The sequence below is a fragment of the Dermacentor andersoni genome, chromosome 6 (genome assembly GCF_023375885.2).
Source record: "Dermacentor andersoni chromosome 6, qqDerAnde1_hic_scaffold, whole genome shotgun sequence".
Lineage (NCBI taxonomy): Eukaryota > Metazoa > Arthropoda > Arachnida > Ixodida > Ixodidae > Dermacentor > Dermacentor andersoni.
This window is the reverse complement of record NC_092819.1, coordinates 111,951,023-112,095,201: the sequence shown is the minus strand read 5'-3', so window position 1 is coordinate 112,095,201 and position 144,179 is coordinate 111,951,023. Positions and strand designations below refer to the sequence as shown.

The window sequence follows — 144,179 nt, the reverse complement described above, 5'->3', positions numbered from 1 at the left end:
ACCTTCGGGCTACATGCGTCACGAGAGCCCCGCCCTGCACTCTTCGACTTGAGCATATATATCTCCTGGACTACAGTCACTAGAGTGACCACCTGGATGCTAAGGTGTGCCGGTAGTTCCAGACGACTAACAGGTCTAAAGAAAAATGCACTACAGACCAAAGAAATCGCCCACGCGGAAGTTTACTGGCTCTTGTACAACCAAACTAAAGTTTTCTTAACGGAATAGCAACACTGAAAGCTGAGCGCACCATCATAGCATCATCACGGATAAATGATCTGCACCCAATTGTTGGGGAGGACGACGGACTTCTACGCATAACACGACTACAGGACGCAGTAACTCAGCCTAGGGTCAACAACCTCTACTGCTTACTGGTGGTCATCGAGTGACGCAGCTGATCACCCACAGTGCCCACAAGCGCCTCTTCGATGCTGGAATTGCAGTTACAGTGGCAGAGCTATGGGACAGATTCTGGATTGTGGCTGCCAGACTGCCCAGGTAGCACACAAAGTCTTGAAAACGTCGTATTAAGGGATTCAACGTCTGAAACGGATTTTTGACCAAAATCGACGCATCAAAGACGTTAAAAACAAGATAGCTTAAAAACGAGGGGTGAATACGTTTTGATAACGCTGGAAGCCAGGCAGCTTAAAAACGAGGGGTGAATACGTTTTGAAAACGACTCAAGGCGCCACCGCCACGCCACGGCGCGTCAGCCTCTTTAGCGGCTTCTACAATATTCAACAACCCATCAACGCGATCCAACCTTGCGCAAGGTGGCGATACCGTCGTCAAATCATTTGACCAAGGTGGCCACGTGATTCGTGATGCCGGTTGAGCCGGGCATAGTCGCGTCGTCATGGCGTCGTCGCGTCACCGCACTCGCATTGCGCTGTGGTGTGTTTGCGGCTGTTCTGAATGTGCTGCCGCTGTCCTTTGCTATGTAAGTGTTGCAGTGTTTTGCTGTCAAGAAAACGATATTCTGTGATCAGTTTGGGTTGTGCGATACGGTTGTGTGGTTTTAATTTGGAAATCAGTAGTGTTTTCAATTGTTATGTGACCAAGGCGGCCATGTTATTCGTGAAGCCGGGCATAGTTGCGTTATCGCACTCGCATGGCACTATGGTCTGTTTGCGACTGTTCTGAATGTGCTGCCGCTGCCCTTTGTCATGTAAGTGTTGCAGTGCTTTGCTGTCAAGAAAACGACATTCTGTGATTAGTTTGGGTTGTGCGATCTATTTGAGCCGGGCATAATAGCGTCATCGCACTTGCATTGCGCTGTGGTATGATAGCGGCTGTTCTGAATGTGCTGCCGCTGCCCTTTGCCATGTAAGTGTTGCAGGGTTTTGCCGTCAAGAAAACGACGTTCTGTGATTAGTTTGGGTTGTGCGATCTGTTTGTGTAGTTTAATTTGGAAATCAGTAGTGTTTTCAATTGGAGGGCGCGGAGTGGAGGGCACTAATCAGCTCTTCAAGTTCATTGTCATGTTATGTGAGGCGCCTTTTCACTGACGCTATAATTAAGGCGTTAAGGGCATTATAAGGACGAAAGTTAGAGGGACGAAATCGTGCCTGTGTGTCCCTAGCGTCGGGATCGGCCGCTATGCGTGATCCTAACAAGAAAGCATTTTGCAGAATGCGAAGAAAGGCGGCAAAATTTCTGTCTGCAGTGTGCGCACCTTGCCGATCTCCGCAATAGAGCCGTCATCGGGGTATTTTAGTCTCCCGTTTAGCAAGAGTGTTGCAGACAAGGGAACTGGTTCAAACAGGCTTTTTTTTTTAATGATTCAGTACTAGTGCAGTATCCCAAAAGGTGAGGTCAAGTGCTCCCCCTATTTTCTTCCCTCGAGCTACAGCGCACTGACAGAATTTTGCGTGCACCATACCGTGCTTTTATCGTTTGCGCTTCAGGTTCTCGATTGTGTTTTCGCCCCCTTTACCCACGTGATGGGTATATCATGGTATTACCGGGTACCACATGTGTCCATATATTGTGTCCAATATATGAAACGGCTAAATTCAATTTTATTTGACGCCTCAAATGGTAGTAATGTATTGAGTCCTTTGTAGCTTTGTGCTTGTTATCAATTTTACTATTTGGCATATGGATACAGCATGTACGCTGCATAACTCGCTTGTGGATACTGCATACGTGAGTCGAGTATGCCCTTGGTATAACATAACTTGTATGCTTTAGGTAGTACGATTGTTTGCAGTTTGGGACATGTGTCGGAATGTACGCTGTGCGCCCTTCGCGCTTTACGGCGGCCTGCCGAGTTCGTGCGGGTGCCATGTGTGCGCATGGAGTTCGCGAAGCGCTCTCGCAGTTTTTTGTTTATAGATATATATACATGTGTTCTGTTCGCGCGCTTCGCACAACAGGGCATGTCGCAGTTCTTTGTCCTTGTGCAACACATTTTCCTAGCGTACGTCTGTGCATTATTTGATACCGGTTTCACACGGGGCTCTTTTAGCCGCTATCCAGTCCGTTACAAATCGAATTTCTCGGTCGTGATTGGCTCCTCTGCGCAAGCTACGAGAGTGAGCCAGTCGCATCGATAATTTCGATCCGGATCGGGCGTGATCGCGATCGAGAGTGGTCGTGTGACACCGGTTTTACACATGGCTCCCACATAGGGAACACTTTAAGTTCAATGCTACTCAGTGAAGAGCAAGTGCATATATATGCCAGTGGTGGTATGTGGGCAAGTCTCTCTGGTGAAGCCAATACTTGTGCATTCAATACATTTCAATTACCAGCGTAGTGCATCAATGTGTCTATTTCGACAAAATGGAGCACCAGTGCAGATATCTGAGCATACCTGTCCAGGGCAGCAAGTGTGTCTACATTGAAACCACTACCAGCATGTGCGGCAGTTCTATTTCCAGCAGCGGGACTGCACAATAATCAGTAGGGTGCTCTCAAGCTGTTTATCTATCAAGCTCTGCCTGGACTGTGTACCAAATATTTTTGGACGTGAAAGTGGGGGTGAATTGGTAAACATCAGTGGAACTGTACCTGGACTTTGTGGCAAATGTTTTTGGATGTGAAAGTGTGAGAGAACTGGCAAAGAATTTTCTCTGGGCTACATGTGTTAAAAGTTTTTCTCATTCAGAGTGCTTTTTTTTACTTTAGGAGACTGCAGATGTGCGCAAAGTGTGACATGTCAGTGTGCTAATTAATGTATTTGCTGGTTTGCAAATTATTCGTTGCAACTTTGTTTTTGCCAGAGAGGTACAACTTCGCCTCTTGTAAAGGGCTTTTTAGATAAAACACATACTATTTATTATTACCATTGCTTCCTTTGTTACACAAATGCAGCTTCCAGTGCATTCCAATTTATTTCCATGTTTATGTAAGTTTCTAATATGAGGCTTGCATATTCATTTCTCACGTTCTGGAGTGGCAAGATGCAGCATTACTGTCTCATCGTTCGCTGTACTACAGTAGTGTTCACTTGTTACACTGAATCCCCCGTTTAAGTATTCTGTACTAATTTCACTTTTTGCTTTTTTGTTGTATGGTTATTTTTTCTCGCCATTACCTTCTTTCATATATCCTAAAGGCAATATTTCCAATTTTGCATTGTTCCCATTTTTTTTTATTTCTGTCACAGGAATGATATGCGGTGGTATTTCTTTTTGTGCTCTTTTCAAGCTTCTAGCTGATAGGAAACATTACTTGGAGGCAGTTACCATCCGATTCATACTCTTGCATTTTTCAGTCTACTTCTTCCATTCGCTCCGATGTCACTTCTGCATAATTCTAGTCCATCTAATAGCACGTGCACTTTACTATGATAAATTAGACACTTTAGTACACTCCAGGTTTTTCTGTTCATTTTTGTATGTGTACTTGGAATTTTGTTTATGTGCTAGTGAATGTTCACTTTCGAGTTCATTACGAATCCTTTCTGCGACTTTTGTCATTGTTGATGTGCCTTTACTTCTATTTGCATTTCTCACACAGTTTGTTCGAACCTTGCATAAGCATTAAATTTTAATAAAGTGTTTTTGCTTTGTCACAATGTTCTCATTTCATGCACTCTTGGCATGAAGGGCTTGGTCTGGCCACCTGCCAAGACGTGGCCATTTGTTCTTTGCAGGATGTCATTCCCATTGTGGTTGTAAGCATCGTAGCTTACTAAAGGCGGTATTAAGGATTTATTATTCCTAACAGGCTCATTTTCGTGCGACTTGGTAGAGGATGCGCCGGCCATGCGGGGAACAGTGCTTGGCACTGCGCCGTGGCTCTTACAGTCAACACCGACGCTTCTACTCATCTGGGGCGCGATTGGAGATCGTTGTTCGAAACGCCCGATCAGTTTCACCTCACACGATTGGCCTATGCCGTGCCAATGGGTGCGGCTGACGACGTCTGCGCGGCATAGGCCAGTCGCGTGAGGCGAAACTAAACGCGTGTTTTGAACAACGATGTCTGATCGCGCCCGTCACCCGCGAAAATTAGCTTCAGATGATCGTAAACCTTTCAAGACCGCTTCTAGACCAGCTTTTTGATAACGTCCTAAAAACGTTTAGAAATTGGTTACGAATAGTTTTGCCAAAGGGATTACTTGTGTCTTTCCCAATCCTATTTCTAGACCAGCTTTTCGAATACGTCTTGCAGACCTGTTCTAGATCGTCTCAAGAAAGTAATTAAGCCGGACATTAGCAGAGATATACGACGTTTTCCCGCCGAAGTTCTCTCATTCGTGTCTTCTTTAACCCGTTTTTATCGTCTTGGATAAACGCTACGAAAACGTTACGAATCTCTTTTGTGCTACCTGGGTGTGCGTGAAGAAAGTGATCGCGAAATGCTCGTAGTGTGCTCGTTTCCGCGTGACACCCGCCTGTGTCGCAGTGCCAGCACTGTTTGCAAAGCTCAGCCTTTTGACACAGTAGAATTTGATTTTGCAGGGTTCATATGCAAGAAAGGTGTATCTGTTGTCAAAGCGCATGTTGTCATGTTTAAGTGTGTCGTAATACGAGCCATTCATTTGGAGCTTGTTAGACGTGCTAACACTGAATGCGTACTGGAAGCTTTTCGTCCATTCACTTCTCACTGCGGCTACCCTGGTGCTATATACTTGACAATGCTTTATGTTTAAAGCAAGATTCGTGAGAGCCTCGTGCCTTATATGAACTATTACGAGGCAGTGCATTTCGAGACTATCTTTTGCGTGCGTGGCATTTTGTATAAACGTTTTGGCAGAACGCGCTTCTTGGTGGGGTGGGTTCTGGGATCTGTCAAGGACAGTTTCACAAATACTTTTTGCAGCTTCATCAATTACGAGCAAGTAGCCACCATTCTAACCAAATTCGATGCCACCACAAACAGAAGCCGTTACCATAACTGTATGCTACATCAGATCAGCCAGAAGCGTGAACTCCCGCTCATTTCTTGCGCGGTCAGAGGTTCGCTGTCCTTGCCAATTTAAACACATTCGAGGTTCAACCCGCGACGCACACTGAGCTGCTTGACGCGTAGATTCAACGGCAACAAGTGCAAGAAAGCTACTAAAAGCGGTGGTATAAAGAGTATCTGGTTTTGCTCAGAAACGCGCTATCATAGACACGCTGCGGCTCTAACACAGATAAGGACAAATGACGTAATTAATATACAAGACGAAAATATGCCAAGGTATATCTGGAAGCTGTAAAATGTAATGGAGACATTTCCTGGTGCTGATGGGGTTGTGCGTGCCTGCCACTTGAGATTGTCGAACGGCCATACAGTCTCGCGACTAGTGCAGCGTTTGTAACCCTCCAGAAATGCGTCCCCAGCACATCTCGCACCGGGAGTGTGAGAACGCCTGTTTCGTGTATCGTGGTAGCGTCGTCCGTTACACTGCGTGGCATAGACACCAACGAAAAAGCGGTTCGGAGGAGCGCGCGTGCCACGCGCCTCCGTCTACTGGTTATCTACCCTACGCATTAGATGGCCAGCTCCATTTCTTTTTACAGCGCAGCTCTCTATGGCAGGATCCCGAAGTTTGTTGGTGGCCTTAGGTCACCAGTAAATAATGGGGCCCCGATCCCGGCGTCAGTGCAAGGCAGACCAATGGCTAGTACCCGCTTAAGTGGTCTGAGCTTTTGTTGCGACTATCTGCAAGCAAAAAGGTGCTTGTATCGCAGTTTCCGCGTAACAGAATTAAGTTTTCTTGTATATTCAAATTGCAATCCTACGCTATCATGTGTGTACGTTGTGCGGAAGCTGTACTTTATGAATTTTATGACGCATATTACTTCGAAAAATTCAGTTAGCTCACTAAACCCTGTGCGTCGCGCAGAGGGCGAGCGTTAGTGTGGTTCGGGATTATTTTTTCTGACGGAGAACGCAGCCGAAGCCGACACCGGATTTTCTATGGCACGGGGTCCTTAAATCTCTCGCATTAATAGAAGCGGGCCAATCGCAGGCCCTGGCACCAGCCTCATCAAGTTGCCTACTCTAACTGCGCCAGCCAGGCCCTATGGAGATCCGCTCCACATTTGCATGCTCCTCGCCTCTGGTCAGCCAAATATATAAAAAAAACATGTCAAGTAAGGCAACGCTATTTGTTTGGAAGCAAACAACCATAATTTCCTACAAGCGAGGACGGCGTTTCATTGGCCTGTTCAAACAATGCTGCGAGTCACCACCCGATGCTTCCGTAGGCGGTTACGTAACTTTGACGTTAGGAGATTGGAGTAAAAACAGACAAATAGCTTTTCGGTATGGGGCCTCTTGAGTTATGGTGCCAAAACCCTGTTCTGACTATGAGGCACGCTGCAGTGGGGGACTCTGGAATAATTTTGACCACCTGGGGTTTTTTAACGAGCACCCAATTCATTGTACGCATGCGTTTGTGCCTTTCTCCTCCATCAAAAGGCAGCCTCCATGGCCGGGATTCGATTCCGCGACCTCGTGCTTAGTAGCACAGCGCCAAAAACACCAAAGAACCATGGCGGCTTATGATAAGTTCATTGTTGGCAGCGCAGCAACACGAAACTAACACCTGTCCATGCTTCGCATTCCACCATGCGCAACATCTAGCATATGCGGGGCCTCATTAAATAGGTCTAACGAAAACAGCTGCGTTGTACCGGGCTTAGTGTGGTCAAATTAAGTACGCCAACTGCGTCATTTTATTTGGGACGACGATTTCACAAGCCGGTAATTGATTGTTACGTCAACATCACTGCAACTACAGTATCAATAATGTTTAAAACGCGTTGAAAAGACCGTCTCTAGGTTGGCGTACTGTGACAGCCAAACCAGTTAAACCAACAAGTATTACTGTACAAGAGCATTTCCGCTAACTGACATGTCAGGGCAAAAGTTCGCGAAAGGAAACCAGTTGATTCCCAATCAAGTTTATTCTATAGCACAGACAAACAAATATTGGTAAAGAGCTTCGTTGCACAGGGGCTCAAGAAATGTAAATTTTGAGGCAACTAGAAATGTGATATTTTTAGAACTTTTTACAGGAGTACTCGGTATGCAATTGCCCACACTCGCCCCAAACAGAGTGAGGCACGCCGGGCATTATAGCGTGCCAAGTAAGGCCCCAAATCTGCGCACTACACTTAGTGCTTCATCGCATGATGCGGCCCATTCGCGACTATGGTGCTGAAGACTTCGACACGCTAGACCATCTTCTATATGGCGCTTCAGAGAGGACCATTGCGCTAGGCTCTTACCATGGCGGCCACGTCGAAAGATGTCAGGTGGAGTGAGATCGGACTCAAGTTTCTGCTCGCCTTGAGCCTTTCCCGCAAGCTCATTGTCCTCTTAAAAGGAGGCACGGGAGGTGACGTGGCGGCTTGAGTGCCGCTGGCGAGCACGGTGTCCTGCGCAGGGGTCACTCCAGCGCCGAGAACGTCTTTCGCAGGCGGGGCAGAAAGCATCATCGCCTCTGCCCCGGCGGCCGACGAGACGTGGGCTGCAGCGGCGGAGGCCGGTCGCGCATCTTCTTTCGAGGCACAGCCACCCGCATCGGACGGAATCGGAGCAGCAAGCGTCGAGCCCGAGGCATCTGCTGCAACTCCTGACACCTCACTTTCGGCCTTGACGTCTTTGGGTGGCTTGGGTGGGGCTTGCTTGTCTGCGTGTCGCGAAAACGTTGCGCGCAATACTTGGGAGCTCGCTGTTGTTGGCTTGTCCGCGGTGGCCTGCTGCTTAGCCAGACCGGCAGCGGATGACTGCTCTTCTAGGGCTGGAACAAGCGGGACGTGGGATTCTGCCGGGAGGGCCGATTCCTCTGTGTCCCGAGCGGGCACGGTGGACCCCGAATCCTCGGTCTTGGCTATGGGCATCGAAAAAGAAGGTCGCGGGGGGACATCCGCGGACGGTGTGCGCGTTTTTTGTTTGATGGCAGAGCTCTGGAGTTTGCTTGCATCGATGGTGTCGGACGATTGTCTGCGACGGCTATCGGCGGGAGCTGCGGTTGACTTTCGTCGTTTCTTCTTTGAAATTTTTTTCGTGGTCATTTCGACGTTCGCTGCCGTTGCCTCTCTCGATTGTTCGTCTTGGGCTGCCTCGGAGTCACGCGCGCTGGCCACGGATTTGCTTCTCGATAGCTTTGATGGCTGCTTGCTGGCCGTGGAAGCACGGCGGACCTTATTGCGCGCACGTTTTTCACTGGTGGCGGTGTGATCCTGCTCAGACATGGTGGCTTAAGGACCGAGAATCTTTCACTGACACCTGCGAGCGAAATGGTAACAAATACTTGATTCTTTTGATGAGGCAACTAAGAGTGTCCAGATCGGCAACACGCTGACCCCAGTACTAAATTATATTACGGTTGTTTTAGTTTGGCTGCACTTTCAGCTGCAGAAGCCACTGGAGGCGAACAGACAAAATAGTGCCTTACACAGAACATTGCATTGCATGCCGCTTTCTCTATGCAGTATGTTGTATTCAGTTGAATTATGATGCCGTTTCAAAGTGCATCTTTATTGAGAGCAGTATAAAGGACGCGTTAGCGCTTGCGCAAGCTTGCAGACAGGATGTTTTCTGTACTTGTGCTAAAGCTACAATTTTAATCACCTGTGGTGCAGCTCAGAATAAAGGCTTTCTAGGCACACACTTGCGTCGCACTACCCCGAGAACTCGGAAGACGTAACGGAAAATAAGTAATGCTGTGAATGACATATGTAGATGGAGCACAACGCACAGATAGAGAACCACTTTAATGAAAACTCGAGAGGTCCGCTTTGTGGCCTACCCTGCGTGCTATTCCAGGTTAATACTATGAAAGCTGAAGTGATACATATAGGACATATGCCGGACCCATACCAGACAATACACACACCATGCAATATAAAATGTCTCACTGAGACTCACTATAAGTTAAAAGTGCATTCGTACCGGGTGACGCACAAGATGTACTACCCTCTTTTGTTAGTTTGTTTATTTAATATACTTCTGAAGCCTAAATGTGAGCCATTACGTGAGATGTGAGGATGATTATAGCAAACGTAGGTTACTTCAAAAAAACGTTCTTCGACGGTGGATTTGAATTGCACGTGATCCGTTATCAGACGATGCGGGCAGTAAGGCTGTTCCAGTCATGGGCAGTGCGCAAGAAATGTGATTTTTGATAGGTTGTTGTGATTACTCGTGGTGGATAAACGGCGTTTTGATGACTGCTGCGCAATGTGCGAAGTTCAGGACGAATGAACTATTTGTCTGGTGTTAAAGAATGAAAAGAACTTGCGAAAAAGGCAGCGGCATGCTGTACTATAAACTTTTAAAAATACGGACTACTAGTAAACTATCTATTACACCACACGAGTCAGAGAACTCACCGCTAATTTCCTTCTTTCGTTCCCTCCTGTCTCTTCCTGTCATTGTTTTCCCCATTCTCATTTCCCCGGTGTAAGGGAGGCAGAAGGTAAGGTAGCCAACCGGACGTTATTCTGGTTAAACTCCCTGCCTTCTGCTTTTCTCTTTCCTCCATTAAAAAATAAGGAGCGAGAAAGAGGAACTAGCCGTTTTCCTCCTTCAGGCCGGTGAGTTCCTCTTTCACACGCAATACGCATGTCGCTCCTTCTTGAGGCAATCAAAAGGGGAGGAAAGTTTCTCCTTTGCGTGCGTATCTCGCGTCGCCGCCACCCGTGACCCGATCATCGGCTACAATAACTTGTTTTTGACGGAAAGTAATGCTAAGAAGCATAACCTGAGGTCTAAACATCTCATGACGAGCGACCGCCAATGTCAAACCTCTAGCTCGAACAGGAGCTGCGATACGAGAATAGTTCAACTCAAAGCAGCGCCTGGTTGCTGACGCAAAGCGAGATAAGCCCGTACTCGGGCACCTCGGCCTAGACACCGCAGATATCAGACAGACTTTCTCGTTTTGATGGGTGAATTTAGGATGAGGAGAAGGTTAAGCTATCTCAAATGTATGCAATTGTGTCTGTTTTGAAGCGCCATCAGCGACGGCTTCGAAACGAAAGCAAAATACGTTTGCTTGCGCCGTCGGCAAGTAGCTGGGTGGTGTGAGCGCATCACTGCCGCAAGAGACGCAATCACATCTCCAGCTGAAACACAAACCCTGCCGCCAGAATAAAGCGGCGCTCGAGCGGACCATGCAACCAGATATACATCGTCACTTGCGTGCCGGTACGGCTGCGTCTGGGCCCGCCTGCGGCGGCTTCTCCGCGATGCATCGTGTACGCACGAATGTACAGAGACAGGAAGCACAGACCAACCATAGAAGAAGTATTTCCATAAAAGGCGGGGTACAAGCAAACGTACAAAAAAATGTATCCAGAAAATAAATTTCAAAAACGCTTTTACAAATTGCTGACTTCCGCGTTGCAGTTTTCCACATGCGGCTGTCGGTGCGTGTGAAGAAAAGGAGCCAGTGTCGAAGATAACATGCAGAGGGACAATTGAAACTACAAAGTACGAAAAGCGTAATGGAAGGCACAAGGGTACGGGGCAAACAAATATGCCCAAACCTGAACGGGAGACCAAGCTAATTGGGCACACATGGGTACGGCAGCGTTGTGCACTGTTTCGAGTGGTGGCATTCTGGAAAGCTGCAGGGCAATGCCGAACTGGAACGTCGGTACGAAGCGAAACCACCCTCTCACTAGCAGAAAGCACGGCTAGCACGCCGCAGACACACCTCTGCAGTAAAGGCGCTCGGAGGGAGACGGCATACTCCAAAGTCGGAGCTATCCTTCCCGGTCACTTGTCGCGACGGTTGCGCTCCATCCACTGCATTTACGCTATGGTGATAGTAGTTGTAGTCTAGTAGACTGTATCGCAAGACTATTCGTTACCACGACTTTCCTGGAGATGGATATACCTGACACCAGAAGTTAGCCTTCTGATGTCGTCAATGGTGAGCGGGGCCAGTCACGCCAACCGCGGTGAGTAATCCTTGGTTCTAGTGTATAATAGTATCCTGACATCACGGCGAGCAGCTTGTATCATAGTGTCCTTGGATGCTATGCTAGTATTTACGTCCGTTATCCTCCAATATCCTTACAAAATCAGGCAGCTGCTCAGCGTGTTGCAGCAAACGATGTGTTCGACGTAGCCGAATACCTTTAGTCGGCGGACAGGAAGGCAAAACATCATTTCGAAGGTTTGCTCGAAAGTGGCGGCTTCATCGTCCCGGTCAGATTCATCCCTAAACTATGCGCCCGGCCTCAATGTCGGCCGCCGGCTCGCACGTACCCGATTTGCAGCGGCGTAAGGACGACGCGGATAGCAGATTGTTCGCCATTTCTGTATGAAATTAGGCGAGAAAACGTTGGAGCGGTCTCAACAGAATGTATTTTGTAAACGTCAGCGGTTCTTGAAGTGGCATCCGCTACGGCTTCGTGAAAGGCTAGGATCGCCGTAACCACCGTGTTAATAATTGAAAATCGCTAGTGAAAAGCATTCATTATAGTGCTGTTTTGTATTAACAGATCTTTGTGGACTCGCCGTGCCTATCATTTGACTATACCCAAACAAGTATGCCATCGAAATTTATTGCTGAACTACGTATAACAGAGAGTCACTAACTGGTACACAATGCAGGGCGAAACATCATGGCTACACAAGAAATTCCAAGGCATATGCATGTGGGCAGCTCGAGCAATGTTCGTGTATGTGCCATGCGTTCTGTGTTGTGGTAGCTCTGTTCTGCGCAGTATGTGTGTAAGTGCTCCGTGTTGCTCTGTTGCGCGTAGTATGTGTGACAAACTGTTGTGTGTTGCCCTGTGGTGACACTGCTGAACGGAAATTGCAAAATTGAACGGTAGCTTTTAAAAAGGCCGATCTACTGGGCCGCGCAGTAACTATACGGTTTAGTAATTTGAAGCCTCTCCAGGTGGCGCTAAGGGCGTTTTTTACATAAGTGTGCCTGTGTGTGTGCAACGGATTGATGCCTGGAAATCCCTATGTTTACGTAAGTCCGACGCCGCGATGTTCTAGCGATGCCATTCATTTTAGCGCTTCGACAGTGGTTAAGGCGACGTTCCACCCGCGTTATTAATTTGATCAGCCGGCCGTCAACGGTGGGTGGGTGATAAGCGTGGCAGTCGAGCGGAATGCATCGCTACAAAATCGTGTCGTATACTTGCACCTGGTTACTTATATGCGTCAAAGAAGGCTTAGCGAAATTGTTTTCTTCTTTTTTCCAAATGTCAGTAACGTACATTATGCTTATGATTCGTACGTTGTTTTCCAGCTGCGAACTAGCACAGTTGGTAGGCCTAGTCACAACCATCTGGAGTCGGCCATATTGGTTTTGGAGAGGGAGAAACCGTTCCTCCGATGCATAAGGGAGGAAATTTGCTCAATTTAAAGACGAACATAGGGGACATCACCGTTCCTCCCTTTAATGGAGCAAGGGTCACTTTTTTTTTTTTAGAGTGTACGACAACAAGGCAGAACGGGAAGATGAAGCTGCGATCAGAGGGCGGTGTTCTTCATCGGCCGCTCAACCCCCCAAAGCTACCACTCACGGAGTCACTCACTCACGGAGGACTTGACAACGGTGACGGAGCTGATGACCTCGTTAGAGCCATCGCGAGGATTTATGGCACACAGTTAGGCTCTACCAGCAGGTGCTCTGTCAGGAAGGGCTCTGTCGCTTGGACTCTGCCCGGATAGGTGCAGAGGGACATTCCTTCACATCATCTGTCATCCGCCCAAACTGCGACGCCCGCGCCGAATTGGTGGGCGATGACGTCATCAATCTAGTGACACCGGATTGGGGAAGGTGGCGGGATCCAGACGGAGGGGTTAAGAGGAGACGTATACTTGTGGAAGAAATCGGTTTCTGCTACTTGAACGAGATCATCATATCCTCAGCATTCTTTCTCATTGCTTGTTCATCATGTAAATACAAGCATTTGTTTTAAATTTCCTGGAAGTCGGGCCGATCCCCACATTTCCTCATCCAACCCCGGTGAATGACCATACGAAATCTTCGGCCCCAGGTCGCAACTGCGGTGGCACGTACTGGTGTAGTAACAGCAGTTAGAAAGAGTTATCTTCGCGACATGGCTTGGGAATGAATCTAACAAGTTTATTCAGTTGCCTTGATGAGGAGCGAAAATGGAACTTGCTTGCTCAAGCTTTGCTCGAGTAAGAGTTATATATGTGAGTAGGCTTACAGAACGTGTAGCGAAGGCCAGATTCCGGTGCAATAGCCAAGGGCGTGATTTGAAGAAAAGTGATTTGGATAATATGCTTGAACCAAGTGAGATTGGAGGAAAGGTGAACGCCCAGGTATATAACCGTAGTTGTGAGAGATATGAGGCTACAGAGAATGTGATAAAGCGATGGTATATATTCTAAGTATAAGCTGTAGTGCACGATGCGGTCGCTCTGATAGAATTAGTACAAAGTTCAGGGTGCTCCTCTAGAGCGTGAATGGATCGCAATAGCAGATAACGTGTATTATGCCTTCAAAGATATTGCACGTAGGGCACAGTATAGAGATCTTCTTCACTTGGTTTATACCATAAAATGCAAATATATCTAAGGGAGATGAAATGAATGAAATGTAAGACGATCCGTTCACGTGCATTGTATGAAAGGAATGTGGCGGTTGCTTTACGCGCAGACAATGCCAGAGTCAAGGTGCACATGGTGAATAGAACATGCACTATAATGGTGTGACGGAAGACAAGGTGGAGAGAATAACGTACCTATCTTAAAGGTTACAGAAATACCAGTGTCCCAGTAACCCTCCCTTCCTCCCCCCCCCCCCCCCAACCTCGTCAGCCTTGTAACCTGGTTCATGAATTGAATTAGATTAAGGAACTCGCCGCGGTGGCTTGGACTCAATCGTTCGGCGGTGCTATGCTCGAGGGGATCGGGTCAATCTTCCCCCCATATACCGCTCTTTGACGGGGCGAAATTAAAAAAAAAATTTAACGGTCGTGTTCTTTGAATTAGGTGGGCGCTAAAGAACCCCAGGTGAAAAATTTAATCTGGAGTCCCCGCTACGGTGTGTCTCATGACTAGATTGTGGTTTTCGCTCGTAAAAACAAAGAATAGTATTAGAAAACAAGAGGAGAACTGCCATCCTCACCACCTGAACACAAGTACGCAAGCCATACAAAAGCGTCCGTGTGCCGCCTGCAAGGTTTTAGACTAAACAAATGGAGATGGGTTTACAGCGGATAATAAAAAAAGGGGTGAGAATGGTGACCGGAGTGTCCAGCTGCTACCCTACACTAGAGCATAGAAAATCTTGGATTAGAACGATGCAAAGGCGAGGGAATTGGGTTTAGGTTACAAAGCAGCGCCTGAATGAAAATTCCATGCAAATAAGAAACGGAGTATAATCCACGGGTTAGTTCCGTGCCCACCTTTATGTATTGAAAACACGCAACATTGCGATACGTTCTAAATGCGTAAGCATTTTTATGCTTACCCAACAAAAGAAACATCCGTGAATCTGTGCGTCCGTCCCGTAAGACGGTCACTTTCAAGGTAAGGGCCGCAGCAGCGAACGAGCGAAGCTTGGGGCTTCAGCGCGAATGAAGCTTGCAAGAACACAATGCTCACGAAGCTCTCAGAACACGCCGCACCCCCCTCTCCCCCTCCCTTTCGCAAATCGCTTTCAAGGTAAGGGTGCGGGCAACTCGAACCCGACGCGGCGATAGTACAGCGCGTGGGTTATCAGGAGTCGGCACTGTCTGTTCGCGTTGGAGATCGTTTTCAAGATACTGTCCGCGTGGCCATGCCATATACAGAGCCGCCGCCGGAAGGCGCTTGATCAGGGGTCATACTGATTCGACGCGGATGGATAAGGCGCTAAAGAGCGATAACAGCTTAAAATGATCGGAACGTCATCAGTGCACCCTTTCATTTACACATACTGTTGGTCCACATCAGGACCAAGACAGGAGTGGTAACAATATCTCAACATAGAGCAAGCAGTGAACAGAACAATAGAATACAGTGATACAGCAATATACGCCCTATTGTTGAAAATATTCGGACAAAAGTTCGGAAAACTGCTCACGGGTGCCTGCGTTTACAATGTTTGCAGAGACAATTCTAGTCACGTGCTGTGGAAAGGAAGAATGAGTATTTGTAGCAATGCTTGTGAAATCGATTTTCCTTAACGTGTCTGCTATGTTGATTTCGCACTATGCGGGTCTTAGATTCATTTATGTAGCGAGACTTATCAACAAGTAGCAGCTCATTAATGGTTAAATAGAAAAGGCAAAGTCGTTTTTCCTTCCTCCTGACGTTAAGTATGGGCGGGTTTGCCCTCGCGTAAAGTGGTGTTACGGCGTCTTGCCGGCGGTATCGGGAATAAATAAACCGCAATGCACGTCTTTGAACTTGCTCCAATTTCGACAGTGAATCTTTCAAATACGGATCCCACACTTCACGTGCATATTCTAATATTGGGCGCACGAGCACTTTATATAAGCAGTCAGTTTCGTGGCTGGAGGAGCGAACCTCGCGCCGCCACCTGCCGTACTTTGCTTGTGTTATCAATGCACCTGGCGCCGCCTTCGGCACAAGTTCGTGTCGGCGCAGCGCTGTCGTTTGTACTGGCCTGAAAAAGTTTCATGGCATTGACAATGACACCGGGCTGTGTGGAGACGAGCAAGTGGCACAGTGCTTACGCATACTTAGACAACTACCAGAGGACGTTGTGCGAGAGCTTTTTTTATATGAAAGATCCTCACGGAATATTTACTAGTGTGTTGGAATCACGACCTACTGGAACTCCAGACCTGCACAGATATCCGGTTTCTATGGGAGCCAGTTGCGCCCACTCTCGTTAAACCATTGGACGTTGGTGTCGCTTTTATAACCTGTTCGTCTGATACTCTACGGTTTACTGGTGCGGCGTTGTAATTAGTACGGCGGCTGTTGTGTTGTGACGAACTGTTTGTCTAGTTGACGATTTTTGCTAACACAGCGACAGTGATATTACAAGGCTTTGATCGGTCACTTGGGTCCAGAAGTTGACTGCCCGAACCTAAAAAATGTCGGTGTGTGTAGTCCGCTTCTCTCTAAAATAGCGTTAAATAGTCGCTCCTATTGCCCTTTTCAAGCAGATTATTATAAATCACATTGCTTATAGAGTTCGTAAAGTACACAACAGTTTCATTGTATACGTTGTAAAATTCGTATCTGCGCTCTTTAGAAACTTGAAGCCACCGTAATTCTCGACGACAGAACGATTACCACTCATTTTAACTCTTAAAAGTTGTCCGTCAATGCGTCGTGAGTTCAAAAAGTGAATTACGCACACACCTTCACTGCGTACGTATCTTATAAGCACCACCGTTATGCTGCCGCCGTGCCACGTAGAAAAGCTAGCTTTACAGTTTGAAAAGAGTTGCGGGACACAAATTTAAGGCCTGCAGATCAGCACGTATTAAAGCACTTGGGTCGTTTTTGCAAGCTTTTTACTGAGCTAGACATCCAACGACAATAAAAACAAGATATGCTCACCTTTCCCTGAAACAGAATCGATCAAAGTATTGCATATATGGGGCGGAGGACTTACTCGTGAATACCTTTACTATACTTTTACCAGATCATCTGCCTTTCACTACGGCACACAGCAGTAAATCCTAATGTCAAATACCACGTTAGGCTATCTGTAATCAACCAAAAAAGCTAGATTGTCTTATAAGTCTTTTAAAACAATTTTAACAAACAATTTTTAAAACAAACAATTTGAGGCTAGGAAAGGGAAATTTATGCCGTCGGTCTAGCATTGCAGTTGCCACCTACGCTCGTTTACATTTCTTACACCCCTCCTCCTCTTCTAGTTTCACTATTCAAACGCGAAGCATTCGCAAATACCTGTTTCCTTTTGTACATTTGTTAATTCATTCATTTACCGCCCATACAAGCGCTTTGTGCCTACCGGAATGGCAACACGAGCGCTGAACAGATCGTAGAAGCAGACAACAGCGAACAGGTTATAACTAGCGCCACTCTGCTCGTACGTTCTGTCCCTAGTGGCAAAATGGGCGAACTAGACTAGACGTGCTGGAGCAGGGAGAACTGTGCAGGTCTGGAGTTTAGTAGGTCGTGGTTGGAATGTAACGAAAAAAGAAAAAACTGGAATTGTAGTGAATGATGGCTGCACAACATTGAGCTATGGCTTTACACGTGTTACGGAAGTGCACGAGGTGAATATCGAGCTGAGCCAGAGGTTAAAGTAATTTAACTTTAATAAGAGGGTTTAAGCCCCTAATCTGCGCAGTAGACTATGAGGGGCAGCGTACGGTGTATTTCGGAACGCCTGGGGTTCTTTAAAGTGCAGCAAGGGCAGGGTACAGAAGCTTTTTTCATTCCACGTCCATTGGAATTATTGAAATATTGGAGCAGTTATGACTAGTATATCTTGTATGTGCGTATAGTACGCTTCTATAAGCGTGAAGAATGTAAGGAACCTAGCTGATCGAACATTGTTAGAACCGCATGAAGCCAACAAGCAATGAGATCAACAAAGCGCTGGTGAAACTAAGTGTTCTTTTAATTGACACAGAAGATAATTAGGAAAAAATTAAATTACATTGGACTATAAGACAATTTGTCGCTGGTGGACGCCAAAGCAAAATCCATGACTTGCTCATTACGCATTCAATTCTCTACTAATTGAGCTACAGTGACGGCTGTCTCCCCGTCCACGTGCTTGTGTAAAAGATGTAGCTCCGGGAGTGTTAACCAGCACAACTGGCTACCATGGCGGTGGACGCGGAACATCCTCTCAGACGTAGGTGTGGCGCTACTTACTTTGAAAAGGCAGCACGAAATCCAACACCAGAGCTGGACACGTTGTAGGATGGCGGCAGGGATGCGGCAACCAAACCGAGTAGCAACGAGCAGCTGGGTGGGACCAAAGTGCTTGTCGTCCTGTGTAGCACTGCGCGTTTACACGCAGAAACAAAAAAAAAGGCCGTGCAAATATATGTTCAGCAGAAACGTTCCATGCGCGGTAGCTTTCTGACACCGGTTAAGTTTTGCTGAGTCAAGGCATCGAGCTGGCCACCAATTAGGTTGTGCAACTGTGCTCAGGTTTATCCTAGGCTTCATGCTCCGGCCCGACCACCGAAGTGTCTTCGCCATCGTATTGTTCATAAGGGCCGTGTGCCATTCAATTGGTCCTGACCACCGCATCGTCGTGAGAAGCGCGTCCATTAAAAACGAGTGGAAACCTTTCCACCGCCCATGGCATTCTGATGCTATTACATAATTAGCAGCCTTATTGAGAACTTTCCTGTCTTTGTTCAGCGTGCATGAGTGATACATTGCCATGTTCGGGGCCAGCCACCTACAGTTGAAGCAGAAGATTGCGGACAGGCCGCCATTGGAATATGAACCTGGCAACGTTTAACGCTAGAACGTTATCTAGTGAGGCGAGTCTAGCAGTGCTATTGGAGGAATTAGAGGGCAGTCAGTGGGATATAATAGGGCTCAGTGAAGTTAGGAGGCCAAAAGAAGCATATACAGTGCTAAAAAACGGGCACGTCCTTTACTACCGGGGCTTAGCGGAGAGACGAGCACTAGGAGTCGGATTCCTGATTAGTAAGAACATAGCTGGTAACATACAGGAATTCTATAGCATTAACGAGAGAGTGGCAGGTCTTGTTGTTAAACTTAATAAGAGGTACAAAATGAAGGTTGTACAGGTCTACGCCCCTACATCCAGTCATGATGACCAGGAAGTCGAAAGCTTCTATGAAGACGTGGAATCGGCGTTGGGTAAAGTCAAAACAAAATACAGTATACTGATGGGAGACTTCAATGCCAAGGTAGGCAAGAAGCAGGCTGGAGACAAGGCAGTGGGGGAATATGGCATAGGCACTAGGAATAGCAGGGGAGAGTTATTAGTAGAGTTTGCGGAACAGAATAGTATGCGGATAACGAATACCTTCTTCCGCAAGTGAGATAGCCGAAAGTGGGCGTGTAGGAGCCCGAACGGCGACACTAGAAATGAAATAGACTTCACACTCTGCGCTAACCCTGACATCATACAAGATGTGGACGTACTCAGCAAGGTGCGCTGCAGTGACCATAGGATGGTAAGAACTTGAATTAGCCTAGACCTGAGGAGGGAATGGAAGCAACTGGTACATAAGAAGTCGATCAATGAGTTAGCGGTAAGAGGGAAAATAGAGGAATTCCAGATCAAGCTACAGAGGGTATTCGACTTTAACTCAGGAAGAGTACCTTAGTGTTGAAGCAATGAACGGCAATCTTGTGGGCATCATTAAGGAGTGTGCAATAGAAGTCGGTGGTAACTCCGTTAGACAGGATACCAGTAAGCTATCACAGGAGACGAAAGATCTGATCAAGAAACGCCAATGTATGAAAGCCTCTAACCCTACAGCTAGAATAGAACTGGCAGAACTTTCCAAGTTAATCAACAAGCGTAAGACAGCTGACATAAGGAAGTATAATATGGATAGAATTGAGCATGCTCTCAGGAACGGAGGAAGCCTAAAAGCAGTGAAGAAGAAACTAGGAGTTGCCAAGAATCAGATGTATGCGTTAAGCGACAAAGCTGGCAATATCATTACTAATATGGATGAGATAGTTGAAGTGGCTGAGGAGTTCTATAGAGATTTATACAGTACCAGTGGCACCCACGACGATAATGGAAGAGAGAATAGTCTAGAGGAATTCGAAATCCCACAGGTAACACCGGAAGAAGTAGGCAATGCCTTCGGAGCTATGCAAAGGGGGAAGGCAGCTGGTGAGGATCAGGTAACAGAAGATTTGTTGAAGGATGGTGGGCAGATTGTTCTAGAGAAACTGGCCACCCTGTATACGCAATGCCTCATGACTTCGAGCGTACCGGAATCTTGGAAAGACGCTAACATAATCCTAATCCATAAGAAAGGGGACGCCAAAGACTTGAAAATATATAGACCGATCAGTTTACTGTCCGTTGCCTACAAAGTATTTACTAAGGTAATTGCAAATAGAATCAGGAACACCTTAGACTTCCGTCAACCAAAGGACCAGGCAGGATTCCGTAAAGGCTACTAAACAATAGACCATATTCACACTATCAATCAGGTGATAGAAAAACATGCGGAATATAAACAACCTTTATATATAGCTTTCATTGATTACGAGTTCAGTCGAAACCTCAGCAGTCACGGAGGCATTGCGTAATCAGGGTGTAGACGAGCCGTATTTAAAAATACTGAAAGATATCTATAGCGGCTCCACAGCCACCGTAGTCGTCCATAAAGAAAGCAACAAAATCCCAATAAAGAAAGGCGTCAGGCAGGGAGATACGATCTCTCCGATGCTATTCACAGCGTGTTTACAGGAGGTATTCAGAGACCTGGATTGGGAAGAATTGGGGATAAGAGTTATTCGAGAATACCTTAGTGACTTGCGATTCGCTGATGATATTGCCTTGCTTAGCAACTCAGGGGACCAACTGCAATGCATGCTCACTGACCTGGAGAGGCAAAGCAGAAGATTGGGTCTATAATTAATCTGCAGGAAACTAAAGTAATGTTTAACAGTCTCGGAAGAGAACAGCAGTTTACGATAGGTAGCGAGGCACTGGAAGTGGTAAGGGAATAGATCTACTTAGGGCAGGTAGTTACCGCGGATCAGGATCATCAGAAGAATGAGAATGGGCTGGGGTGCGTTTGGCAGGCATTCTCAAAAAGGAGTACCTGAATATGTCGTTGTGAAGTCTGTATTCTGTTAAGTGCTTGGTATGTTTTGCTCGAGAACTACGTGTATCTGTCGATAGTAAGTAGTCATTCGCATTGATTTTCATACTGCCATTAAGAAGAAGGAAAAGGAACTTAAGAAAAAGTAGTCGAGCTCGATTTTGTAAAATGGGAAGTTCTTTTCTTAATAGTTCTGTGGGGGAGTCAAGACGGCGATACTTATTAAAAATAAATCTAATCGCTTTCCATTGTACGCTCTCCAATTTTGCTATCTACTGTTTACGGAAGGGAAACCAACATACTATTCCATAATTCAGTATAGAGCGAACTAGTGTCAGGTATGCTAAGCGTTTAGTATCTATTGATGCGGATCTAAGCGAGCGTTTTAACGAGTATAAAACTGCCAGTGATTAATTAACAATATATTTTACTTGATTGCCCCATTGAAGTTCTGATGAAACTTTGACGCCTAAATATTCATACTCTTCTATTTTCTTTAACATCTGTCCTTGTAAATAATATGGGTAGTTCAAGGGCGCTCTTTTATTCGTCACTGTCATACAAACTGTTTTTTCTGTGTTAATTACCATCTGCCACTTTTGGCACCATTGTGTTATATCTTCAAGTACACTGTTCAAGGTTATCTGGTCATCACAACAGGTTATTTCCTTGTGCATAACGCAGTCATCTGCAAGCATTCTTACAAAGAATGCTTGCGTCCCACAAGGAGCCGTTCTAGCTCCAGCCTATTTCTTCTTTTTATGAATGACTTACATATTAATACTAACGCCACTGTAGACAGCACATCGCCGCAATCCGAAGAGTAGTGTTTGAAACATACATATTGACGTCGACCAGCAATATAGCTTTTTATACACTTGGTGATGTTGTTATCACCGAGGTAGTGCATAAGTTTCTGAAGTAACTTTGGATGGGAAACTCGATCGAATGCTTTAGATAGACCTATAAATATCATATCGGTTTGACTGCGTTTGTCCATTGTAAGGCCGAGAACCTGATATCGCCCAGATTGCCGTTCATGCAGATAAAACGCATGCGAAAGGCTGTTGGCGACTTCAGCGTCGTGGGCCAAGTTGTCAACGTGCCGTTTAGCATTAACACAATCAAGTTGCTACCGAGACACTTGAACGATGACCACGCCATGAATGTGCACTCCAAACGGCACATGTTACGCGAGTCATCAGACTTGACCGGGATCGAGAAAAATAAAGATCCATTCTTCACCCACAATAAACATGCAACAGCTTCTGTTTACAAACGTTTCACATTCGTGTTCTACGATACCCATGAAAGAAGAATAAACCGTAATATTTTTATTTTACTTGCAGCTCCATTTTTGGGATTACTGCGGGGGGCCCAAGGCATTATAAAATGAGAATGTAGGAGCTAGAACATTTGTCGAATTTTGCATCATTCACGTTTTCATCAGCTCAGTAGTGAACAAAATAGAGGAAACTAAATCGCGGAGCACTGTGTGCTGCGATGCCTCGTGTGGTGGTGTAGCGGTCCCACGCGGTCAAATATAGCACGGCTAATGACGTGGCCTTTCATATACAAACATCATCTAAAAAATATAAATTCAGGGGTGTTACGTGACAAAACCAGTCTCTGATTGTGAAGCACGCCGTACTAGGGGACTCCGGAACACTTTTGCCCACTTTGAATTCTTTAGAGCACGCCCAACGGACGGTACAGGAGCGTTTTTCTATTCCGGCCTCATCGGAATACAGTTGCCGTGATTGTAGCCGCGAACTCAAGCTCCACAGCACAACGCCACAGCCACTGGCCCACCAAGACGGGGAAACGTTCGGAGTGTTCGGCCCGGCAATCGAGTCAGCTTGCCACAACCGCCATTGGCCGGCACCTAATTCAAGGCTCAAGCAACCCGCCGTGGTTGCTCAGTGGTTATGGTGTTGGGCTGCTGAGCACGACGTCGCGGGATCGAATCCCGGCGACGGCGGCCACATTTCGATGGGGGCGAAATGTGAAAACACCCGTGTGCTTAGATTTAGGGGCACGTTCAAGTACCCCAGGTGCTCGAAATTTCCGGACTCCTCCACAACGGCGTGCCTCATAATAAGAAAGTAGTTTTGGCTTGTAAAACAATTTTTTTAGGCTCAAGCAACGTGACTGCCATGCTTACGTGCACGGCTTCAGGCGGGTGACGCAGATCATTACCAGTGCCGTAGCTCACCGGTGTGAATCACCGATAATTAACCATGCGTATGCTGTACATGATTTCCAAAAACATATATAGTGATTAAGTGATTGGCGAATGAAAGCTGCTGCATTTAACTGTAACAATTAGTGCAAAATTTGGGCTAACCATTGGCACGGCGATGAGCTGCGGCCGAGTTCACAGAAATGTCAGTGATTTCAACGCCGTACCGAATTTTGCCCACTTGTGTTCAGTCGAGTGCAAAAGTCTAGAGACCATGGCATATGCCAAAATAAAAAGGAATTTCTTCTAGCACAACCGTGCAACGTGCAATTGTATAAAAGCGGCGCTGGTCAAGCAGGTGGAGGTGGCCGGTACATTAATTCCAGCCTTTATGCCTAGGCTGAGAAGAAAAAAGAAATTTAGCGGCAACTGTCGTTCTGAAATTTTTGCTCTCGACTGTACCTTACGGCTGGAACAACACACGTAGACACGCTGACTGCATGTAAATGCACTGTACTCTCAGTCAAGAAAATCCATACGTTGTACAGGACGTTATCAAATGAGCTGCTGTCTTAGAATATGGCACCGAAAGAAAGTTTATTACCCAATTTATCTACTTTATGAGCCCCATGCTTAGCAACTCATCTGGTAACCTCTGCCATCTAAGTACATGCGGTTTGTGCTAGAAATGCGTTTGCTTGCCATTAATGTGGGGCATATTTCTCGTCGATCGTAGTGTCAATACTTTGAGAGTTTTCATACGTTTGTTTTATGTTTAACTTTCGATTGTATACTTTACTTTTGAAAGGTGTAGCCAACTGAAAATAAAGGATATCTATACACTGCAGTACTGATGAAACTTTAGAGAACGTACTTATGTTTTATTACAAGATGTGTTGTAATGTTCATGGATATCATTGTAATCTTCTTTTATGTGTTTGTCAGTATTTTTCTCGAATTATTATTCAGTTTAGCTTGTGATTCATAAAGATTTTGACCTTTTAAAAGAAAAAAAAAACGGTTCATTTGAGTAACTCGGCGACTACAGATTACACCCAATTCACCAACCATAAGTGCTGGAGCTGCTTACGAAGGAATGAAATATTCCCCACATGTAAGTACTTCGAAACCCTCCTAACGTGACCATGGCTCTACGACGTGAGTGCTTCCACATTATTAGAAAGAGTACTAGCAGTGCGTTCTGAATGAGTACAAGCTCTCTGTTTGGAGGAGTACAAGCGCTCAGTTTAGGGGTGTATGAAGATCGGTTTGGAATAGAAGCACTCGGTCTGGGGGAGTACTATTGGCCTTGCGGGCAGCAATTAAACCGTGTAAGGGCGAGTTACTCTGCTCTCTCTGAAAGTAGGTCGATCTACTCTAGAAAAGGGGGTGAAATATGGGGCAAGCAGATACTCCATTAAAGAGCGTTCCCGGAACCCTGTTTTTAGAGTGTAGGTGTTGACAAGCTATACGCTCGCGTGGCTTAATGCGTGGCAATCCTTCCAAAATATAAACGCAAACACGTCTGCGGTATTGCCATCGAAATTGTAACAACCATTTTCCAATCAATGGCGCGAAGGAGCGTCTGATAGGCACTTAAAGGCAGTGTTACCAAATAAATCGGCAGATTTGACGCACTTTCGGCATAGTGTCGCTTAAGGTTGGCGCGCGTGCTTAATGATGCATATGCGACCGTGTTTCAATTTCAGTGGAGCTGTGTTCCGTATTGTTACGGTAGAAGAGCGATAGCTAAGGGCACTCATTTCCGTAGAGTGACAATAGAGCTTGCGTGGCGCGAATTGGACGCTCTGACGTCGGTCCACGCTAAACTCGCACTACGAATGACTTGGATCTATATTTTGCGTAGGAATTTTGGTATCGCACTCACCGGTGCGTCTTCTGGAAGCAGCCGGACCAGCTGACGTTTTCGACGGTCGAGAAACCCAGTCGCTTGAATTCAAAAGAACGTTTCTTCTTTTTTTTTGCACGTGCACGACAGCGCAGGAATGAGGATGGTGATGGCCTCATAGTATGGCTCATACCCACACTGGGGGATTGGCGAAGGAATTGTGCGCCGAAACATTTACTTATACTTTTGAAGTGTTACCTTGTCGATTAAAATAAAAAGAAACATAAAAAAGAAACAAATAACGAAAGTACATTGATTGACAAACTGATTCTTTTAGTTGATTGTATGCAACCGCAAACGGCATCAAACACATCCCTGTGGCTGAAACCGATACCTGACGTACCGAAAGACAGTATTATTTCTGATGATAAGATTAACTCTAATTTAGCAAGCGGAATTTATAGAAGGCTTTTTCTTAAAAATGTGTGTCGGCGACATTACAAAAACTAGTTATATAGTGTGGAAACAGAGGTGATAGCGTCAGACCAATCCTTTGTAAAGATTGGTTTAATGGAGGTACACGGCAGCGTAACCTGGTGATGACTGCTTCTCATTGCTTTGATGTAAACCACTGAATTTTCACGGAAATGTTAGAGGCTGAAATTGTGTCCGTGTTATTATTCAATAAATAAAATCTCAATGAAATGAATATTTTTGATATCTAATTGCTCCTATTTGCGCCACTGCTGGAAGAACCGACATTATAGGTCCACTCAGGTATGCTCGCGCTAGTGAGTCTGTCATTTAGTTTAAATGTAATCCACAGTGACCTGGTACCAATAATAGCTCAACTGTGGTCCACATTTCACATTCACCATTCAACACTCCACATTCAACTGTGGAGGAAGTAATGTTAGAAACGTTTTTAGAGTTGGCGAATTGCATGAAATTGTAAGGGAAGTACGGACAAAAAGGGAATCTCTTATAATAACCCCGCTTGTTGCTTTCGAAGGGAGTTTCCGAAGCGCTAAAATTATTGCTAAAAGCTAGGCTTCAAAAACGGGAGTGCAATTAGACAGACTCCTAGAGAATGACCAGCCAAGTGAAAACGAGAAATGCCTACGCCCGCCTTTTCGTTCTTCACTGAAGCGTCTGTAGCTATTATGTTATCTGTTTCTATGTGTGCAAGGTAATCTTTCAACAAGTTATTTAGGAACGTGACTAATTGAAACTTAGGGTATCGGGGGAAAATGTCATCAAATTAAATCTTAATATTGCTACGGGATAGTATTACGGGATAGTAGTGTTTGATTTGATTCAGCTGATGAAATTAGCTCTCGAATGATCAGATTTAGACTTTCTAATTATTTTTGTACATATACAATCTGTGCAGTATGAAAACCAGGTTAATGGGCAAGAAAGCAGGAATTTGAACCACTGCCTATTCAGATCGTCTAAGCGGCAAGCTGTAAAATTTCAGAAATGTTTGAATTGTTAAAATGCAATATCTGCAGGGAAATGTTGGTAGTCGCGCATCTTTATAGATAACATTAATAGTCACAAACCCGAGGAGTCTTAGACACAGGCGCACGGCTTCACGCTCCAAAAGAACCAGAGGCTTCGTTTTATAAGCAGGGCCACCTGATAACAACACACACTGAATTCCAATATTACGTGCATATACGTATTGTATATCATTAGCAGGGAATCACTACGCAGTCGTTATTGTCGTTTACTCATTCTGCACAGTGTACCTAAAGCACGTTGTGCCCTGTACGCTACACTTCCTATGTGCGGACTCCAATTGAGCTGTCTATCATAGATGATTCCCAAATATTTTAGTCCACCTGTTGAATGGGCTCTTGCTTATAAGATATAGAAATAAAATCGAATCCGTGAGTGGCAACGCTGAGATTGCGCCTTCACATCAGATTGACATGCACATTGTCTGAAGCCATACCTCAATCATACTGTGCTCAGTGGCTATGGTGTTAAGCTGCTGAGCACGAGGTCGCGCGATCGAATCCCGGCCACGGCGACCGCATTTCGATGGGGGCGAAATGCGAAAACACCCGTGTGCTTAGATTTAAGTGCACTTTAAAGAACCCCAGGTGGTCGAAATTTCCGGAGTCCTCCACTACGGCGTGCCTCATAATCAGAAAGTGCATTTGGCACGTAAAACCCCATAAGTTAAGTTAACCTCAATCATACTCATGTATTTTTGAAATTTTTGGTATAGATCGTAAATGTCACTGTCAGCCACGAAGAATGCAATGTCAACTGCATACACATAAACTTGCACGGCCTGGCAAGTGGGGATGGAACTCATTAAAATATTAAATAATATTGGAGACAGGACTGCTCCTTAGGGAAGACCGCGGGTCTGTTTGAATTTAGACGAGGAACAACTGTCCTTGAAGCAATAAAATTCTTTTGATCGCAAAAATTCTGCCACCTACACGATAATATATTTTGGGAAATTACGACTCTGCAGAATATCCAGCAAAGTTGAACGTTCAAAGCTGTCATATGGTTCAGCTATATCTAATGTCACTAAAGCAGAATATTGTCTCTTTTTCCGAGCATATCAGCTCTGTAAATCAGCATGGGCACACCATATTGACCAATCAGCATTGAAGCCCTTTTTTTTATTGAAGTGAATATTAGGAGAGGTTGGCGCCTTTATGGTGGCACCGGCCACTCCTTGTCACTTGGCAAACGAAACAAATTTGCGTAAAAAGGGAGAATAACGACTCGAAATATGGCACTCAGTAGAACACTGGATGAATAAAAAAATATACAGTCCAACAGTACATCAGTCGCAAAGTTCTGTGCATTAGTTCAGTCCACGTACGCATATATAAAGTCAGATATTTTGTACAGCCAAAACACTCAACACATGTAATGCACTGCAAGTACAGAACAGAATTATACATATCGCGCAAAAGTTGCGATCACCACATAAACCAGGTATGAACCACAGACAACGCTTGTGTTACTCATTTAGCGTATTCGGATCATTTGATACCTAATATTTTCCCAAAATGCTGGTGTCCTCTAAAAACGTTTTCAGAGCAAGAAGCGCTCTTTTTTGAAGGCCCGCAGTTGGTCATGGGCCAAGTATCTTTTTTAGAGTGAATGGTCTTCTGTCTAACATCAACAAATTTGCTTGCAGTACCCTTCTTTGTGGGTCGTATTTCGTGCACTCGAGAAGAAGATGATTCACATCTTCGTCTGGATGGCCACAAGAACACTGCGGACTAGAGACACGTTTTATCCTGTACAAGAAGTGCTTTGTAAATGCAGTACCAAGACGCAGGCGGTGTACCAATGTTTCAAATTTTCTGTTGTCCCTTAGATTTTCCGGCATTGATAAGTTTATACGTGGGTCTATAAAGTATAACTCCGAGTTTTTAGTTTGCTGACCAAACCAGGTAGTTTTGCTGAGGCACAAGAAATCTGTCTCAGGAGCAGACGGACTTCACTACGCAATAGAGGAAGATTGGTTGTCTCCGCGTTATTCTGCGCTCGATTCGCAGCAGCGTCCGCTGCAGTATTACCAGGAATATTGCAGTGTCCAGGTATCCACTGGAATTCGATTACGTGGTTCATTGCGCTTGCGTTTGTAAGCTCTTTGAGTGTCTCACAAAATAGCAAAGTGTTCAAAGAATTTTTCTTATTGCTCTGTAGTAATGTGAGAGCGGCTTGCGAATCGCTAAATATAACTCATTTTTGCGAATGCTTTTCTGGTGTTATGAAACGCAAAGCACACACGATTGCAAACAGTTCTGCCACGGTGGAAGATGTCTCACGGGATAATTTAAATGTTTGCTCTAGCGCTAAATGTGGAATGACGAATGCTGAAGTCAACGAATTTTTATGACACGAACAATCTGTATAAACATGGATGTACTGGGGATATAATGGGCAAATTTGGAAGAATGCCAGTTGTTGTGCGGCTACTATGAACATGTCTCTCTTAGATATAATCCGTTCAACCGATAATTCTATTTCAGCACATGTTAACATCCAGGGAGGGTAACAAACGTCCACTTTGAATAATTCAAATCTTGGTAATAATGTTTTATGTTCTCGAACAACACCGTGAATTTTGCTTCTGTTTCTTTCGGTAAGCGCAGGGTTTAATGGATGCTTCTCGTGTTGGGTTAAGATACGATAAATATGTCGGCATGTTTCAACCGCTCGTATGACTGGAAATGGCGGGTGACGAGCTTCAGCAATTACTAAAGAACTCGAGGTAGCCTGCGGAACCCCAAGACACACTCGCAGCCCTCTTGCCAGTAAACGTTGAAGCCGTTCCTCAGAAGTTTGCGATAAACCAAGGAGAATAGGTGCCGAGTAAGCAATTTTTTGTTTCATGAGTGCGTTATGAACCTGTAATAGTGAAGAGACTGGTCCCCCCCCACGTTGTACCAGCGAGTCGCCGAAGTACGTTTATTACTGCATTGGTCTGCTTTTCAGTTGCGCGGATGTGTGAAGCCCATGTTAGCTGGCGGTCAAGAATAACTCCAAGGAATTTATGCTCTTTCACAAACAACAAAGTTTGCCCATTAAGCGTAAGTTGGAAATTATTTAGCTGTCGTCTAGTGAAAGGAAGTACGGCTGTCTTTGCGTATGAAAGACTCAGGCCTCTTTCTTTTAAGAAGGTGTCGATATTATCAAGACCCTCTTGCAGCGTTGTTTGAACGTCTTGTATACGAGATCCAGAGGCCCATATGCAGATGTCATCTGCGTACAGCGAATACTGTAGACCAGACGGGAGTTTTAGTGGCAAGGCTGCCATGACACAGTTGAATAAGAACGGACTGAGAACACTGCCCTGCGGAACGCCCTGCGTGATGCTGTGATAATTACTCTCTCCTTCGATTGTTTCCATAAATATTTTTCTGTCTTTTACGAAATTTGATACCCATCGCAGTGCTCGACCGTGTAGGCCAAGCTCTAACATACCAGCAAGGATGTATATGTGACTTACAGTGTCGAATGCTCTTTGAATGTCTAAAAATACTGCTACTGTCACATTTCCGCAACTACGTTCATGTTCGACGCATGTGGTAATGTCTAATACTGAATCCATTGTACACCGATTTTGTCGAAAACCGGTCATATAATTGGAAAACACATTTGTGTGTTCACACCACCACTGCAGTCGACGGTCTATCATCTTCTCCATTAGTTTGGAAAAACAGCTTGTGAGACTGACGGGTCGTTAGGAGTTAAGACAAAGGGGAGTCTTTCCTGGTTTTAGAACTGGAATTACCCGGGCTAATTTCCATGAATCAGGAAGAGTCTCTCTTGTCCAGATATCATTAAATATCTCCAAAAGAGCCATTCTTCCTATTGGACCTAGGTACTTTAAAATCATATACGTGACACCATCTGGGCCTGCGGTTGTCTTTGTACGGCATGACGAAAGAGCACATTTCAATTTATTTAGACTAAACTCACAGTCAAGTTGAGGATGTTGAGACATAAAGCACGCACGAACTTTCTGTTCTGCTAGTGTTGTCGAACTTTTAAATTGTAGGCAAGTAAACGGAATTCCTCGTCTGGATATAAGTTGACAGAATTCGTCAGCAACAGATGTTTCCGGAGTGCTTCGAGCTACGGCAAGGGCTCGGAAGGGATGGCTCTGGGTAACTGGACCACTAAAAGATCGGACAACTGACCATATTCTGAGAACTGGAGTAAACGGAGACAACGACGCGCTGTATTCTCGCCACCTTCTCGTACCTAATTTTTGTAAGCGTCTGCACGAAGTTGACCGAACTTTCTGTGCCATCTTGTAGTCATCCAGCTTTCCACTGCGGCGGTAAGCCCGTTCTGCGCGTCTTCTAATTGCTCTTAGACATTCATATTCCCCGTCGACTGCAGCGTATTCATTTGGAACAGTGACTTGTTTTGTGCAGATCTCGTAAGACTCACACAATATATTTGCAAAACTTTGAAAGCTCTGATTTTCAGCCAATGAGAAGCCTACTTGAATTGGACTTAGAAATAAATTATCCGTCATCTAGATAGTAATTCTGCAATGCAATAACCTCTCCATGATCTATATTTCACTTATGGGAGAGATGTTCATATGAAATGTTTGCCTTAAGAGTAATTATATTAGCAATTAAGAAAGCTAAACTTCTGCGCTTCAGTGGACGGTCCCATCGGAAAGATTTGTAGTTAATCGATTGAAAAGATTGATATCCTGAAAGCCATGCTTCAAGCAAAGCAATATCCGGAGAGAATTTCGATGATAAAACAATAAGTCTGCTACTGCAGAGTGAATTGATCGGCAATTTCAATGAAGAGTTTTGACGAATCCTATGGTTGCGAAAGAATTGACTCAGTAACTGCCTTACTTAAAGTGCTTTCCTTAAGGAAACTTTTGTGAGGCTGTCTTACAGATATTTTTTTTGGTATTTGAGTCAGTTAGTATCGTACCTTTCTTTTTGAAAAAAAAAAATCAGATCTACATTGTTTTAACAATTGAGGATCCATGTCCATTTCATCTGAGCCCTGCGTGCCTTCACATTGACTCCAGCATACTATTTCATTCATTCATTTCATTCATTTATTTATCCAAAGTTCTTTGTACAGGATGAATTTGCTGGTCAATCTAAGCACGCAGTGCTTGTTGACCAGCAAATAAAGCTTGTTTCTCTCTCTCTCTCTCTCCCTCTGGTTGATATCGACGGGTGGGCCTACAATTTGGGCTTCTTGGGAAGTGAAATTGGGAGTTACGTCTTCATTAGGAAGGACGTGGACCGTCAGATATCTGTGCTCGCGCCGCGCTTCGATGCGCGCGATCTGTCCTGCACCATATGTGCATGTGTGAGGCGCAAAGGCGCGAACTTTCACCCGTCGGCACGCGTATACGTGTAGTTGGGCCTTTAGTAGAAAAGCGTAGTGCGGCGGACGACCATTGCCTCCGAGAGTTGTGCGCGCCGGCTGGATATTCTCGGGCCGTTCCAATCGCACGAAGAGAGCGTAATTTCAGAGGTGGGTGGGGCCGGCTTCCCTTGAAGGGGCACTAAACGCAAATGTTAAGTTAACCAAAGTGATAGATTAGTGCTGGAGAATCTCTAAGGCGTCAATATTATCGCAAGCAGCGTCTTAATGACCGAGAAACTGACGTAAATGCAGGACGTGATTAGAGACTCTCACGGGGCATTGAAGCGCTTACGCGATGGCGAAAGCACCCCTCAGGTAAATTCGGTCATTAGTACTCAACCACTAGTTGCAAAAAACATTGTTATATTGTATTACAAGACGAAATAAAATGTTACTTATCAAGTTCTATTTCAGTTTTAGAAAAAACAATTAATTGAAATTACCCTAGGCAAGACGCGGGCTGTCGAAAGGTTTTGTTTTCGCTCTTCTCTGCGCCGCCCACGTTTCGCGTTTCAGCAGTTTCGCTATCGCGTAGTGCTGCGCTGGTTTTGCTGGCTCGCGAAATTCGCACAAACTGCAAGTAGCAGGAAATTCAGCTTCCATGAAATGTCGCGGGATGCCCGAACAGTCTACGCCACTTGACCAAAAAGCAGCGGCAGCGGCGAATCCACCGCTCTGTTCTGGCTCGGTGCCGCCGTCTGGCGGGCGCCGGCTTAATCACCGACGGCAGCAAAGGATGATTGTTTATGCAACGTCACCACTCCCCCAATTGGTGGCGGAAAATTTGAATTTCGGAAAGGCATTCGGACCCTTCAGACGCGATTTTCTCGTAAAATAAGTCCTTTCTTGGCACGAAACAAGTGTTACGAGGTTTCCGAAACGGTATTCAAACAGTCCACGTCGACTTACTATCGGCCTTTTGTGTCCCTTTAACGGAGGTTCCTAAATGAGGGATGTGAAAGTGGGGTAAAGTGCAGCTAACATTCTCTCAGTAGAGGGCACCTCAACTGCGCTGCACAGGGGGAGGGAGAGGGTGAAAGGGGCGCCGCGACGCCCGCAACCGAGTCGTCAGGGAGGCTTTCGGGCGCTGTAGTACTGTTGTCGAGGCTGGTATGAAGCCAGAAAAGAATGTTCGTTCGCTGCTTTATGATTTTTGGTGATTTGAAAATAAGGGCTCAAGGTGTATGACGGTCAAAGTGCATGACGGAGGCTATTTTTTCAAACGCTTAATATTTTTTTTCTCCTGACATACACTCGTTACCTTCAAGTGAGTACGTAGATGTGGAATGCTTCTGAAATAGAGGGTGATGTGCTGGAAACGCAGTATACTTGGAATTTGCTGGTTATATAGATATAGTTATCATTTTGCGAGCTACTCTCAAAGCTGGCTCACAAAAGCACCCAGTTTCAAAGTTGGTCGCCAGCTGGTATCGGCGCTTGCTTTCTTCTGTACATTCCGCCTTTGTGACATGGGGTGACGCAAGAGGTAGCACGACCTATCTACAGAAACTTGCCGCAATCGCCTGTGTACTTAGGTTGATGGGTATGTGAGGGAACCCTGAGTGGTCAAAGATATTTCGGAGCTACGCGCTACGGCGTGCCTCATAATCGCACCATTTTTTTTTTGCCCGTACACCCTGAATTTTCTATCGCGATGGTGATTTATGGACACTCCCGGTGGTGACATCGAAATGTAATTCCTCTCAGTTACGCTGAACACAATCGAAGAAGGCAAGAACGCAAATGCTCAGTTTGAGCAGCATGCGCGCGTTACAAAGAAAGAAGCCCGAGTGCACGCTGACGCTAAGTGAACCAACCGAATTCGGCCCTTCTCATCAAATATTCTTCCTTTTGCGATGTCGCCGGTGCAGCCGGGTCGCGACTGCACAATTACTAGTAGGTACAGCAGGCGTGCCACTTGCGGAAGCGCCAGACGTTAGCGCGCGTGCGCGAGTAAGAGCTGGAGCGAGAGAGAAAATGTGGGGGCTTTTACTCCTTGAGTATATGACTCTGCTTAGGCACCAGGGAGAAGTTTTTAGCGCGTGTTGTTTGCGTTTGTCTCTAGGTGCCACCATTGCGAAGTGGGGTCGAGTTCGTTTACGCTCCGACGCTGGCTGGCGACACGGGGGAACAGGTGATAACATTGCAGATGTTTCCGTGGGAGCAGTAGGGACCGTGGAAGAGGCCGGTCCACATATATTGATAATCTAGAAGGCAGAGCCTTAGCAAACGCAATTGAACTCGAGTGGCTGAAAGGGCGCTGGCGACGCTAGAAGCCCTTGCAACAGCTATGAGAATATGAGGCTCCCCGTAACGCGTTTTACGCTAACGTAACCTAACTTTAAGCTAACCTAAAGAGTCCGATGCAGAAAGGCAATAATGCTCACGACGTAACCGTTGTGAGAATACCCGCGTGACCCTAATGGCTTTCACGCTAACATAGCGAAACGTAACGTTAACCTAACCGAACCCAACCTAAGCTACCGTTAACCTAACATAACGTGGCCGAGATGCAAAGACAATGATAAAAGCGCTTTCTTCGAAGTGCTAAATGCATATTTATGTGACCATGGCGCCCTCCACAATAACCTTTTGATTGATGGCCATTCCAATGCACCATCCATTCATTGGAGTAGTGATTTTCCAGAGCCTCTCATTGCTATTGCTAAAGAGTTAACTGAGTTAGTTACATTCCATGACTTCGCACAATTATTTAAACAACCAACTTGTGTTTCTAAAAACACTAAATCCATTCTTGACCTTTTTCTTATCGGGAGAGATATATACTCGCGAAAGATCTTGTAGTTTACATTCTCCAGGATTTGTCACACCGCAAGCTAATAACTGTTATGTTTAATCTGGGCCATATACCGAAAAAGAAAGAAAGAAGTGGGAATTGTTCCGATTTTCACACGTGCGAATGACGTAGGCGTTCTGGATGCTCTGGACGACTCGTTTTCTGATTTTCTTTCATTGTATCAAGCGAGCAATTGCTGTGTGGGTGAGCTCTCGCACTTCTTCAAAAGGTTCGTGCTCAAGTGCATCAAAGATGTCGTGCCTCACGGAACAAATAGAATTAAAAATACAAAACCGCGGCTTAACAGGAAGTTGTACGCCTTGAACGCAAGGGGAAAAGGATAAGAAAAACGTGCCGACAACGCCCTCCCCTAGCCAACGTATTTAAGCTTTGTGACGGATGCCTGGCTCTTAAAGGAAGTATTTCATCAGCAAAAGAACACTATTTCAGTGTAACTATAAAGAAACTTTCTTTGTTCAGCTCCGGCTAAGTTCTGGCAGCATTCTTCTTCTAGGCCAAAGTCGCAGTACAATCTTTCTCTTAAATGTGAAAATGAGGCCGACAAAACACAGCTTGTTTCGGCTTTTAATTGATTCTTCTGCTCAGTCTTTACTCAGGACAATGGCAACCAACAGCACTTTCTTCCTATAATTGATGTTCCACCTATTGATGACATTTCCGCAACTGAGCAAGGTGTGCTGTCAGTGTTGCTAAACTTGGACTCAAAGAAAACGCCGAGAGTGGACGACATATCCAACACTTTTCTTATTAGGCACGCTGAATGGTATTCGAAGTGCCTATGCGTGATATTTAAAAAGTTATTATTGCAAGCTCAAGTACCAGTAGAGTGGAAGTACAGTAAAATAACTCATATACCTAAAGATGGCGACTTCCTTCAAATAACCTCGTAAAGGCCGATCTCGTTGCTGTACTCATGTTCAAAAATTCTAGAGCATACAATATTCAAGCATATATCGGTTTTCCTTGAAAAAAACAACCTAATTGACTTTAGGCGAACACGTTTTTCGCAAAGGGAAATCGACAGTGACAGCATCCCTTGAAACGGTTCACGATTTCGCGGCTGCTATTGATGCTCAATCCCAAATAATGCCATTTTTTTATACTTTCAAAAAAACCATTTGACTGTGTTTCGCATTCTAAACTTTTGTTGAAGGTTAAGACTATGATAAAGAAGTGACACGTTAGTGTCATGGATAGAGGACTACTTGTACTCCCGGCAACAATGTGCATCAATAGAAGACGTCAGCTCGGCATCAGTAACTGTAGGGTCGGGCGTTGCAGAAGGATCGGTCCTGGGACCGCTATTTTTGTTGGTGTTTATAAATGACATTGTTAATCAAGTATCCGTCAAAATTAAGTCATTTACAGATGATTGCATAATTTACCACAGGATTGATAGCCATCACGACCAGTTCCAATTAAATCAATCTCTTCATCACATAGAAAAATAGTGCGAAACCTGGCAAATTAAAATTAACCCAGGAAAAACACTTCTCATGAGAATCATTTGAAAGCGCTTACTATTAAAATTTAAGTACTTTTTAAATGGAAATTTATTATCTGAAGCAAAACATTATAAGTATTTAAGCGACATATTTACCTCGGGTCTTCGGTGGAACAAGCATACTTCTTACATCAAGAAAAAAGCAGTAAGAAAACTAAGGTACCTAAGACCAACACTGCGACAGGCGCTACAAGACACTAAACTGAGGACATATAAAACGTTTATCCAACCAATCATAGAATATCCGTCAATAGTGTGGGACTCGCGCACGTAAGAAAATATTGTCCACTTAGAAAGTACTCAAAGAAAACCGGTCAGATTTGTTTATAATGCCTACAGCTGGCGCGCATCTGCTAGTGCTTCGGTGAAAAAGCCTGAACTGGATTCGTTGCAGTTCCGGCGCCATGCTGATCGGTTGCAGTACCTGTATTCATACTAGCACAATAATGTAGGAATAACAAAGGATGATTTTATTCAGTCTATCACAAAATGAACCACACGCTCTCACCACTACAAAAACTGCGAGAATTTCATTGTCGGACCGATATCTTTAAAAATTCGTTCGTTCCACGAACGGTGCGAGAATGGAACATGCTTCCAGCCGGCGTTGTGGAACACTTGTCTTTGGCTGCTTTCGTTTCAGCCCTGAAGGCTCACCTGTCGACAATTTAATTAGCGAGAAGACACTAGTTCTTTTGGCAGTGCAGACGTGGAAGTAGCGGCTCCGTTTCTTTTTCCATGCTCCGCTCGTCAATTTTGCGAGTACGACAAAAAGAAGCATACCACTGCATCTGCGAAGCGACGGCAAATCTACTGGCACCAAGATTCGAGGTGGGGCTTGTATTTTCAAAATTTTACGGAACGTTTTCTGCTCCTTAGTGAGGAGTAGGGCCTTTGTTAGGCCTAGTAAGCCCACCTGACCGCAGCCCTGGCGGATACAAACATGGAAGATGAAGATTTTGCTGGAAATAAAGAAAACAATGCTCAGGACGACTTCGGCTGGCAAGTAGTGGCTGGCCGAAGATCACGAGATAGCACAAAGGCTGTGGATGAGGAGAGCACATTGTCAGGTAATCAGCGAGAGCATGAAGTCAAGGGAGCCGCCGTCGGTGGAATGGTTAAGAATCGGATTATCAAAGCTTCGAGGATGCCTCAACTGCCTGAGGAACACAGAAAGATCATTATACGACCTCGAGGAGTGCTCAATTTGAACAAAGTGAGCACCACCACGATTGGTTCCGCAGTCATCGAGGCGTCCAGCCTAACAGAAGAGGAGGCCCGTGAAGATGTTGTCTGCCCAAACTTCACTCAAAATATCATCGTAGTCAGCACACCTAAGCCCGAGCATGCTGCGAAGTACGTTAGAATGAAGTCTTTTAAGATTATGGAAGCGGAATACGAGGTAACTGCATACGAAGCGGCACCACATGCCACATGCAAAGGCGTCATCCGAAGAGTGCACATCAGAGACTCGCAAGCTATGATAATAAGAAATATCGTGCATGACTTGAACCCGCTTGCGCTGGCTGCCAAGCGCATCAAGGCGTCGGGATCGGTCATTGTACTTTTCGATGGACTCAAAGTGCCCAATTTTGTCAGGTACGGATGCACACTAGTGAGATGCTTCCTTTACAGGAAGCAATTCGACGTCTGCTCCACCTGCGGAAGGGTCGGGTACCGCTATGATGTGTGTCCAATACCTCACTTTGTTCAGTGCAGGGGATTTGGACCTCGCAACCCAGGAGATGAACATGTGTGCGTACCTAAGTGTATATTTTGTGTAGGTGATCACCCTACCGGCGACAAGTTTTGTAGGCAAAGATTTCCAATCCCTTACGTCGTACGACTCCGTCGAAGAGAGCGCAACAGGACTCGGTCGTCAACAAGAGTGCAGTCGGAAGCGCAACAGCTGGCGCCCAACCATCGCCCCGAGGACAGGGAGCACTCACGCTCCAGGAGTCGCACCAGATCCAGGCATCGTTCACTATCCGGGAAGCGAAGGCGCTCCATGTCAAGGGTAGCGCAGGTGCGCTTCGTGCAAAGGGACTCAATACCTGGCGACAAGAAGACGCCAGGAATTACCTGAGCTGACAAAGTAAAAGCTATGGTGAGGGTTGCTGGGGGCGCCTGGGCTGCTGTGGGTGATGACAATGATGCCAGAATAGAGCAATTAAATAAAGAAGTAACTTCTTGAAGAAAAGCTAATGAAGAATTTACCAGGAAGACAGTAGAGCTTCGTAAAACAGAGCAGTCGAGCCCTGCTAGAGTAGAGATAGATAGACGTGTAAGCAAAAGCAACGATCCAGGGGAATCCAGCTCTCCTGCCCCTAAAAAGAGGGCGGCTAGTTCCGAGGATGAGTCAGTCTTCTCAACCCTCAGTGAAATAAAAGAGGCAATTAAAGCGATAAGAGAGACAGTGGAAACGACCAACTTTAATGTGGACAAGTTGTGGAAATGGAGGCTAACGGCGGAGTAAAGACTTAGGAAAATTGAGACGCGAGGAGATGACGACGATGAGTATCTGCCATCGGAGGCGAATAGTATCAAGTCATTTCCTGGATTGTAGGGGGCCATCACAAAGAGGAAAATAGCGGATAATAGAAAGGCAGCCTCACCTAATAACAATGGACAGTAATCATGGATTTAACGTGAGGCAATGGTATTGTCGCGGGTTCCAACAAAAAAAAGCAGCACTGCGATAGGTGATCAGGTCATCTTAGGCCAAGCCAAAGGTAATTATGCTGCAGGGAACCTTAGCGGACGAATTATGCTTACTGGGTACAACGTTATATGTAGAGACAAAAAAAATGGGGAGGGGGTTGGCGACCCTCATTGACAAAAAGTTGCAGTACATTGAGCATATTAATCTGAGACATTCCAGGTTTGAAGTTATTCTAGGTCAGATAATACTTAAAAGGAACAGAAGTAAGCCGCAAAGCATTTTCTGCCTGAATATTTACAGCAGTGCTAACGACATGAGACAGAGGTTTAGAGCACTCTTCAACAAGGTGCTTTCGGTTGCCAAAAACTCCCCGCTCATTATTGGAGGGGACTTTAATGCTCCCTATCTATAACTCCAGATCCATGGGGATACACTTGGGACACGAGAAAGGGAGAGGAGCTATGGAGTGTTGCCATGGATTTGGGGTTATTCTTGATTACTGATCCGGCGTATCCCATCCGTTGTGGCACGTCCGCAAGCAGGGACTCCACACCAGATCTTACTTTTGTAAACAACTCAAGATGAGCCAATTGTGAAAATTCAAACATGGATCTCGAGAGCGATCATTACATCATACACATAACCATACGCATACCGAGACAGGAAACTAGAATCTTCAAATTCACTGATTGAGATCAGTTCATAAAAATCAGGGCGAACAGAATGAAAGGGAGGCCTCTACATGCAGAACAGGAGCCCCTTCAGACATAGGTCATCCAGCTCAGAGAGGATGTCAAAGAGGCCACTAAAAAAGTCAGGACAGAGGAATATATTGAAGCTATGGACAGCAGGCGGGCGCATATGATTGAGGCCAAACACTCTATATTACAGAGATGTAAAACGCAGAGACCTAACAGAAGGCTAAGGAAAAAAATAGCGCAATTAAACAGAGAAATGGATGATCACTCGAAGACCGTCGTGAAGCAACAGTGGGATGAGATCTGTAATTCGGCTGATGGTAGACAAACATGGAGGTAGCTGGAACCTCCTCAAGCACTTGCTCAACAAGAATGAAACAAGGACAATCAAGAGAACAGCTATAGCTAAGTTGTTTCATCAGGAAAGCCAAGATAAAAGACAGAAGGATATCATGGATAGTCTCGAAGCCAAATATCTCCCACTTAAATAAGCAAACGAAGGAGACGAGAGCCCCGAATATACGGGAGGTATATGTGAAGAACTTGACCGGGACTTCACTGAGAGTGAAGTGAGGGCAGCTCTTCACAGTGTTAGTAATAGATCGGCCGCTGGACCTGACGGAATAACTAACAAGATATTAAGAAATGTGGATGATTAATCAATTTCTTATCTAACTGAACGTTTCAGTGAATGTTGGAGAAAAGGGGTATACTCAGAGGAATGGAGGGTGGCCAATACCATCCTCATACCAAAGCCAGGCAAACAACTCACTCTGAACAACCTCCGTCCTATTTCCTTAACGTCATGTCTAGGCAAAGCTGTGGAACATGTCATCCTAAATCGACTCACTATATACGTTGAGCAGAACAACATCCTCCCATGCAACTTGATCGGCTGTCGTCCCGGGCTGTCAACTCAGGATGCTATGCTGCTGATTAAACACCAACTTATACAGGTCAGCCCAGCGCATACGAAAGCTCTTTTGGGATTGGATGGGGAAAAAGCTTTTGATCGTATAAAGCATAAGGCAATACTTGGCGTCCTCTCGGAGATGGGGTTAGGTAAGAGACTTTTTAACATGATTAAGGACTTTCTTAGAAATCGAACTGCACAACTCATGCTGGGTGAGCTTAAATCAGAAGCTAAGAATTTGGTAAATAGGGGCACTCCACAAGGGGCTGTGCTCTCATCCATGCTATTCAATTTAGCAATGTCCAAGGTTGCAAGAAATTTGGAGAAAATTGAGGGTATTCATTATGTGGTATATGCCGACGACATAACCATATGGAGTGTCAAGGGTAATGTAGGACAGGCAGAGACCAGATTACTAGAAAGTTTATATGTTGTAGAGGACATACTGAAAGACATGGGGTTGAAATGCTCGGCAGCCATATCAGAACTCTTGGTCATTAAACATCGCAGAAAAAGTCGTAAACCAAGAGGTTACATTCCGGAAGATGAGCCAACAGTGTGCTTATACACTCATGAAGGATCCGCAATCAGGCTAGTTGAAAAAATCAAGGTTCTTGGGTACCACATAGACGGAAACAATGCTAACTATACAACAACACAGCATATCTCGAATAAAACAGATGAAGTCATTAGGTTACTAAGGAGAATTACCAATAGACACCGAGGCTTAGGAGAAGACAGCGCTTTGAAGCTAATACACGCCTTTGCTTTCTGTCACTTCACTTATGTGGCTGGATTTTTCAGATCGAAGCAGGCAGAACTTAACAAACTTCATGTGATGCTCAGGAAGCCCGTTAAAGTAGCCCTAGGGATATTCAGTAACGCTGTAACCGACAAACTCATGAGTCTAGGGGTGCACAACACAATGGAAGAAATCGCGGAGGCTCAAGAGCTAGCGCAACATGAAAGATTGACAAAATCACGAGCTGGCAGGAACATATTACAGGCAATAGGTGCAGAACTGAATACATCAAGGAGCCCAATAGAGGCTGAATAAGAATTAAGGGCTGACGTTAGAAACAAGGTCAGAACCAACCCTCTCCCCAGAAACATGCATCAAGAATATAATGTCGAAAGGAGAAAGGCTAGAGCTAAAGCACTCTTGTAGGAAATAGAGCAGCAGAACCAACTGGCAGCTATAGTTGATGCGGCCTGGGTGAAAGGTACAGAAGCATATACGGCCATTGTCTCAAATTATCAAGGGAAGGTGCAAGATGCTATCACTATTTTTACCGAGGACCCCATGGTGGCGGAACAAGTGGCAATTGCTCTAGCCATCATGAGTAATAAGTGGGCCTGCTTTTACAGTGATTCGAAATCCGCTATAATGTGTTTTGATAAAGGCTACGTAGCTGGAGTTGAAGCTAAACTTTTGAAATCATTGGGATTATGAGAACAGAGATCCGATGGTTTCCTGCGCATATGGGGAAAGTGGACGAGACTCAGGTAAACCTCAATGAGGTTGCTCATGACTTGGCACGAAGACTTGCTAACCGTAACAGTCACAACCGAGCCGCTCACCATCAAGCCAGGGAATCTAGAGATAATTTAATAACATACCACGACATTATCAAACACTACTATTTAGGACGCAGGCAATTCCCATTGCCACATTCAAAACTGAACAGGGCTCAGGCAGCCTCACTGCGCTAATTGCAAACAGGCACATATCCCACACCGTACACCATTAATAAAATATATCCAAAGAGGGAGATTAAGATGGACTGCAACGATTGTAATGGCATCATTGGAATCAGACATATGCTGGCGCGGTGTCCCGCGACTCTCCCTAACCTCGTTGAAGAATGGACACAGTGGGAGAAAAGGATTCAAAGCCTATTGTTTCAGGACCAACTAAGGGTCGTCCAGAGGGCCCATGATGTCGCTGAAAGGCTTGGCCTGACAGTGCCAACGTGGGAGCGGCCCGCCATGGCTTAAGAAGTCGAACCTCCGGACCTCATTACAATAAAGTTTTCACACACACACACTAGTTCTTTTGTATTATTTTTTGTCTATATTGTTGCGACGCCTGTTTCTCTAATCTGGCGTGGTGTTGTCGGCTGACTGCAGGCGTCCGGTAGACCATGGTGACCAGGCAGGGACCAGACGATTTCTAGTGCGAAAGTTGCACTGTTTATTCAATCGTTGGTGAAGGTCGGCGGCGGTCAGACCTGTGACGCAGCAGAGGGTGCTCTGGGCCACACAGGCCGCCATTGGACTCTGAACCTGGCAACGTTTCACGCTAGAACGTTATCTAGTGAGGCGAATCTAGCACTGCTATTGGAGGAATTACCGGGCAGTAAATGGGATATAATAAGGCTCAGTGAGGTTAGGAGGACAAAAGAAACATATACACTGTTAAAAAGCGGGCACGTCCTGTGCTACCGGGGCTTAGCAAAGAGACGAGAACCAGGAGTCGGATTCCAGATTAATAAGGATATACGTGGTAACATACAGGAATTCTATAGCATTAAGGAGAGGGTGGCAGGCCTTGTTGTGAAACTTAATAAGAGGTACAATTTGAAGGTCGAACAGATCTACGCCCCTACATCCAGTCATGATGACCAGGAAGTCGAAAGCTCCTATGAAGACGTGGAATCGGCGATGGGTAAAGTCAAAACAAAATACACTATACTGATGGGCCACTTCAATGCCAGGGTAGGCAAGAAGCATGCTGGAGACAAGTCAATGGGGGAATGTGGCACAGGTTCTAGGAATAGCAGGAGAGAGTCATTAGTAGAGTTTGCAGAACGGATTATTATGCGGATAACGAATGCCTTCTTCCCCAAGCGGGATAGCCGAAAGTGGACGTGGAGAAGCCCGAATGGCGAGACACGAAACGAAATAGACTTCATACTTTGCGCTAACCCTGGCATCATGTGGACGTGATAGGCAAGGTGCGCTGCAGCGACCATAGGATGGTAAGAACTCGAATTAGCCTTGACATAAGGAGGGAATAGAAGAAACTAGTACATAACAAGCCGATCAATGAGTCAGCGGTAAGATGGAAAATAGAGGAATTCCGGATCAAGCTACAGAACAGATATTCGGCTTTAAATCAGGAAGAGGACCTTAGTGTAGAAGCAATGAACGGCGACCTTATGGGCATAATTATTGAGTGTGCAATAGAAGTCGGTGGTAACTTCGTTAGACAGGATACCAGTAAGCTATCGCAGGAGATGAAATATCTGATTAAGAAACGCCAATGTATGAAAGCCTCTAAACCTACAGCTAGAACTGAACTGGCAGAACTTTCCAAGTTAATTAGCAAGCATAAGACGGCTGACATAAGGAAGTATAATATCGATAAAATCGAACATGCTTTCAGGAACGGAGGAAGCCTAAACGCACTGAAGAAACTAGGAATAGGTAAGAATCAGATGTGTGCATTAAGAGACAAAGCCGGCAATATCATTACTAATATGGATGAGATAGTTCAAGTGGCTGAGGATTTCTATAGAGATTTATACAGTACCAGCGGCACTCACGGCGATAATGGAAGAGAGAATAGTCTAGAGGAATTTGACATCCCACATGTAACGCCGGAAGAGGTAAAGAAAGCCTTGGGAGCTATGCAAAGGGGGAACGCAGCTGGGGAGGATGAGCTAACAGCGGATTTGTTGAATTGGTACGAGAATCTTGGAGGAACGCCAACATAATCTTAGTTCATAAGAAACGGGACGCCAAAGACTTGAAAAATTATAGACCGATCAGCTTACTGTCCGTTGTCTACAAAGTATGTACTAAGGTAATCGCAAATAGTATCGGGAACACCTTAGACTTCGGTCAGCCAAAGGACCAGGCACGATTCCGTGAATGCAACTCAGCAATAGACCATATTCACACTATCAATCAGGTGATAGAGAAATGTGCGGAATATAACCAACCCTTATACATAGCTTTCATTGACTACGAAAAATTGTTTGATTCAGTCGAAACCTCAACAGTCATGGAGGCATTACGGAATCAGGGCGTAGACGAGCCGTATGTAAAAATACTGAAAGATATCTAAATCGGCTCCACAGCCACCGTAGTCCTCCATAAAGAAAGCAACAAAATCCCAAAGAGAAAGGCGTGAGGCAGGGAGATACGATCTCTCCAATGCTATTCACAGTCTGCTTACAGGAGGTATTCAGAGACCTGGATTGGGAAGCATTGGGGATAAGAGGTAATGGAGAATGCTTTTGTAACTTGCGATTCGCTGATGATATTGCCTTCCTTAGTAACTCAAGGGACCGATTGCAATGCTACCTCACTGACCTGGAGAGGCAAAGCAGTAGGATGGGCCTAAGAAGTAATCTGCAGAAAAATTAAGTAATGTTTAATACTGTCGGAAGAGAACAGCAGTTTACGATAGGTAGCGAGGCACTGGAAGCGGTAAGGGAGTACATCTACTTAGGGCAGGTAGTGACCGCGAATCCGGATCATGAGACTGAAATAATCAGAAGAATGAGAATGATCTAGGGTGCGTTTGGCAGGCATGCTCAAATCATGAACAGCAGGTTGCCACTATCCCTCAAGAGAAAAGTGTATAACAGCTGTGTCTTACCAGTACTCACATATGGGGCAGAAACCTGGAGGCTTACGAAAGGGGTTCTGCTTACATTGAGGACGACACAACGAACTATGGTAAGAAGAATGATGGGGGTAACGTTAAGGGATAAGAAAAGAGCAGATTTGATGAGGGAACAAACGCGAGTTAATGGCATCTCAGTTGAAATCAAGAAAAAGAAATGGGCATGGGCAGGACATGTATTGAAGAGGGAAGATAAGCGATGGTAATTAGCGGTTACAGACAGGATTCCAAGAGAAGGGCAGCGTAGCAGGGGGTGGCAGAAATTTAGATGGGCGGATGAGATTAGGAAGTTTACTGGGATAACGTGGTCACAATTAGCACATGACCGGGGTAGTTGGAGAAGTATAGGAGAGGCCTCTGCCCTGCAGCGGGCGTAGCCAGGTTGATGAAGATGATGGTGAAGGATAAGAACAAGAGAATGAATGAATTGAAAAAGTACATTGCGGGGCCCGTTAAATAGGCGCACAAAAATTGCAGGCGGGATCTTGAACGTCACGTGACATGCACTGGGTCTGGTCGGGGATAGGCGGCTGATCCCTGCTCGCAGGTGAGTTTGCACGGGCTTGCCTCCTCTGGCGGCAACCCACGAAATCTGATCGGGGATAGGTGGCGGATCTCTTCTCCGGGGTGAGTTTTCACAGGCTTGCCTCCTCTGGCGGCAACCCGCGAGTCCTGCTCGGTTCGGGGAAAGCGTTCTCCCCTAAAGTTTGACAGTTCGTGGAAAGGTTTGTCCCCTTGGGCGCACACACCAAGGGGCCTGTCATCACTGCGGGGCGCCTGCGAGACCGGCAACCACACGAGACTACCATAGCAAATTAAGAATCCATCCTCAGTTCTGTTGAGCAGGGTCTTTCGAGCCTGCTTTTTCCCGGGGTGTTACACGTCAACCGTAAGAGCATCTCCAGCGGGGGAGGAAGATCCCGACGCGTAGGGGTCAGTAGCCACTGGGCGATGGATCGGCGTTTCAGCAGCAGAATTTCCCTCAGGGGTGACGAATCCTTGGTTCGTAGCTGATAGATTCCTGGGAGTCGTTCATCAGTCCTCGTGGTGCTCTTGCGCCTTTTCTCCCTGATCCGGTCCGGTGAAACCGGACTTGCAACCCGGTCTCGCCACTTTCCGTCTCCTGTTTGGCAAGCAATCTCTGCAGAACAGTAGCGGACCCACAACCACAAAGTAAGCGAGCGCAAGGCCACCCTCCCCCAAGACACCAGGCTTTACAAACAAAAAAACAGAAAACCCACTACTGCTTTCCCATCCCTTTCGCGCGTCCTCCCCCCCTCCCCTGAACACTAAAAACAGCGATTTCTTCAAAGTGTTAAGACATGGTTATTAACATCAGCTAACAATCAACTACAACTTCGCGATAACAAAAACGTATGAAATAAAAAATTACCGACGATTACGTTACTTCCTAATGCGAAATTTGAGCGCAGCAAATAAGCTGTTTCACCTTTTCGATAGATTGAGGCAAAGAAATCGAGCAACACATGTATGCGCTATCACAGAATTTTTTTTTTCACACGTATTCCTTTAACAAAGACTCCACTAACAGTTCTTGACAGTCATGAAGGAAGCTTTGTGGTCGGAGAAATAGACTGATATATGTTCGACTTGGTACACCAATGCTTGATTCTCAAAGACGAGATCTATACAAGTGCCTCGCGAGGTTGTCACAGCCGTGGGACGCGTTACGAGCGAGAGGAACGGGATGTTCTCCCGCATAAGTGTTAGGAAATTGCTGTTTGTCTTTATGTCAACATTAAATCCCCCACTACTAACATCGGTGTGGATCGATGGACGGTTAATGCGAGTTGCAGGAAGTGCACGACGTCTTTCGTGAGTGCGGTAGGGGCGAAGTAGGCAGCTACTACCAGCAAGATAATTTCGCAGTGGCGAACGGCAGTGGCAATTTCGGCTCGGGCGGTGCACATATACAGATCCGCCGCCACCGATCTGGCTCTCTGATTGCCACCGCACAGGGCGAACGGCAGCGGCAATTTCGGCTCGGGCGGAGCACATATACACATCCGCCGCCACCGATCTGGCTCTCTGATTGCCACCGCACAGGGGTTGCATTGGAGGAGGAGCGAAGAAAGGAATTAAGTTCGAGCCGGCGCTTTGACAACCGGAGACTCGCAGGAAGAGGGGGGAGGGGGGCGGCGTGTACACCCAGCGGCAAACGATGGGGGCAGAAGCGCGCGCAGCAAGCGGACAACACGATAAAGGGAGGAGGGAAGAGATAGCAGCGACTGACTGATGCCGCTGACGCCGATAGTGAGTCAACCCCAGCTGCGGAGTTGGTTTCAGGGACAACGCCGCCGATGCCGACACAAACAATATGATACCCTCGCTTCCGCAGCGCTAAGAACCAGGTCTAGCCGTGGGAAGGTGGTCACGTATTCGTCGACGTGCCGGGGCCTACGTGAAATAACCGGCGCGCCGGCAACTGAAGAGCACCCTATCCGCCACGCAAGAACAGGGGGGGGGGGGGGGGACCCTTTCCTCCTCTTTCTGCATGGCGGCGACGGTGTTCTATGCAGTCACGTTATCTTGACTCTCTAGCGGCGTCAGCGGCATCCAGCGGTATCAGTCGGTCGCTGCTAGCGCTGGGGGGATGAAAGGGGGGCGGAGCTGCTTACGAGGCCGACGACAACGCCGACGACGACGCGAAACCCAGGAACGGACGCCAAAGAGCTGCGCTCTAATACAAACGTAAAAATGCCCCGGAAAACAGAGTGAGCCTGAGGCTTTCGCTATTCTAGGGGCAACGACTCACACCATCGGCATTGCCGTTAAGTTTACCCTTCTTGTAGCGAATATCGAAGCTGTACTGTTGGAGAACCCAGCTCCAGCGCCAAAGACGGCCGTTTTTTGTAGACATGTTCTCCATCCATGTGAGGGGACAGTGGTCAGTCTCTATAGTGAACCTCGAACCAGCGATATACGATATAGCAAGCTAGCTTCTGCACCACCCATACTACGCAGGCGCATTCCTTTTCTGATGCACTGTATGCTTCCTCACGAACTGAAAGCTTTCTACTGGCGTATAGTACGGGGCGTTCGTTTTCGTCACCTCTCTTTTGAGAAAGCATCGCCCCCGTACACATGTCACTGGCATCACACTGAAGAATGAATGGCTTAAAGTATTCAAGCTCATTTAACACTGGCTGACTCGTTAGCGCTTTCCTCAGCACACTAAAAGCCTTTTCTTTTTCGTCATCGCATTTTACCGTTCGCGGTTCTGTTTTCTGAGAGCATATGTTAAAGAACTTGCAATCTTGGAATAAAGCGGGATATATCTTTTGGTAAAAAACTGCCAAGCCATGGAACGACCTGATGTCTCGCTTGGTGCGTGATTGTGGGAAGTTGTCTATTGCGGTCAGTTCAACCTCGAAAGGCCGACGTTGGCCTTGCATTATTACATGACCTAGATAAGCTCCCTCTGCGCGCCCCAATTGGCATTTGGGAGCCTTGACAGTTGGCCACTCATTGACGACACAAGTTTCCCACGTGTTGCATATGGTCCGCCCATGAAGAAAAGATTGCTATGTCACCGAGATATGGAAGTGCAAAGTCCTCTATTACCCGTAGCACCTTGTCCATGAGGCTAGAGGAACAATAGAGAGCATTCTTCAATCCAAAGCTCAGGACTTTCCGCCGAAAGGATCCCATCGGGGAAATAAATGCCGCAAGCCTGCTTACTCTCTCCGTCAACAGAACCTGCCAGTACCCTTGACTAAATCGAGCGTAGAGATGAAATTAGCACTGCTCACTTTTTCAAGCTTTCCCTCGATATGTGATATTGGGTGGGTCTGGTCTTTCGTGATTAAATTGAGCCGGCGGTAGTCGATACACGGTTGCGGCTCCTTTCCTTGGACCTCAACCAAGATAAGAGGTGAGGTGTAATCCCTCTCTGCTGACTCGATTACACCTAGCTCTAAGATCTTGTTTACTTCAGCGGCCATGACTTGACGCTGACCAGGCTAAACGCGATAAGCTTTCGAACGAACTGGGTCCGGTGAGGTTAGCTCGATATCATGAACGATCGCTGTGGCCCTGCCAGGTGTGTCTCAAAATATATCTTTAAATTCAAACACGAGTTCCCTCAGTTCGGCCCTTTGACTGTGATTCAACTCTACCTGCTCTACTGGTTTGTAAATAGTCTCGTGAATGCCTTTTGCCCTCGTTATTGATGTTAACTCCGGAAAGTGGACAGGCATCTCTTCAGGTTGGTTAAAGGATTTGTTCACAATGGCCTCCCTCTGTCGGTAGGGTTTAAGTAGATTGTTGTGGTACACATGTGGTATCGTTCGTTTTCCCGGCACCGTGATTACTTAGTTTGTTTTATATAATTTCTGAATTATGTCAACCGGTTCTTCCCATTGAACCTACAGTTTGTTTTTCCATGAGAGTTTCGGGATCGTTACGTTTTCCCCAACTTCAAAACGTCGCGTTTGAGCCATCCTGTCATAGTGTCCCTTAGCATTGCTTTGGGCCCTGCGCACTTCCTGCCCTGCTAATTCTTGAGATATGTGCAGCTGGTCTAACAGCTCTAGCACGTAGGCCACAACTGAAGGGTCGTCCGCCCAACCTTCCCAGGCTTCTCGAACAATGCGAAGAGGGGACCGAAAATAGCGACCGTAAATGAGCTCTGAAGATGAAGACCCTGTTGACTCGTGTGGTGCAGTTCGAAGCGCGAACATTGCTGCAGGCAAGCAAACCTCCCCGCCAGCTTTTTGCTCGCAACAAAAGACTCGCAAAAGCCATTTCACGACTAAGTGGCCTTTCTCTACCGCGTTGGGCTGCGGGTGATACACTGAGCTATGAATAAATTTAACACCTCACGTTTCCAGAAACGTGTAGGTCAGGGCGCTCGTAAAGACGGATCCTTGATCTGACTAGATTTCTGCGGGAAATCACACTCGCGCAAAGATTGACAAAAGCGCGTTGACGATCTCCACCCAGCTTAGTTCTTTGAAAGGCACCGCCTCCGGGAATCTCATTGCGGGGCATAGTATAGTGAGAATATGCCGATAGCCAGACTGCGTTGCAGAAAGCGGTCCCACTGTGCCTATTATGAGACGACGAAACGGCTCCGTGATGCTGGGAAGAAACTTCATTGGCGCTTTAGCCTTATCTCCGGACTGGCCTATGCGTTGACATGTGTCGCAGCTTCTTACGAGCGCGTCTACTTCCCCAAAGCAGCCTAGCCAGTAAAATTTCTGCAGTAAGCGGCCGTTTGTTTTCCAAACGCCTAGATGCCCTGTCCAAAAGCCCCGTGAAGCAGGTGCACGAGCTGCTCACGATAGGGATGCGGCACCAAGAGTTGGTCGAACTGCACTCCCTTTCGACTGGTCTACTTTTTATAGAGGACGCCTGCCCTCCTGAGGAACTTTACGTTCTGTTTGGCCACACCTTCTTTCGCGTCTTCCTTTAGGTTACGCAGGATCGAAGCTTTTTTCTGCTGAGGAATCAATGTGGCAGGGCTTACATTCACTAACTTTTTTCTGCATTCTGCCTCTCGAGACATTTTAGGCTCCGGTGCTTTCCTGGTCTCTTCATTAGCTAGTGTACTTTCCGCAATATCCCCTATAGGGCTGTCGTCTTTGGTGCTGGTTGACAAATCCTCAGTCAAACCTGTTTCCTCCACCACTGGACATTCGTACACTGTCTTGGCCGCGAGCTCCCTTGCCTTGGAACGAGTTAGGGCTTGCACTATTCCCACACTAAACCCGATTCCTCTGCGTCGCAGTAGACCCTCAGATTTGTTAGAAAACAGATATGGATATTGCGGCGGGAGATGTGCCGATAAGGCGGCTTCCTTGTCCAGTCCTCCAAAAGGGCCTTCAATACGAATTTTTGCCACAGGGAGACATACACTGGAGGCCTCTTGACTTGCCTTTACCAAGCACATTCTCCCGTGTACTGGCCTTCATCTACGTACGACGGGTGCACCACGTCCTTTGTGGCTGCCGACTCGCGCACACCCGACACCGTTTACAGTTTACCACGAGGTCTCTAATGTACGGCTCTAGTAATTTCAGGTTTTCCTCGTTATTGTTAGTGACATGAAAACCAGTTTTGGATTTTTGCACCCCACGGAGACGTGCCCCGTCTGCTGGCAGTTGTAGCAAACTACTGGTTTCTTTGCCTCGAAAGCTTTTTTCTTTTGCCTTTCTACCCTCTGTTCGGGTGACTCCTCCTTTCCCTTGCTGTTCTAGTCATTGATTTTCAACGAATCTGACCTTTCCTTGGATTTATATTGACTAGACTTTGACCTACGCTCTGGCTTGCCGGGTCTGTATCTATATCTTCACCTTCTTAGCAGCTTCATTGCCTTCGAACGCTCGGCTAGTTACGTACTCTTCAGCGAGATCGGCCGCTCTCGTGATAGTGTGCACGCCTGGCGTATCCTGAACCCAATACTTGATGTTTTCTGGCAGCCGACTGTAGAACTGTTCTTATGCAACGCACTGCATTGTCTTTTCGGCGTCGCCGAGTGCACCCCCTTATCTGAGCCATGCTTTCATGTTTACCTCTAAGGTGTATGTGAAATCTGAGTATGACCCACTTTTGGTCTTCTCGACCTCCCTGAATTTTCGCCTCAACGCCTCTGCTGATAATCTATACATTTAAAGCCGAATCGCTTTGGCTGTATCGAAGTGCTATGCTTCTTCTTTCGCCATGCGGGCAATGATATCAGCTACCTCACGTGGCAGCAATGTAGGCAAGCGCTGTGGCCATGTGTTTCTCGCGAATTTTGCCTTCTCACACGGGCGCTCAAAATGTACCAGAAAAAGACCTATGTCTCCTCCTACTACGTAGATGCCATTAAGTCTATCATTCTGCGCTCGCTTTCTCATGCCTCTGCGCTAAGTCTGGTATTTTGAGCCTTCAGAGACTCAATCTCTAGCCGCTTCATTTCGAGTGCCAACGAGCAACATGGTCGCGCTCTTCTTTGGCCTCACGTGCTGCCCGCTCGCCTTCTTCATTTTCCTGTAGGCGCTTACGCTCTTCCTTTTCTGCCAGGCGCTTGAGCTCTTCTGTTTCTTCTAGGGACTTACGTTCTTCCTCCTTATCCGCAATGCTCTTTGGGCATTCTTTCAGTTCATCGTCGTCTGCCCCAATCACTTCGATCATCTCAATGATCTCCGGCTTTCTCTTTTATTCGGCAACTTGGAGGCCCAACTCTCTGGCCAAGCTAAACGATTCTGGCTTCTTTAGTGCCTTCAAGTTCATGGCTGCCCTTAGTGCTGCTAACTCTTCACTCTATAACAACCGCGACGTTCTCAAAGAAAAATCACTGCTCTGTACTTCCTCAAAAAAGAATACGTAAAGCCAAGTGATATCTTAGCGAAGTAAAGCCGTGCACTCACCATATGCAGTCATTAATCCTGACACCTTCCTTCCGAACGTTGTCACCAAGACGAAGAGGAGATGATCTCTTAGATGTGGTCCAAAGTCGGGGTCTCCGGTATAGCGTATCCCTCCACTGCCAACCAGTTGTTGCGAGGCCTGTTTCTCTAACCTCGACCGGCGTTACTATTGGGTAGCGTGGCTCTGTCGACGGACTGTAGGCGTCCGGTTGACCATGGCGACCAGGGAGGGATAGAGACGATTTCTAGTGCGAAACTTGCACTGTTTACTAAATGGTTGGTGAAGGATAAGAAGAGAATGAATAAATTGAAAAAGTACGTTGTGGGGCCCCTTAAATAGGCGCACTAAAGTTGTAGGTGGGATCTTGCTCACATCAACGTCACGTCACGTGCACAGAGTCTGGTCGGGGATAGGCGGCTGATCCCTGCTCCCAGTTGAGTCGTCACGGGCTTGCCTCTTCTGGCGGCAACCCGCGGGTCCTGTTTGGTTCGCGGAAAACATTCTTCCCCAGAGTTAGACAGTTCGTGGAAAGGCTTCTCCACACACACACAAAGGGGCCTGTCATCACTGCGGGGCGCCGGCCAGACCGGCAACCACACGAGACAACCATAGAAAATTAGGAATCCATCTCCGTTTGGGTTGAGCAGGGTCTTTCGAGCATTCTTTTTCTGAGGGCGTTACACGCCAACCGTAACAATACGTTAATATTTCCTTTGTTGCCTTGTATTCGTATGTTTTACGCTGTATGTCTTCCGATGACTTAAACCTTTCTAGTATTACTTATTGCAATTAATATTTCGCACAGATAATTTCCATAGCGTACCACCATTTTTCGCTAAATTTGTTCTTTGCGGCTTTTTTACTTCTGCCTTGGCAGCGGGCTCAATTCTCTCCCGCTCGTTAGGCACGCTCATAACACTCTAGAGTGATTACAAATGTAAGTTATTACGAAAGCCTATATAATAACCTGTCCCCATTGAATGTAACCATTAACCTGGTACCCATTAAGTTGTCCTTGCAGTCCCCAAACAAAACGAATTGGTCTCTTTCATTTCAGTGAAGGTACCAGGCAAAACTAATATATCCCGCATGAAAAAGTAAAAAAAAAACGAGGGTTCAATAATTATTCTCAACGCTTCTGAATAAGCCAGAAACGTTAACACTTAAAATGCTGCCCATTGCTTCAAAGTATAAAATATGTGAAAAGCAGAGTTCTCTTGGGAGATTGGGAAACCTATAGCTAATGGCAGCTTCGTGATACTTTCGAACACTTTTTTACAATTTTGTTAACGATGTATTTGGTCAACACGCATTTACCATCGCACATAAACTTGGCTGATTGTTTCCCTTATGTTCACAAAAGTTGACCTCAGTTGTAGTTGTAATTACGTCAGGGCAACCGTCTAAGTTATACACCGCTCGTAAAACAGACCAATAACGCTCTGAAGCACTTTTATATGTAATATACTGGAAAATGCACGTTTAATTCATTGACGTGGAACGTTGCCTGCGCATTGGCCATACCATGCCCGTAATTTTCCCGCGATATAGACGAGACGCCTTGTTCAGCTCGCCGTAGATACCGGAGAAACAAACTACAAATCTCGTATGACGCACGAAAACTCATCGAAAAACGGGGTTTAGCAATTATCTGCAACACTTCCATTTAAAGCAAGAAACGTAACGCATTGCATTTAAAATTCTCTATTTTCGTGGAATGCCAACCGTCTCGTTTGCTGCTGTTTTAGGAGTGTGGGAAACATTTAGATTAGCGGCAGTACGGCACTCTGGAAAGCCTCAATGAGGATTGCATTTAAAATTCTCTATTTTCGTGGAATGCCAACCGTCTCGTTTGCTGCTGTTTTAGGAGTGTGGGAAACATTTAGATTAGCGGCAGTACGGCACTCTGGAAAGCCTCAATGAGCAACTTTCTACAAAGGCTGTAATAAACCTACTCATAAGAAACATATATAGCATCGTCACTCGGTACATTGCTCCGCAGTTCAAATAAATATAAACACCGTGCACCACATATTTTACCGAGGACACCGGGGGAAAACAACTAAATGCCGTGTATCAACCGTAAAAATTGGGATAAAGCGACTATTTAGTAATCGTTTTCACAGCACATAAGCAACCTACACAGTGCGAATTTTTTGTAGACGTCACAAAAAAGTGGCCCTCGTTTTTCAAGTTACGGAATATCTGTTGTTTTTTTCTCTTGCCGGGAAAGAAGTAGTAGTGTAGCTCTTATTCAAAACAGCCCGGAAATGAAATCGTCAAAGTCGGAAGTGACACATTCCTTTAGAAAAACTTCAAGTCAGTGTTCTGTTTGTATTGAAATGGCTCTGCATGGTCGACCAAGGTCATCTTCACTAGCATATCTACGATGAGTTGTGATTACAGGGTGAAATTGGACAGTTATAGCTGTAAGAGGTTTGATTAGATTGTTAATGTACAGCCAGCGCCCAGCGTATTAGCCCCATAGCGCCGTGCACCGCTCGCGTTATCATTCCGACGTTCTATACACCATCGTGGACGAGACATAGTCAACGTCGACCGCCTCAAGAGGTACTATGACCCACTCATAGTGAGAAGCTTTTAGGTCGCCAGGTGGCTACCTTTTCGTTCCCGGGGGTGATTGATTGTAGAGAAGGATTGGGGAACGATATTGTGGGTCGTCCTCTCCAACGCTTTTGCGTGTGAATGCCGCTCGCACTCGGAGTCCGTGGTCTGCCTAAACTGTCGTCGCTGCGCTGCTCCTTGTCAGATCAAATAAACACCTTAACTGTGTTAAGATACTGAGACTGCATGGCTGCGTAGGCTATCTCTAGATAGAGATTAAATAGTTGCAGCATTCGGTAAACCAACGATTCTATGCCGTAAGGCATGCCAGTCGTTGGGAGCGGCTGATTGTAATGCTTTATTTGGACCTCCCCTCGCCCGCAGGTTAAATGTACAAGGTGATTGTGCTTTCGAATACGGCAATAGCAGTTCCAAAAACCTGAGCATGATGTAAGTTGCGCAAGCTGACGTTTGTTAGGGCGGTAACTGCCCAGAGTCAAGCGTTCCCCGCAACGCCAGTGTGTATGGCCAATCCCGCGCGTCATCCGCTATATAGGGCGTCCTGAGAAGGCACAAAAGACAATCCTCGCTGTCCAAGCACGGGATGCGCAGTAAAGAAAAGCATCACTTATTAAGAAATAAAATTTTGCTTCACGTGTAGTTTTGTTCGACTTTCCAGCGCACAGGCTAAAGTGCCCGCTTTCAAAAGTGCCGGGGGGGGGGGGGGGCAAATTATATACTTTGCCTCCCCTCCCCGCGGTACGTATGCCTATGTATTCCTATAGTGCCTGTGTACAGCTGGCTTTGGCAGGCCCATTTAAACACGAATGCTGTCACGTCCCCTTGTTCGGCTCTCTGGCAGGCGGCTGGCACCGCTGCCGAAAACTCCCTGTTACTAATGGCAACCCCTTCACCTGTCCCTCTCCACTATCTGATCGCCTTTAGAAACGAAGGCGCATCGAGGATGTATTTCGATTTTTTGGCAACAGATTACAAAACTTTCCCCGATTCCATGCGATCCATTCTGACAAACCTCAAAAGATCATGAGAATGATTTCACCTTTCCTCGTGTTGAAATGCCTCACCGAAGCTCTTGGCACAGGCTTCAAGGCATCGAATACAGCTAGTGGAGATCTCCTTTTGGAACTCCGCGTTGCAAAACAGCACGAAAAGCTTACTAACCTAGTCTCATTCGGGGAAATACCAGTGACAATATCCCGGCACCAAACTACGAACACCAGCCGTGGTGTTTTCTCCCATGGGTACCTAATGGAGCTGACAGAAGCTGAACTGTTGGAAGGCTGGAGTGAGCAAAATGGGATGAATGATCAGCGAATTGTGCTAAGATGTGACGGCACGCACATGAAAACAAAGCATCTAGTACTTTTATCTCAAGCCCCCTGCCGCTGCCCGAGCACCCTGCCCGAGACAATCGAGTCAACCTATGTAAAGCCACGCGTCAGACCGTACGTTCCAAACCCTCTTCGATGCTTAAAATGCCAGCATTTCGGTCATATTTCCCAGGACTGCCAAAGCCGACGGGCGTTTGCTTAATGTAGTGCCGGTGACCATGCCTCCGAAACTTGCGAAAGCTCTCTAAATTGCGTAAACAGTGACGGCGAGCATGCCACACACTCGCAGTCGTGCCCGTTATGAAAAAAAGAAAAGAAAGTGTGACTATCAAAGTAAACGAAAACATCTCATTCAAGGAGGCAAACAGGCGAGTGTCATACCTGACAAATGACAGCTTTGCCGATGTGACGCGCCAGGGCGCAGCGACACAACAGCTTCCGGCGACTATTCGGCCCACACGCAGTGAGCGGCCAGTGACGCGCTCCGCCGCCTTGGCGGCTGCAGCTAGCACTGCTCCGCCGCCCCAGCAGAAGGGGCCATCGTCATCTAGCCTGGCGGCCTTAATAGCCTCGTCCGACGTGCGGAGGCCTACACGTCAAACAGCGCTGCAAGGGGCGATGGACGCAACCACCAGCCAGACGGCGCCACCAGCGCCTAAGGAACGACGAGATTCTCGCGATCACTCCAAAAACGGCAAACCTCGCGTTGTGGCGTCTGGAAAAGGCCCGTGAGCTAACTAGTATCTTTTAAACACACAGCACAAATAACACTTTGCCCATGGATACACAAATAACGCAGTGGAACGTCAAAGGACTCCTCTACAACTTCGATGATTAACAAAAAAATCCTATGCAGGTTTAATCCTAAGTTACTGTGTGTTCAATAGACACAACTCAAATCTACACAATTCATCCTTCTCCCGCATACACCTTCTTTCAGAAAGACCGAGACGACGCTATCGCGTCGTCCGGTGGTGTAGCAATAGTTGTAGACAAGTCGGTAGCTTGCCAACATGTTTCCCGTCAGACGGCTCTTGAGGGCAGCCTCAATACGTGCAAGTATTTTAAATAAATTGGTCGCTATATGTTCTATACGCCGACCCCCAAACTATCACCTCGGAAAAACTGATTTTTCTAGTCTCGGTGAGCAGCTTCACGAATCCTGCATACTCGTGGGTGATTCGAATGCTCACAACACGTTGTGGGGAGACCCGCGGTGACACCCGAGAGGTCGACTTATACAAAACTTTCTTCTGAACTCTTCAATACGAACCTTCAACCTATTCAATAGGAAGAAAACAAAACCAACGTATTATGATATTTATCATAATTCATATTCATCAATAGACCTGTCGATGGGCTCTGCCTCTCAATTCCTTGATTTAGATTGGCACGTAATAAAAAATCCATTTGGAAGTGGCCACTTCCCCTTAACTCTAAACCTAGTAACGCAACACGAATTCTCTCCGCGTGTCCCTCGCAGGAAACTATGGCCGACGCTAATGGAAATGTTTTAAGAACTCCACCCACATATCACGAGATTTTCTAAGTAATATTAATATAGATCTGGCTGCATAATATTTTTCCTCTTTTATCATTGACGAAGCAGTAAAGCTCATCCCTCAAACAAAAGGTCGTCCAGATGGAAGACGAGTTCCGAGGTGGAACGATGGCTGCAGACAAACTCGGAAGAAGCAAAGCAAAGCATTGGGCATTCTGCGCCGATACAGAACTGCAGAAAACCTTGTTGAATTCAAGTAGTCTGAATCACAGGGAAGGCGCACGCGACGGCAGGCTAGGAGAGCTAGTTAGGAGAGGTTCCTGTCGGATATAAATTTGTATACCCAAGAAACAAAAGTGTGGAACGTGCTGAGAAGGCTAAAGGGGCAGGAACTGCATCCGCTGACCTTGGTAAACAACCAAGTTAACAGGTTAGAAGACCAGGCAGACGATCTTGGAACACATTTTCATTCTGTATATAGTTCCGCGCACTATCCAGAGACATTCATTAAACACAAAGAAATAGAAGAACGCAACAGACTGGACCGCAAATGTATAAAAACCGATTTATATAACCATACTTTCAACATTCCTGAGCTTACAGCAGCATTGAACGTCTGCAAAAGCCCTGCGTTGGGAACAGACAGGATCATGTATGACATGACCAAGAAAATGCACACGGATACACAAGTTGCATTGCTTGCACTTCTTAATAACATTCGGGCAGCCGGACACCTTCCAGCGGCATGGAAAGAAGCTATCGTTGTCCGAGTTTTGAAACAGGGTTAAGACCCATCCTTGGTGACAAGCTACCAGCCCATAGCCCTTACAAGCTGCCCGTGTAAGGTTTTCGAAAAAATGATAAATCAGCGTCGTTAGCATTATCTATAATCAAAAAACGTGCTTGATCCATACTAGTGTTTTTGAGAAGGCAGGTCCACAACCGACCACCTTGCACCCGTGGAGGCAAACATGCGCGATGCATTTGTCTGTAAACGATGCTTCCTCTCAGTTCTTCTAGACATGGAAAGGGCCTATGACACCAGATGGCGCTACGGTATTATCAGAGGACTAACGGGAATGCGTATCCGTGGCTACATGCTCAGCATAATTGAACTCTAACTGTACTTTTCGTGTTAGAATCAGTAATGCTCTTTCTAGGTCATTTACACAAGAAACTGAGGTATCGCAGAGCAGCGTACTTAGCGGTACCCTTTTTATTGTTAAAATGAATTCTTTATGTTCGTGTATTCCGCAAAGTATGTTTCCTTCAGCAAATGTCGGTGACGTGCAGATTGGATTTAAACCGTGTAACATCGCAGTCTGCGAGCGACACGTTCTGTTTGCGCTGAGCAAAGCTCTGCACGGGCAAATCAGCACGGCTTTGAGCTGAATCCCCCGAAAAGCTCCTGCATCCTTTTTACAAGGAAGAGGGACCTTATCCCAGAGCCCAATATCCAGCTACATGGTGAACGCTTACCTTTTAACACCCAGCACAAATTTCTTGGTGAGTGAGTGAGTGAATAAACTTTTATTTGGTCCAGCAAAGCGCGATAAAACGCGCACCCGGCTAATCCCACGACGGGACTGACAGATCTGGTCTGCCGGCCCGATCGCGGGCGCGCTGGACGGCCAGGATTTGATCCTCAAAGACAGGACTTCGCAGGAGCGCGTCCCACTCTTCCTTGGTGAACTTCGGGCCCAGCGACCCGCACTCCCAGAGCATATGAGGCAACGTAGCTACCTCACCACAGGCCACGCAAGAACAATTTGGATAAATATCTGGATATATGCTATTAAGGGACGCCGGATTTGGGTACGAGTTCGTTTGCAGAAGTCTTACTGTGACCGCCTGCGGCCTGTTTAGCTTGGAGTGAGGCGGGGGGAAAGCCCTTCTCTCTATGTAAAAGAATTTCGTGATTTCGTTGTGTGTGAGAGGAGCGTCTCTGTGTCCGGGGAGAGAGTCGCCCAATCCGAGGGCAGCGCGGTCGGTAAAGCCACGCGCAGCCTCGTGGGCAGACTCGTTGAGGTTCAGAGGAACTCCCTCAATCGCCCCGACGTGTGCAGGGAACCAAAGGATCGAGTGCATGGAGGTGTTGCCCTGTTTGGCGCCTTTCAGAATTTGAACTACCTGCCGGGCTACCCGGCCTTTCTGGAATGCCCTGATGGCGGCTTTCGAGTCGCTATACACCCTGTCTCTCCGACCGTCTTGCATGGCGAGTGCAATGGCGACTTGCTCGGCCACCTCTGGGTTCGTCGTCCGGACGGAAGCACAGTTGATGACTTTGCCCAGCGTGTCAATGACGGAAACCGCAAAAGCCTTGCCGTCTCGATATGCAGCTGCGTCCACGAAGCTTGCTGCGATTTTGTGCTTGTTTATTTGCTTTAGTAAATTAAATGCTCTTGCCTTGCGACGACCTGCGTTGTGAACGGGATGAACGTTGCGGGGCAAAGGGGCGACCACGATCTTCTCCCCTATTTCTCTGGGGATTTGGGTGTCTTCAGCCAAGTTCTTGGTTGGTGCGAGTCCGATCTCCTCGAGGATACGCCTGCCGGCTGGCGTGGAGGACAGCCGAGTTAGCTGGGCCCGTTCCTGAGCCTCGGCCATCTCCTCCATGGTGTCGTGTATGCCGAGCCGAAGGAGGTCCTCTGTATGCGTTCTGACGGGCAGCCCGAGGGCTCTCTTGAAGAATTTTCTAATGAGGGCATTAAGCTTTTCCCGCTCGGCTCTGAGCCAGTTGTGCATGGCCACCGTGTAGGTGAAGTGACACAGCACAAAGGCGTTGATGAGCCGAAGCAGGTTGTCCTCCTTGAGGCCACGATGTCTGTTCGTGACCCTTCGGACGAGGCGAAAAGCATTGTCGGTTTTCGCAATTATCTTGCGTAACGCAGTGCCGTTGCCGCCGCGTGATTCTATGAACGTACCCAGGACTCTGATGGTGTCGACCCTGGGTATCGGGTCACCGCTCCGAGTGAACAGGTGAATGTCACTTTCCGAGACCGGTTTCCAGCCCTTGGGTCTGCGGCCTTTTTCTTTTCTATAAAGGAGAAGCTCAGATTTGGTCGGGGGTAGCAGGTACTGCTCCGTGACGTCTACCGCCTCTTGCATGGCGCTTTCCACTTGCCCTTCGCTACCGCCGGTGCACCAGATGGTGATGTCGTCTGCGTAGATGGTGTGTTTGATTCCTTCAACTTGGGCCAGATTCCTCGAGAGGCCGATCACGCAGATGTTGAAGAGAGCAGGCGAAATGACCGAGCCTTGCGGCGTGCCCCGTGGGCCCAGGAGCACCTCGTCGGAGACAAAGTCGCCGATCCGCAGCCTCGCTTTCCTCCCCGTCAGGAACGAACGGACGTAGTTATATAGTCTGGGGCCCAGCTTGAGGTCTGCCACGGAGGCCAGAATGTATTCATGGAGAACGTTGTCAAACGCTTTCTCGAGGTCGAGTCCGAGCAGGGCCCTGGTGTCTCTGGTACTGCCATCGATGATTTGATGTTTGATCATCTTCATGGCGTCCTGCGACGAGAGGCCGGCACGAAAGCCAATCATGTTGTGAGTATAGATGTTGTTCTCTTCGAGACATCTGGTTAGTCTGTTGAGGACGACTTGCTCCGCCACTTTCCCAACGCAGGAGGTGAGAGAGATCGGTCGGAGGTTGTCCACGTTCGGAGCCTTGCCGGGTTTGGGGATCAGGACGACGTTGGCGGTCTTCCATTGCTCTGGGACGCTGCCGTTTTTCCACGTCTCGTTGATCTTCTCGGTGAGGTATGCGATCGAACCGTCGTCAAGGTTCCGCAGCATCTTGTTGGTGATTCTGTCGGCACCTGGCGCACACTTCCCCTTGACCGCGAAAATGGCTTGCCTAATTTCCCCCACGGTGAAGTCTTCGTCCGATTCCGGACGGGCTGGTCCGAGGTAGTCGGGAAACCGGTCTTCCTCGTCGCCATGCTTTATGGGAAGGTATTTCTCCATGAGCTTGGCAACCAGCTCGTCCCCGGAACAGGATATGGTAGCTTCGTGAAGGGCTTTGGCGAGCGTGTGTCTCTGACTGGATCTGGTGCTGCCCTCGTCGAGGAGATGTTTAAGCATGCCCCAGGACTTGCCGTTACGCATCTGCCTGTCGATCGAATCACAGACCTCGTCCCATTGCTGCTTGCCGAGGGTCCGACAGTGATCTTCGATGGCCTTGTTAAGCTCGGAGATTTTTTTCCTCAATCTTCGGTTAAACCTTTGTCCCTTCCATCTCAGAAGCAGCGCCTGCTTGGCCTCGATCAGATGGGCCAGCCTACTGTCCATCTTTTCTACCTCCAGGTCGCTGACGATCTTCTTAGTGGATGACTCGGCGTCACTCTTGATTCGCTCGCACCAATCTTCCAGGTCTTTTGGGACGGGTGCGCTGTCGTTGCCGCGGAGCTTGCGAAAAAGGTCCCAGTCCGTGACAGTGAATTGTCTGGATTTACTTCGGATGACTTCGAAGCGGGTCTCGAGCACATAATGGTCGCTACCAAAATTTATTGCGGTGTTTCTCCACTCGGCTCCCTCGACGTTCTTCACGAACGCCAGATCGGGGGTGGTGCCCCGGCTAACCGAGTTGCCGATTCGGGTGGGGAACGCTTTGTCCGTGATGAGCGTGAGGTCCATTTCGTTGGCGTTCTGCCACAGACCCCGACCCTTCCTCGTGTCGTAGACGTACCCCCACACGCCGTACGGTGCGTTGAAATCTCCGACGACGACCAAGGGATGGGTGCCGGCCAGGTCGACGGACTTCTTGAGTATCGTTTTGAACTGCTGTTGCGAGTCCCTAGGATTGCTGTAGATGTTGAGTATGAACACGCTGTTTCTCCGCTGGTTGCGTTGTCTCGTATTGAGCAGAACCTCCGCCATGACGTATTCGACCTTGCAACTCGCCAGCTTCAGGTCGTGAGACAAGTGTGTAAGCCTCCTGTCAACTAACGTGCACACTCCCCGACCTTCGGCCTGCACGGAGACGGCACGATAACCAGAGAGGGATGCGGCAGAGACGAGGGTTTCCTGTAATGCTATTACTTGTGGTTTGTTACGTAGCGACCTTAAATATTGCTGCAAAGTAGCCCTCTTATTGGAGTACCCCCTGCAGTTCCACTGCCAAATTTTGAACTCCTCTTTGGAACTATCCATGATTAGATAAATTGTCCGGGGTACCCGCTATAAGCACAGGTGCACGCAAGAAGTTCCCCCCACTCTGACGTGCCGATGTGCTCGTAGCCCTGATTTGAGTCCCCGACGCGTTCGAAACAACGACCTGCATCGGAGTTACGGACGTATTATTCGGGATCACCATACGCTCGAGGGCGTCCATGCGATCGGCCAGCGCGCCTAGGCCTCTCCTCGGGTCTCCTAGGGCGACTTGCACCTGTGTTAAGCCTTGTTGTAACTGCTGCACGCTCTTAGTGAGCGTGGCCAGCATGCCTTTGATCTCATAAGTTTGCGAATCTGAATCGTCCTTACTGGAAACTGCCCTACGCTTGGCGGCGCCGGCCGAGTCGCAGGCCGGAACTGGTGCTTCTGTGGCGGTCGGCGCCGACGCGTTGGATGTAACACTCTGACTGATTACTAATTTCTTAATCTCTATCATTTCGCTAGCCATCTTTCTGATCATTTCTTTTAAGTCCGTGTTTTCCTTCATAAGGCGCGCTACCTCTGCGTCCCTGGATTGCTCTGGAAGCGGGTCGCGTGGGCCCCGGGTGGATCTCGCATGGGCGCCGCCAGCAACCATATCTGCCCACGATAGCGTCGACTTTCTCTTCCTCTGCTGGCCGGCACTGGACCCATACCGGGCTCTTGAGACAGAGCGGCTCCTGGAGCGGCTTCCGTATCTGCCCCTGGACATAGATCTGCCCCTGGACCGGGATCTGCCCCTGGACCGGGATCTGCCCCTGGACCTGAAACGGCGTCCGGAAGGCGGAGAGGGGCTCCTGGATCTAGAGCTCCCGCGAGCCGCGGAGCGACTGGCGGCGGCCGGGAGTTGTCGCTCGCCCATGGCGAGGGCCGGAGACTTGCTTCTATTGGCTCGGGATCGGTCCCCGCGCCTGCGTCTGACGAGGTACGGCGTCTGGTACCTCTGCTTGCACTCCTTGGCAGCGGTGAAGTGTCGGCCTCCGCACAGCCTGCATTTGGGGTCGCACTTGTGTTGTTCGTCCGGGTTGGCGATGCCGCATTCCCTGCACATAGTTTCGTCCGGCGAGGGGCAGACGTCCGCTCGATGCCCGAGGCGGCCACAGGCGTAGCACACCTCCACTTGCTTCATATATCATGCACACCTGACAAGTGTGCCGCCGTACGACACGTAGTTTGGCACCTTGTAGCCGTCGAAGACCACAACCACGGTGCCCGTGCTCTTGATTCGTTTGGCTCCCAAGGCCAGCGGGCTCCTTGAGTTGACAATCTTGCAATCGAGCTCCTCCGGGCCTTCACTCGGTGCGATGCCGCGGATGACGCCTTTGCACGTAGAGTTGGGCGCTGCCTCGTACGCGTTCACCTCGTGCTGCTGGCCGCCAACAGCGATGCACTCGACCCTGACGTAGAGGGTCGCATTCTCTCTGCTGGGGGTGCTGATGACCATGATATTTTGTTGGAAATTCGGGCACATCGTGTCCGAGTCCTGCTTCGCCTGGTCGAAACCGACTGCGTTCCATATGGCCCCGGCCACAACTGTCGGCCCCGCCTTGCTGATGTTCAGACCTCCCTTCGGCCTGCGATGATCTTCGCGTCTTCTTTGGGCAGCGGAGGCATCCTTCCACCCCGAATAATTTTGGCTTTAGCGCTGCTGCGGTCTCGGCGACCCTTTGCGGTCGCGTTGTCATTTGGCTTAGCGCCGGTAGAAATGGCACCAACTCGCTCGACGGGCGCCGATTTGGCTCCGGAGTGCCTGGCAGCAACTGTTTGCCATCCGGGATCCTTGGAAAATTCCTCGGGAGTCAGAAGCTCCCCTTCCACTTCACATTCCATCACTGCAGACACTGACGAGAAAAGCTGGTGCCGCAGCAGCACTTCGCCGCGTTAACACAAGCGCGGCTAGGGTTAGCGTCGCAGCGGCGTGGTCTGGACGGAAAAGGCCGATAAAATCGCAACAAGGCCACCCACCTTCAAGAGTCGGGTGTCTACGGGATCGCCACAACTTAAAGAGTCCGTTGGCACTAAAATAGTCGCACTGGGCTCAAATTTCTTGGTGTCATACTTAACTTTAAACTTACATTCATTTCGTATATAAAATATCTGAAAGCCAAATTTTTGAAAACAAGAAACATTCCTAAAAATCTTGCGCACACAACATAGGGCAGTGACAGGGGCTGCTGAATGAACCTGTACAGGGGCCTCATATGGTCAAATGAGGTCCGTTTTGGCAGCAGCGGTAACGGAAAACAGCGACGACGTACTCACAATCGTGTGCTTCTTCCACGCAGGCCTGTTCTACATCAAGATTCTTCGGCTTAACATAGCTGATCACCTAGCTCGTCATATCAGCAAAGTTTCGTCACCTGGCCGTATGACACGTGCTGCTGGAGGCCTGTGACGTAACCTGGACAATAATTTCCATTGGCTCTTCGAGGAGAAGACTACTACAAAAGCTGCGAGCGCTCCCGCTCAAGGTTCATTTTGGCAGCAGCGGCAACGGAAAACAGCGACGACGTACTCACAATCGTGTGCTTCTTCCACGCAGGTCTGTGCTGCTCTGTTTTACTGAATTTATTTTTTCGTTTGGTTTCCTGCTGTTGCTGCTGCTGCCATGGTGTATTTTGCATTGCAATGTCTAAAGAAATCAGGGCTCTTTTCGAGGAACTGGAACATGAACTTCATGCAGAGTTCAAAGATGTTAGAGATACATTTGAGAGAGATTTTCGGAAAGATATGAGGGAGGTGAAGAACAGCCTGACGTTCATTAGTAAAGAGTATGATAGAATGAAAGTGGAGAACAAAGAACTGAAAGAGGCGGACGTTCAACTTGAAAGTCGGTGTAGTGACCTTGCACAGCAGTTGAAGGCTCATGAAAGTCGTCTCCTCCATGCCGAACAATACTCTCGAAACATAAACGTTGAAATTAAAGGTGTTCCTTGCAACATGCCAGAGAACCTAACCGAGATAATAGGTAGAATTGCAGCAAAAGTGAATGCATCTATTTTGCCAACTGACATTGACGTAATTCACCGCGTCCCGACAGCAAACTCGGCAGTAAAAAATATACTTGTGCAGTTCAATCGGAGGCAGGTCCGTGACGCTTTTCTTCAGAAAGCGCGCGCTGCGAAATTGGTATGCTCTGACATTGGTTTTGATTCTCACATGCGAATTTTTGTTAATGAACACCTTTGCCCTGAACTCAAGCGCATTCTGGGTGAGGCAACTGCGCAGAAGGGCCAAGCCAAATGGAAGCATGTTTGGGTGCGCAATGGTAAAATCTTTGCTCGTCAAACCGACAATACGCCCACAATCAGAATTGCATGCAGAGAGGACATTGCGAGGCTCACTGCGTCATCAGATAGTGACTAAAGCAAAAGGTGTCACTGGCTCAGTAATGGTAACGTTTGAAAACATGTCGCATGTCTATGCTCCTGAAACCAAGCGCATTTGCAGTGCGACATGTTTATTCTGTAGAAGTTTTGTCATACCCTCGTACATCCCTTGTAAGTATATTATACCCAAAACGAATTGCGTCATATTACGTTGTTGTGTCCCTGTGCTTAAGGTTGTGGCACCAAACAGTTTAAGTCGTGATGAAGTATCCAGTTTGATTGCCCAAGTTTATATCGTACAAACTGACAGTCCCACGTGGTTATTGTTACTGTACCGGAGATATCTGCATATGTCAGCAAGAACTCGGCTTTGCAGTTACACAAGTTGCGTTTGCCAACCATTTTCTGTATGGTCACGTACTTTATTCTTCTTATCATTTCTTGATGACAGTCAATCGGTATTTTGAACGTGTTTGCCCCTGTGAACTGGGATCTAGTATGAAAAAGAAAGGCTTGTTCTCAGCGTTGCATTTAAACATTCACTCAATGAGGCATAAACACGAACAACTAGATCAGCTGATACATAATCTTCCGTTATCTTTTGATTGTTTTATGTTTATTGAAACATGGTGCGCACAAGAAACTGATCTCATTTCGATGGAATCATTCTCGCGCTTTTTCTTGAACAGAGGAACCCGCGGGGGCGGCCTGGCAGTTTATATTAAATCTTGTTAGGCATTCGAGCTTGTTGATGAATTTTCAGTCATAACAAATGACTATGAAATTCTCACATTACGTCATAACCATCATATCTTATCGGTAGTGTATGGACCCCCGAGCGGGAACAGTGACCAGTTTCTCAATTATGCAAACAAATTTCTAGAATTCTGTTCTAGTAACCGTTATATAGTGGTCATGGGTGGCGATTTCAATATATATATAGCTGAAGATAATTACACGGCACTTAGTCTTGCCAACATAATTGAATCCAATGGTTTTACAAACGTAATAGTTTCTCCCACAAGAATTACGGCTTCCAGCCAGACAACTATAGATTTATACGTCGTGAATGCAGACACTACTGTCGAATACGCTGGTACATTGTCGTCCGACCTTAGCGACCACTGTCCAATTTTTGTGTCAGTTGTACAAAAACTTTCAACTTTCACTAGAAAAGCCCATACTACCTATCAGTCAATTAATGACACAAATCTTAGCAAATTCAGAGAAATGATAAACAGTGCTGACTGGTCCGAAATTTATACTAATAACAGTGCAGATGAAGCGTACAATATATTTATAAATAAATTTCGTGACATATATGAGGCATGTTTCCCGTGGTCCACAAAGCGCCAATTTAAAAAAATGAGAAAACCATGGATTACGCCGTCTCTTTATAAATAGATAAAAAAGAAAGACAAGATGTTTCAAAAATTTTTATCCAGCCGAGATTTGGCCGACCTGACTGCCTTCAAACAGTTCAGAAATAAATTAAACAGCGAGTTGCGTAAGGCGCGTAAGGAATATTATACGAATATATTTGAGAAAGAAGGCCGCTGTGATGCAAAATTGGTTTGGAAAACAATAAACGCAGTCCTTAACATGCCCAAGCCCTCCAATTCTATAGGAGGTCTTACTATGAACGGTGTAACCTTAATGGGTACTGAACTAGCGGATAGCTTTAACAAACATTTTATTGGTCTCCCTAAAACAGACTACAACAAAGATGCTACCTGCCTAATTTCTGTACAGACACCTCACTCTTTTTTTCTCCACCCTACGCACCCATTCGAAGTTTTTGCTACACTAATGGCCTTGAAGACTAGCTCCAGCCTTGACGCAGAGGGTCTGTCAGTAAAACCAATAAAATTTGTAGCTGACCTTCTTGCACCTCACTTATCGTATATATTTAACCTATCGATATCTTCATCTGCCTTCCCAGACAGACTAAAGCTAGCCAAAGTGATTGTTATTCATAAATCTGTGACGACACAAGAGATGAGCAACTATCGACCAATATCGATTCTGCCAATTTTCTCGAAACCACTACAAAAAATTTTGCTTAAGCGTTTGGAAATTTACTTTAATGATAATTGCCTTTTTACAGATTCCCAATTTGGTTTTAGACAAGGCTTATGTACGGAATCTGCGCTACTTAAACAAAAAGAACTAATTTTGCAAAACATTGAAAATAAGCTTCTAACATTGGGCATTTTTGTCGATTTCAGCAAAGCATTTGACTGCATTAATCATAACATTCTTTTAGATAAACTTTATGCATACGGTATAAGAGGCAATCCGCTTTAGTTGATAAGGTCATACCTTGAAAAACGGCAGCAATCCGTATGTGTTGATAGTTGTAGCTCCAGTTTTGAGTATATAAGATGCGGAGTACCGCAGGGCAGTATCTTAGGTCCGTTCCTCTTTAACGTGTATATAAACGATCTCGTCCATATTTCCAAGAAGGCTGAATTTATAATATACGCCGACGACACTAGTTTATTTTTATCTGGAAAGTCATCGAATGAACTCCTCTTTGAAGCGAACGTCATATTGGAAAGCCTCCATAACTGGTCACATGTAAACAGTTTAAAGATTAATCATAATAAAACAAAGGCGGTTATTTTTCGTTCGATAAATCGGAAAGTAACCATATCAATCCCACTGCTTATTGGAGACTATGCTATCGAAATCGTAAGTAAATATAAATCTCCTGGCGTAATATTTGACGAACATCTTAAATGGGCTGATCACTTCCGTCATCTTTCTTTAGGCTTGTCGAAATCTGTAGGAGCTTTTTCACGAGGTCGCGACTTGTTTCCCGTGAAAGTTAAAAAATTAATATATCATTCATTATTTCACTCTCAAGTAAGCTACTGCCATCTTGTGTGGGGAACTGCGGCTCGCGTGCATCTAAACCAACTACTACTTCTGCAAAAAAAAGCTATCCGCATAGTTTCTGGCTCAGATTACCTAGCTCATACCAGGCCACTGTTTATTAAACATGGAATATCTCCCATTCATCATCTAGTGTCATTTACCATTCTTCGCGCCTTGAATAACTTAAGCTTACCTGGGGCTAAATTCATAATCCAACTCTCATCGGTGGCACAAACGCACACTCATACAAGCACCAGACGCAAAGAGAAATGGCATCTACCCCGACTTCGCACAACGTATGGCTCCCAAATGTTGCATTTCCTGGTTCCGAACACACTTAACACAAACAAATGGTACACAGAAAATATGAACCTAAACAGAAAAACAATTGTTCAGCAATTTTTTGAGCATGTGGTGGGTTCAAACCCAAATTAGGCTAATAGTGTTTTTTTTTTGCCATTGTATAAAAAGAAATGCTGCTATGTATTGTTTGAACTTCATATATTATATCGTAGTGTTGAAATGCAATTACGTTTTACTCCTTCTGTTTCTGCTATACCGCTGTATTGTGCTTTTTTGTTACTTCTCAGTGCATTGTATATTTGAATTTTTACTTTGTATTACATTAAGTTTAATTGTAATTCTGCATTGTGTATGGTTCCTTGATTCATGATGTATGTCAAATTGTACTTTTTTTTTCCTTCACTGCTGCCATTTTGTAAATGGTCCCCGGACCCCGTCAAGCTGCTTCAAGGCAGCTTTTTGTCCCCGGCCTTTTTCTCTTGGAGAAATAAATGAATCTTGAATCATATGGTCAAATCTGGACAATGGTACCACGCTGTATCAAACTGCCACTCCAAGGGCATTAAATAATTTGGATCCCATTCACCATTTAAGTATTAACCTGGCCACAGGCGCCTTCAGAACAAGTCTTATAGAGGGTCTATAAGACTTGTGGTTCCAATGAGTGGTTCCTCCAACTGCAAAGAACATACATAAGCTTCACATACTCCTTCAAAAGGCAGTCTGATCCTGAACACGCTTGTTATAAAAGTGCTAATGACGTCTGCCACAGTATTTCAAAACCAACTTTCAATCAGAAAACCTTACTCACTACACCTGAGAAAGCCGAGTTAAGAAATGAATGTCCCACTACGTGGGCATCCACTGATGGCTCCAACAAGGCTGCTGCCACTCTAGCTGTGGCAACTGATAGAATGCGACGCGTCCTTTGTCGAAGTTACAAAGAATGTTTCAGAGATGCACATCCGTATGCACTTTCTGGAACCCCAAAAGGACTTCTTCTTGGGCAAGTTGGTGCTTAGATTTCCTAGGTATACTTTGTGGCGCAAAATACATTTCTGTCTCCCTTTCTTCTGTCCCTTTTCCAGAAATGTATTTTGCGCCACAAAGTATAACTAGGAAATCTGGAACCCCAGTCGAAGTAGTCCAGTGCAGGATTTTATACTGAAGCATCAAAATCACCTAATGGCGCATCCTACGCGGCAGCCTGGCCGTCCTTCTCGGAGTGCAATATTGTGCACGTAGAAACGAGTACCTTTACAGCAGAGACGTATGCACTACTCTCGGCTGTAAAATACATAAAGGCATTAAATCTACAATATGCTGTCATATTTAGAGACTCTCAAAGTGTAGTAAGAGCTTCAGTGTCTTTGCAGAAACGTAAGCATCCAGTTGTCAGTGACCTCTACTCATGTCTGTGTACTTTGTGTGCACCTAACAAGCACATAGTAGTTTGTTGGATGCCATGCCACATAGGCACAGTGGGCAATATGCTTGCAGACGAACTTGTTGCATCTATAACGAGATCCTGTAACGTTACCATAGCTATTCCTCCCACAGACTTAAAGTCTTTCTTGCGCAGAATACTGACAAACATTTGGCAATCCATCTGGCACCGTGAAACTTCTAATAAATTTCACTTAATTAAGCCGCACGCACGAAAATTGGCTTCGGTAACAAAAGCGTGACACATTGAAGTCATGTTATGTCGAGTGAGAATAGGACGCGCATAGGGTACTTATCCTTACCTGCTGACTCTTGGAGAGCCTCCCCTCTGTGGTAGATGCGGTGAGAGGCTGACCATTCTCCACTTCAAGGTGGAGTGTGGTGAAGCAGAAGCTTAACGAAAAAAGTACATTCCTCCAGCATACCGATGCCACATTCCCCTTCATCCGGTATTCTTTCTTATAGTGGAACCAATTTTTCATCATAAATCAGTTTACTTTTTCTTACAAGATGTCGCTTTATTGCGCGTTATAAGCCCATGATATTCGTGGCACATCCACTCACGAGAGGCTGATGCTGCAATAATAGTGACGTGTATGACACATGCCTGCAGACAATTGTGCTTAAGGTTCGTCTGAGGCAGTAGTGTATACTTGTATCGACATATTTTGGAATGTCAACTCTTCGTAGCGCATCGTTTTTCCATAGCATATGTCATGTATCATTGTCTAGTTTTATTACGCATATATTTGCGCACCTTCAGACGAATATGCTTCAGGCCTCTAAATAGCCGTGTTTCGTCCATGTCTTGATGATCAATATTCATTTACCAATGGCAGTCTATCATCACAGCCTTGGCACTCTTTGGCCACTTCTGGCACTTGCACCAAGAAACTTCATTCATCATCACCATCATCTACGAGAACATAGACAGGTAATTGTTATAGCATGTTCTTAAGCATGAAGGCACAGATGAGGATTGCGGGGAGCTGCTGAGCGATATATATATATATATATATATATATATATATATATATATATATATATATATTGTAGTGGGTAATATGCATGTGGCACTGTGCGGACTGCCACCGCTGCGGCGTGAGACACGAGCGCGGGTTGTTGATGCGAAGCGCTAGGACTCGTGATCTAGAGCTACCTGCGATCCCTCGAACGAGCTACAATAAACCCCATTTCATTTGGTGGAGCTGCGGGGTAACCTCGAAAACTGGAACTCCGAAGCCGGACGCTACCGACTGCTGCGACCATGCCTGACGAAACCACCCAAAAAGATGCACCACAGCCTCCGACGGTCATCGTTTCCGGTGCATTGCGCCAGCGTGATCCTGCCATCTTTAGCGGCACCGATGATCATGACGTGGAGGATTGGTTGTCATCTTACGAAAGGATGAGCCAGCATAACAAGTGGGACGACGTCTCGAAGTTGCACAATGTGCTGTTTTACTTAACCGGCGTCGCGAACCTCTGGTTTCGAAACCACGAACACGATTTCACAACGTGGAGCAGATTCAAGACAAGTTTCACAGAAGTGTTCGGGCGCCCCGCTGTGCGCAAGCTTCGCGCAGAACAACGCTTACGGGGGCGCGCGCAACATCACGGTGAAACGTTCACAAGTTACATCGAAGATGTCATTGACCTGTGTAAGCGCGTGAATCCGTCAATGGCGGAACAGGACAAGATAAAACACATTATGAAAGGCATTGATGAGGACGCATTTCAAATGTTGCTAGCGAAGGATCCGCGTACCGTGGCCGAAGTTATCAACTTGTGCCAAAGTTTTGACGAGCTACGGAAACAACGCATCTTAGCTCGGCGCCCACCGCCTACGGAAAATTTGTTAGCAGCATTGGTTATTGGCGACAACCGCACAACTTTGCTGACGCAAATAAAAGAATTTGTGCGCGAGGAGGTCGCGCGACAGCTCTCGATTTTGCCGACCACGGAGAAGCCTTCTCAATATTTGGCTCCAGCGATCCTACAGGTAATTCAAGAGCAAGTGACCCAAGCTCTTCCACCTCCGTGTCAGCCGGCTCCCGTGCACGGCGCTGCACGGGCGCCTCGTCTGCCGGGATTCTCACCTCCGCCTTCAGCGCCTCTCCAGCCGGTGTTCTCTCATCCGCCCTCGCCTCGCCAGCAGGTCGCTCCCTTTGTCAGCGCACAGCAGCAAGGCACAAATCCTTGGCGCACTCCTGACAACCGCCCAATATGCTATGCCTGCGGTACACCGGGACATGTAGCGCGCTTCTGCCGCCGGCGCTTGCCGGCCTTCGTGGGCACCGCGCGACCACCCAGCTCCGGCTTCCGACCATACCGTATGCCTCAGCGACCACCACCGGAAGTCTACGCTGCTGATGACATACCAGCACCGCAGTCACAGCTCTACAATACTCGTCGCTCGCCTTCCCCTCGTCGGCGCTAACTCTCACCCATGCGTCGTAGGCCCAGTGCCAGTACTACTCAGGCGGAAAACTGATTTTCGCAGTTCCTGAGGCACGAACTGCGTCATCGTCGGAACATCAAAGTCCTCGTTTTTCCCCCGCTAACGTTATTGAAGTGTCTGTTGATGGCATCAAATGTCTTGCGCTCGTCGATACAGGTGCTGCTGTATCAGTGATTAGTGAGAAATTTTGCCGTGAATTACGGAAAGTAACCATGATGCCTTCGGTATTATTGCTTAGAACAGCCAGTGCACAACAAGTTCAGCCAGTCGCCATGTGCACTGCCAGGGTGTTGATTCGAGACATTTTGTATTCGATTGATTTCTTTGTGCTAACTTGTTGCTCCCACGATGTGATTCTCGGTTGGGATTTTCTGTCGCGCCATCACGCCGTCATTGACTGTGCACGTGCTGAGGTTCAGTTCTCCGTTCTGTGCGATTTGCCATCTCACGACTTTCAAGTTCATGATGTTACCAGGATCTGTGTAGCTTCAGATACTGACCTTCCCCCTCACAGCGCGGTATTTGTCCCTCTTTCATGCGCATCGCTTGCCGAAGCGACGGTCATGTTTTCACCCGCTGCCGTCTTCATTCGCCGCCAGCCTATATTGTTACCTTTCGCGCTCCTCACGGTTCACCATGGGGCTGCAGAAATACTGATTTCTAACCCAAATTCGTACACTTTGGCTTTGCACTGTGGCGAGACTATTGGTACCATCCAGACTGTGGACGCTGACGTTATTGTGCATTTCCCTGTTCCCGACGACGTGGATACTGCCAACGTAACAGCACTGGCACCCCATGTGCCATCTAACCGAGTACCACCGGATGTTTTTTGTCGCTCTATTGCCGATGACCTCGAGCCGACACAACGTGAGCGGCTTATTACTCTTTTAAATGATTTTCACGCCTCTTTTGACTGCAACCACGCATCATTAGGCCGCACAAGTACCGTCTCTCACCACATTGATACGGGACACCACGCACCATTACGCCAGCGTCCGTACCGCATGTCATCCACCGAGCATCGTGTCATCGCCGAGCAAGTTGAAGACATGCTTGAACGTGGTGTTATCAAGCCATCCTGCAGCCCTTGGTCATCTCCTGTAGTACTCATTAAGAAAAATGATGGCTCAATTCGTTTCTGTGTGCACTATCGTCGCCTCAACAAGATTACACGAAAAGATGTCTATCCTCTACCGCGCATAGATGACGCCCTGGATTGTCTTCATGGTGCCGAATTCTTTTCTTCTTTGGACTTGCGTTCGGGCTATTGGCAAGTGCCAGTGGATGAATCCAACCGCTCGAAGACAGCTTTTATTACGCCTGATGGCCTGTATGAGTTTACAGTAATGCCATTCGGCCTCTGCAATGCACCCGCGACATTCGAAAGGATGATGGACAGTCTTCTACGAGGCCTCAAATAGAACACGTGCTTGTGTTATTTAGACGACGTGGTAGTTTTCTCCCCTGATTTCACCACTCACCTCTCTCGTCTACGCGAAGTCCTTACTTGCCTTACCACCGCCGGCCTTCAACTTAACTTGAAAAAGTGCCGCTTCGGAGCCCGCCAGCTGACCATACTTGGCCATGTCGTGTCCAAAGACGGCGTCCTTCCCGACCCTGACAAACTTCGTGCTGTCGCAGAATTTCCGCGGCCGACTACAGTGAAAGAGCTCCGCAGTTTCGTCGGTCTTTGCTCTTATTTTCGCCGCTTTGTGCGAAATTTTGCCTGCATCATCGCTCCCCTGACGAAGCTTCTGGCTGGCTCTGGTGACCTTCGCGACTGGACTCCTGCATGTGACCAAGCCTTCACCACTTTGCGTCGTCGGCTTACCTCACCGCCTGTTCTACGCCACTACGACCCGAGTGCACCGACTGAAGTTCATACCGACGCCAGCGGCGTTCGTCTTGGGGCCGTCCTTGCACATCGGAAGCCTGGCTTTCCAGAATATGTGGTTGCATATGCGAGTCGTGCTCTCACGAAGGCAGAATCCAATTATTCTGTCACGGAAAAAGAATGTTTAGCTATGGTTTGGGCCTTAAACAAATTTCGCCCTTACTTGTATGGCCGTCCGTTCGACGTTGTGACAGACCACCACGCGCTCTGCTGGCTTGCGTCATTGAAAGACCCGTCGGGGCGTCTTGGACGTTGGGCTCTTCGGATCCAAGAATTTGACATTCGCGTCATTTATCGATCCGGGCGCCAACGTTCTGATGCAGATGCGCTCTCCCGTGCGCCCATGCGATCCGACGAAAGGCCACCTTCATCCATAGAGTGCCCGGTTGCTACGCTTGCTGTTACTGACATGCCGTCTGAACAGAGAAAAGATCCGTGGATTGTGTCTCTCATTGACATTCTTAGCAGTTCTTCAACGTCTACATGCCCTCGAGCCATTCGTCGCCAAGCCAGCCACTTCGTGCTACGGGACGCCATCTTGTACCGCCGAAACTATCAGCCCGACGGTCGCAAATGGCTGCTAGTCATCCCTCGCCATTTGCGTTCCGACGTATGCACGTATTCCCATGCATACCCACAACAAGCTCATGCTGGCGTCCTGAAAACCTACGAGCGGCTCCGCCAGCGGTACTACTGGCGCGGCATGTATTCTTATGTCCGCAAATACATTCGGTCATGTGCAGCCTGTCAGCGACACAAGACATCTTCTCATACGACAGGCCCTCTGCAACCTTTACCGTGTCCTGCACGTCCTTTTGATCGGGTTGGCATCGACCTTTATGGGCCTCTTCCATGCAGTGCTACCGGAAATCGTTGGATAATTGTCGCAGTAGACCACCTGACAAGATATGCTGAAACTGCTGCACTTGCTTCGGCTGCTGCTCGCGACGTCGCCGCATTCATCTTACGGCATTTCGTCTTACGGCACGGCGCACCGCGAGAACTGCTCAGTGACCGAGGCCGTGTCTTCTTGTCCGAAGTTATTAATGAGCTACTCGCCGCGTGCCGCACTATTCACCGCACCACTACGGCGTATCACCCACAAGCTAACGGTCTAACGGAACGATTCAACCGCACCCTTGGGGACATGCTCACCATGTATGTTGCGTCGGGTCATTCCAATTGGGACGATGTCCTCCCTTTTGTGACGTACGCATACAATACCGCCGTTCAGGCTACCACAGGCTTCTCACCATTTTTCCTTCTTTATGGGCGTGAACCATCCACTACCCTCGACACCGTACTACCATATCACCCGGATGCCTCTGAATTCACCCCTCTTTCCGAAGTTGCTCGCCATACTGAAGAGTGCCGCCAGCTGGCTCGCTCGTTCACGTCGGATACCCAAGGAATCCACAAAGATCGCCATGACAACGATCAGCCCACACAGTCCTTCGCCGTGGACTCTCACGTCTGGCTTCGGCTGCCCTTCCAAGCTCCAGGCCTTAGCCCAAAGCTTGCTCCGAAATATCAAGGTCCGTACCGGATCGTCGCGTGTACTTCGCCTGTGAATTATGTGGTCGAACCGGTGACGCCATCTTCGGACAAACGCCGCCGTGGCCGCGAGACTGTTCACGTCAGCCGCCTGAAGCCGTACCACGACCCCCTTATCGTATCATCGCCTTAGGTCGCCAGGATGGCTCCTCTTCGCCCCGGGGGAAGTTGTAGTGGGTAATATGCATGTGGCACTGTAGTTGTAGTGGGCAATATGCATGTGGCACTGTGCGGACTGCCACCGCTGCGGCGCGAGACACGAGCGCGGGTTGTTGATGCGAAGCGCTAAGACTCGTGATCTAGAGCTACCTGCGATCCCTCGAACGAGCTACAATAAACCCCATTTCAATATATATATATATAAACAACCGAGTACAACTTCTATGGTAAGGTCGAAAATGCAATGAAGTGGTCGAAATTCATCAACGACTGAAGCAAAGATATCCCGTCTCCATTTCAGCTCACGCTTTATGTTAAGCGCATATAAAACCGGCTGCAAAGCAGTGAGTCTTAAATGCCTAATGGAGAAATTGCGCAACAGAAGGTAGTCTGACTGATGTATGCTGGCGACATAGTGCGACTAGCGGACAATTCAAGACATATAAAGACACTTTCAAATATGTGTGGCAACGCAGCGACGAATCTAGGCCGTAAGTTTAGCACAGAGAAATCTGGAATTATGATCTTTAATGAAAAGGCGAGACCCATAATCAAGCGATATAAATACCTTGGTGTAAACATAAACTAAGGAAAGATTTACTCAAGCACCCACCAAGATAAACTGACAATAAAGGGGAAGCGGAATGCAGTAATACTGAAACATAGAGCGCTTTAGGGCCCCAATAAATATGAAGTGGTGCGTGGAATCTGGAAACGAGGAATGGTGCCAGCGCTATCGTTCGCAAAAGCCATGCTGTGCCTGCTGTGCCTAAAATGGGATATTTTGTCGGGGTCAGAATTTAACAAAAGATCTATGGGCCGGTTTGCTTTGGGAGTTCACGGTAAAACTACATATGAGGGAGTGCAGGGCGACATGAGCTTTATTCAAATTCGAATGGCATAGCATAATTAGTTTTGAATAAAGACACAGGAAGGTGAATCAAAATAAATCAGCGGCTAAAGTGCAAATGTATGTGTGCCTGAAAAGCGGGAACACAGAATGGAGGAAGAGGTCAAGAAAGTTGGCAACGAAGTGCAAGGTAAATGAAGTGTAAGTAGACAACCATGGGTCACCGAAAAGAAAGTGAGAGAAACAGAAATAGTGAAATTCATGCAAACAATGGATACAAAAAGGTCCATGGAGGTTTACAAGAATGAGAAGAAATGAATTAGAACGCGAAGTCTGAACAATAACACAAAATGAAGAGCCTTTATATTTGAGGCTCGAGCTGGTTGCCTAAGGACAACCGGAGGACAGTATATACTGGAGCTAATATTCGCAACAAGATGAGGCATGTGTATGCTGCAGAAAAAAATCTGGAGACCGCTCAGCACATTCTAATGGAATGCGAAGCGATTCACCTCAGTGAGATCTGTAGGTAAAACACACCTCCCAGAAGCGCTTGGATTTAAATTGGATGGAAGCATCAGCTGGTTAGCAGTAGAGGTAAAGACGATACTTTTAGAGCATTGGGGAAAAACTAGGGAGGAGATTCACACGACTGTATCTGTCAAAGGCACAGGTAGCAGCACAACATTGATAGCGAAGTTTTGAGGAAGAGAAAAAAAAGATTCAGGCGATATGTTACAAAATGCAAGAATGAAAAGCATATACAGCCTACCTGATTAGTTCAAGCAGGCCACTCTACCATTTGTCCACCCCGTTTCAAAGGGGATGCCAATAAATGATCATCATCATCACCATCGACACACGAGAGAAAAGCCCGGCTGCACAAGCCTCATTCATGACACGTTTCAGTGGAAGTAATACGGGGTGTCGGTGTGTTGCTCTACTCATAAACACATTAACGTCGACGTTCATCGTGAGATGGTTTCTACTAGAAATTTTTTCATACCTGACCACCCCGTAATTATTGTGGACAGCACCTTGGGACTCAACTAATCAAAAAAAATGGAACTCCGTACAGAGTAAAAAATGTTTCCGCGCCATCTCGTAATCGGTCCTCGCAGCTCCAAGTGCTCTATCTGGTCGCCTTCATGTGCAGTCGCACCCTCTGCGCTGCTTCACCGTACGCGAAGTGTACGCGCATACAGTTCTTAAGTGGCAGTTATTTTGAATCAGCACCAGCAGAGCCCCCGCCACCAGCAGCCGGGGAGACATGGCTCAGAGAGCAACACGGAACCTTCGTTTATTATTTTCCTTCCGACGACTGGAACATGATAAAGGCAAGACGCACAAAATAAGCGATCCCCACTGGAGGAGTGACAGAAGATCCTGCTTCAGCAGCCCAGGCCTGTGGTGCGGGTACCAGCGCTGCACCCAGCCTGAATGCGTGCGTCATGGCTCAGACTTCCGCCGCGGCACAGCCGCCCGCTGCCGAACCCAGGAGGATGGCGGCTCCTCCCCCTTTATATCGCCCCCGGCCTTGCCTTCCGTTTCCGGCAACCGTCGCCGTCGACTGCTGTACCTATACCGCGTGGCATCTCGCGAAAAGGAATCTGTCTCGTCGAAGTCATTCCGTAGCCCTCCAACGCCATCACCGAAAGGACTCCGTAACCGACCATGTTTAGGCCCGTGTCATTCGGCGTCTTGGTATTTGCAAGCCTGCTTGGTGAGTACAAGACACCTCAGCTTTGATCTCAGTAGACATTACAGGAGTTTCAGTTTATGCGATGGGCGACAGAGACATGTTGTGTTGGAGCAGAAATGCCCAGACAGAGGTCGAGGGCTCCCGGTCGTTAGTCGTGCCCACTCAACCTTCATAGCACGCCAAAGAAAGTACGAAAAACGTGCGTCAGTCCCTATGGCATCTTAATGGCAAGAAAAGGCTTCACTGCGGCGTATGATATTGCGTCGGTTATGCGGTGATCACATTCAGTGATGGAAAGCTTACGTTATGGTCAGGTGTTTTAACAAAGGGATATTCGATGGGCGTGGGTCACAGCTGGGACCGAGGTCACTGGCACTGCAGCAGGGCTCAATTTCGTCCGATGACTGAACCCCTTGAGATTTAATTTAATTTAAATGAGACTCTCAGTGCCATCGAATGACCGCTAACGTAATTTTTAGGAGCCATTTTATCTATATCTTTTAGAAACGTTCTAATGCTGCACAGAAAACTTATTGAAGAAATAGCTTTGACTGCTGCTGTGCACGGCACAAGAAAGGACGGAGGCAGAGTTTGTTGATCAAGTGTGATATCATTTCTCTACTTTAATTCTTTAAATGTACTGTGAGCCAAGGGTTTGCCTAAGTAGTAGGAGTTACAATAACACCTAATAAAGTAAACGTCAAATGAAACAAATTTAGATAAGTACAACAAACAAAACGTGAACAGTACTGTTACAAACATTTCAAGCAAAATACTGTTTTAAAAAGATAAGAAATTCGCCTAATATCTCAAGCACAATCTCTCAACTCGACGACACTCAGGGAGTGAGTGATGCTCAGAGTGGCGCTTCAAAGTTGTTTCTCCGCGCAAATATAGGGGTTAGTGTATGCTAATGACTGTGACAAGTCTTTGGAGTCGTGATGGGGTGACAGATTCAGTTAGGTTGAATTTGTTTTTCGTGACGAGCAGGTGTGAAGAAACATCAGACTAGGAATTTTCTTCGGGTTTCCACTTCTTGTATTTCATTTTCGTTCGTTGATACGGAGGGTGAATCTTCCTTTCTATATTTACGGAATATTAGTCTTACTGTTTTGCGTTAAATACGCTCCGCTACATAACATTACGTTTAGTGTGGAGATCTGAAACAATCGCAGCACAGTCTACCTCCTTGCCTCTTATTCAAGTGATGTAAGCCATTAATTTAGCGCGCACTAGAGCCTTTTTTTAACTTTCCGGTTTAGGAAACCTAGTTTGCGTAAGGCGACGCACAGATATTAGATATGTGTGCTGTTCAATAAAGCTTATTCGAGAGAGTGATGTCAAGGTACTTATTCTTCTCAACCACCGTGACTGTAACGTTTCCAAGTAACTAGAAAAGAAAATGTCGGTAGTTACTTTTTGTATTACACGATGAGTGCAGTTTTTTCCTGCAATTTGTTACGTCCAATCAAGGTCACACCAAGCAAAATTAGCTGAAATTGCTCCCTCTATACCTTCGTGGTTCACGAGCGGCGAAATTTGCTGCTAGAACATGCAATCATCCGCAAACAACGTTACCGTCGTGAAATCGGGAAAGCAAAACACTTGGAGCGATTACACAAAGCCACAGTCGAGACGCAGAAAGGAACTGCAGGTATCAGCGGCTTTGGTCGTTGTGAAGCGATGGCGAGAAATTCAGTCGCCACAGTTTGGCTCAATGCTACGTACGTTGTAAATGGGACATCACGACATCAACGGTGGAAACTGCACATGGTTCGTGCGCACAAAGAGTGCAGTAAGAACTTGAACGCTACAGTGGGCTTCTTTCTATCCCGTTGTTGGAGCTGCCTGTACACTCAAGCGCAAATGTGTTGTCGTGTTGTCCTAACATCGACGATGCATGCGCGGCCCGTGCGTGGATGGATGGACCAGGGACCAGAAGTGCGTTTGGTACGAAAAGCGACGAAGACAAGTGGACGCACCATTCTGCTCCGCTCAGTCAACACTGGCGGTGCCAGGGCGCAGCGTTCCGGCTTCAACTGATGGCATGAGCGTTGTGCACACAGTTTTTTGCTGAGCAGCTGTATGCATACTACATGGTTCGGACATCATGCTAAATTTATGCAAACCTTTATTTGCACACTGGTCAGCGCTTGAGGTTTTGCTACAGTCTCATCTCCTGCGCCGTTCACCGCCGCTGCGACAACTGCAATGACACTGGCACGCTCCTCATTACGTTGGCGTTATGAGGCGCCTTCAGCGCAACGCTAAAGTTTGCTATAGCTTTCAAAGCTTCGCATTCGGGTGCAACAGAAAATTTTTAAAGCAAAGCTTTCTTTTCCTCTCCCGTCGGCTTTTCCACTGCTGATGCTATGATCGTCTTGCACGCCGCGTCGGGGACTGGTTCAGAGCATATATATATGTACATGGAAGGAGCGTGGCAGAGAAAAAAGGCGATGTCACAAACACGTGTGGACCTTTGCACCGCTTCGAATGTGAACAATGCCCTGTGGAGCTTCCTGGGCGTCGCCCCAACACCCTCTTGGAAGCTGTAATTATCCGTTACCCACAGGAAGAGCACTGCAGAAACTGCAGCGCTTACCTTTCTGCTAAGGTGCTAGTCCAGAAGGGACGCAGACAGAACTGGAGAGAGGAGGTAGAAAATGGGTAGAGCCTACGTAGTCGCGAAACGAGTGAATAACAGCCTGGCCATTCTTCGCTCGCAGTTGCAATACAAATAGGGGGGGGGGGGGGGGGGGGGACAGGGAAAAGGTGAAGTGAGAAGGTTAGGAAATGCTACTACTATATTGAAGACAACGGTTGCGGGTAAAGTGAAGTGCGGTATCGTACGCTTCTGCTATTTCAGAAAAATAAACGTCATGCAAGTTTGTCAAGCGGACAAGGGAAGTAGGGCGTGCAAACTCAAAGCAAAATTAAAGCGCCGTAGGGTCTAGGTGACATCTCCTTCAAAGCGGTCACTCGTCAAATGTACACTTCAGTGTGCGCTGCGGTAGCTTTGCGGCTATGGCATTTCTCGAGGTTGCGGGTTTGATCGCAACCACGGCAGCCACATTTCTACAGGACCGAAATACGAAGAAGCGAGTGCACTTAGATTTAGGTGCACGTTAAAGAACACCAGGGTGTAAAAACTAATCCTGAGCCCGCCTCCATGGCCTGCCTGTTAATCCGATTGTGGTTTTGGAACGTACAGCCCCATGATTCCATTAAAGTTTAGTGCTTCTTAGATGGTGTGATCTGCCATGTGTAGTAACCATAATGCTCAACCCTCTCAGAGATGACAAATTGTGGCGCACAACAATGCCTCAAGCAAACACGTCTCCTTGTGTGTTCTGTGTACTATGCATCAAACAGGAGTGATGCACTCAGGGTAGCCTTTAAAATCAACTCTCGTCTTGGACTAAACAGCGACTAAGTTTAACATTCCCTGTTAACATCACCACTAATTATCGTCCGTCAAAGCAAACAGCACCGAAAACTTCGCTTACATCGATTCCCACAGTGGGTTGAATCTGCGTATTTTTTTTTTCAGCATTTGTGCGCACACCTGAGAAAGCGCTCTCAAACGAAGATTAAGTATAACAGGCTTCGTTGTAGTTTCTCTTGTTAGAGGTGGGAATCTGTAAAGATCTTGCAAACACTATCCAGCGGAAGAAAATAATTTTTTATTCTCAGAAATATCACTTGCAATTAGAAAACCACATATAATAAATTTATGATCGGTGCCGTTCTTAGGAACTATTGTTTACAATCTGCCTCTTAACAGCAGCCAAAGCTTCCAGTTTAAAAAAGCCCCAGTTTCGCACTAAAGACAATGCATTGGTTGCGATAGTAAATTTTGATAGAGCTATACGCGGTAAGGCTAGTAGATTTATTAGCTGTATTAACTGCTTTAAACATTTAATTACTAATCAGGAGGACGATGAAGTGTGTGTTCTGTGGAATGCTGCTTTTTTTGTCTCTGCGAATTTCAAGCTACTTTGTAGGAGACGCCGCTCCCTTAGCTACGGCGCTGGACGTGGAGTCACCTGGAGGGGTGCCGGGTTCTTCCACGTCAACAGCGGCTGCTCCGAGAAAGCGGTCTAGTCGCCCGAGTGACACCAACAGCGTAGACACTCTGATCTATTCAGCGACCAGTAATGAAACCTCGCGTGACAGTGAATTCGTGCCCATAGCAAAACACGAAGTAAAAAGAAGACTCGTCGTGACATCTCCTTCCACAATACAACTGCGGTCCCGACGCAAAAGTCATCGGACCACACAACTTTATTTGTGCCGGTTGCTGCTAGCGACAATCTAAACCGGCTCAACCGCCAAGCTACGCGTACATCTGTGTCGTTCGAGATTCTTGCTCCGGGTCAGATCAAAGATGTAAGGATGAACGCCCGAAAGAACGTTCCCGCTATAGATGTCCCAAACCGCAGCGAGCTGGACGTTCTTAGTAACGTTAAGGTGCTGGATAGCGGCAAAGTACGCTGCTATAAGCAGGAGGACGAGGAGGAGGAGGAAAAAACTTTATTCTTGTCCTGTACAAGGTGTTGCCACCTGCCTGGCTAGTCCCATGTTGGGACCGGGAGGTCAAGCCTCCTAGCCGTATCACGGGTGTACTGGACAGCCAGGACTTGAGGGATATGATCTGGAGATCTGATCATTCCTAAAAACCGATTCCGGGAAATGCCAGGGCCGAGCGACCCGCACTCCCAGGGCATATGTTCAAGCGTGCATGTCTCCTTTTTACATGCTTTGCGTATAAGATTCATGTCTGCAATGTCATACCATTCCTTTATTTGTGCAGGTGAATAATAAAGAGAGAGGGAGAGGAAAGGGGAAAGGCAGGGAGGTTAACCAGAGAAAAAGATCCGGTTGGCTACCCTACGCTGGGGAGAGAGGGGAGGGGGAGGTAAAGTGGTAACAAAGTAGAGATAAGGAAAGGAAGGTGAATAATAAGACTCTGTTTGTAATTGCCTAAGTGTAACTGCTTGTGCTCTGTTTAGCCTATAGTGAAGGGGTGGAAACTCCCTCCTTCCCAAGTAGTAATGTTCTGTAATTTCATTGTATGTAATGAGCGTATCTCTCTGTACGTTTTCCAATCCAGCAGAATCAAAACCATATGTAGAAGTGGCCCGGTCTGTAAGGTCGCGGGCGACGCTGTTGGCCGATTCATTTGGATTGACAGGAATACCATCAAGTGAACCAAGGTGCGCCGGGAACCAATAAATGTAACGTGTAACATTCGTTTGCCTTTTGTTAATTATTTTCGCAGCCGGTGGGGCAATGTTTCCCCTATTGAAAGCTCTAATAGCTGTTTTCGAGTCGCTATAAATTTCTGTAAATCCATCGTCTCTTAGTGCCAATGCAACGGCAACTTGTTCTGCGACTTCAGGTTTGCTAGTGTAGACCGTGGCGCAGTTGGTGCAATCGCCCTGATGATCCGCTACTGCCGCCGCGAACTTAGTTTGATCATTGTAGGCAGCCGAATCAACAAAGCAGGCTCCTTTGCCCCCTTTATCCATTTTCTTGATTAACGCCCTGGCTCGCGCAACTCTCCTGTTGATATTATGTTTTGGGTGCATATTCCTCGGTAGCGGTGCGACAATTATGTTGTCTGCAAATTCTTGATTAACTTTAGTGTACTGTGCTGGATCCGCAATCGGGTTGATCATGGTCTTGTCCAGGGTTGATCTTCCCGTGCTGGTTGTAGATAGTCTCGCTATTTGGGATGTTTCTTGAGCCTCCGCGATCTCCATGGTCGTGTTGTGTATTCCTAACTTGAGCAATTTTGCAGTGCTGGTTCGAATTGGGAGCCCCAATGCGCTTTTAACAACTTTCTTGATCGCTGAGTCAAGCATCTTGAGTTCAACCTGCGTCCAGTTGTACATGGCAGCGGCGTATGAAATATGACAGAGCACGAAAGAGTTGATTAACCTGATGAGGTTATCTTCTTTCATGCCCTTGTGTCTTCCTGCCCGGCGTCTGATCATCCTGCACGCGTTATCCGTTTTAAGGGTGATTTTCTTGACCTCCGTATGGTTTCCACCGTTTGCATCAATGAAAAAGCTTAGTACCCTGATCACGTAGACTCTGGGTATATTGGCACCATTTTCTGTATGTAGGTGTATATTGCTTTCCGATAGAGGTTCCCAGCCCTTAGGCCTGCCCCCTTTTTCACGTCTATAAAGTAGCAACTCCGATTTATGTGGGGAGCACCTGAGTCCAGTGGGTCTCAGGTATTCTTCCACCGTCTAGATCGCTTCAGTCAATGCGTCATAAGCAAAACGATCATGACTCTACGGTCGGTGTGGTGTATGACGAGAGAGAGAGAGAGAGAGAACAACTTTAGGGAAAATGCCTGCAGAGTCGGTTAGGCTCCCTCCACGCAGGGAGGACAAGCTTTTACCGCGACGCGGCCACTACGTCAATCTCGTGCATTGTGCTCCTCGAGGGCTTGGTTCCTCGCTACTTCCGCGGATCCGAGAGGGCCGCCGCCCCCTTCCTCGGGGTGCTGCCCCCTTTCTCCTCGGTTTCGCGCGGTCGCTGCCTCTATAGAGCTGCCGAGACCTGCTGGACGGCCTTGAGTTGTGTATCTTGGTCATATATCTTCGTTGCAGCCTCTAGCTGCGGCGGGATCGTCGTTTTCTCGCTGGCTTCTTGTGGATTTATACGACAGTCCCAAAGGATGTGAGCCGCGGTGGCTCTCTCCTTAGCGCACAGTCTACATACGTCACTCGCGTACACGCTCGGACACACGTGTTTAGCTAGCACCGGGGTGAGCAGGGACCCCGTCTGTAATTGCCGGTATAACACTGCCTCCTTCCGGGTAAGCCCCGGGTGAGGTGGCGGCATAGTCTGTCTGTTAAGTCTGTACCACTTCACGATCTCGTTGAAGGTGGTCATCTTGTCCTTGGCACTGCACCGCGACCAACACTCCGAGTCGGCCGTGCTTGCAGCTGCGCGGTTGGTTAGTCCTCGCGCGGCCGAGTTGGCCGTCTCGTTGTGGTTCACGTTCCCGCGTTCCGACACGTCACTGCCCATGTGGGCCGGAAACCACTTGATCACCACAGCGCTTGTGCGTCCGATGTCTTCGGCCTTGCGCAGTATGCGCGCAGCCTCACTACATACCATACCCTTGGCGTAGTTCTTCACTGCCGTTCTAGAGTCACACAACACTGTAGTGCATCCGGGGTCGGAGACGGCCAAGGCGATGGCCACCTCCTCCGCCCGGTGCGCCTGTCGAGTCCGGACGCTCGCCGCGGTCTTCGTTGCACCCGTCGATGCCCGGACAGCCACCACCGCGTATGCGTCGCTGCTCCCGGGGTACTCCGCCGCGTCCACGTAGATGGCGCCTTCTTCTCTGGCGTGGAGGTCCACGAGAGCCCTGGCCCTCGCCAACCTCCGCTCCTTGTTATGCTCGGGGTTCACGTTCCTCGGGATCGGGCAGACCCTGAGCTGTCTGTTGATGCTATCCGGTATAGGTACGTCTTTCTGCTGCTCGCCTTCCCTCGGCTCGAGGCCAAGGTCCCGCAGTATCTTTCTTCCGGTTCTCGTTTCAGAGAGACGCTCGAGTTGCGCCGTTCTCTGTGCTTCGGCTATTTCGTCCAGCGTGTTGTGGACTCCCAGCGCCATGAATTTTTCGGTGCTGGTGCTCCCGAGGAGGCCGAGTGCCGCCTTATACGCCTTGCGTATGGTGGCGTCTATCTTGTTACGTTCGCTCGGCCTCCAGTTGTGGATGACGTAGATAATTTCATAAGCGATGCTGACGCGCATATACTCATCAAGCCAGCGACAGAGGGTTGCTATATTGCAAGCTCGTCGCCTGGGGAATTCGCCCTGTGTGAAGCTAACTTTTAAAGGAGACAGCCTACCGTCACATGTCTATGTCGGGCACTTCCGACACGTTGAACGGCCTTTTGTGCCAACGCGGCTTCAATGCCGGAAGTGTCACAAGATAGCGCACGCTAGTACGGTTTGCACAAATGCTTCCGTGTGCTCACGATACTCTGGGTCGCACAGCTCCACGCATGTCGTGCAGAAATCTACAAGTGCGCCAATTGTCAAGGTTATCACGATGCATTTTCAAAGAATTGCCCACATGTGTAAAATGAGCTTAAAGATTTGAGGCAAATTGTCAGGGATGGTTCGGCATACATGGAGGCTGCCGCTAAAGTGCAACGTTGGCGTTCACATCGCCGGAGGTCTAGAAAACCCACTGCTATTGCTACGGATGCACCGCGTCCACTGACATTCCACATTCCACAAACTTCCACAGACAACTAGCAATACTAGCAACGAGGTTCCTAACCAGAAAGTATCCAATATCACTGCCTCATGCCATGAGTGGCCGCCGTTGCCACGGCTAGACCAACCAGCGGAGCAGCAAGATGTAGCACGCTCGCCGAATTATGCTTCACCTTCTGAAAGTAGCCTAGACGACGACAAACAAGTCGTCACCATGATACTGGCACTTATGAGCACGCTACGAGTACTACCGACTGCCATACACACTCCGACGGCTCGAGATGCAGTTCATATACTGAATGCCCTGAATCCGGTACTGTCCGGTCTTGAGAAGCACCATGGCTGCTCCTGAGCACTCGTTCCTTAAAGAAGTGAAGGGAGCGTCTATCTTCCAGTGGAATATCAGAGGCCTTAAATCCCGCATTTCGGACTTTCGTCCGTTTATTTTTGAGCACAGCTTTCCAGTCATTGTCATTTGTGAGCCAAACAATGAGAGCGTCATCCTCCTATCAGGATATGAAGCTTTCATGTCTGTCACCTGTAGCGACCGCCGCAAAGTCATCGTTTCCGTCAGATGCGATTGCACTTATGTTTCACACCCAGTGGCACCTGATGCCGACAATCAGTACGTATGTTTGACTATAAAATGCAAGAACGTTTCACTCAAGCTCGTTGGTGCATACATTTCACCTTCGAGTCGATATGACAACGCAAGACTAACTGCAGTTTCAACCGCGAGACCTGAATCGCAGATTCTTACCGGCGATTTCAATGCGCATCACCCGCTATGAGGAAGCTTGAAGATGGATTGTCGGGGAAGACGTGTACTATCTTTCGCGTCGGACCTTGAACTCTGCTGCCTAAACAATGGCAGTCCCACCTTTCTCCGGGGATTGACATACCGCAACTGTCTGGACTTAACTTTTGTTTCAAGATGCCTCAGTACCATTCTGAAGTGACTTCCGGACAACGAAATACATGGTAGGGACCACGTTGCAACATAGGGTAAAATCGACGGCATACGCAAGTCACGCTCTACCACAGTTCTTCAAAGCATCGACTGGCCTAAATACACGTTGCTCATGGAGAAGAATTGCCAAAAGATCGAGTAGTGTCCGCCTGGCAACATTGAGGAGCTCATTAACGATGCTGCTAGAGAAGCCACAAGAGTTTTTGGGCCTATTCCTAAGTTTTTTTGAATTCGAAACAGAATTGGAGCGGCTTCGAGCAATTCGCTGTCGCGCGGAACGAAGGTACAGGCGCACCAAGTTCATTTACCACCTAAGGGAGGCGAGACGCATAGAGAAGAAGATACAGCGTCGGATCAACTCCCTGCAGTCTCTAAGATGAAAGATTTTTTGTGATTCCCTTGATCCACATAATCGCCTATACCATATATGGAGACCGGTGCGCAGTCTTCGAACATCACCAAAACAATGCTACCCCTTCAAATGCCTGGCTCATTGTGAAGATCGCCGAGGGATCGACGTAGCGGAGGATTTCTGTTTGCAGGTTGCTGGTCTACCGTCGTCGTTCTTCGTACATGACCCTCTTGGCGATCCAATCTTGCGGGATTCTCGTATAGACAATCTGTTTTCCATCGAGGAGTTGCAAGCGGTGTTGGCAGCGTGCAGACGTCCTTCATCGCCTGGGCCCGACGGGTTGACATGCGCAGCTCTTGGAAACCTCGGTTGAACAGTCCAGCATGCTTTTCTAGAGGTGTAGAACCATTCATGGCGGGAAGGAGCCCAGACACCTTAAGGCTCTGCTCAAACTAGGTAAATCACCCCAAGACGTGGCGTCTTATCGTCCCATTGATCTGGCCAGTTGTCTAGGAAAGGTGATGGAGAAGATTGTGCTGACGCGTCTAGAGTGGTATCTAGAATACTACAAGATATACCCTGAGGCTATGGCAGGCTTCCGATGAGGACGCTCTTCTGTAGACAACGTCATAGATCTTGTTTCGTCTGTTCAGCACGAAAAAAAGCCTAAAGAGACTGTCAGTGGCGATGTTCCTGGACCATTAAAAGTGCTAATGACAACGTAACCCATCGAGCCATCCTGGACGTCTTGGGCGATGTCGGCCTAGGTGCCCTTGTGTTTCGATGGATATTCGGCTACTTGAAGTACAGGTCATTCTTTGTGTAAACAGATGATGGTGCGTCATCACAACACAACACCTACCGTGGAGTACCACAAGGCAGAATCTTGAGCCTTACTCTGTTTACCCTCGTGCTCATCGAGCTGGTTCATACCTTTCCACAATCCGTCCATGTGTCGATATGTGCAGAGGATATATGCATCTGGTCATCAGGAGCGACGCCTCCACAGGTGTGCGCCAGACTCCAAAAAGCCGCCACACTACCATCAAGTTATCTTCGAGTACGAGGTCTGCAGGTGTCCTCTGATAAGTGCTCTACGGTCGCTTTCACGCGCAAAGCAATGAGACCTTACGTTGTTAGAATTAATGGACAGCCTATTGCCTCCGAGAAGACGCACCCTTTTCTAGGAGTGATAATAGATCGAGGCCTCTCCCGGAGCCCTCATGTCCCCTACCTAAAAAGGAAACTAATGATAACACACGTGCCCAGATTTCTTGCAGCAAAGTCATGGGATGCGTCTGTGAGTGCGATGCTCCAACTCTATAACGCACTGTTTATGGGTCTCCTACGCTACAGATTACCTGCACTGGGAGAGACCGGTAAGATCAACCTCCGAGCCCTCCAGTCTGTGGAAACTCAAGCTCTGCGAATTTGTCTTGGCCTTCCCAGGTTTGCATCCACGGCAGCAACAATAGCCATCCCGCATGACAACCCCGTCAATACGTATATTCATGTCGACTCTTTAAGGATGCACATCAGGCATCTTGCCCGACTTCCATAGCATCATCTCGCCTCCCGTCCTGCCACTCGACTTCGTTCAGCGTTTAGCAGAATTATTGCCGCCAACCACGGAACTTTACCGTCAAACTTGACACCTGCAGCACAACCATCTCTACCGTTGTGGTGCCTGCATCCGCTCCAGGCCCTTCTTGTCATTCGCGGCATCAAAAGGAAAACGGAGATGTCATCTTTCGCCCTCAAACAAACCGTGCTTTCATTCCATAATGGAATGAAAGCACGGAAAAAGCCTAAGGAGACTGTTGTACATCGAACGCACCCACGTTTACACGGACAGTTCTGTCGCCTCTAAAAGTTCAGCTGGAGCAGTAGTGTTGCCGCTCAATCTGTCACCATCAAATTCAAGGTGTCTCACGTTAAATCATTGACGGCTGCAGAACTCGCAGCTATCCCTGCTGCTCTGGAGTTTATTGGTCCCAAATCACCGCATTCATAGTCCATCTTTTGTGATTCAAAGGCAGCTTTCTGGTGTCTGCTGTCCCTTTTCAACCAGGGACCTAATGTGTACTTAGTCGCAGACATCCGGCTACTCCACCAACACGCAATCGACAAGGGGTACAGCATCGTCTACCAGTGGATACCGGGTCAATGCGGAATTTCGGGAAATCAAAGTGCGGATGACGCTGCCCGGTCGGCCCACGATGGTGCCCATAGTATACCCATACCACTGTCAAGAACAGATGCAGCCGCAAGTCTTCGCTCCCTCGTACGCGAGCTTACGCAAACTCTGTGGAGCACCAGCGAGTTCACCAACGTACGTGTTCACAGATTAAATCCACGTTTTCAACTCAGTCTTCCACCAGGGTTACCACGAGCGGAAGCAGCACTTCTGTGTCGCCTATGGCTCGGCGTGGCATTCATGAACTCCTATTCCTTCAGCACTGGAATGGCCGATAGCCCTGCTTGCGACGCCTGCGGCTGCGAGGAGACGATCGCGCACCTCCTCTGTGACTGTCCACGTTACAATGTGCCAAGAAAAGTGTTCGTGACCGCGCTCGAAAAACTGGACAATCGCTTCTTCACAGAAGAGAAAGTCCTGGGACACTGGTCCAGACTGGGTTCGGCACTCAAGGCCTTAAGGGCTTTGCTGAAGTTTTTAGGGCCTGTGAATTCTTTCTCTCTCCTTTCTCCTTTTATTCCCTTTACCCCTTTCCCCAGCAGTGTAGCCAGGTGGTATTTACTATGGCTAACATCCCTATCTTTCCTTCCCTTTTTGTCTCTCTCTACTTACTAATCGAATCAACAAGCGCAGTGCCACACGCGCACAGTCAAACAAGGAAACGTTTCACTGGATGATCGCTTACGCTATCTGTCAAAACGGTGGCGTGATGGATAGTGGCAGCAGCAGCGAGCAAATTCGCCTTCGTGCTGCCTCTCGCTTCGATGCGAACCACGTGCGCTGGAACACAGCGCACACGAAGCCAGCAGCTGTCTCTCGCTGGCTAGCCTGCGAACCCATAGCAGATTAATTCCAATATAGGCGCGCGGCCGCTCCCAGCCGCTCCATGCGCAGCCGCGGCCGTTGTAGAAGCAGACATGCGCGCTACCCCGCACTGTTCCCCCCCTCATCTTAGGGCCCGCACAAGCTGCATGATTGTTCGTCGCCAAACCGATGCAAAGGAGGTGCTGGTAAAATCTCCCATGATCAATTTCTGTAACCGCTGCCTCCGTAATTCACTACTTGTGCTATCGGATATTGAAGGCTATGCTACAACAAAGCACTCGAGTGTTAAACATACCGAATGCAAGTAGACAATAATAGAAGGGCGCTTGCTTGGGGGCAGTAGTAGCTTTAAACTGAAGCTTTCTTTAGCTACCTCCCCGGGGTCTGGCAACGGTGCTGTTCGGTTTCTCACCGAATAAACGGGGCTTATCCTGGAAACTAGGCAGCAGTAAAGTTGGCGCATATAGCTGGGGGTGTAATCAAAACGCCTGCTATCAGAGAGACGGCGTAATCAGCGGTGATGACTTGGTGGACCGATTATGATGGCAGTACCGGATGTGTGTCCTCGAATGTCTTTCGCTCTGGTTTAACGCGAGCCTATCTTGGACGCTGTGAAATCCTGATCATACTGATAATGCTGACGCATTCAGTCTCTCTGCTGCATCATGTGTACCTTCAACAAGACATGAGTTCCTCACAGTTCCCTTCAGGACATTGTTTTCCCGCGCGGGAACCAGCTGTGTAGGAAGGAAGTTTCTCGCCTTCTTTTAAATTACCTGCAAGACATTGATTCAGCCTCCACATGGTGACCTTATGAGTGACTGTTTGTAATTGTGAAGTGTGTGTCTGGTTTACGTGATCTATTTATTTTATTTGTCACTACGGTGTAGCAACTACCGGCAGCAACTGCAAGGCTAATCCCACCTGTAGCCTACAACCACTATACTCAACTCAACTCAACTTAGCTTGCTTACCTCCTTCACCAGGTTTGGTGTTGGCGTCTAGCTGAGTAGACTTGGGTGGGGGTCCTGTACCGAGGTCCGGCGTGGGTTAACAATTAGGTATAAGTTTAAAGTAAAATACAGTTGCAGGTGTGCAGGTTGGCGTAGCATCAATTTAAATCAACTAAAGAAAGCTTTGCCTAACGTTCGTTCCAGCAAGTGCGTTGAATATGTCGTATTTTCCAACCATTACACAAGGTCGCTTGCCACTGGCTTCAGGTATTGCCGCTTATGTGAGTATACAAATCAAGGCCCCTTTCTTAAAGAACGATGGTTGATTTCGAAGCTTTCCCCCAATGCAAACTGAACCAAAGTCAAATTCCAAAGCGAACAACGACGCAACGAACCCAAGAAATCCTGAGCGACCCGATGCTATGCATATGTGATTTGTTTGCTTGTTTAGGATTGTATTTTTTCACGTTAAAGTTGAATGAAGACACATTTCATTAGGTTGCATAGACTTTATTTGGGATCATGTAGCCGTTGATTAAACGCACACACTCACACTTTCACGGACGACTGTACACTTGCGCAGTATTGCCTTGTGATTGCTACAGCCGACGGTCAGAGGCTCTGCGATCGTAACATGACACAGCTTGCTTGCAAACATGAGATCAATTCAGGAACGGTGTGGCGTCGTGGGTCTCTGTAGCGTCATCAGTTTCAACGAGTAGCGATATAGCATGAAACATTTGATCCATTTGCCGTGCCCTTTCGCCGCATCGATGTTAAAGTCACCACAAACGAGGATCGGCGTTTTGTGACTTTAAGGTTTTCATCGTTTCTGCCAGGAACGTTTCCGCGTGAGCACGAGACGTGTGTGTTCTGATGCACACGATGACGATCACAAGACCAGTAGACATATCGACTGGACAAGCGTCTCCCACTTGGCCTCTGTGGGCCGCTGCCAATACACGGGATCGGCAATACGGGCACGATAGCGCTCGCGCCTACGGTCGCGTACGGCAGCTTCTTCTGCCGTGCGCTGCACCCACGGCCTACCCATGATAACTGCCGGGATTGCATGTTGTGACGCGCGTAATACAATGCAGATATATACAGTTCGTCTGCGTAGCGTGGCGTTGAACCTTCTTTAAGAAAGGGGCTTTGATTTTTTTTTACAGATCCTGATACGAGCCCGTGTTCACGCGCACTTGCTGTCAGCGATAAGCAGGCAAGATCAGTTAATTGCGATAGCGAGAGTGTCCACGCCTAGCAGACGCAACTTGCGCTTCCTTGTGCGCATCCGCTACTCTTGCTGAGCTCATCGCTTCACGCCGTCATCAGGCACTGACCGGCCGGCCGGTCGACGCTGGTGTTGTACTGCGAATGTAAACTGCAGTGTTCTACGCAGATGTGTAAGTTGGCTTTCCTACAGTGCGTTTTCGGCGCTCACGGACGAATCAGTGAGACATCGAAAGCTTCACTTTGAAACGTAACATTTACGTTGCCTATGGGTACTCTCCATTAGTATTTGACTGTGGCTCTTTAAATGTTCCGACGAAAAATGTCTCCTAAATCGACATATAGTCTTCTCGCTTTATCACTTGGTCACAGAATCAGGCTAAAGAATATCACTCCTGGCCACAGCGGTTCCTGGTGATTTGTCCGCGCTACGCGGTCGCCGGACAACGTCCACTGCGCGTCTCTTTATAGAACCAGTGAAAGCCGCAAAACGCGAAGAGAGCGGGCATCGCGTGCACAAGTGCGGATGCCTCAGATACGTTCATTGATATAGGGCACCCGACTGGGACTACCTGTTTCGGTTTCCCTGTGTTTTCATGCTCTCAGAGCAGTTACACAATGCCACTCAGGCGCTGACGTATCGAAGCGCGTGCCTGTTCACACAGCGTTTGCGGTAGAGCCATAGTGCTGTAATGTTTACAATGCCAAACTATTGTGTATGCCCAAACTGGCACGTTTCATGGCGCTGCCTCATTCGCTTCCAACTGCATAGCGTACTGATATTTTTTCACTTGAGAAACATTTATTGTATAAGGAAAGGGTTGTTCACCTAATTGTAACTGTTGTGGTGCAGTGCTTAGAACATTTGACATTCGCAACGAAAAAGCGACGACTTTGTACCTGAAAGGAGACTAAATATTTTTATTTATCTCCCCTCCCCCTTTCCCCGCCGCTGTGGTGGCTTATGGCTGAAGGTATGTGCTGCTGAGCACGTGGTCGTGGGTTCGATTCCCGGACACGGCGGCTCCATTTCGATGGGAGCGAATTATAAAAATATCCATGCACTTAGTTTTACGCACAAAGAAAAAAAGAACATCTACATGGTCAAAATTAAGCCCGAGTCCCCCACTGCGCGTGCTTTATTACAATTCGGCAAAACACCACAATTAATTTTAAAATAAATTTTCCTTTCTCACTGCTACATTTAACCGAGAGGAACTCCACCGTGAAGACGCGTTTGTGATCTGCATGATCGCCGTCACCAAAAAAACCAGCTGTTCACATACAATGACGATGGGCACAAGTTATGGGGCGCTATAACGTAAAACTATTCCAAACATTTCTATTCCAATTCTGCTATCAGCCCCCCGCGATTGGTCAAAAACTTTTTTGGACCACGCCCACTTCACCTGTCTGTCACGCAACGTCACAAAAACCGCGATAGCTCCCCATATGATATGACGTGTCCACACTGACTGTGCATAATTTGACCGAACAAAACAAAAATTGTTATTTCTGATTCGACGCCTTTTTGCCATTAGCCCTCGGCTATTGGTCAAAAGCTTTCGGGCTGCACCCATGCACCTGCCTATCACGCGACGTCACAAAACCGCAAAAACTTACCGCGTCTAAGTGACGCGTACGTGTTGAAGATGCATTAATATGCCGAACAAAACTGCATTTTCTTCTGAATAGCCGCCGGCTGCCCCGTTCCGAAAGGAATAAAAGATGGCTGCCGACGATCGTTTCGGCACAAGCTACTTGCCCCTGCCGGAGAGCATGTGTTTATTTGCGTATAGCTAAACTTTTTGCGTGGCCGTGTAATGTTTTGAAGCACTTGAGGCACGTTTACGACCTTGTTCTGCTAACTATTCTTTGCTGAGGATCCATTTTAGCATCATTCTTAAGCGTCCCTTGCATGCCGCCGCGATTGTTGACGAGCCACCGCATGCTAAGTAAGAGAAAGCGGACCAATGGCAGACGCCGGCACTACCCTCTTCATCCGGTTATCGATATTCAGTGCCGCAGCTCGGCCCCATCGAATCCCTCTCCACTTGAGCATGTTGCTCGCCTCTTGTGAGCCAATTAGGTAAGACAAGCCGCTCAGTGCAGGCAATGTTATTCGTTTTTGAAGGAAACAAAATTACCTCCTATGAATGAGGGGAGCATTTGATTGGTTTGTTCGGACAACCCTGCGGGTGACCGCCCGATGCTTGCGTCTGCGGTTACGGAAATTTCACGTCAGGAGATTGAAATAAAAACATATTGGAATAGTTTTACGTTATACGGCCCATGGTGTAAAAATACACCACAAATGTTTTATTCACGTGTACTTCTACACAATTACCGCTGATAACGTATAATTTTACTTTTGAGTTCGTAATATAGAAGTTTTAATGTGTTCGAGAACTAAGCTGAAGATTCTTCGCGAATAAAGCTAGTTCCAATTCCAGACAGCGTGAACACAGATCCTTCCATTGTGTGTAACAAACGTCTGCTGCCAGACCTCAATACAGCCATTTCTGTTGCTAGCTTGTAACGACAGAAAAACACTTCCAAGTTTCAAAGTCACCCAGAGAGTTGAATGGCAGTTATGCAAAACGGTTGCATGCATCGCACGACAACGCTGCACCTCAGCGCCATTCTCTTTGCGTTCTCTATGGCAGTTTTATACCAGATGAATGGAAACTCAGGCGACAATGTACTATCTAGATAAACATATTTGGCAAGGAGAAGTGTCGTGCGAATAATTGAATAATTAACAATAAGGATAAGAAAATAAAGACAAAATGCACATGTAAAATAAACGCACTTCGTAAATGCAAAATTACTTTGCTGCCATTTCAGGAATGGCAGCACTGTTATTCCAGTTTTCGAAATTGCGAGTTGGTAGGCAGGCACGTTAGTCAAACACTCATGAGCATCTGAAAGGGATGGCCTTCAGCGGTTAGACGCATATAGAAGCGCTAAGTTGAAGAAGCGCTTCTTAGCAGAGCAGTCACTTTTGATCACAGGGATACGTTTACTCAAGTATAGATACGAATAAAATGACGCATTGCTTCTCACATCTTGGTTCATAGGGGGCTTGCGTAGTTTTATTTTTCGTAGCTACTTGCGGCCTGAAGAACAAGTCGTGCGCCTTTTTGTTATTTTTTAAAATCTTTTTGTGCAGCTCGAGAGCACAGTCTCGTTTATGTAAAAAATAAATTTATGTTGTATGACTAACTATTCTCAGCTTACGTGAGCGATAATAAACCCGTTGAAACTGGTTTGAAGCATCATTTCTTGCTCCGAAGCTCAACCGTTTTCGCCAAATATGAAGAAAATTTTAACTAAAAAGTTTTGGCTAGTCACTCTGAGTATCACCCCTTGAGAAGCGTTACAAATAAAAGGACAGAAAACGGACGTAGGGTGCTAGAAATCCGTGCTCACTGGCCCTTCAGCATTGGTGGGCAGGGCTCGGCTGTGCTACAAGGAATTCAAACGGAACTATTACGCCCCGTAAGGTTAAGCTAAAGGCGCATACTGAGGCTCTTGTTATTTTAATAAGGGACAGCATTTTTGACGCTATGTGGGGCGTTGGCACATCTGCTGCCGCGATGGCGTTGATTTTTCGTCATAGCTTTCAAATATGACTATGCATACGACATTGGAGCACATTACCAGCCCAAATTTTATGTCTTAATCCTTTTGCACTATACGTTTACTAGTTCACATTCCATAGCGAGTATTTAGGACAGAGATAGGGGCAATGCTTAATGGACCCAGTGTTAGTTTGGCAACAAAAATCTCCAGGTTGGATGCGCTCCCATGAGCTTTTCGCTGTCACTCATTACAATCTGAAACATGTTGTAGACCGACGCCCCCATATTCGGGCGTCGCCACGCATATCGTCATGGTGAATGCTTGCGTGTTTCACTCGTGATTCTGAAACTAAGCGAAGCAAGGGCGTAACTTCCGTGCCGAGACACGCCTCGCTGACGTAACGGTCAACGGCACGCAATCTCTGTTATCTGGCGGCGATCATCCTGTCTCGCCGGCAGTGGCTTGTCAAAGCTCTGTCATCCGGGGCGCAAGCGACAAGTGATGTCAACCAGACGCAAGCAAGTGCTGCACTCTTCGCGCCTCGAGTGTGCTTCACTGGCGTGAACTAATGGCTACAGCTGCTGATCGGATGACTGACTGCGCTCACTTTGACCGAAAGAGACATATCGGCGCGTTCACTGAACTTCGCGTTCTAAAGTCGGGCTCCCATTTAATGGCATAAGCATGGCACAACGAGAAAGCAGACACAGACACTCGTAAGACACACGGAGACACGTGAATAACGCCAAGTTTTACATGCAGTACGACCACTGCAGTGGTGTGCGAAACCCCCCTGACCTGTGGAAAGTCCTACGTAGCACTAACTGGCCGTTGCTTTAAAGATCGAATGTGGAAGCATGCTGATGAGTTGCAGAAGCACTTGGCGTATTTTTGAAAAAGGCAATAAATCCTGCTCTTGCTAGCAAAGATTTAATGTCAAGATCTCGGGTAGAAGCAAAGACAGAATAACACGTGAAATTTTGGAAGCATTTAATATAAATAAAAGTAACACTTGTGTGAGTTACACTTCTGACGTATTGCATAAAGCCCAACATATATTTTTTGGTAGTCATTCAAATGGGCTTGCTGGCTTTGATATACGCCCTCTGTAGTCCGTCCGTTGTGGCTGATGTGTCTGCGCATTGCATGAATATGTTTAGTGTACTTCGCTGCCTTTCGGATAAAGTTGTTAGTAGCGTCGGCAATGTGGTGTCTATGTGTCTTCTTGACGTGCGTGTGTGAGAGGGGTTTGTGTGTGTTCTTGACGTGTATCTATGTTAAGACTTTGTGCAACATTGTCATTGAGCAATTAAAAACCAATTACTGCAGCAACATGTCCTGTAATAGCATCGTGTGGTCGCTCGGTTTTGGTCGAACGATATTGAAGGCATTGAAGCCGTAGAGGTTTGAATATTGTTCTCCAATATACATGTGTAACCTATATGCATAATTTATTCAATATATAAGCACCAGGGCTCTTGTAAGGCCTGCGACTGTTACTAGTGATAGGATAGAACTTGTTACCGAATATATTAATTGACTTTCGGAGAGAGTGTCAAAATCATTTTTCTATAGACTCGATGTGCTTCAGCGATTGGACGGTTTAGGTGGGCTCGAGACCTACGGATATTTCAAGTAAAGCCTGCTGTGCCTCGGCACGTATCTCGCAGCTTTTTGTCGGCTACCAATAATTTCAATATAATATTTATTGTCGTAACTGCCTGGATTGTAGGCCAAACTTCTCAGACCTGAAATTCTTGAGTTTCATGTTGCAAGGGCCCATTTTTTGACCGCGTTTGCTTTTACTCTCAGTCCTGTGCACAGGTCAGGTGTTCCCCGATGGCTGCACGCTGCAGGACCACTGCTACGAGTCGGCGGCCATGGAGGCGCTCGAGCTTGTTGGGAAGCACGACCAGCTTATCCCGCTCTGCGAGTGAGAAACCCTTGAGCAGCTCCTTTGCTGGCGGTTTCGAAGAAAGATTAAGATTTTAGTTCTGCTTCCATGAATTAAGAAAGATCTTACGAATGGAAATACGGCATTGCAGCGCGAGAAATGTATTGCCGGAGGCAAACGCTCTGTCCAAAATCGGGAACTACAACTAGATGTTGAAAGCAGGGCTTTGTTATTTGCTCTGGCCGGGGCGCCATGGTGCACTTGCAGTGTAGCGTTAGCGACGGGCCCGTTTTACCTGCCCATTATGAATTCATGCATGTATCTTAAAAGTTGCATTTTACGGGTGCCGCTAGTGATGTAGCTGCACCTGTAACGATGCAACCTTCAAGTAGGCATGTGCATGTGCGTGAGTAGGTATGCGCCATGTCCCAAGGCATAACATAAAGCAGAGGAAAATTGGGGAATGCAGCCCAAGAAACCAATGAAATTAGTGATGCATAAAGAGTATCAATGATGATCTTTCGCAGTAGGGTTGCTGTCAAGGAAGTAGGGTTCCTGTAAAAGATCAAATTATTTTAGCAATATCTTCCAGCTATGTCACCGTTCTTTAAGGTAGCATGGCAAAAGCTAGACAGGTATACATTATTACTGATCGCTAAAATGGCATCACAATGCGCTTGGTGCTGCTACACACACGACTTTTGTGACAATATCAATTCCGAGGCGAAGGAGTAACAGCCAAAAGTTAAACTAACTGCAGAAAGCCTAATCTGAAACATTTTGTGCCTACGGTATTCAATCAATTTAAGCAGAAAGACAGTAAGAGTTCTGCAAACTGTTAGCCGTTGAGATTTTCTATTCGTGACGCCCATTCCTTCCCTATGGCCTGCCTGTTTTGCACGGAACCCATAGCATTATTCGTTTTCATCTTGTAATTAATTTCAACTTAGCACCACGAACTTGAACATGTTACTCAGGTTTCAATGTATTCTCTGAGAAATTTCAGTCTAACGAAGCGCTTGCTCAATTTCTCTGATTACATGCACTTATGTAGCTCTTCAAGATGCATGTACTAGCTGTTTAGGTGAGTCTGCAGGGTTGTAAACGTGAACAGATACTTTTTGTTAGGATGCACAGAAATAATAATTTTATTCCGCATTGTTCCTTTCAAACCGTTTTGTTTCATTTGTATGGTGGGACCCTTTCCGAGGGGAGGGGGAAGAGGGGGGCTCGCTTTTGTGCATTTTGCTTCGGTGTTCTCTTTACTCTTATAAAAGGAAAGGTACTTCAAACTGCAAAGAGCACACCGGTGTTTCAGGAAATCGGATGCGCCTTGACAAAGTATGGGAACTAACGCTCTACCTGCCTTTTTCCAGAGCGCTGAAGAATGACACTGGGTTCCAGAACTGTGCGCTTGCGTATGGAAACGATAGCTGTGACACCAATCCGTGGACAGCACCGGCTAATGCCTTTGTGGAGAGCCTTTGCAGCGAGGACAATCTGCGTGAGTGAACGCCTCCTGGTGGCCGAAAATGAAGCCAAAGTGTGCAATCTGTTTACGCGGTTTAGCTACTGCATTGCTTCGAGTCCAATCGACATATATCGTATATTTTCTCGTTGCTGTGTGAAAATCGTCTTGGTGAGAACAACTCATAGCAGCCGCACGTGCTATTGCAAGCTTCAAGAAAAAGACACATGTATAGAATAAATATTGATCAGTTCAAGAAAACTAAGGGAATCCGTATGGGTTTAGTTTCTCCTGCGGCAAATAACTGACGATGGAGAACACACAAACGGAAAGCTTGTGCTGACAACGGTTTCTCAATTTAATGGGTGTGTCAGAAAAAACAAAACACGCCAGACTTGTGCGACATTACAGAATCACAACACAATTTCTAGCGAAGATGTTTCGGTCGAGCTGTTTCAACAAGAATTTCAATTACCTGTAACTAAATCGCACACAGTAAATCGTTTTCTGCATTAGACTCGCACGTTTGAAAGCTTTCCCATAGCACATTCGAAAAGGTATATAGCACTTGTTAGAATTTCTGTGCAAGTACAGCATTTACAAGACGTAACCGTTAAGGGGAGTTCCGCAACAGCACCACCGTGCTAGAACGCTGCTTCATGCGATGGCGGCCGTGGCTGGCTGTTCTATAGCTACGACTGCTGCTTCCAATCCAGACCGTGAGTCTAGTACAGACGCCTAGAATTTCGAAAGTACAGAACCTAATATTTCATTAAAATTAGGTTCTGGTATTTTACGTGCCAAGACCGCAATATCATTATCAGCGACGCCGTAGTGGGGGACTCGGGATTAATTTGGACCACTTGTACAGGGTTCTTTACGGCGGATCAATGCATGTTACGCGGGTGTTCTTTGCACTTCATTTCTATGGGAATGTGGCCGCTGTAACCGGGATTTGATTCGCGCCCTCGGGCTTAGTAAAGCAACGCCAAAGCCAGTAAGCAACCACGGCGCATAGCCTAGTACTTCCAATGTAGAGACGTCTAGCACTTCCGAACATACTCCTGGTACTTGCGACTGGTGTGCTAACTCGCTTATCCAACTTCGCTGCCTGTGATGTATCAGTTTTTAGATTGGCCTACGTATGTGAAACATTTTTTTTTCCGGACTTAACCGATGTACGGCTTCGGGTTGACGCAGGTATCTTCTCAGCGCCTCAGTTACCCCACGGCCAATGCTTCCACCTAAACTTTGCCGTAGAGTGCGTGGGCAGGTCTCTGGGCGAGTACGGGAGCATCAGAGAATTCCTGCGATCGGAGCGCAACGAGAGCGTATGCAGGTGAGAGTCGTTCATGTTCAGTTTCTATGACTGCTCATATCTGGCTGTGACAAACGACGAAGACTCTCATTGCTTCCTGTAAGGGGTAGGGCGGCGCGGACGAACGCCTAGTGTCCGTACAACTGCTGTCACAACAATAACCACATCAAATTTACCAATACTCACGAACAACTCTCTGTGGTAATGAAGCGAAAGCTGCGAAAGCTTTTGCATCCGTGTTACTGCACCAAGTATTCTGGCAACGTTTGATAGCATTTTTTTTGGTTTCGTGGAACACATACTGAATGAGCGTAGCTTCACCACGCGACAGTTTTGCATTTGCCCCAACGGGAAAGAGAACTGCAGGAAATCAAGCCGAATTCAACACTCAGTGGCGTAATTTATGTATTATTTTGCTGTTGTGAAGAAAATGTTTGTGTCTTCTCTTTCCCCTGGTTAAATTAATGCGGATGAGAATGGGACACTTTTTTCAGGAGCATTATTGTGCGCGCTTTGCAGCCAAGTAAGATCTTTTCATTGCTGAGAATGTGCGCAACTATGACCCGACAGAGCAATTTCAAGGCCGCAAGGGTTCATCATTAGTAGCTAGTTGGGGCTTTTTTTTTCTCTGCCTTTCAAGTAGTAGTAATCACATTAAACATATCATCCTGCGCTTTTTCATAAGTCTATTTTGACGCCTCAAACACAAGTAGGCTTTCAATTCATACCCAAAAAAGGCGGACCGCTTCCTGAAAACTACTTTAGCCGAAGGCCGCTTTTACCGAATGCCGATCTAACTGCTGTAGACTGGCACTGGATCTCCAACGAGATTGTGAACGTGCTCTTACGAAGTTTATTGCTTGGAAGACTGGCATCAGTAACTGATAACTGTTCGATGAGTAATGAGTGAAATGGCTGCCGGACGTTAGACCTTTTTTTTTTTACCTCAGGCTGCAATGCCACATGTAGTCTGCTGCTTAACATCTGAATCATTGTTTTTGTTAGTATGTTGCAGCCGAAGCACCTGGCAAATTTTGTAATATATTATTTTTGGTAAGTAATGAAAGCTATCGTTCCAATAGTTGGCAGGTCTGTTTCTCTTTTAAAAAGTGGACATTGCGTTCGAATCACATCAACGGTGAGAGTTCGTGTTATGTTCTCCTTGAGCAAAAGTTAAGGTAACGTTCCAGTAGTTACAGCCAGTTGGTGGTGAATTCATCTTTCTGGAAAGTATTGGGCCTCTATATCTTGAATATTTAGATAGCTACATCTATGTGAGAGGTCTTAGAAGGGACTAGTCACTATTTGTAAATGACCACGTTTTTCCAATAGTTTTTAAATATTTGAGGATCATCAACTGTGCTTAGTCAAACGTAAAATGGAAAAAAGTGCAATACAATTCATCCGCAAGGTCACAGTAGTTATAAATCATGCGAAGTTCTGTAATGATGCAAGCTAAAGTTTTACGTAATGTTACGACGTCCATCGCTTATGCGCGTTTTGTTGACGCAATCCGTTCTTTAAAAATTATCGCCTAGCAAACAATCGCGGTGCAAAAACGCAACCCCAAACTTCCATGGCTAACGTGCGATATACTGACGACTATTAAAGAAAAAGATGCCCTTTGGGCACGTTGTAAGCGTTCCCCAAACAATACACACCTTAGAGATCTGTACAGATCGCTCCGGAACAGGGTAAACGCCATGATTCGGTCGGCAAGGCGTCAGTATTATACTAAGACCTTTTATGAAAGCAAGCACTCCCCCAAAACGACATGGTAAGCTATTAACGAAGTATTCGGACGAAACACCAATCAACTTTTAGAAGATGTATTCGTAAAACACTTCAGGAACCTCACTTCAGCCGTTCAAAAATTTAATTGCTCTTTTTCTATGGCGTTTTCACATTTTCAGGTCTTTGCTCCAGATGCGTCTAGCGCTGTACCTAATACTGTACGATCGGCATTCTTGCCACCGGTTACTGCAGGAGACTTGCACAGCATGTTATTTAGCTTTAGACCTAAGAAACCACCTGGTATAGACGGTATCTCCATACATAATATTCAGCGTAATTTTTCTGTGCTTAAATCCGTCCTTCTCTTCAGTATTAATGGGTATAAGGATCATTGCGTTATTCCCGACGATTTAAAGTGGCTGTGCATAAGCCGCTCTATAAGAGTGGCTCCCATAGCAAAGTAGAGAACTACAGACCGATTTCCATTCTGCCTGCAATCAGTCAAATAATTGAAAAACACCAGATCGTAACGATGACCAATTTCCTGAATAAAAATAATGTTCCGTCACAAGCGCAGTTTGGTTTAATCTAGGGAAAAAGCACTTTTCCCTGCTAGAAGAATTTACAGACACTATCTATTCAGCCTTTGATAATAACGAATTCGTATGTGCTCTTTTTTTTTTAGATGCAAGTAAGGCTTTCGATTCCGTTATTCACACATTGCTTCTTGATAAGCTAGAAAGAATTGGCTTCAGGGGCCCATTTATAAAATTATTGTCTAGTTATTTTAGTAATCGCTCTCAGGTGGTGCGCCTAGGTGACTTTTCTAGTACAAAAATAATGTTAAAATCAGGTGTTCCGCAGGGGTCTGTTTTATCTCCACATTTATCTAACCTGTACATTTATCTAACCTGTACCTGTACAGTGTCGTCGGCGTGCTGGAGCACGCCGACGACACTGTCCTTCTGTTACTTATAAACGCATGCATCATTTAATACATGCGTTTATAACCTTCAAGCAGATGCCACGTCTGTAATGAATTGGTGTACAAGTAACGGAATTGGAATTAATAGATAAAAAACTAAACAAGCTTGCTTTTATAATCCCCATAAAAAATTGATCGTCCTGTGCCATTTTTTGTTCACGACTCTATTTGTATAACGTTTAAATACATACCACTAGCACCAACAAGCACCTTCGACAGCTACCCCCTCGGGCGTTGACGGCTCTCCTTCGGTATTATAACGACTGCTGGATTAAAGGCGAACTACCAACAGCCTGGAAACACTCGGAGGTAACCATGGTACCCAAGCCAAACAAACCCATCTCCATCGCAAACCTCCGCCCCATCTCCCTTACGTCCTGCGCCGGGAAACTGTTTGAACACATGGTCAACGAGCGGCTCACCACACATCTCGAGGGAAACGATCGCTATCCGCACACCATGTTCGGCTTCCGCCAGATGCTCTCCACGCAGGACGTCCTCTTCCAGCTAAAAGAAGATATTCTTGACCATTTGAGCAAACCCAGCAAGTCTTCCATTCTAGCGCTAGACGTAAAGGGCGCCTTTGATAACGTGAGCCATGAAGCCATTCTCCGTAATCTAGAAGATATCGGCTGTGGTGCCAAAACATACGCCTACATGCGCGCTTTCCTCACCAACCGTACGGCCACGGTGGGGATTGCCAACCTCCGAAGCAAGTCATTTCACCTACCTAACAGGGGTACGCCACAAGGTTCGGTAATCTCGCCACTCCTCTTCAACGTGGCCCTCCTCAACCTTCCCCGCCTCCTAGACACCGTCCCAGGGATATCCCATGCTCTATATGCAGATGATATCACACTGTGGACGAGAGGCGCGAGCACGGGCGAACAGGAGACCCGTCTTCAGGAGGCAGTCAACATCATCGAACGGTACCTCAACACCTGCGGCCTCCACTGCGCCCCAGATAAATCCGAGCTGTTAGTACTCGGGGCACGCACCCGGGGCCGGCCCCCAAGCCACGACGCACCGGACCCGCAAGTCCTTCTCCAGGGAGTCCCGATACCGAAGGTCGATTCACTTCGAGTCCTCGGAGTCCATATACACAAGGACGGGTCCGGCTCCGCCACACTCCCCAGGCTACACAACACCGTGGCACAGCTTACTCATCTGATACGACGCGTGGCCAATCGCCGCAATGGCCTCAAAGAGCACGAAACTTTGCAAATGGTACAAGCCCTCCTTTACAGCCGCATTACATACGGAACTCCTTACCTCAACCTGAAGACAGCCGAGAAACAAAAGCTAAACCTTCTAATACGAAAGGCCACGAAGCTCGCCCTAGGACTACCGACAACCGCCTCCACTGACCGATTGCTTCGCATGGGAGTTCACAACTCCTGGGAAGAACTCGCGGAAGCGCACCTCATCAACCAGATCGAGAGACTCAAGCTCACAACCACAGGCCGAGCAGTCCTCCGACGCACAGGATATGTAACCAACATAGAACACGATGGCGAACGTAAAGAAAAGATCACATCGAAGCTGCGAGAATGTTTACAAGTTCTTCAGATCCCTCGGAACATGCATCCAGAACACCATCGAGGCAGACGGCTCGCCAGGGTAAACGCCATCAGACACAAGCACCGTAACGACCCGCAGGCTCGCTACGTGGACGCAGCCAAGTATCCTGGCCGAAACGCCTTCGCCATCAGCGTCACAGACTACAGGGGGACGACACTGGCGTTGGCGACAATTCTCGCCAAACGCGCGGACACAGCTGAGGAGGCCGCTATAGCACTCGCCACCCATACAAGCGAGGATGCCATAGTGGTCTTCACCGACTCTCAAACAGCGGCACGCAACTACATGAAAGGCAGGGTCTCCACCAAAGCGATCAACTTACTGAAACGTGGCGATACTCCTCCCCCCTACACCTGCATCATGTGGGTTCCGGGACACGAGGGACTCGAGGGGAATGAAGCGGCACACACCGCGGCCCGCGCAAGCGTCAACCGGGCTTCCCCGCACGGTATTCGAGAAAGGTCCCACCCACACAAATCAGCGGAGGAAACGGAAACAAAACCGTTAACTTACCAAGCACTACTACAACACTATCGGCTTGGACGCAGGGTGTACCCTCCACCACATCCCAAACTAACAAGAAACGAAGGCACCGACTACAGGCGACTCCAGAGCAATACATTTACCCACGGAATCTTGCTGCATCACTTCCACCCGACGCTATACAGCTACACCTGTCCACACTGCAACGTGCCTGACACCCTGGCGCACCTCCTCCTGCAATGCAAGAACACCCGAGAAAGCATCACAGCGACACAACTAATAGCAGCAGACGCAGATCCAAACCACCTCGCTGAAACGTGGGAGGCTGCGATCTCCAAGCCGGACCTGGTCGACCAGCGCGAACTAGTCGCCCGGGCCCGGAGGGCGATCCAAGCCAGAGGGCTCCTGGAATAAGGGACCCTCCCACGTCGACTGACAAATCACTACTTCAAATAAAAGTTTCTCTCTCTCTCTCTCTCTGTGGTGATAAAACATTTTTGGAATAGTGATTTTCTTTTTCCATTGATTCCTGTCAGACCACTGAGGTACCATAATACGTTCACTACCCCGCGGTGTTATACCTGTTCTGATCATTATACCAGAAAATATTATGTTCCTAACGTTTTTAATTCTTTACCCACTGCACTGTACTCTATCTCATGAAACCCGCCGTGGTTGCTCAGTGGCTATGGTGTTAGGCTGCTGAGCACGAGGTCGCCGGATCGAATCCCGGCCACGGCGGCCGCATTTCGATGGGGGCGAAATGCGAAAACACCCGTGTACTTAGATTTAGGTGCACGTTAAAGAACCCCAGGTGGTCGAAATTTCCGGAGTCCTCCACTACGGCGTGCCTCATAATGAGAAAGTGGTTCTGGCACGTAAAACCCCATAATTTAATTTTTTTTTATCTCATCAAAACGGACACTCAAACTGTACCTCAAAACCAATTATTCTTCAGTTTAGTAGTCATTAGAGCCCGTGCTGTAGTTTCGATTAGTTTCGTTTGGTCTAGATTGGTGTGTATCCTTGTTTGGTTCACTTTATATCTTTTGTAGCTCGCGTTTGCTCGTAGCTCACGTTTTGTTTGTAGTACTTTGCTTTTGTGTTGCAGCCTCGTTTTGCGTTATAGTTTACTTTTGTTTTTCAAATTGCTTTAGTTTATAGCTTGCTAACCTTGCTTTATTATTTTTTTTGAGTAATTGTCGCTGACTGGCGGGTACATCCCGACAAGCCTTCATGGCTTGGGCTGACCAATTTTTTGAATGTGTGATATTTTCATGAAATAAAGGATATTATTATTATTATTATTATTAGTAGTAGTAGTAGTAGTAGTAGTAGTAGTAGTAGTAGTAGTAGTAGTAGTAGTAGTAGTAGTAGTAGTAGTAGTAGTAGTAGTAGTAGTAAATCACTCAGGGAGCCCGATTTTACTGGTTAAACCTCAATAATTCGCTCTCTCCGAAGAGTTCCAGGTGTGCTAATATACTACGTATTTGCTCCCAATGCGCCGTTTTTCGTTGTCAATAAGTGCAACGTAACTACAGGAATTTTCTAACCTTACTAAAACTAGGATATAAAACTTATTGTATAGTAAAGGTGAAACCAGCTTTTCACAATTCTATAATTATACGAAAGGTATTCAATATTCGAATTTTTATTTATTCCCTTCCGGCACTGTTTGATTTGTATTTGATACGGTCTGAAATATATTATTCGCACACGCCTATTATGAAGAAATCTTAAATGATAACGTTCTGTGAGTAGAAACGAGGCGCAAGACGCTGAAGGCATTGTTACCGGCGACATGACTCCTGGAATGTTCGATGCACCGCCTTTATTATTATTATTATTATTATTATTATAGTCGGCGGCAGATTTTGCCACAGCCTGACGTTTATTTTCTACACAGGGAATGCAGACAAGGAGCATGCGTAGTACAGCCCGGGTCATCTAAAGATCGTCTGTCGGCAACCAAGAGTGATAACCGAAAGATCTTCACGCGACGATTCTCAAGCCGCTACAAGGAAGATCGCCTCCCCTTCGACCAGCCAGAACACCAGAGGGCTCCTGTTTCGTCTCGACGCTGCCTTTAAAAGACTGCACGAATTCCCGGCCTTCTGCAGTCGGCGGCAGATTTTGCCACAGCCTGACGTTTATTTTCTACACAGGGAATGCAGACAAGGAGCATGCGTAGTACAGCCCGGGTCATCTAAAGATCGTCTGTCGGCAACCAAGAGTGATAACCGAAAGATCTTCACGCGACGATTCTCAAGCCGCTACAAGGAAGATCGCCTCCCCTTCGACCAGCCAGAACACCAGAGGGCTCCTGTTTCGTCTCGACGCTGCCTTTAAAAGACTGCACGAATTCCCGGCCTTCTGCAGTCGGCGGCAGATTTTGCCACAGCCTGACGTTTATTTTCTACACAGGTAGAGTGCTTTTCTGTACCTTGCTTTTAGTTTCCTAGTTCTTTTTGCTTTTTTGCCGCCGACTGCTGACTGCCGAGTGTTAGTGTGTATTGTTGCACTGTTATGGGTGACGGTGATGAATGTATTGTGTGTCAGAAGGCGTTGCCCGACGATGGCCGTTATATTAGATGTCTGGATTGCAAAGAACCGTACCATTTGGGGCAGAACTGCTCTGGCATTGCTCCAAACACGTTCAATACGATGGGACCACAAAAACGAGAAGTCTGGGTGTGCAAAACCTGCCGTACCAACAAAAAACGTACTGGCTCCAGTTCGCAACAGGTGCCACAACCTACGGATAACTCCGATGCGCTAGCAGCACTTTTAGCAGAGATAAAGGTCATCAATCGAAATGTGGAATCTCTGCCAGAGCTCCACGCGAAGGTGGATTCCCTGCTTCTGTTAAAGACAGAATTCACAAGGCTTTGTACAGCGGTTAATGTCGTAGAGGAATCCGTGAAGTTCCTATCTGCACAATACGATGATGCGGTCGTACAACTTAAAGCTGATAAAGAGGAAGTCTCGGCTTGCAGGAAAGAAGTGCAGCAACTACAAGAAAAAGTGCTCGCCCAAGAATCATTGATTCATCAACTGCAGCAGGGCCTTAATGATTCCGAACAACATAGCAGGAACGCCAACATAGAAATTCATGGCTTGAAATCGAGAAGAGATGAAAACCTGACTGAATTCCTTGATGAGCTGGCCGAGAAACTCGAGCTAGAGAAGCCTCGTAATGGAGAAGTGGTGGCTATACACCGTCTTCCAAGCAAGAAGCCATCTCCGCCGATCTTGGTGCGATTCGCTTCAATTGCTGTTCGGGAGCGCTGGTACGCAGCGCGAGGCAAGCTACAGAGCCTTTGTGAATCTGAATCATTGGACCAGCTGTATTTCAATGAAAATTTGTCGCAGTTCAACAGAAGGTTATTTTGGTTAGCAAGGATCACAGGAAAGAAAGCAGGCTACAAATTCATATGGGTAAGGGGCGGCAAAATCTTCGCAAAGAAAGACGAAGCCGCAACACTCATTCGAATTACTTGCGACACGGACATCGATAGGATAAAATGACCGACCGATCATTACTTAGTACACAAGAATTTCCAGATTTTGCCACGTTTAAAGCAAACTTTGGCCGAAACAAAAATCATGAATTCACGTTGATAAACTTGAATATTCGTAGTCTCCGCAAATATTGGGAACAATTCAAGATTTTAGCAGAAGACTCGGCGGGTTTTGTGGATATATTTGTTCTCACCGAGATAAATGCACCAGAGTCCTGCCTAGATACGTTCACAGTGAACGGTTATCGTGCCAGTTTTATTGTACGCCCGGCACGCCGTGGAGGAGGGATCGCGGTCTTTGTGAGTGAAAAATACGATGTTTCATCTGTTGACATTACATTTATGCATGCGGAATGTTTGGCTCTAAACGTGAATTTATTACACGCCGCTTTCACATTACTCGCGGTATACAGGCCACCATCTGGTAGCATGACAAGATTTGTAATGGAACTCGAGGAAATACTTCTCAGGTACAAAGATGCTGAGTTGTTCTGCCTAACAGGGGATTTGAACATTGATATCTTGAGCTCAAACAAAATTTCTATTTCAGATTACCTATCCTCACTTTCAGCCTATGGAATAGAAAACACAATCACTGCCCCCACGCGTGAAGATTTCTTGTGCGGTCGTCAAGTTAAGTCATGTCTTGACCACATTGCTGTTCGTGCGCCGAATCACACCTTGACCTCATGTGTCATTTCTCAGCGACTGGCTGATCATTATTTAACCGCCTGTCGTTTTTCTCCTCAGTCTGGAACTGTTTCATCAAGTTTCAGTGATGTTAATAAGATACCCGTGTTAATAACAGATGAAAGAAAGTTGGATGCATTAGTGGCATCTTTTCACTGGACAAGTTTAATTGCGGACGATTCAGCAGAGGTGGTTTACTTAAAGATGTGCCGTAAACTAGATGAGCTCAAAAATACTTGTACGCGACAAATTACGCGTAAAAAAAGGCGGAATCATGATTGGCTTAGTCCTGAAATTTTACGGGCCATCGCGAACAGAGACTGGCTTTGGAGACGTTCCAAGCAGGCTCCTAAAAACGCAGACCTTCGCTCAGATTACCGAGCCGCCAGAAACAAAGTTGTAGCACTTATTCGATCAGCTCGACGCCTGTACTTTCAACAGCAATTCAAACGAGCATTTAAAAATCCTGCAAAGATGTGGTCTCTGATTAAGCATCTTCGTGGGCAAGACGGGAATGCGCCTAGTTTTAATATTTCAGTAGAAGAGCCTGTCTCAAAAGCTGATACTTTCAATAAGTATTTCACGCTCGCAGCAGAAACGGCAGCAGCTCGACAAGGCGTTAAATGCACTTTAAAAGAATCTTTGTCAGCTTCTGCATATCTTCCTCAGTTATCAAAGGAAGATCTTGCCAGATTAGTGTTTAGCTTCAAGCGGAGTAAGGCTGCTGGAATAGATGGTATATCGGCAGCACTATTGCAACGAAATTTTGACGCTCTTTCGGACATTATGCTCTTTCTGTTTAACGACTTCTTAGAACATGCCGTCTTGCCAGAAAAGCTGAAGACCGCTATTGTAAGACCACTGTTCAAGGGAGGTCAAAAGAACGCAGTTGAGAACTATCGACCGATCTCTGTTTTGCCGATCCTTTCCCAAATACTGGAGAAATTTCTATTTGAACGCATGATGTCCTTCTTAAACAAATTTGCTGTCCTTTCAAACTGTCAATATGGTTTTATCCCAGGAAGGGGCACCATACATCTTCTAGAGGAATTTGCAGACCAATTGTACGCAGCATTTGAGGAAAACTCGTTTAGCTGCGCCCTCTTTCTAGACGTAAAGAAAGCTTTTGATACTGTTAACCATACTATTCTTTTAGAAAAACTGTACTTACTAGGCTTTCGAGGTCCCTTTTATGCCATTCTCAAGAATTTTTTGAGTGGTCGTTCTCAAATTGTTAGTTTAAACAACCAATCAGAATATAGTAGCAAGCTGCCTGTGAAGGCTGGTGTACCACAAGGATCCATTCTGTCCCCACTACTCTTTAATATATTCACAAATGACTTGAGCTTAATAACTTCCAAGTGTTCCATATTTCAGTACGCAGACGACACTGTTTTGCTCACAAGACATATAAACTACGAGACTGCAGTTAATACGTTGCAGGAAAACGTGATTCATGTAATGAAATGGTTCGCTGATAACGGAATTTCAGTTAACACACAGAAAACCAAAATAATATGTTTCAGAAATCCGCTAAAGACAGCCCTTATAGACAAACAAGTGTTTTTACATGATCATGATTCTCTCTCTTGTCGTTGCGAACCCGTTGAATATGTAAATTCGTTCAAATACCTCGGGGTGATTTTCGATAGCAGTTTATCATGGCATGATCACTTGGCTTACGTTTGTACCAGGCTGCGGAAGGTTTCATGGTTACTCTTTAATATCAGATCTTTGGCTCCAATGTATGTAAAAAAAACTGTAATTTATGGACTTGCGTATAGTGTTCTTAGATACGGAATTACCTTATTTGCGTCATGTCCTTCCCGTTGGCATTGCCGAATTGATAGCATCTTAAAAAACATGTCAAAGAGCATTGCATATAATTGTCATATCCCTTCCGGGGCCGACATTTTCAGCTTCTTGCGTCTTCCTTCATTCCATTCTCTTTTTGTACAAACAGTTGTTCATCGCCACTTTTGGAATTCAGAATTTTTAATTAAATATGATCCTAACCGGAAGTTGCGAAATACCATTCGATATGTTGTACAACGGAGTGTAACAAGGTATGGAAAGGCACGACGGTGTGCTTATGTGCCGGACATTTTTAATGGGCTACCAGAAGAACTTTTTGCTATAAACTCTATGCGGAACCTAAAAACCCACTTGAGAACATTGAGTTGATTCTTTTGTTCTTTTGCAGTTGATGCTTAGACGTATGAGATTATGTATTATAAGCTTTGCTTCCTTGGAGTTAGTACGGATGTCCTTGGTACTGGCTTTGTGATTGCCTTGTTTTTCTATTTCTTCAACTGAACCTATTGTTCCTTTCAATGTTTTGCTTGTTGTTGCCATTTTGTAACCTCTGCCGCAAACTGCCGGGCCCAGTCCTTCAAGCCTCCTGTTGGCTTTGACGGGCCTGAACCTCTCTGTATCCTCTACAAAGTGGCAATAAATATTATTATTATTATTATTATTATTATTATTATTATTATTATTATTATTATTATTTCGCTTTTACGTTTAAGGCACGTGGTCCCCGCCGTCTCCCACACTCCAGTAGTACATATGTTTGTGCTGAACACTTGATGTCAAACACTCACAGCGTATGACATGTCGAGCATTTAATAAGGACGAAGACGTGGAGAAGATATGCATAGGCCGAGTTGCAGTGTACGTCCCGTGTTTCTCGTCTACATCGTGGTCCTTTCGCGAGGGTTGCAATTTGGGCTTGTCGGTAACACATGTTGAATAGGTTACGGTAGCGCCATTAAAAGGACAGGACAAAAGAAGACACACAGGGACACACACAGCGCTGACTTCGAACAATGCTTATTGTCGAAAAGCAGGTCGTACTTATACACTCAGCCAACATGAGTCACAGCCACGTGAACAGATGAACTTTCAAAGCGAAACGTTTTTACGAGTGATATCTTAAGCCATGAGAAAAAATGACAGTTATTTTTCAGAGAGAGCTAATGACGGTTTACTCATACAAGAATCCTCCAGGGCTGCAACGGGCTCAGCTTCTACTATAGGCCTAGTCAGTTCGCACCTACTTCTTACCAGTAATGGCTGTTGATTCGAAGAGAAGAGAGCACTTATGCTGCTTACAACGAAGGGAGAAAAACCCATCTGGTACAACTTTGTCGACTTTATTTTTGTGTTCGCGCAGCCTATCATTAATGCATTTGCCCGACTGTCCGACGTAATAATTTCCACACGATAAGGGTGTACGATATATAATCGTAGTCTTACAATCTCTAAGCTTTTTCCGGTGTTCAACTTGGCAGCTAGAAGCACTTTCTTTCTTTTCTGGTCTTGTTTTCCTGCACAAGATGGTAAGGTTAACAGCTTCAGAAATAAACACATCAGTGTTACCTTGGAGGGCAATTTTCTTTAGGTTGTGTGACAACCGGTGGATAATGGGTATAACTGTAGGACTTTTTTTTTTCTGACGGTTACTACTTCCTTCCACACGTTCGCACTGCCACAAAAGTATGTTACCATACCAACTCGCCCAACTTTTCATGCTAGTGCACTTGGTGCTGTGATACTTAAATTTGCGCGTGCATTTGAAGGGCTTTCCGACTGATCAATATTTCATACGCTAAAACTGTGTCATCAGAGAGCGAGTTTCTCCTGTCGTCTAGCCCCGACACTTGAAATACTGTTATCTGCCCTTGTGGTGACTTGACGGTGCTCCCACGCAATCTATCCACGAAATCAATTACGTAACACTTTGTGAAGAGCATTGGAAGACTTTGTTCTCGCTCACTTCTTGTGGCATACGTCGATACACTATACTGCGACGTGTGATTTTTTCTTCAGCCAAGCTGTATGTGGCTAGGTTCTGAAAATTTTTGCGTCCGTGTTTCGAGTCACGTCGACAGAGAAAATTACACGTCATAGTCTAGCCACCAATCGCGGTGCCACCTTTTCTTCTGACGTAGTCATCACCCAAGCGACGTTATCAGCAGTTGCACTTTGGACTTGCTATGGGGAGGACGCAGGTAGTTCGCTCTCAAAAAAATTATGGGTTTTTACGTTCCACAACCACTATTTAATTATGAGGCATGCCGTAGTGGAGGACTCCAGAAATTTAGACCACCTGGGTTTCTTTAACGTGCATCTGAATCTAAGTACACGGGTGTTTTCGCATATTTCCTCCATCGAAATGGGGCCGCCGTGGCGGGGATTCGATCCCGCGACCTCATGCTCAGCAGCCCAACAGTAGTTCGCTCTGAAAAAGAACGTGCCGTCAAAGAGCGCCGACTTGAACAGTGCGAACGGGCGCGAAAGCGACGGGAAACCGCCGCCACCGAACGCGCTGCCGCCGACGGGTGGGGGCCATCGAGCTGCTCTTGTCGAAGTACAGAGTGCGTCTAAGTACGTCTGGAGCGTCGGCGATAGCAGCAGCGAGAATAAGTGCGGCGGCGGCATGAGAATACGACCGACGAGCAGCGGGCCGTGGATTCTAAGCGCAAGCTCTCTGCCCTTCATAGCCAGAACGCTTCGTGAGTTGGAATGCTTCGAGTATCGCGAGTTCGAAAACGCGAGGCGTCGACCCATTTCCCTAACGTCGACGTTGTGCAAGCTTGCTGAGAAAATGCTAGCCACACGACTGTCGTGGTAGCTAGAGCACCACGGTTTCTACCAGCCTGCTCAAATTGGCTTCCGTCCATCCATAAGTACTGAAGATGGGCTGGCTGTCTTGGCATCCTCAGTTTTGTCGTCAACTCGTAGTCACACTGTCCGTACTGTCCTCGCTATGTACGTCAAAAAGGCGTACGATAACATTGGTCATGCTGCCATTTTGGCTTCAATTAACATGCTGCATTTTCCCCATAGAGTACGGAATTTTTTCAAATCTTTCCTTGAAGACGGAGACTTTGCAATTCGTCTCAGATAACCGTTGGACCATTAGGGTGACAGAATGGGTACCAATAGAAGAGAAGCGTAATAGAGGACGGCAGAAGGTGCGACGAAATTAGGAAATTTGCGGCTGCTAGTTGGAATCGGTTGGCGCAGGACAGGGGTAATTGGAGATCGCAGGGGGAGGCCTTCGTCCTGCAGTGGACATAAATAGGTTGATGATGGTGATTATGATGGTGATAGTGATGCTGATGATCATGGTGGTGGTGGTGATGCGGTCGGGTCATTTGCCCCTCTTCGTGGTGCACCCCAGGGATCGGTATTGTCACCCACATTATTCAATATTGATTTCATCCCGCTTGCATGCCGCTTACACGATGTACCCGACATAAAATTCTTCTACGCTGATGACAACACGGTTTGGAGCACTCATCATGACCTGCAGACTCAAGCCGCTGCCCTTCAATCAGCTTTAGATATTACGTCGACTTACGCTTCTTCGGTAGGCCTTAAGCTTTCCGCCAGCAAATCTCCTTACATGTCAGTCGCCAATCGCTGGGGCCGGCGTAAACTCTCTACAACATCCATTCGTCTTCATCTATCCGGAACCCCATTTCTACAATGTTCAAATGTAAAGGTTCTGGGTCTGAAGGTCCATGAGTCGGGAATCGGAACTGCGTAGCTCTCCATCGCTAAAAAGCAGGTGACTCAAAACTTTGGGTCTGATTAGGCGCATTGCTCCTGAAACGGGCGGCGCCCGCTCATATGTTGCGCGACATTTGGTGAAGGCGGTAGTGCAACCACACCTTGTTTATCAAGCACAATTCCAGCATTTGACGAGGGCACAATGGGACCACCTTGAAGCTGTTAATGGCGAGGCAATGAGGGTCATCACTTGCCTTCCCCGCATCACCTCGATCGTGGCTCTCCAAGAGAATGCACAGCTGAACACACTGGATGAGCTGGTGCAGCAGCAACGTGATGCTCGCAGGCTTAAGGCCAGCCTTTCACACGCAACGTGTGCTCTCAGGTCTTACGCGTTCTCGTACTCTCTTCCACCACCACCATCGCCAGTTCTTCCTCCCTGGAAGTTTGTACAGCTGAGCGATAACAAGACAACTGATATACGTCGCCCGACATCAACTCATGCGGCGGCGTCACTTCGTGACCGAATTATGACTCAAGACGCCCATCTTGCGCTTGGCTCCATCGTGCGTTACGTTGATGCAAGCATTCAGGACTGTGAAACGACCACTGCATTTTATTGCCCTTGCGCACCTGCCCTTAATAAGACTTCCCGGTTTCAAATCCAAGAGCCTCCTTCCTCCTTTTGTGCTGAGCTCCTTGCTGTTCGAGAAGCGCTGTGCTCTGTGGCCGCTTTTCCCATGGTACCCATGGCCCGCATCATCATCAGCACTGATGCCCTCCAGGTGGCGCGGCTTCTGCGACGCGTCAGTCGCAGCCCTGAAGTATGTCAACCGATTCACCTTCTGGCGGCACGCATCCCACAGCCAGCACCTATCGAGTGGATCCCACGCGACCTTCTGAGCTTCTGAGCATGGGCAAAGGTTGGAGTATGTTGCGATAACGACCTCCGGTTGTTACCGTAGCGAGCAACGTGCCCCACACGGCCGCAGGTAAAGCAGATAGGTCGATCGTCGTCAGTTCTCTGATCAGCAGGGTTATGAGATCGTGCAGCGAACCTTTGATAACGAGGGAACAATGTTGGGCTCCCAGAAGTGGACGTATGACAATCCATGGCGCCAGCAGCGTAAAGTCCCAGGTTCGCTAGTTCGTTTCGCACGATGGCTTGGACGAATGAAACAACTAGTTCGCTCGAGTCATCAGCGTTAAAGTTGGCAAAGAGGGTAGCTTGAGCTATCGCTTCGATTTCGCGGCGGACGATCCTCGCCAATTGGGCAGAAGGCGGTTAAAAGTGAGATAGCGGCCGCTCTGCACACGAAATCGTCGCGGCGGTTTTGGGAAGCCGGGCGAATGGTCGTACAAGACGAAGGCTTTTGTGATGCTCGAAGCGCTGGCACTCCCTAATCATGGCATCAACGGTAGCACAATTTCTACACGTGAGCAGATTGAATGTGTCTTCCGCTATCCCCTTCAGGACGTGGCCAGTTACCCCAAATATATGGCGCCCCAGGTTCCGCGAACTCAACCCTTCATTCCAACTACGACATCCACCCGGGCTTCACCGACGTGAGGCATCGCTCCTATACTGCCTGCGGTTGAGAGTGGCTTTCACGAAGGCGTACACTACTTTTATTGGATTGACCGACAGTGCTGCATGCGAAGTCTGCGGCGTCGAAGAGAATATCGGACATTTATTGTGCCGCTGACATCGATTTCAGAAGGAAAGACAAGCATTATCTATCGCATTGCGACGACTCGACGATCGGCCGTTGTCTGTGCAGGTGATACTTAAACACCGTCCGCATAGCTCGTTTGCCCACAATGCTGGGAAGGCACTTGTCTTTCTTGAGGGCGACTGCCCTATGTGAACGCCTTTGACTCGCTCAGGACCTTCACGTGCGTTCGCGAGCTCACCGCGCCTTTTCTCTCCCTCCCTTCCGTCTCTCTATATAATCTTTCTGTTCCCTTTTTACCGTCCCTCAGAGTAGGGCAGCCAACCAGATGCATTTCTGGTTAACATCCCTGCTTTCTCTCTTCATCTCCTCCTCCTCCTTGTCAGACTTTGGCGTGTCGCTGTGAGCTTTTCGGTACAGCGCCAGCACATCCTGTATGTACATGTGCGTCTCCGCGGGCGTTAGGGCTAAAGTTGACAGCTGTTTATTCGAAGCAAGCTTCTGACTGGAGGCGTTACCTAACCGGTCACGAAGCTTTTGCTTAAATGTATCCCAGCTCCCATGAGTGTCATGCCACAACCTGGGCGTTCCACTTAGCTAGAAGACCACATTGGCCGATATAAGCGTCAGGTCTCAGTGATTGTGATCGCTCACCCGTTCGCATTGTCTCAGCCACTCCTCAACGTCGGCGTCATCGGTCCCGTTGAGCGTTCCACGGTCTCGACGGTGGGCTAAAGCAATCGTCCTCCGCGCAGACGCAGATTCCAGCTGGTCCGATGGTGGTGGCCGAGCACTGCCAACCGCTTCGAAGCTTCGTCGTGTGGAGAGAGTAGTCCGCACCTCCACGAATGTGTGACGCGGCGTTAAATAGATGAACGCGAAGCACGAATATAAGAAGACTGTTTACAGGGATGGCCAAGATGGCTGACCACGAGCAACGTCCCGGCCATTGTCTTTTTCGTTAGCCCAAGGAGGTGGCTCGTAATAATACGTACGCTAACCCTCCTGCATGGGGCAAATTGGCTTGCAGTACTTGCAAGGAAACAAATATATTTATAAAGAATATTTTTCCACAACGCAAATCAAAGATATGTTACAAATGCCTGGACTTTGGGCGGAAGTGTTTTCTTCGTGACACAAGGTGCATGTCTTTCTTTGCGCAGTAGTTTATCTCTAGTACAAGGTAGAGTTTCTGGTCGTTTTCTTCAAAGAAGTGATATTATGCAACTGCCACCACCGTGGAGCGACGACTGCTATTTTGTTGAATTAAGTTTTCATAAAGACTGGCGAAGTATACTGCAGCGGTTGCCCGCACAAATCCTGACGAAGTAATGGTGAAGATACAGCGAATTTTTGTTTTTGTCTGCAGTACTGTTTCGAAGGAGCTGCGAAGTTGCGCGCCGGGCGTCTACGAGGGCTGCAACCAGAAGGAACCCATACGGACAGCCCTCAATAACGTGACGGGCGCCCTGCTTCACTCCATTGGCTGCCAGGCCAGCAAGGATGCTGAGGGCCCTCATAATGGTCGGTGTTCCGTATGATTGCATGAACTAACTACACGCTTCATCTTGCAATTTACAATTCCGAGTCGTTGTACGCTTCTAAAATGGAGGCACCAGTGTCACCTTTGCGCATTGCAAGTTGCACTAAAGATGCGCAGCAGTTTGTCATGACTGCAACATAACGTCTGGCAGCGTACGGCTTAATAAAATTGCAGAATATTTTTTTTTTTCATTCCGCTCATATACTATATGGCACATTACGTTTTCCTTCAAGCCGCCTACGTAACGGAAAGTCAGGGTCAACTCGGACGTGCTACCTTTATGTCTCATTTCTCCTCAATTGCATTGGGTCGCTTGTCTGTGTGTCCGCGTTTCTCTCAAGGGGTAACACGTTGTGATACACACCGTGCAGGAATGGTGTGAGCGCCTGAATTGATTAGATTTTATATATTTGCTTCCGTCCATTTCCCGCTCTGCCACCGGCACATTGTACTGTAGAAGGATCGACATTTGGGCGAATTGGTACTGGTTGAACATCTTGAAGGGGCGGCGCTAGAGGACGAAGACCGAAGTCAGGAACACACAGGACAGCGCTGAACTCACACCTCACTTTATTCGAAGGCATACACAAATTTATGCACTACAATCCATTGCCACGTGCTCTCCCATCGATGGCGTCATTACGAGTGCGCAAACGAAAACGCAAAATCCCGTACTCTAATGCTACGCTGTGAGGCGGTTTAAAAATTGAAATTCATTGTCATACAAATTTAATGATGGCATACTTAGAGAACGCGATCCTTTTTTTCTTGATATAGTAGGCCTCAATAATCTCCTTCGTAGTCTGGTTTCTATGCGCGGAAATTATCGTGGTGCCTTCATAGATTGGAGTGCACCCATGCCCAGAGCATGCCCCAATCTATGAAGACACCACAATACTTTCCGCGCATAGAAATCAGACTACGAGGGAGATTATTGAAGCCTACTATATCAAGAAAAAGGATCGCCTTCTGTAAGTATGCCATCATTAAATTTGTATGACCATGAATTTGAAGTTTGAACCGCCTCACAGTGTAGCATTAGATTACGGAATTTTCCATTTCCGCTTGCGCACTGATAATGACGCCATCGATGGGAGAGCACGTGGCTTTGGATTGTAGTGCATAAATTTGTGTATGCCTTCGAATAAAGCTAGTTGTGAGCTCAGCGCTGTCTTGTGTGTTCCTGCCTTCTGTCTTCGTCGTTTAGCGCCGCCCCTTCAAGATGTTCCCCGGTACATTGCCGAGAACGCGATGCTTACTAAGATGACAGCGCAAACTTAATATGCAATAGTCATGCTAGTGAAGGTTGAAGCGCCTTGTACGTACAGCTGTAACCAGACTGCAGATGTTGTAGTTGTTCCTACCAATTTATCAATCATTGTCTAATTGGCATTGTGTGCGCACCCTACCCTCATTTGCCTGGTAGAAATCTCTCAGCGCCAGATTTTCAGCGAAAATTCCGCTATGTAGCTTTTCCCTGTTGAAATAGAGAGGGAAACGGAAAGTGTTTCAGAGAAAATTAAAGTTAACTGCTGACATGTGTTCGAGTAGTGGCACTAAGTAAACCTGCCTGTCATGTTTTACCTATCTTACACCGCTTTTTATATATCACTGGCACAGCAGGTGCTTAGGTGACTGAAATGAAATACTTTTTGCCATACAACGCATATACAGGGCGTTCTTATTAGTGTGAATATATTTTTGAATAGTGGCATGCATCACATAGCTTAATTCAGTTTGTTCGGTTAGGCTACATGAAGAAGCGATTGTTATTTTCACTACCCATCGCAATATGAGGGCGGCTAGTAAGATTTTCCGTATAACTATTGAGTTATTCACTTTATAACACTCGCATCAGTTATGGACTTGAATATAAGCAGGAGCGAATTCATGTCAGCTTAGCAGAAATAACAAGTCTGGCACCAATTTTGATTATGGCCTCTTAATATGTGCGCGGATGTACATTGCAATTCACCCGTTATATATCTTAAAACCCTTTCTCTAGCAGTTGGAAACGTTCTTTGACTGAAACGCTAATACAAATTTAGTTATGAAATTCTGGGGCGGTTATCTCGAACGTAGAGTTATGCTTTAGATTTATTATGAGCAGGCATCAACTCACCACTTTCCGTACTCAGCTTCGCAAGGTGCAACTCTGCCCGTAATCAAATGAATAAAAAGTGACCTTGTATCTTTCTGTTATACAGGGTGTCGCGACTACCCGTATCATGCACCAAGAATTAAAAATGTACAATTGCCACGTACCTGTACAGAAGCAAAGTAATGTTGTTTGCGAGCGCTCGAAGATACTCAGATGGTTGCTTGCATTCCGCTTAATTACATAATTAGTCAATTATTTAACATCCCAAATATTATAATTTGATGGAAAGTGCCAATTAGAAATTTGCAGAGCAACATGAAAAACTCCTGATACAGCATTCGGTTGCTCAACACGTGCTGCATAAAAGTGTTCTTTTCTTTCCCCAGGGTGAAAGCAGCCCGCGAATACACGCAAAATGGCTGCGCGAACAGCCGCTCGACGCACTTTGCATGCTTTCGCGGGCTGCTTTCACTCTCAGAGAAAACAATTTTATGTAGCATGTGTTGAGAAAACGAAAGCTGTGTCGGGAGTTTTTTTATGTTGGTTTGCAATTTTCTCATTCATATTTTCAACTAATAATATTTGACAAGTTGAGTAAATACTTAAGACAAATTACGTACTTAGACGGAATGGAAAAATAATCTCCAAGCGGCGGTGAAGAACATTATCTCGGCTCCATCCATGTACGTCGCATTGGCATATCTTTAAGTGTTCGTGCGTGATATTTGGGAGAACCTATATAGTTTCCTGGGCATTGAAATTTCTGATACACTAATTGGTATGTATACCAGGAGTTTACCTGGAAAACCGGGAAAACTTAATCATGAGACATTTAAAAAAAGTCCTGTTAGACTTAAAACAAAGACAGATGGTGTATTGCGACGAAAGTGCTGTTTAATAAGGTAATATTATTTATTTTGATAGTGAATGGGCCATATGTTGCATCTTTAATGCATACCAAGTCATCATAATCTTTTCTTTTAGTTTTGCGATAATCTGCTGACAAAAGTCTACAAAAACTTAGGAACGTAATGTTTCTTCTGACATTTTTTTCGACTTATCATATCAGCATAGTATATGGTACAGCAGTGGGAAAGTACTAGTGAGTCTTGTTGCATATGAAGTGAGAAAATGTCATGTGTACGAAATGAGCATTTATGTATAGGTATAGTAAGGTGTTGCGACTCTTTAAACAGTGCTCAAACTTTAAGACTTGCGAGAGCAAGTGTTAGCAATTCGTATTCTGTTGGAGGTGTTGCTCAGCAAACGCAAGACTCCCAAATTGGGGGTTGGTTTAAGAGGCCTTTCTCCTGAAGATGACCTCGAAACTTTCTGATGATGATGGCGATGATGTTGCTATGCTTTGTCTGACCCCATAGCCTTCTTCAACATACGAGTAGAATGTACTTCCCCAGCCGTTCACCTTAACGATGGTCTACGCTTTTAAATATAATGGTGCTTTATGTGTTGAGAGAAGGGTTAGCATTAGGTTTTCATCATGATGTACATTTCGCAGAGGCTGGTGCCCCACTTCTCCCTTGACTATCGGCCACTGTAAAGTTGTCTGTCGTAAAAAAATCGACAAAGCTTTTATTTGCGAGCACGTTGCCAGCCGCGAGCAATATCTACATACATTCCTCGTAAATGTGTTTACCTGATGCGTACTCTTGTCGGAGCTTACTCCGAACACTCGCAAAAGCCGCCGGACGCTACGGTGCAGGCGACCAACCTCCCGCGCCCCAAGCGCCGGCACCCTCGGACAGCAGCGACTGCGAGACCCGGATGACGCACGTGACGGCTTGCCTGCGCGAAATCGTCAGCCCCAATACCGTCGCCAAAGAGCTCCTCGAGAAAGTCCGCAACCAGCCCATGGACTACGACGAGGCCTTCTGCAGGTGAGAGCGGGCATAGATGTACGCGGAACGCAGAACCGGTTACAAAGAAACGTAAACTGAGTTCAATCACGTTTCGCGCCCACTTTGTTCGTTTTTCTGCTTTTCTGTACAACACAAGCAGAAGAAACCAAAGGCTAAAGTCTACAGGTGCCCACCCGCACCTGACCGAGAAGCTTGGCCCAGCTCAACATGAACTCTAAACAGCATCGTAAACATGCTGAATGAACATACGAAATGCTCAGTGTTATAATATACCGCATAACTGAAGAATTAATGCGAGCCAAAAACGATAATAAAGAAATGTAAATGCTGAAGAAGATACAAAGCACATACTTAAGCTCGTATCCAGCAAAAAAAATAAGACTAAGGAAAAGCTCCTCCACCACCCTCATTATGCGTCACGAAACCAATAGTATTGATGCACTTACACACGATAAGATAAAACGTGTGTTTATTATTGTAACACAATAGTAAGGCGTCTTTTGAAACCTTTTAGCGACACTGTCTGCATCACCTCTTTCAGTATGCCATCATTCTTTTATTTAGAAAATATAGAATCTGATGTTCTGAACTTTGCAAAAAGCAATGACTCTTCGTTTTGGTAGTCGGTAATGAGCTTTTCTAAAATTTAACGTTTTGCACATGTGGAGATATGTTTCCTGAAATTTGTGGTAGCCTTGCTTTATTTGACTATGCGTGTGCCTTCATATTTTACTTGTGTACGGTTTGTTAGTGCTGAGAAAGTTATATATAGAAATTAAATTTCTTGTGATTTTACTAAAGATCAAGTTCTCAAGAGCACGAATTAATTTCTTTTGTATATATCCAAATTATCCGAAATTTCGGAGAACGGTACCCAAGACTGGAAAATATATTCTAAATAGGACTCGAGCATTGAATAACAAATTAGAATTTGGAATTTATCTGGAATGTGAAGACGAATTTTCTACAGAATACCTGCAACCTTGTATAAACATGAAGAAAGTGGATTAACCGAAAGGCCCGGTTTTTATTAATCATATCGTAAGAAGCTAACAAACACATACCAAGGACGACAAAGGATAAATTACTTGTACTTAGTGATTTAATTAAAGAAATGATAAATTAATGGAAATAACAGTGAATTCAAAATTCAGAGCCCTTCCACTACGTGAAGACGGAAGACCAGCGAATCTGTATTGTACAATAGCTATGTTAGGTTCTATATGGTGGTCATGCTATATTGGTCGAATAAAGGTACAAATACATAACTCCGCTGTTCGTATCGTCATTATTTATTTGTTTGTTGTTTTTGATCATTTTTATTGTTTTTCATTTGTATTTTTAATTTATATTTCTTATTTTACTTTTCATTCCTTTTTTTATTTCATAGATTACACTGACGTTTCGACACGCATCGCCATAGACTAGCGTTTGGGCAACAGCGTTCATCGCTCCGGCGCATTGTTTTTGTAAGCTGTGAAAGAAGACGTAGACGACCAACGCTCGAGCAGTGGCGCGAGCGCGTTTGCGCGGTTGGCGCCGGGAATTCTTTAACAGTCCTTTTTGAAAAAGTTCTGCAAAACATTCTTTCAAAACATCCGTTCTTACCCTTGTGTCTGGGACCTCTTTGGGCCCCACGTGTGACAAGGGCAGTTCGAGGGCGCGTTGCAGGATTCCGAGCCTACAGGGTTAAGTGCTATTGAAGTTGGAGCCTTTATGCACTATCACCAGGATCGGCCCACATGTTGATTTGTTTTTGTCAACATGTCGGGTGGGGGGACACATTTTTTCCCAGATCCTAGCCATAAACAGCTTCGCTGTAAAAACAATTTGCCTGCAGGTGGTGAACAATCCCACGTCTTCGCATTACGCGTGCTATGCTCTAACCGATTGAGCTACCACGGCGCCGTTCTCCCATACACTTATTCGGGTATTTATGTCTCACTACTAGAACTAACCCTAGGAGTGTTAACTAGGGCCACCACTCACAAATAATAAACATAGACGTTCCAAGATACGGGTTCATGTAAAAGTATGCCAAAGAATTTTATGCTGCTAACAGGATGTACGATATCGTCTCGAAATTTTACTTTGCAGTACCTGATTTACAGCTTAAATATTATCTATTTTGTCTTTGCAATATTCAGTTCAAGCTGATACACTTCTAGTTAAATGGAAAGCTGCTCTAGCCAAACAAACCCCTCTTTCCTCATTCATATCAATAATAATTAAAAAGAAACTTTGAACGACGCTTAGGCTTCAGCTATAAGAGTGGAACGCGTTAGCACCCAAAGATCCCTGACCGCTTCTCACGCTTCCCGGTAATTGCAGCTTATGTATTCGTAATGTTTACCGTGAAACACTGGCGGTGAACGCAATGCACGAAGGCGAGCTTTGTGGTAGAAAGGAGGCCTCTTGCGTGTGCCGATACCAAGGTTAGTGCACAGCCGCGCCGAAAAATTACGTCAGTTTCAGGTTTATGCTGTTGTTTAGCACTTTTAATATTTCAGTCTGAGAAGATTGAACTCAAACGGGGTGCGCTGTCGGTCTTTTGTTTCACGACATTTGTTTGCGGGCTGTCATTCTCAAAATTCCGAGGAATAATTTTGTCAAGAATGTAAGAGAAGGTATGAGCAACCTTAGAGATAGAACGATGTGGCAATATAAGCTGCATATACGGCATGTCATATAGCGAGGCGTGGCATATACATGTACCTAAATATATACGGCAATCTTCGCTCACGGGACGCCAATGCCGGCGCCGACGCCGACACCGGATTTTTGGGTCATTAGCGCTTTCGCGTTAAAAGGTTCTGACTAGTGTAATCAGCCTGTTGAAGCTGTGCGCGAGTGCAGTTATCTAGGAAAAGTTGAAAAGTGGTGCCTTGATCATGAAACCCATATGTTCAGACGAATAACATCAGTTGGAGCACATACAACAAAATATCTTGAGCAATGAAAGGAAGCTTGCCGATATCTCTTGAAAGGAAAGCGTATCTTCAATGTATTCGCCCCGAGAAAAGACGCTGATAGTTGGGGCATAAAAAGTAGCTTGAGAAGAAGTGCAGAACCTTCACAATGAGTGATAGAACAAAAAATGAAAGGAGTAACATTAATAGACAGCGACACGACCATGAACAGGTGCGGTGTGTTTGACTTCAGGATTCGGGAAACCATGGTTAAGGTGGATATTTCGATGACGAAAAACGAGAGAGAGAGAGAGAGAGAGAGAGAGAGAGAGAGAGCTTTTTTTAAAAGGCAGAGTAGCCAGCGTATTTTCACCTACGTGCTACTCCGCAGGGAACGGGACGAAGGAGTATAATGGCCCTAGAAGAAGGTGGTCAAAGGCAGATACGAAAAAAACAGGTGCCGAAATTACGTTATTATTGGCAGCAGAATAAGCGTCCTAGGCGATGGAAAGAAAATAAAATGACAGTCTTGATGAGATGACATGTGTGGGTCATAGTTTAGAGAGCAAACTTATTGTTCAATATACAAGAAGTCCAGGGCCTTTGCGCTGTTTTGATGGGCAAGACCAGGGACCCAGCATCCGTGTCAGTGTCAAGGGGCCTTGGTCGAGCTTTTTCATGTTGATCTTAAATAGATGTCCCTTGTCTCTGTAAACTGGGTCTGTAGATGTCACGGCGCCGCAATTGTCTGAACATGGACTTGTATTTTGTCATTCCGAGAAATAAGACTGTTGATGTGTGCAACATTTAGCAAAGATCCCTAATATTGGTCTCCATGGGCCTTGGTAAACATTGTGGTAGCCTTGATTGAAGCTCTGCGTCCATGTTGAAAAATAAATTGTAATTGCATCAAGACGAAGACCATCCTCTGTGCCGTTCATTGCGTAGATAGCATTTCGCCCAAGATGATCCTCACGTTTATTGAAAAACAACGAAAGAATAAAAGTACAGGCACATGTTGTTTACATGGAATGAGTCTCAAATCATTCCGCTCTCACACTTGGACCTACAAACTTTTAAATACAGCCTCGTGTGTACCTGACACTATCAGTGAGGAGATCTGAAGGCATAGTCACCAAAGAGTGGGTGTGATTTTTTGGGGGGTCTGCAGCATCGGTGGCCAGCTCCTCCATATCGCTTCTTTTGGCCCAGGGCATCGCAGGCGGCAATCACTGTGGTTGCGCACAATGGCAGCGCGTCAAAGCGTCGAGCCACCAAATTTAGAATCGACCCGATATGCGTACTCGCCGTCACTGTAAACGGAAACACTCAGTCCGTCTCACGTTAGGGTCAATGACTCCCCGCAGGGAATCTCGAAGTTAAATCTGTCCTTGCTCCTGGTGGTAGCTTCACTCGAAACATTCTTGTAATTTGGCTGTGAGTCCGAGTATAAGCGCTGTGGCACATGACTGCTGTTGATTCTGATTTCGAGTGAATCCGGCTTGTCCTCATTTCGCTTACTGAGTGAATTATAGAAGGTTCTCCAACTATCATGCATCAAGACTTAAAGAAAGAGCAGTAGCGTTACTCAGCCGCGGGTAATTTTTTGTTACTGGGATGTATTTCGCTTATTGCAATTAATTATTTAACTTGAGAAGTACTGTTCAAATTATGAAATTGTGAATGGAACATTCCTAGGCACCCCCAAATAATTTCTAAGTGTGGTGTATTCAGCGACGTACTAAATGCATACAATTTTGTCCGACTGGCAAAGAAACGTCACCAAATCTTGTCACGTAGCAGTGACGGTAAAGAACACAGTAGCAATACTTTGAATGACGAAAGTAGCGTTTATTGGACAAACCTGTGCCCACAAGAACAAGCTACACTTAAAGCACAGCGTTAGCGGCGGACACTACGGCGATCGTCGAAATCTGATCTGCCGGTCAAGTGCGTCGGCTTTTAAACACGAGCCATCGAACGTTCCAGGGTAATCGCTGGCGCCCGTGTGTCTTCCGGAAAGTTCTACACCATGTTCGCGTCGCGCATACATCCAATCAAATTACACATGGCTCGGTAAGAACAGACAGCGGATAGAACCATCGATAACTTTTCAGAGACTTCCGATACATGCAGGCGCGTCCCGTACTGAGCAATAACATTTGGTATATGGCAAAAAGCGCTCACTCGACAAAGATAAACAAGTCCACGTGTCAATATGAAAAATACCACGTTAGTTCGCTCCCACCCATATCATAAAGCGACGCCCTCATATAAGCTGATTGAAAGCAACTCAATTGCCTGTCGCAAAGACGAAGAGACAGCGAATTACCATGATAATGGTACGAAAGGAGCACCAACAGCAGGTCTCCCGTTTCGCAACAATTCCTTCCTGTCATTTCTACGGCACACTTGTTATGCATCTCTCAAGGCCGACTGATCACATTGATAACAAAAGCTCCTTGATAATGCGGCCCAAGCGCCGGTCTGACCACGCACAAAAAGCAAAAAGCAATAGAATAGGCACAGAATGTTTCAAAATCCCGGCTCTGCTCACACCGCATCGAAAGAGTGCGCGCGCAGCTGTATTTCGGGCCAGAAACTTGCTTCAGACCAAAGCCAAATTAAAGCGACGGTCTTATTTTTTATGAGAGTGTATGCGTGCTGCAAAAACAGGTTCGTGGCATAAAATAAAAGCGAAGTAAACAGACCGGTAAGCGACCCACGTGTTGAGAAAAGGCAAAACCGATGCGTTCAAGAGAGTAAATAACCACTTCCAAATGAGCCGAATTGGCAATCGGCATGCCCGCACAAAAAAACAAATTAATAAAAGACATCAAATTTCAGTGGGCCCTTATTCGTAAGCCCCATTGAACATCAGCTGCTGCCTAGAGGACGTGTTCGAATAGGTCTAGTTCTGCAGCTACGCAGTACTGTGTCCGTTTTATCACATCTTCAGTGGCTTTCTTGATGGCCGAAGCTTGAATTCTACGGCAGGCATCCGTTATCCTTGCCTTGAGCTAATCTGATGTCCCTTTTGGATCCTGCGTTCACGAATATCACATAACCTCGGAGAAAGAAATCGAGTGGAGAGAGGTCAGGTGACCTAGCCGACCAATTTATAGGCCCATGCCATCCATCTATTGCACATGAAAAGTCGCATCTAGCCAGCTTCTTGGTCGGCTGCTGCTGTGTGTGGGTGCCCCATCTTGCTGATACCACAGAAGTAGTAGACGCGAAAGCGTGACTTAGCTGAGAAACTCATCAACCGCTCCTTCAAGGATTTCGTCAACGTAACGTTATTCAGTCAGTGTCTCATCGAAGAATGTGAGACCGATTATAGCACCGGCGTAAAATCCGCACCACACATTGAACGACCACTCGTACTGGTGCCAATTGCGCTTTACCCGTTATGGATTGGAGTCGCTTGGATATAGTGTGCATTATACAAATTTACCTGGGCGTTTCTGCGAAATTTGGGTTCATCTGTGCACATGATGTTGCTCAAAAAGTCCGGTGACGCATCGGCTTTGTGAGGACCCAATTCGAGAAATCTATGCGATTGTACAGGTCCCTATCTTCCAAGCATTGGTGCTGGCTAAGGTGGTACGGCTGAAAGGCCGTCGTAATCCTCCAAACTGAGGACTTAGAAATTGGTACCTGGGCGGCCACGTCGCGCACACTAGTCTGAGGGTTTGAGGCCATAAATGCTAGAACATTCGTGCGTACGCTAGGACTCAAAAATGGAATCATCCGCCACTGTTTCTTGAAGCTGCCAGTTTGTCTCGGGTTTTCATAATTTCTGATGATAGTTGATGCGTTTGGTCTACCACCCCACTTCCATGACTGATATATATTTGCGGCCTTCCTCTTGTTGCCATTTGCAGCTCCCAAGCCAAGGATGATGTTTTCCTTCGGCTCATTAGAGAAAAACCTGGCGACTGGGACGAAACAAAGCTTAAGTTTAAACTTTTGCTCTGACGTTTTCAATTCGCTGTTTTGGTGATAGGTTTTGCGGCAAAAAAAATAAAAGCATCCGTGCATTTCATCTATATACGCTAAGATCACTATACTATTCTAGCTTGTTTCCAATTAACAGCAAAAGCGACGTGTTACTTCGGCCGAGGCGCGGCAGATAAGGCACAAGCTCGATCAAGATGTTTTTCTTTGTCTCCTTTATTTCGTTCTGGCTAACTCAGAGGGAGCACGTTCCAGGGCACTGCTTTGTGATTCGGCTGCGAGCGCAATGACGCCGTATTCTCCATATTTCGCAGGCTTTATTTATCAATTGTAAAAAATGTCTACGCAATTAGCACGTCACTGAAAATCCCGCAGTTATATGTCCCTTGGCTGTGCCTAGAAATTCGTCATCAATACTTTGATAATTGGGATAGTAGATCTCGAGTTAGATAATTAATTAGAAGGACCTAAATAAATTTAAGTAACGAAAGATTACCGGCAGCTACTCCACTGTACTGGGCACAATATGCACTAGATTTTTTCGAGTAACGCATTGCTCGTTTTTAAATCTCGCTGAAAGTTCATTGGAACACCCTGTATATATTTATGACCTCTGCGTGCAACTGACGATGTTTTCATTCCTAATAATTGTTATAAATTATTAGAAACGTTTATTTTTTCATGAGTCGTTAGCATTGTTTACTGGAACGAAACTGAGGCACATACCACTCACGTTCATTTCACAGTCTGTTGATAAAGGACTGTGCCGAAGGGGTCACTGAAGTCTATATGTCCTTTTTTTTTCATGGTCAAAAAAGCACGTGAAGCAATTTGTAGCGAGGTAAACATACAGCAACATATTCATTCTCTAGGCATAAGCTATCCGTACTTGTGGAAATAATGGTTAATTGGCTAACGCCTTCTCCTTCAAAAATATAATGAAATTTGTCCTGTGTATGTATTTAAATTTATTGTGACTGTGTATAGTGCTCACAATGTAAATTTAAAATGATGTTCAAGGGAGAAAATACGTATATGGCAGCCGCCGCTAGTGATTCAAAGGCGCTTGCCCTCCTATGGTCAGGATTTGCAGAAATAAAGTGAAAATAGGAATTAAAAGCCAATCACGTCCGCGCCAACGATGTAATAAGCTATTAGCCACATTAAAATTTTAAGTGGGAAGTCTGGCAAGTCAAAAGAAACCTCAAATGATGCGGGTGAAAAAGCTCTAGTAAATACACTTTAGGTGTGTGTGAGGGCAGGGAGGCTTCGGCATCGCTGCGGGGGAGGGGGGGGGGGGCGCTCGCCTGAAATCTCTGGAAGGAACTCGGGCCCTGAAGCCCCCCTCCCCTGTACTCGGCGCCTATGCACCATGGAGCAAAATATATAAGAGAGATATATATAAAATATGTCTTCAATAAGTTCTAAGAATGAGATATCATGCTTTCTTGCTTCTATCATCTAGAGGCAGAGAGGGTTGGGTAAGGGGTAATGATTTGAAGGGGGCTGAGATATATATGTACTCCTCTAACCTCTCACAGAAAGCAAAGTCGGCATACTTGATCTGACGGGCAAAAAAAAAGAAAAAAAAAAAACACGGGGACCGAGGAATGGAACACCAGACAGGACGAGTGCTAGAGTTAGCGCTTGACCTCTCCGGTGTTCCTTTCCTCTGTCTCCGTGTTTATTGCACTTCAAGTCAAATAAGCAGCCTCACAAACTCGCCCTAATTTCAGAACTTATTAAGTCGACAAGGGTCCGAAGGATAATCTTTTAGTCGTTAGGCAGCTTTGTCCGGTTGATCGATTGCATATAGGTTTTCGGACCTGTTGGTGATGCAGCGTCGACAAAATGGGTTTTCCACGCTGCTTCTTTCGCACTCATATAACAAGTGTTCTCTTTCGCCGGTGTGTATCTATGGCATCGCGGACAATGACAACCTTATTGTTTATGTTGCATGTCGTGCGTAGGTCGTCAGATCGTGTCTAATAAGACCGGTGCCAAAGCCGTGCCTGTACGCTGAGGGCAAAGTACGAACGTAGCGTGTCATCCAAATTTGCACACGACAGGATGCCACTCTGGGACAGGAGGCTGCCGACGTTTTCTTTCCGGTCTTGTTTCGCGAACAGGGCGCGTTCCCACTAATCTCGGATTTCGACTTCCTCTTCAACTGTTTCGCTTGCTTTGTCGCTGTTTCCGCCACTGTTTCTCTCGCGTACTACGTCAGTGGGAGCCGTAAGAACCTACAGAGAGCCAGCACTGCTATAGTCCAAACTTGTGGTGTCGCCCTTCCACGTCGCTTGCTTGGGGTGCATGCGAAATCTCCATTGCGGCGTTGTGGGCGTCCTCATTGCCGGGAATACCATGATGGCCAGGGACTCAGCTCTGTTTGAACAAGACACCTCGAGTTTCTAGAAGGGCTACACCATCGCGTATTCTTCTGACTGTTTGATTCTAGTTCCGATGCGAACCACGCGCCCTGAGTGTCCGCGTAAGCTTACATGGTACTGTTTCAGTGATTACTAGCATGTTTTGGTGCCGTGGCAGCAATCTGAAGGCTGCCAAAGACTTCAAGATTACCGTTACTAGTGGCAGTCATCGAGCGGAGGTAAAATGTAGCCCACAGCTCCGCTTCACGTGGTATGAGGCGACCTGTGACTTTAGGATTACCAGTCACACTATGGTTTGCGCTGTATCCACGCAAGGGCTACGATCTTTTTTTCTTGTGACCTGCCCAAGTTTCTCGCTATAGGTAAGTGGTCAATGAGCGTTGGCTGGTTCCACGTAGGTGCAGCATCGGAAAGAGAGTCGGCAGTATCATTTCTATTTCGCAGTCTCACAAGTATAGCTCTCGTGCCCTTTGTTGCTTAGTGGTGGAGTATCATGCGCCGCCTCCTGTAGCTCAGCTTTGTAGGAGATCATGTTTATCTGGGACTGTTGTAACATCCACTGCTTTGGTGTAGCGTAGTAACCCCTCTCTATCCAATGGCTTCTAGATTTAGTCGCTCTGCTATGGTCTCCTGTCGCCTGTTTAGAAAGCTGAAGCGGTACTCTTAGAGGAATTTAAAGGCAGAAGCGCATCGGCTGGTATCTTGAGCGTGGACTCCTTTTCGCTTCAAGCCTTGGTAGTGTTATGGCGAATCAAGTAGGCCGTCATACACCACGATGCTGAAACTTGCTTAAGCCAAGTTGTCGGTTTTGCACCTTAGTCGAATGGCAACGCCGAGAACCCTAACCAAAGTCTGTCGATGAATCTTGCAGCCGTACAAGCATATGATGAGCCATTCTGGGGAAATTTTGGGCAGAATATTCTTGTTTCTTATTGTTAAATGGCTGCTTTTTTCCCGGAGATGACGACAACACTGCTTTCTGAAAAGAATCAAAGTACATTGAAGCCTACAGCAGTGCTTCTCGGCGATCAAAATAGCCACCCATTGTCTAAATGTTTACATCATCAGCACAGATGGTAAAGTCAACGCCTTCAATAGCTTCAATGCAAGTTAGTCCATTGCTACAATGAATATGGTGAGATAACAGTGTCATGAGAGACTCGCACATTGTTTTTTGTGGACGGATCAATCTTTCCTCTGATTTTGATTCGTAAAGTTCGGTTCGAGAGAAAGGCTTACACAAGCACAGTCATCGCCTTCGTATGTCTCTACTTATCATCGACGCCAGTACAGTTGCATGTGGTGTCTTGTCATACGCCTTCTTTACGTCGACTGAAACCGTAATTTTTGAGTCTATCGATGTAATAGCGGCGTCAATAACTTCTCTGATGAGGAGCAGGCAAAGTCGCAGTTTCGCCCAAAAGGCGAAGCATCAAGTGCGATAGCAAATTAGTGGACAACCATACGACGTAAGGATAATAGCTTTACCGGCCGCACAAACTTACACACATAGGCATACCATACTCGCGGACGACGTTCTGTGGCTATGGAGGGAAACGTACGGGCTCGCGGCCGCTGCACATGTATTAAGTAGTCTGGCAGCGTTTGACGGAGCCTTTGGTTTTTCCGAACAGACGCTGAATCGACACGGTTTCCACGTGCAGTGGTTTTTAGTTTCCCAGACGCGGAAGGAAAAAGCCACAGAATAAGTAAACATCTACACTCAGTTGTGTGTTCTGCCTTACTTAAGAGTTACTAATAAGACGTTTAGGTTTTGTCTTTCCCAGCCTAAACTAACGTGGATTAAAACGCGGGACACTTTTCAGAAGCCATCTCAATTGTGTGCTCTTTGCCTCCCATAGCTTTCCCTTCATAACCACAGTGTAACAAAATTAACAAGCATGGCGTCACGCGCGAACAAGCCAACATGAACAGATCTCACTCGATGACCGCGGAAACTCGCTGTCAAAACGCTGTAGTGAGGAACCGCGGCAGCAGCAGCAAGCGAATTGACCTTCGTGCAGTCGCTCGCATCGACGCAAACTACGCCTTGAAAACTAGCGGAGCGTGGACTCCATATCCGTCGCAGATGGCGTTCAAGATACAGCGGCACTAAGGGCCCTGAATAAAACCTAAAGGTAGCGACTTGCCTTTGTCTTGCCGTCGCCGCTGCTGAGAAGAGCATGAGGGCATATGGCGCACGGCGACGATTTTGTCGCCCGTGGACTTTATATGGAACTTCGCGGCGACGCCGATGGCAGAAATATGCCTGGAGTATCCGTATAATTACTATCGCAGTAATATCTTGCGTGTTGAGATGAGCACGAAAACCGGTTTAGTGTGGGCCAAGCATGTTGAGTGTCTTGAGGAATTCCCCCCCCTCCCCCCACTTTTAGGCCAGTTGTAGACAACTTCTCTCTTCCTCTGAATATGCTGGAGGTTAATATGAGGTTGGCGACACATGTTGGTGGCTTTTCTGGTTTTCGAATTGGCATTACAAACGACTCCTTTCAATCGGCAAGCAGACTGCGAGATTTCTGAAGATGATTGATGAGGTCAAGTAGGCTCTCTCTCCGGTCTTCCGCGAGGCTACGTAGTGCGGTGTACATTATGTCGCTGGTGCTGGGAGAACTCTCGGTTCTAACGTTCAGTAGAACATGGTTCAGTCAGCCATGGTAAAGGGAAGTTGAATGAATAGAGGAAGGCATTTAGTTCGGAAAGGAAAGCAAGCTGGAACTGTTGCCTGGACTTGCGCTGCGATTTCCCTGGTCGATTATAGCAATAGGTTAGCCAGAGGGAATGAAACCTGTTCTGATAATGCCAAGAATGCTATCCCCATTATCATATGCGTCATGCTACACGATAGTGTTAGTAAAAACGCTTATAAAACCTGCTAGAAGTATGTTTCTAAGAAATACAGGTTGGCAGTAACGATATTCTTGCTGCACTACAGCGCTTTGGAGGTGGAGCGTAGACTAGCCAAAATTTATGCATTGGTTACTTTCGGAATGGTGAACAAGACCATGTAGCTCGGACTGACATTGACTTGGCAGGTCTACAGTGAAAATTGACACTGAATAGGATCGCCAGAGATGACAATATAATTTGCTACATTTGCCAATTGTTACACACATTCGCTAATGAAAAATATTCGTTTGTATTGATGTTCATATTCTGTCATGCTTCTTTTATATCTTGTTATGTATGTTCAGTCAAACTTCACCAATTATTTTCCTGATCTTGGAATTTTCATTTCAAGTTTGTTATTAAGTAGAGTTCGTTTGTTCAGATTTTCCATCTATCCATTGTATACATATAGATCCCGCACAGATTGTGTGCACTAATATTAGTCCCTTTCATTGTGATTAAGTGTTTTGAAGCGTTCAGTTTGTGAGCAATTGTATGGACTAGTTCCCTGTTTAGATTGAGAGAATTTTGTCTGCGCCCCTAGACGACCGTGTGATGCTGAATAAACTTTTATTTGTTTTGAAACTAGGCACTTTTTACACGCCCGTGCAGGACCTACGAGAACGTGATCGAGTGTAAGAAGAACATCCTTACCAGCGACTGTTACACCAAGGCTACCCGCAGTGCCCTGGAGCGGAACATCAAAGCCTTCGACACGGCACGTAGCTGGCTGTGCGACAATGAACGGGCAAAGCTGCGTGGTATGTTCGTCATGATCCTGTTTTCTCTGACGTAATAATTGTAGACTGTTTGCCTGGCGTATGGTTTCACGAGGTCAACTCCTGGCCATGGCCGCCCATTTTGATGGTGGTGAAATGCACAAGAGGCCCTTAAATGAGAATGTTAGTGCATGTTGTATATAAATATAAGCCATGAACATTATGCTGAACTTGTGCAGCTGTCTTGAAGCTCTTTTGTAGCTTTTGCGCGTACATTCAGCTCATTTTTGTATATACAGTGAGGACAGGCAAATCACAACGCGCATAATACTCATAACTAAGGCTTAATTCGGATGAAAGAATATTAAATAAGCACAGATTAGCGAAATTGCCTTGTAAGGTGTATTCCTCTACTTGACGCGATGGCTTTACTTTGAAGCGTAATCTGTGATTGGCTCATTCAAATAGCCGTTTCGGTTGGCGATGGCGTCCGCCGCCTCCGCCGCCGGTGTCCGGCATCCGTGGCAGCTATCGCCGGAAATGAGAAAGAAATGCCCGATTCCCGCCGGGATCGAACCCGGGCACTCTGCGAGGGAGTAAGATGCTCTACCACTGAGCACGCCAGCACTTTCTAGCATGCAGTGGTAAAATGTCCTATAAACGCGTCCCTGCGCACGAGGAGACACGCGATGTGTTGTGCACGCCGCGTAGCGCCGATACGTACACATTTGACATTGCAGTTGTATATCATTACACCAGGTAGAGCTAGCGCCATGTAGTAGATGCACACGTAGCGGTACAAGGCTGTTAAAGATGGCTTCAGGAAAAAAACGAAGTATAAGGAGATGTTTAAAGGAATGGGCCACAAAAGATACATATTGTGTACCCAAATATATCGAGCTGACTAGGTGACTATATCACCAGCGCGTTTCAAAGGGGATGTAAATAGATCATCATCACCGTCACTAGCTCCTTATCGTGCCAGTTGCCTTGTGATGTGAGATGCATGGCTTCCATACCTGCGCAGTTTGCATTGCAGCCGCATATTACCCCAGGTGGTACACCATGTAACATTTGCATAGTTAGCGGTGGAAGATAGATAGAGAAGTCTTGAGGAAGAAAAACAAGATTATGGATATGTATAAATGCGGATGTAACGAAAAAGGTATTTGACATACCTGATTAATTCAAGCCGGCTAGGTGACTGTCACCGTCCCGTTTCACTCATCATCATCATCATCATTAGCATCGTATAGAGCCATTTGATATTGGATGTGACATGCGCCCTGCTTAGTGTCGACACGTAGAAACTTTACATTAGAGTTCCGTTATATTCCACCAGACGTCCCGACATGTAGCAGTTGCATATACCAATTACATGCTGCATGTAGCTAGACCTGGTTAACTCAAGCAGGTCAAGTGCTTCTGTCACCACCCCGTTTTGAAGGGGATGCCATAAACCGTCATCATCATCATCAACAACAACGTACCGCGCCACGGCTCAATGGATGCGACATGTGGGCCACGTAGTCTCGATACCTGCGTTTCCGATTCGGTACAGGTTATGGTGCCTCCTCAGAAGGTAGGAAGCGCTGCTGATTATAGAGCTACGCGCGCACTTCCAACCAGACTACATCAGGCTCAACATGCCGCTGTGCAGAGAGCAGCAGAAGCCGCAGCTCGCCGTCGACTTTGGGCGGACAGTTCAGACCGTTCTTGTGAAAACGACAAGAGCCGAAAATGCGATGCGAAGCCGATATGGTGCCGAAAATGGAGCTCCTAAGGAGGCGCTCCTCCAGCTTACGCTGTGACTGCGCTGGGGGTGCCACGCAGGCCTGTGATTTTTTTTTGCATTGAGTCATGTATCTTTGCAGAATTCGCGGTAGCATTTCACGGCGACGGCTGCAACCCTGACGATGATGCCATAAGCGAGTGCGCTAACATCTTCGTGCACAACGTTTCCCAATCCGGATCTGCTCTGTCTCCTGGCTCAGCAAACAAGTGAGTATCACGAAGACTGCTTAAGATGTTTTGTTGTCTAAGCGTAACCACTTCTAAGAAGAAATTCGAGGCGTTCTATATTTATGATTGTTGAATTTAAAAAAAGATGGAAGACTTCAATGTACCGCGTCGAGGACAGCACCAAGCAACTCGAAACCCTTTGCGTACGTGGCCTATCGACTCCAGTTATACCAACCGAATATTTAGTGAAGCAGAGATCCAGGTTTTTCTGCCTTTGAACACTATTGCGGATTGCTCAGTAGCTGATGTAGCTTTGCGCCTGTGCAAGGCACAAAACTACATCAAAGCAAACTATCCGTAATGGTAATCTAGCTTATTGGTGTCATAGTAAAATCTGTGGTTCTACGGAATACCAGACGCACGATTTAGGAGCTTCCCTCATTATTGCATACGCATACCGAGACACGGCTACAGTATGTATCCACTCAAGCCGATCTCCCTGGAAGAAGAAGTGGGGCTTACACGAAGTTGGCGTTGCCAACTCTGCTGTGTTGTCGAACTGTCGGTTCTTGAAGGGCTATAGCTGATCAGGCCTTAGGACACTCCCGAGGGCTTCAAGTTTACCATGTAGCAACGTCGTAAATCTATACGGGAATAAAATCCAATAACACTCATCTGTGCACTCTACTTGATGGCGTTCGTAGGTCGTAAGCATAACACATTTTGTGTTCTTTTACCACTACTTTTGAAAGTGAGTGTTTAGGTTGTAAAAAAAACATTTCGCGTTTTGTGATGCCAAATTTACTGTGACCCATTAGCGGTACGCGCATCATGACACCATACAACGTACGCGCCGTCGTAAATCATAAAGGGCATGGGATTGGCTAATACTATTCTGCACCTTCTATTTGATGGCGCTTGCAAATCAAAGGGGCAAAACATTTTATTTATATAACAGTAATTTTAGTGTTTTATTTGAGGTAGACAAGAATAGACTGCATAGTTTGTGGCGTTGCTTTCGGTGTGAACTGACTGAGCAATACACTTTATCACGCGTGAAGATTTAATCTTATTTGTAGCGCATGAGATGCAACACTTTACATCATTAGTACTTAACACAGGGCGGGAATATTTGATGTCGTTAGGGGAAAGCGATTTTCGCTACCGAGTGAGTTCGGGAAACTCGTTTGAATAAGTTTAAGAAGATACAGCGGGCGCTTAGCGGAGAAAGCCCCAGGAAACAAATAAAAGAACGACCATAACAACACACTTCAGGTGTTGCAAATGTTGAAAGTTGATGCAGTCTTTTATATATTTAATACAGTGTAACCAAAGCTATCACCAATCCACCCCTTATTCACTTGGACTGTTCCGTGTTCTCGCCTCTCCGGCAAGCTGCCTCGCAGACGCCGCATATTGCGCGCTCTCCTATGACGGCAGTGATCAAATTGCGGTGGCAGAGAACAGTTCTGTGTATTAGCCTCCGCTCGTTCGTTGAGCGTCGTCGGCGTGACCGAGCGAACGAGCGGCACAGGGGAGGGTGAAAGAGAGTGAACGCGGAGTGCAACGGAGAATGCATGACAGTGATAGTGAATAGAGCGAGAGGAAGAAAGCGGAGGAAGGTACACTGGAAGCATGAGGAGGAAAGCGGAAGAGTAGTGACCGAGTAAACACTCAGGGTTGCTTATATCGATGAATGATTATTCGATTAATCAATTAAATGCATTCCGCGAAACGATTATTCTCCATCGATGTCCACGTTTCATTTATTCGACTTAATCGATTAACCGTTTTCGAGAGTTAGGAGCAGCGCGAAAATTTCGAAATCATACTGGAATGACAGCGCACGAGCAGTGACTGTTCTGCTGTGGTAAAGTGACTATTGACGGTTTTTCCGAAACCTCGAGCGATGCAGAGCCGAGTGCTTCCCCTCTCTTTCGCCGCACCGCACACATCATCAAGCCGCTCGAAGCCAGAGGCTTGAAATGCCCTCGCAATTCGAGGCATGCTATTGCAACCCATTCGCTGATCGTCGTGCCACTCTCAGTTAGCTAAAGACGTCGCACAGCATTCGCGCCGGTTTGGAGCGTGTATTTTGCATAGTGATGGAGAGTTCGTGTCGATTCCAGTAAATCTGTAGTGTCCGAGCATCTATTCTCGCATGCTGGTTGTGTGGTCATCCACTAAAGGTGTCGGTTTCAAGAAAACATTCCACCCAATGAATGGACATTCCCTCACTTTGCAGAAAAGAGCATGTGGTTTAAAATCCTAACCGGTAATTTTATTTTTCTCTGTGCCCATCGCAATGTCTTCCATATTTCAGTTGGAATTCACTTTAACTTTTGCCATTTTATAGCATGTATTGTTTATCTTATCAACTATATTTAGTCTTGAACAAGTTACAGATTACGCTTTATCAAACTTTTATACACTTGTGTTTAAAACTTGGTTCCTGCTATGAATCAATAAAATAGGGTCCTACCCCCCCTCCCCAAATATAGATAACTGTATTTCAACCTTTTTAGACGTTCGCGGCAAAAATTTCGTTTAATCAATTGGTCGATGAAAAACCTTTCATCGAAAGCGATCAATTGATTAGGGCTAAAACGATGAATGATTAATCGTCAATGGAATAAAAAAAATGGCAGTGGCTTAGCTCCGCTACGCCAGGATATACGTAGCATAAAGGTACGGTTGTGCTTGGTTAATCTCTTCCCTTGCTTGCTAACCTTAGCTTATCCGGCTATGGCCTTGTTTGGCCTTGTAATTCAAATGCCACAGTCTTTCACATACGTCACAAATGTGTCCAAACGGATTGTTCACAAAGTCCGAGAGGAAGAGTATAGACGCACTCGCACTTTCACTGAGTTTCATAGCATGTTCAGTGCACCGACAAGTCTTGGTATCGTCTGTGAAACTCTCTTGATCCTGCCGCTGTTGGGAGGGCATAGCACGGCGTTGAGCTTCTTGGCGACGTCTTTTCGCAAGGCGTTCTTCGCGTTGCTCCGGTGTCTCGACCGCACATTTTGCCTTAGCACACTCGTTCTTTCGACGCTCCACGGCCACTGCCAAGCGACAACCTCGGGGTTTAAAGAATTTAGGTTTTCAGTCTTTTGCGCCGACTGTCAGCGGCTCAACTCCTTAACCTCCATGTCGAGCGCGCTGCATCAACCGTCTCTCCCGCGCATTTATACGCACGGTGCGCCCTCCTCGCGCATGCGCAGTGCCGGGTGGCGCCGCAATCGTAAATGCAGCAGCGGGCGCACACCGCGCCGACTCGTCTGCGGAGACTGCGACGTCACACCTTTGGAATGCGCCGCAGTCGACGGCGGCGAGGAGCGCGCGCTGGCTGCGTCCGCGGCGGCGGCGAGGGCGACGCAGCTCCGCCTCTCGTGATGTCACGCGGCTCTCGCGCATGCGCAGTATGGCAGGCGCAGAAGCACGCGAAGCTCGGCTCCAACGTGCGTAGTGTAGCTTTACGCTACAAAAAACATTACTGTCCAACGGAATGATGCTGAGCGGTCCTATGAGTTACGAACGCCTCGAGCCCGTTGAGACGCTTGGCGAGTTTTCATTTGGCCTTACCGAGGCGCAATTAAAACGACGGCTAGAGCTTGCGCAGACAAGGAACGCGCAGAAAAAACATTTCACCAAAGCGACTGCACGCTTTCCCATTCCCGCATGTAAATAGTCTTAAGTGGATCTGCCGATATTTTTCCTCAGTGCATCACCTTCAGAACTTAGTGCGAAAGCGAAATTCATTTTTCTTACTTCTTAGAAACTTATCGCGGCGCCTAAGTAAGGATTATGGATTACGCTGAATCTGCAGCCGCTTGTAACTTTTTGCACGTAATACGTCTTCCGGACCCTTAATCCGCGATGCTTTCTTTAGCTACCTGTCCGCCAATAAAGAAGATGCCGCCCTCAGCATTAACATACTTCGAAGTCCATTGTTAGAATCCTCATAGAAGGCCCATTTTCTCTTTTTTTTTTCTCAGGCTGTTCCAGAACCAGCTGGACTGCATCCGCGGCGAATTCCAGACTTGCAAGGCTGAAGGCGCCTCCATGACCGTAGTCGACGGCTACCTGCGAGCGGCACGAACGGCGTTCGTCACCGTCGCAGTCTCCGGTGCGACCAGAGCATCCGCGAGTGGCTCCTGCCTGCTGCCATTCCTTCTCTTCTTTGCACAAGCGACGGTCAAACGCGTCATGTCGAGATGTTCGTGAGGCGCACGGAGGGAGATGCGCAGCGTTACACGAAAGAAGACAGAGCTGGTCAAAGACAATCTGTGATCTCAACTAGTTCCTTGCGCATAAAAAATGTCATTAGGCGTGAACACGCCTTATTTCAGAAACTGCGTCTTCTGTTGCAAAAGAACCACAGTGTGGAGGAGGAATAAACTTTTAGTATAGAACCAACACTTTTTGATGGCCTGGCCTGAGCCTCCTATAAGGGGACGTCGAGGGCTTGCCTCGCCGCCGCCTGACGGGCGTGCTGGGTCGCCCAGGTTTGTTCGTCGAGGACGCAGCTCCGCAGAGCCTCACGCAACCTCGACGACAGGGTCGTGGTCTTAATGTGTGTGTACTGTGCTGGGCATTCCCACAGCATATGTGTTCTAAAATTTATGCAATCGTGGCCACATGTGTGTGCACAGTTTCGCAAAACTCTTCAGGAAAAGAAAGTTTAATTTAATCTGTCGTATTTGTTCGGTGTGGTCTTATGATTGGATTCTCGCCGAGTTTTACTCGAAGA

The 144,179-nt window shown here is 46.7% G+C and overlaps 2 protein-coding genes across 2 annotated transcripts in view; one reads left to right on the top strand and one right to left on the bottom strand.

The window, feature by feature from the left end:
- LOC126522224 (endothelin-converting enzyme 1-like) overlaps positions 1 to 8,297 on the bottom strand; it is a 19,807-nt gene extending 11,510 nt beyond the window's left edge. The window contains exon 1 of the mRNA XM_050170956.1: positions 7,683 to 8,297. Coding sequence (XP_050026913.1) covers positions 7,683 to 8,297 — 615 coding nt within the window. The remainder of the gene's footprint in view (positions 1 to 7,682) is intronic.
- Positions 8,298 to 79,688: 71,391 nt separating this feature from the next.
- Positions 79,689 to 143,847, top strand: LOC126522284 (uncharacterized). The gene is made up of 9 exons (XM_050171005.3): positions 79,689 to 79,844; positions 100,004 to 100,124; positions 101,462 to 101,589; positions 102,754 to 102,892; positions 120,428 to 120,582; positions 124,423 to 124,597; positions 137,358 to 137,506; positions 139,339 to 139,465; positions 143,425 to 143,847. Exons 1-9 carry the CDS (start codon positions 79,796 to 79,798, stop codon positions 143,651 to 143,653), a joined length of 1,272 nt encoding a protein of 423 aa, XP_050026962.1. The 5' UTR covers positions 79,689 to 79,795; the 3' UTR covers positions 143,654 to 143,847.
- Positions 143,848 to 144,179: the final 332 nt, after the last annotated feature.

Excerpts from the sequence above, each read along its gene's own strand:
- LOC126522284 (XM_050171005.3), top strand. The coding sequence starts at position 79,796 with ATGTTTAGGCCCGTGTCATTCGGCGTCTTGGTATTTGCAAGCCTGCTT. Across the intron at positions 100,125-101,461 it reads CAGCTTATCCCGCTCTGCGA|AGCGCTGAAGAATGACACTG; the intron begins GTGAGAAACCCT and ends GCCTTTTTCCAG. Across the intron at positions 137,507-139,338 it reads TGAACGGGCAAAGCTGCGTG|AATTCGCGGTAGCATTTCAC; the intron begins GTATGTTCGTCA and ends GTATCTTTGCAG.